General features: G+C 38.4%; 2 protein-coding genes across 12 annotated transcripts; one reads left to right on the forward strand and one right to left on the reverse strand.

Moving 5' to 3' along the window:
- The first annotated feature begins 16,193 nt into the window (after positions 1-16,193).
- On the forward strand, positions 16,194-80,978 carry Fn1 (fibronectin 1). Of its 11 annotated transcripts, none has more exons than XM_076866389.2 (46): positions 16,194-16,628; positions 17,593-17,721; positions 18,612-18,749; positions 20,096-20,227; positions 21,325-21,462; positions 23,880-24,038; positions 25,858-26,049; positions 26,970-27,149; positions 27,726-27,902; positions 29,081-29,233; positions 31,099-31,227; positions 32,135-32,278; positions 36,946-37,067; positions 39,001-39,184; positions 39,379-39,555; positions 40,253-40,381; positions 40,482-40,571; positions 41,231-41,425; positions 42,315-42,587; positions 43,998-44,264; positions 48,571-48,665; positions 50,161-50,329; positions 50,744-50,830; positions 52,996-53,187; positions 54,668-54,940; positions 56,084-56,266; positions 58,293-58,382; positions 59,566-59,835; positions 60,808-60,924; positions 61,595-61,759; positions 62,407-62,562; positions 63,234-63,347; positions 64,164-64,433; positions 65,606-65,796; positions 66,643-66,730; positions 67,620-67,796; positions 68,681-68,770; positions 68,995-69,174; positions 69,341-69,430; positions 70,457-70,911; positions 72,007-72,145; positions 74,587-74,742; positions 76,659-76,784; positions 77,284-77,390; positions 79,808-79,921; positions 80,254-80,978. In XM_076866389.2, exons 1-46 carry the CDS (start codon positions 16,481-16,483, stop codon positions 80,323-80,325), a joined length of 7,422 nt encoding a protein of 2,473 aa, XP_076722504.1. In that variant the 5' UTR covers positions 16,194-16,480; the 3' UTR covers positions 80,326-80,978. The 11 variants fall into 11 exon arrangements, with proteins under 11 accessions (XP_076722504.1, XP_076722509.1, XP_076966424.1 ...); XM_076866394.2 differs by having other exon boundaries at positions 70,805-70,911; XM_077110309.1 differs by having other exon boundaries at positions 42,321-42,587.
- A 9,107-nt stretch (positions 80,979-90,085) lies between these two features.
- Atic (5-aminoimidazole-4-carboxamide ribonucleotide formyltransferase/IMP cyclohydrolase) lies at positions 90,086-117,166 on the reverse strand. Its single transcript, XM_076865768.2, has 16 exons — positions 117,074-117,166; positions 116,619-116,745; positions 112,935-113,011; positions 111,943-112,009; positions 109,249-109,337; positions 108,826-108,977; positions 108,152-108,308; positions 104,739-104,864; positions 103,571-103,678; positions 102,708-102,793; positions 101,726-101,815; positions 99,502-99,630; positions 95,308-95,400; positions 92,536-92,718; positions 90,594-90,749; positions 90,086-90,300 (listed from the first exon to the last, which is right to left on the reverse strand). The coding sequence occupies exons 1-16, from the start codon at positions 117,090-117,092 to the stop codon at positions 90,181-90,183; spliced, it is 1,779 nt and encodes a 592-aa protein (XP_076721883.2). The 5' UTR covers positions 117,093-117,166; the 3' UTR covers positions 90,086-90,180.
- Between the last annotated feature and the right edge of the window lie 27,013 nt (positions 117,167-144,179).

A 144,179-nucleotide genomic window follows, 5' to 3' on the forward strand; every position in this document is an offset into this window, starting at 1 on the left:
TTTATTTTAATTTTGAGACAGGGTTTTGCTAAGTTGCTGACGCTGACCTCACACTTGAGATTCTCCTGCCTTAGCCTCCTGAGTTGCTGGGGTTATAGGCTTGTGCCACCTTTCTCTACCTGCCATGATATTCTGCATCAACTCAAACCAAGAGCAACGGAGTTTGTCCCCCATTGACTGAACCTTTGAAACTGTGAGCCCAAAGTTAACTTTTCCTGCTTTAAATCAATCTTGTCAGATATTTTGGTCACAACAAAGAAAAGCTGACTAACACAAAAAAAGTAAGAGATCTTTTACTTACACAAAGTCTTTTTTCTTACTAGAGGTAAAGTTTCAGTTCTTTACCTTTACTTAGAAACAAAAGTAAATTTAGGATAGAAGCCATATTTCTTGCTAAGATGTATGTTCCAAAATTCTGAGTATATACAAAACATATATCTGAATGCTCAGCAAGTATAAAATATCATTATTATATATTTGAGCATGTTTTAAATTGAATTAAAAATTACAATGGACATTAACCTTTTAAAAATCTTATAATGTTTTGAGTCCAAGGAATAAGAGATAATCTAGTTCAACACATTTGTGTTATAAAAACAGAATCTAAGTCACAAAGACTTAAACATAATCAATTAAACACAGACATATACCGTTAGAGCAAGGACCAGAGTGCTGATTATATGAAAATATTAATTGACAAATATCATGAAACCCAAAGCCACATGTGCCACTTTGCAGATTGTTCCTGTGCATCTTGGCAATATATTATTAATGTGGGTGGACCAGATATATTTTATCCAACTTTTACAAAAAAGAGTGATTAAGTTATTTAAAAGTATGTTAACTATATTCATAAGGTAAATAAAAAATAAGGTTAATAAATAAGTTAATTACTAAAGTATTTCTTACACCAGATCGCATACATTTAGTATTTGATTGTAATCATAAACCAAGATGTTGCAAAATATTGGGTGAATTTCTATCAAAAGTAATTTGCTCTTAGAAAAATATGGCAAATTACACTGAATTGCACTACTACACATCCTTCATCACACTTCTGGGTAGCTAAAAGGTTAAAGCAAGAACCAGATAACATATATGTAATAATTGGCCTTAGGACAGTTCTTTTTTTTTTTTCTGTTAATATTAATGATGCAACTCAATTTTTAGGCAATCTGCAGCAAGCACTTCCATCCCACCTAACATTGAGCAAGCTTGTCACACTGTCTTCATTTTTGTCTCTAACAATAAATATTATCCCATTTTCATTCTCATTGTTTTATGCATTGTGAGTTCATGTGAACCTTACCATCTTCTTTTATATCAGCAATTCTGACAGGAAAGATTTCTTTGAATTTTGCTGCTTAGGCAAAATCTGATACTGAAGCTGATAGGCAAGGAAACATAAAAATGAATCATGAAAGCCAATGCATCCTTTGGGAGAATGGCAAAAAATATACAGTGTCTCAAACCAAAACAGACTGAGTCTGAAATCAGTGGTTGAGCATACCCTTCTATGTGTGTATTTTAGTCAACTTTGCATCTCAGTGACCAAAAGACCTGAAAAGAACAGTGTAGAGGAGGAAAAGTTAATTTTGGTTCATGGTTTCAGAGGTTCAGTCCATGGTTGGCCAAAACCAAAGCTCTGGGTCTAAGGTGAGGCAGAACATCATGGTGGAAGGGTGTGGCAGAAGGAAGCAGCTCAGGACATGGCAGCCAGGAAGCAGAGAGCATTACACTCACCAGCAACAAAATATAAACCTCAAAGGCATGCCCCCAGTGACCTACTTCCTTGGTCACATCCTACATTCCTAAAGATATCACCCAGTCAATTGGTATCAGTCGATTAATACAGTGATTTGATTACAGCTCTCATAAGCTAAGTATTTCACCTCTGAACATTCTTGCATTGTCTCACACATGAGATTCTGGGAGAATAGTACACATCTAAAGGCTGGGAGCTGGCTCACCTCAGAAATTGTCATCTCTGGCTCATCAAAACTTCATCATCTAACCTCTCAAGAGATAACTACTGGATATTTATAATGTACTTAACTCAGTGCTCCACATTTAGAAGAAGAATAAAAAAAATAGAAGAATAATAGTTGGAGAGACACAACCAAACACTTAAAACAGCCAGACTAGAATTGTAACATAAAATCTCTCAAACCCACCTAACACATTAACCCATGCTCTGCTTTCCCCCATTAAAACATATTGGAGGTGCCCATGGTATGCCCTAAGAATGCACGCCAATGCTCTTCTGCTCTTGGAGGTTGACTTATATGTTTACTAGCAAGCAGTAACTGGGTACCAAAATGTTTATACCAGTTGTACTTATTTTATAATCATATAATTTAGTTCAGAGTTTTTTGAGACTTTGATATAAAAGAGTGAAAGGATTATTTTCATGAAAAACAATTTCAATTTCTTTGGAAAGACTCAATGAAACTAAGACATTTAAAATATTGATGTTGAATAAAGTCTTGGCAAAACAACTATTAAAGATTGGGTAAAATATTAGAAGAATTTAGGAGGATATTCACCTTGATGTTCTACCTTAGGGGTCAGCAAACTTTTCCTAAATGGATGTACAGCAGATATTTTCAGTTTTGTGGGTAATATATCAATATGGTCTTCTCAACTGTGCCACTGAAGCAGGAAAGCACCCATAAGCAAGGCATTAACAATGATCATGGCTATATTTTTAAAAACTTCATTGATAAATACTGAAATTGAATTTCATATAATATTCTCATCATAGGATAATATTTTAAAATTTTTCTTTAATGATTTAAAATCTTATAACCATTCTTAGCTCATAGGCTGCATAAAAGCAAAGGATAGACTAGATCTGGCTTCTAGATTTGCCAGCCAATTAAGTTAGGTGTCTTTAAGAATAGACAGAGAAATGGGGCATTACCATATTGAAAAGCAACTGCATGTTCTGTTAGCATTCATTTAATTTTATTTAATGTGACATATTAGTTTTTTTGTACTGTCCTTTAAAAATACCACTTGGTGGCTTAAACAATGGGAATTTATTTTCCCACAGTTCTAGAGACTGGAAGTTCAAGACCAGATGGAAATGGAGGAGGGGGGGGAGAGGGAGGAAGAGGAGGAAGGAGAGGAGGAGAAGGGAGAGGAGGAGGAAGAGGAGGAGGGGTGGAAGGGAGGGGGAGGAAGAGGAGGAGGAGGGAGAGGAGGAGGAGGAGGAGGAGGAGGAAGACAAAGAGGAATATACCTCTACCACCCTCCCCAACATTGAGTTTGGGGGTTTTCTGTAAAACTCCTGAATCTTACTTGAGCAAGATTGGAGAGGGTGAAGTCAGTCCTGGACTGGGTGGACTAGGGGAAGGGCATGCATTTTTTTTGGCCTTTATTATTACTTTTCCATCTGCTTTCCTTATTCTAAAAGTTTATCAATATCTTATCCGCCTACATTCTTTATTCTTGTGGGTTTAGATAGTTTTCATCACCTGAACTATCATAGCCATGTGGTTTCAGGAGGGTATAGAGGAAAAGCATGTGTTCGGTCTACGATCTTTTAGGTGTATGCATTTTAATTACTGTCAAAATGTCAACATTGTGAAAAGATTTCACCAACTTACATTCCGAAACTTTGTATAACTTCTTCCAACTGGCACACTTTCTAATATTGTATAAGTCAAACTTCTTCCCTACTAAGTTGTACTTTCTATAAGTTTAGGACTTAACTCTTGACTCTCTTCATCTCTTATTTACAATGTTGGCACAGAAACACCTGTAGGAAAGAGCATGTACCAAAAAACTCAGCCATCCCAGCCCTTCTACTAGAAGTTCGCCTTTGGGCATATCATGCCCTGACTCCAGAGATCTGTTAGTCAGAACTCATTGCTAACACTTTTCTTGTCATAAATACTCTAAGCGTTGGATTGATTTGCTAGGTCTGCCATAACAATGTAACTGGGTGCCTTTAACAACAGAAATGCATTGTCCTACAGTTCTAAAGGCTAGAAATCCAAATTCAAGATGTCTGAGAGTCCTGAGACAGAACCGGTGCCTTGCTTCTCCTCTGATGTCTGCTGGTTAGCTGGCAATCTTTGGTGTTCCTTGGCTTGTAGATGCATCATCCTGATCTCTGCCTTCGTCCTTACATAGTCTCCTCCCTTTGTAAATGTTGGTCTTAAAATTTCCCCTTTTGGTAAGGACAGGAGTTATACTGAGTCAGAGCTTACCCTAATGAACTTGTTTCAACCTAATGACTTCTTTAAAGGCCTTATCTCCAAAGCAGCTCAAATTGTGAGGTGTTGAGGGTTGGGGCTTCAACATTTGAATGTGGGAGAACAACTCTTCAACCCAAAACAGAGCTCTTAGCAGATGTTCAAAGCTGCTGAACAGATGACCTAGATTTATAAATAAAATATCAGGGAATTTTAGCATAGAAGCTAAAATTCTGCATGCGCATGTGAAGAGTCAAGAAAAAAGAGAAAATTCCGGTGCAAAATTGCAAACTTCAGGGCAAAGCTAGTAAGCAAACCACATGCCTTCCCCAGGAGGGTATCTTGAACATTGGGCATCGAAGGAAGGGAGTGACAGGCAACTGTAAAAGTTGGGCTGCTGTAACAAAGGTGCCCAGCAGCCCAGACACTCAGTGAAGAAAGGTGTTTTTCCATCTTATACAACAGTCCCAACGTGGATAGCCCAGGTCAGTGGTCAAGTTCCACATTTTACGGTGTTTCAGGTCTCAAGCTTTTCCAAGACACTTTCGTCATCTGCATGGTTAACAGCTAGGTGTCTTCATGTCTGCATTTTAGCTGGTGTGAATAAAGAAAAGAAACTGGAGGAGGCACAGGGAAGAGTTAGGTCTCCAATTATCAAGAATACAAGCAACAATAAATGTTGACAATGATGTGGGGGAAAGGTACACTCATGCATTGCTGGTGGGACTGCAAATTGACACAGCCATTAGGGAAAGAAGTATGGCGATTCCTCAGAACACTTGGAATGGAACCACCATTTGACCCATCTATCCCACTCTCTGGTTTATATACCCAAAGGACTTTAAATCAGCATACTACAGTGATGCAGCCACGTCAATGTTTATAGCAGCTCAATCATAACAGCTAAACTATGAAATCAACCTAGGTGTCCTTCAACAGATGAATGGATAAAGAAAATTTGGTATATATAAACAAGGTAATACTATTCAGCCTTAAAGAAGAATGAAATGATGCATTTGTTGGTAAATGGATGGAGCTGGAGAATATAATGCTAAGCGAAATAAGCCAGTCCGAATGTTCTTTCTGACATGCAGATGCAATTCACAATAATGGGGAGGGGCTAGGGAAGAACAGTTGTTTTGGATTAGGCAAAGGGGAGTGAAGGGAAAGTAGGGGGAATGGGGGTAGGAAGGATAATAGAATAAATTGGACATTATTACCCTATGTGCACATATAACTACATGACCAGTGTGATCCTACATCATGTTCAACCAGAAGAATGAGAAGTTTTACTCCATTTATGTATGATGTGTCAAAGTGTATGCTACTTTCATGTATAATTAATTAGAACAAAATTTTTTAAAGATTAGATTTTTAAAAAAGAAGAAAAAAAGAATTAGGTCTCCATCCATTTTTGAAACAATGTGTCCCACAGTCCACTAATAAGAACTGTTTCTATGGCCTTACTTAACTCCAGTGGAGGCTGCAGAATGATCTAGTGGTTTACAATGGGACTAACCACAGAAGGAGAGAATGATTTGGGCAGAAAACTAGGTGTTTTCACTGTACTCCTTAAATAACCTCAGTGGAAGTGGTGGGGGGTCTTCCTCGTAGGAATGAAGTCAGTGCCCTCCATCAGAATTCATACCACTGCTGGGGGGAAGAGAATTCACACAAAAATTTTAAAGAGCTATAATAACCTACTAGTGTACATGGAGAAAAGTGTAAGTATGACCAAAATGAGAAGAAAAATGACAGTCACCATCAGCAGCAACTTCACACAGAACATAATTTATATCACCTTATTTACATACTAATTGTATTAAATGATAATATATCCTGTAATTATCCACCAATTAGGTTAATAGCCATTTAATTCACCACCTCAGGAAGCCATGGTGCTAGCATAATTTTCTGTGCTCTTTTCCCCTATGGACTTTTTTTTTTTTTTTTTTTGCTTATTTTCTTTTTTTTTTATAGTTCTATTTTAAATTTTAGTTTTAGATGTACAGTGTTATTAGGCAGAGTGTTCTTGTGCATGCCATATCTAAGTTTCCACTGTTTTTAACATCTCACATTAGAATGCTACATTTGTCACAATTACTGAATTGGTAGTATATTACCCAATGAATTTTAACTAATGAGTCAATACTTTATATTTGACTTGGATGGGAGTTGTCCCCCAAAAGCTCATGGGTGAGACAATGCAAGAAGGTTCAAAGGAGAAATGATTGGGTTAACCCAATCAGTGAATTAATCCCCTGACAAGGATTAACAGGTGGTAATGAAGTGGTGGGGTGGGGCTGGAGGAGGTGGGTCACTGGGGGTATGTATTTGGGGTATATATGTGTATCTAGCCACTAGAGTCTTTCTCTGCTTCCCAATCACCATGGGAGTGCTTCCCTGTCACACTCTTCCACCATGATGTTCTGCTTCACCTCGAGCCCTGGGGAATGGGACCATTTGTCACAACACATGACTAAACCAGCCAGGGTCACTCCAAGTGAATTTTGGCAAACTAAATAAGACACAGACACAGAAAGTAACTTTTCTTTGAATTCAGCGACAGCTCCTCAGCTGCAGCACCCATAATGGGGGCAAGGCAGACAAGAAAGAGGAGCACACCTTGAACCTGGGTTTTATTGGGGAGAAGCCATTCAGATGTGGCAAGGGATAGGGTGACAACAAACAAGTGGGTGTAATCCAACCCCATTGGGTGACATCCACTCCTGGAACTGCACCTCTTTATCCAAGCAGAGGTAAAGTCCAAATTGTATTGCAGTGTACAATACCTATCCAGTACTTCTTTACTCAGGACTTAAAGATGTGTACATAGCTCCTGTCCAGAGTGGCTCCTGACCACCATCCTTCTTTGGACTAAGACCTTTGAAATTGTGAGCCCTCAAATAAACCTATCCTCCTCCACAATTGTGCTGGTCAGGTCCTTTAGTCACAGCAGCAAAAACACTGATTAAAATATTCATTTTTTACCTTATGTTCATCTTCTTATTAGAATCCTATTAAGCCTTCCACATTCATAGAACAATCATATTCTTTAGGCTCTTATTCATTGTTGCTTCTCAGATGAGACTTGGTTTTGATAACCTTGACCATCTTGAGGAGTAATATATTTTGAGTATATTTTGAACTTTTTTTGTGATTAAGCCAAAGTAAAATGTTTGGAGGAAGAAGACCATAAAATAAAAATAATTTTTTTAAGAGTAAAGCAATATGGAGCCATTTCATTGATGAAGAATTTTGGATATGACTATTCATTATTTATGTTCACATTGGTCTCTTGAATTGAGGTAGTGTTTCTCAGGTTTTGCAACTTCAAATTCACCATGGGATTTCATTTAAACTTTCCTTCAATTACTGTCTTTGACATTCAGTTTTCATGTGAAACAATCATATTGTGTTGATAAGGATGTTGGTGAACCAGAATGCCATATATTCTTAGGGAGGTACAAAATGGTATAAGAAAGGTATTGTCTTAAAATGCTCAAAATTCTCCCACCATATGATTCGGTCTTTTCAGTCCTAGATGCTGACATAAGAAAAAAAAATGTGTCTGTCCAAAGAATGATCTATTGATACAAGAAACAGAGATGAATCTCAAAATAGTAATACTGAGTGAAAGAGCCAGATACAAATGAATATACAAAATTCCAGAAAATGCAAATCAATCCATAGTGAAAGAAAGAGGATTACAGACTGTCTGGGGATAAAAAAAGGTAGGAGGGAAGGGTTACCAAGGAGCACAAAAAAACGTTTGGGGTAATGGACATGTCTAGGATCTTAATTGTGGTGATCAATTCCTAAGTGTATTCATATGTCAAAACCTATCAAATTGTATGCCTTAAGTATGTGCATCTTTTGATATGCACTTATATCTGAAAAAGGCTGTTATAATATCAGGGGAGCATTTTAGAAAAAACAACACAGCCATTTTTTAAAAATCTTCTAATGCTCTAATCATGTTGCCTCTGAATGCCTTACCCTGATTTGAGAACACCCAGAATAACAATCTGCTGAAATATTTGAGTTGGTTTATAAGTTGTAACTTTAGGCAATTTTAATTTGTCCACAAATAAAAACTGAATTTGAAAAAGAACAGATAACTTAAGAAAATTTTCCTTATTAGAAGATATATATGTATATTAATTAGAATATACATATTCTAATTAATCTTTAGTATGCCTAAGCGAAAACTTCAGTTCATCAGAAAGAAAAAAATTCAGAACATAGTTGATATTCTAATTATAGCTCCATACTATATTTACTTTCTATTAATTTTCTAAACTGAAATTTTCTTTCTTTTCTTTTTTGGTACCAGGGATTGAACTCAGGGGCACTTAACCACTGAGCCACATCCCCATCCCTAGTTTGTATTTTATTTAGTCTCACTTACTTAGTACCTCATTTTTGCTGAGGCTGGCTTTGAACTTGCAATCCTCTTGCCTCTGCCTCCAGAGCTGCTGGGATTGTAGGCATATACCATCGTCCCCAACCTGAAATGGGTTTATAACTTGGGTCCATAGACATTTTGTTTTATTTTGCTTCAAAACTTACTAGATACAGAAAATTGAATGATTAATTTAATGTGTAAGTTGGTAAATATTAGGCATCTTCCAGACTGTTATATAAACTGACCAAAATATGAATACTCTGTAATAGACAATAAACTATCAAATACTTTCAAATGACTGTAGAGAAATTACTGCTCCCACATAAATAACAAAGACATTACTTTTAAATTCCAATGCAACACCAAAATAAATGGGTTCTCTAGTTTTCAAAGGATGAGTAATGTAAGTTGAAATATCTCCAGAACACTCCGAGGAGTTTCAAAGTACTGCAAAAGTGATATTTGTGTTCCTGAATACCATATTGTGTTATAAGATTAAAGATATGACAGATGTTTGCATTTGATGGAGAGTCTCTAAAAGGAATAAAATGGTGTTTGTCTATTGAATCTGCCCAAGAAGTATTTATATTTACATAAGGAATTCTCTACACTAAATATTGGCAATTCCTGGGAATTTGCAGCTTGCTGAAGTACAGTAGTTCTGAGTAAGCCTTCCCTGACTTCACAAGCCCTCAGCTAAATTATTTCACTATCTCAAGTTAACTCAGAAGTAAACTTGCCTTTTTGTACATGCAAAAAGATACATAGAAATATTTTGTTTTTACATATATGGCATTGGTAGATTTATGAGGCACTCTTAAAGATAAACTCTGTTTCTGATGTAGTTGGGCTGCTGATCCCAACTTCTTTGCATGAACCAAATTACTTGGTAGACAAATCAAATAATTTTCAAGGGAGTTAAGAAGTTAAGACAAACACCATATACTTAAAAATAAAATACTGGTTTCTTTTCTGTAATTTTATGATCACTGGGTCATAGCATTTTACTCTGGGAAAGATGCAGTGTTGGAAAGGCACACTCAGCAGAGAGCAAAGAATTAGACCATTCAAGACTTGGGGAATGCATGGGGAAACCACTGCATAATACTAGTTGCTAAGTTTGGAAAAAAAAAACTCATGGATCTTAAATCTATTGTGCTAACGTTGAAGACTTAAAACCATAGCATCTGTAAGCTGCTCATGTCATGATCTGTTAGACTTTGGATCTTCAGGATTTCAGCAATAAACAAAAATTCAAGTGATTTCCATGGGAAGACTTTGGGGAATGCACTATTCCATAGGCCTCTGCCCAAACAGAGGAAGGATGTTGAAGTTCCCAAAGACCAGCAAGTTAGGGAGTTTTGTCACTCCCATGGCTGCCATCAATGAGAGAGATTAACAACCAAAGAATAAGATTTTTATCCAGTAGGATAAAGATATTTTTAGTCACTCCTCCATCTCCACCAAGAACCAACTTTCACCCACTTGGGGCAATATTGCCTCCACTGAGAATGCATGTTCTAGAGAGAGCAGCTGCCATCAGAACTGTCTGCTGAAGCCCAGAGCAGGAAGGGAGTAGGAAAGAAGTTTTCTGGCCTCTTGTCTACCTGCCCTCCAGCAAGACAGAAGCCAGCTGAATAGTCCAAAGGATCAGGCCCTTGGCTCAAGATCTGGATGAAGATAAAAGGTAACTACCAGAGAGTTTTCCTACTCTTCTTATAACTTTTGTGTTGCAAAATCACTTTGGGGAAAATCGGGTGTGTCTTGGTTAAGAACATGAATTTTGTGTCAAGGACCTTGATTTAAATTCCAGCTCTGTCCTTCTCTTACTGGATAAGCTGAAGGATCATCTTTAAACTCAGCTTCAAAGAGTAAAATGAAGCTATTAATATCCATTTCTGGAAGTTGCTATGAGGATAAAGTAAAAACCATATGCAAAGCATTTACTTTGGTGCCTGGCCGGATTGTCACTACATGTACATGGAGGATTTATCATCTGCCCTCTTTCCTTTCACTCACTCATTGACATCTGCCAAGCACTTACCCAGGTGCACTGTGCCCAAGTGCTGGGCATACAAAGGAAACAAGAGAAACTCTGCCTCCATCACACTTGCAGTCTAGTGGAGAGTCCCTGACACACATGTTCCACTTTTTTTTTATACTGGGGATTGAACAACCCAGGGGAACTCTACTGTTGAGTTACATCCCAGCCTTTTTAAATTTTTCTTTACTTTGAGATGCAAATTGCCCAAGCTGGCCTCAAACTTGTGATCCTTCTGCCTCAGCCTCCCCATTAGCTGAGAACTATCTTCTACATAATGAGATGGCTCAGTTATAGAACATGTGCTTAGCATCGCAAGTCCCTGACATCAATTTCAGCACCAAAAACATAAATTAAAAAGGAGTCAGGCTACCTGAATAAAATTGGTCCACAAAAGAACAGTCCTAATACAACAGATAGAAACTGACAAGGTATCAGTTAACAGGGTTATGTGTCTTTTAAATGAATTGAATCTCCTGTTTCAGAAGCCATCCCCAAAACCCATCAGCCAATTGCTTTGCCCATACAAGGCCGGTGACTCAACAAACTTCATTCTTGCAATTTTTCTAAGCCACGTGTCTTCATCTGTAAGGATGAGAAGATGATAATATTTAGGTGCAAAAGCTGTTGATGGGGCTGGAGATGTAGCTCAACAGTAGAGCACTTGCTCAGCATGTACATGGCCTCAGGTTTGATTCCCAGCTCTGCAGATAAGGAATTGTTATTTATTGAATTTAAAAAATTGCATCTAAAGTACTTAGTGTACTCCATCTGGTTCAGATCAGTGCTTCATAAAATCTAGCTATTTAATTATTTCTCTTCCAGGACTGTAATTGTTGTGATTCTGCACTTTGTTATTCTTGTGTTTGTGAACTGTGCCTTTGTTTTCCATGTTTAAGATAGTAATGACTTTCAATGTCCATTCCACCTCAGTAAAACTTTCATAGCTAATGAAAGAATATGCCAAATTTATCAAGACAATGATTCAGTGTATTTTAACTATATATCTATGCTTTCATTTTTATAATTAAATTCAGCATTCCTTAATTTACTATAATTAATTAGAAAAAGGGATTATTAACCACCTATATCACAAGTTAATTTTTAGCATAGAAGTTTATTTTAAACATTATGTTTCGTTTTAAGCATTCACTTCAACTTGCATGACTGGCTGTATGTGGATGTTTAACATATGTGAATGTAAAAAGGATAGAAAATAATTAAAGTATTGAAAAATGCAGCCTTTCAATACAAAGTACCACAAAAATAATGCAAAACTGGAAAAATGAGCAATAAAACACAAAAATTAAAATTCCCCAAGAAAGTGCCACCTATCTTGGGGAGTAGAAATGTCCTATAACACAATCTTGGTGGTGTGTTCCAGCTACACAGTAGTTTATTTCTATTTTACTGAATGAATTAGATTCCTTCACAAAGCCTTTTGGGAGTTACATCACTCTAATGAGAAAAAAGTACTCCTGTTAAGAAGCAAAAGACGTAGATTAAGGATTTTAAAAGTGCTGATTAAAAAAATAAAGTCACTTAAAATATAAACAAAATGCTTGCTAAGTGAAAACGAGGTAGCTTTCATGGCACAGTTTAAAGCACTTCTCAGGTATTTTCTGCCTGGTTGCAGGCGCCCTGTCAGTTCTGGACAAACTGCTCAGACATTCTACCCATGTGGGCCACCCATGGGGCACTTTCTTTTCTTTCTCACACCTGTGCTTAATGAGTAGCATTTTTGCAAACTTGGCCCATTTCAAGGGAAGAAGGGAAGAATTTCATGCCAAAATAATTAAATCAAGATAAGAAATAAACGCTACTCCAACTGACTTACCTAGAAAAAAATCTATGAAATGTATAAGTACACCACAGGATTTTAAGACAAAGTTCCAGAGATTACCTACTCAATGGCCTGCCCCCTGCAGGACTGGGATTAAGAGCAGAGCAAATGCCAAAGGTTTTCAGGAAAAATGGTCCATTGTCATCTAATTGTAACCCTTGGGGTCAAGAAGTATTTCTTATCAGGGAAAAAGTTTTTCTCCCAATAGGGAAGGGATTTAATAGGAAAAATATTGTCCTAATTGTGCTTATCAGTCTTAAAGAAAAGCTGATTTTTTTTTTTGGGGGGGGTGCTTGGAAAAAAATTACCTTTTAAAATTCATCCCTGAATGTATTTTAATTTCAATTCTTCTAAGTTGGTGGATCTGATAAATTATTTTGTTGCTTAACCAAATGTCTCCATTGCCAGTCTTCCACTTGAATGAAGCCAGTTCAACTCAGATTTCCATAACTGCTTATGCTCCTCATTAACCCTTTCCAATAACAAATCATTCAAATAATACCCCTTCCACCCCACCCACACACAAATATATTTGTCCCTTCTTGTTACAGAGTTGTTTGTAGTGCTGGGAAAATTCTATCAACTGAGGCAATTCCCAGAAGAAACAAAACACAGTCCTCAATGACAATCTGTTCTGTCTCTGCCATGATGAACCATCACACAAAGACTAGGTTTTATAAGATACCACTAGTGCATAAGAAAATCTCCTGTAGCCACCGCAAACTTTCTTTTAGAAAAATGAGAAATAAAGGCACCTTGGGTATGTTGTTATCGCTAGGGAGCAAGTCTTGAAAACAAAATCAGGAGATGTCAAAAATACAACAGAATTTTTAAAAATGCAGTTTTAAAATCAATTTAAAAAAAAAAACTACATTAAGGTATAATTTACATTAGAACACCCATTTTAAGTGCACAACTCTGTGATTTTTAGGAACTACCAACAGGGCAGTTACTTCCACAATCTAGTTTTAGAACACTTATTTCCATCACCAAAGTAAAATTCTTTTGTGTGTATTAAAATAGTTAATTCCCATTCCCAGCTCCAGATACCCACCAATGCACTTTCTGTTGCTATGGATTATCTGGTTTGGGTTTTTTTTTTTTTTTTTTTTTTTTGGTAATGGCTGCTTCTCCAAATGGAGTTTTTGTTTGTTTGCTTGTTTATTTGTTATTTAATGAGAGAAACCCAAGGGTGTTTCCTACAAGTCAAAGGCCACTATTCACTGAAGAAGAACCCACCCAGTCAAACTATTCAGAGTTCTTAAGGAAATCTTGGGCACTAGAGACTTCAGTCACCTTAGTGTGGTCTTTAAGATTTAATCATCTCCCAGTTAGAGAGAACAGACTTACAGAACTACAAGGGATTTGGGTAATGAAAGAATGCTGTAGAGCCCTGTTATCTTACCTAAGAAAATGTTTCAATCTCCAAAGTTAGAAAACAAAACAACAACAAAAAATAACTTTACAAAAAGAAAAAACAACTTTTAAGTAAAAGGGTAAACTCCCAAGATTCCTTTAAAATTCAGACAAATATTATGCTTTTGCTTGTGAGACATTAGAAATTTTAAAGATTCTTAAATTATATTTCTATGAGATTGAAATATAAAAATTTCTGAAAAGTACAGTGGGCTTCTCTCCACTCCCAAGCCCTCATAGGTATATTATTCTAATGTATTTTGAGTAGAATAAATATAACAAACCCTCATGTTTTTGGTTGACAAAATACTTTTCAGACCACTTATTTCCTTCCTCCAGAAGCTGTGTATTTTAAAACCGCTTTAGCTTCAGGTTTATCTTGCTTATATCCTGATTTCCAGGTATCCTTTCCTCTGGAAGGAACACTGGGCTTCCCAGAAATTTACTAAGTGTTTTACAAGGAGCCCTTTTATTTTTGAAAGAGAAAACTTTTTGTCTAGCGGTGATGAGAAAAAAAAAAAAAAAAAAAAACTCTAACCCAGACGGGATTCTAAATTTGGGGAAATCTATGGCGCTCTTTCAACTTGGAGTATTGGTCACAAAGATTCCTCAAGAATTATTTTACACCACTTGCAGGAAACTGATGTTTGCTGTGGTTTTTTGTTTTTAATTCCTTACATCAACAAAAACAAATGTTAGTTTTGTGTCTTTAATGTGTTAGGGATTTTATAGACCGTGGAGTTCAAATTACCCCTATGGAAGTTCTGAAGGAGGAACTTTTGGAGAAAACACGTACCTTGCAGAAATAAACATATTTTGCTAGTAACTTTAATATGTTCTCAAAGCAAAGGGGACCTCTGCACTCCTATCCTAAGGAGAAAACAGAGCTTTGAGTGTAGATCTCTCAGGGACTACTGTGAAAACTGTGGGCTTCTCCTTTTGAAAACCTTTAAAAATCAAGTAAACTTGTGTTTGCCTGGAGGAAAAAAAAAAAAAAGGACCAATGTCATGAGCTGCTAAATGCTGGAGACTTCTCAGGTTCCCTTTCCACCACTCGAGTTTAGAAGGAAAGACAAAGGAAGTCTTAAATGGGAACTTTCCACATTCTTGGAGAAAATAACAATTGAAACATAAAAATCTGGCGGCGGGGACTCCGAGTGGGTGGGGTGGGGAATTATCTGATGAAACTGATTTCTGCAAAGAAAAGAAAATGCCAAGCAAACTCAAGCTGGGGGCTGTAGGAAGGCAAGACTGTAGAAGTTCACCACCACTACCACCCCAGCTTTTAGTGATTTTAACAAAATCTCTGCTGTGTGAGTAAAGGGCAATGAACGTGGCAAGGACACGGATCTTTTTGTCCGTCCACAACCGGTCAGACTTTTTAGTTCTCAGCTTGTTCACTACTGATGATTCTTCCAGTAGAAACGGGCCTCCCATCCCCAGGGAAGAAAGATCTACATTCATTTTATGTTTTATATTCTTGCATATATAAAAAGGAAACTGTTTTGTCCTTTCAAACAAAACCCCGCTTCGTTCTCTCAATTTTTCCCCAAATCTGCAAAGCACCCCCAAGAACTCCTGGCACTTAATAGAAACTCATTAAAGGCTTACTTTCCCCTTCGCCCACCATTTCCCGGCTGGCCCTTTCTCCTATCCAGGTAGGTACAGCATAGAGGAAAGAAGTCTGAACAGGACGCCCGTGAAGTCAAAGAAAGGATGTCCTAACCCCGGGCACATTAGACCAAAGAAAGGCAACAGAAAAAAAGCCAGCCCCGCCCTGGGACTGCAAAGTCTGGATTCCTACAGCTGGAAGGTGGTGGCTACTTTATGGTTTTTCCTCCCCCACAAAATGCACTCCTGTGAATACAGACTTTTTCCCCCCAGAGGTGACGCAATGTCCTCAAACACCACCCCCCCCCCAATTTAAAAAGAAAGAAAAGGGAAGAGGGGGCCGCCTGGCAAGCCCGTCGCTTCCCCCAACTCCAGCCCCTCCCTCTGCTCCCAGTCTACACCTTTACAGTCGCTTCCCATCCCTCCCCCCGATCGCCCAAAAAGTTTGACGACCGCAAAGGAAACCAAAAATAAAAAGTTCTCTTGCCCCAATCCTGGCGGGCGATCAGCATCTCTTTTGTTCGGGGCGAACCCACAGTCCCCCGTGACGTCACCAGGAGCCCGGGCCAATCGCTGCGCGGTCGGTCGCCGCGGCGGCGGCAGAGGCGGCGGTGGGAGGGCGTGGGGAGAGCGGCAGAGTCCTCCTCTCCTGCGCCCAGGGCCTCGCAGGGGGCGGAGGGGACCGTCCCATATAAGCCGGGGCGTCCCGGGCTCGGTCGCTCGCGCTGTACGGGGGGAGGAGAAGGAACCCCTGGCGCGAGCGGTGGAGAAGGGACCTGCAGCCACAACTTCTCCCGCCCGGTCCACCTCTTCGGTCCTTGCACGGGTTCCCTTCCCCATCCTCTGGCCCCCACCTTCTTACAAGCGTTGGGAGGGAATTTTCCCGCAGGTTGCGAAGGGAACCCAACTTGTTGCCCACTTGCCTTCTGGTGAGGACGGCTTCCCCCCACCCACTCAAGATGCTCAGGGGTCCTGGGCCCCGGCTGCTGCTGCTGGCGGTCCTGTGCCTGGGGACAGCGGTGCCCTCCACTGGGGCCTCGAAGAGCAAGAGGCAGGCTCAGCAAATCGTGCAACCCCAATCCCCTGTGACTGTCGCTCAAAGTAAGCGTAAGTACTGACCGCAGGCTGAAAACAGGCGGTCGCCGGGATGGCACCTTAACGCTAAGTAAAGTTGTGGCTGAAGTTTTGCGCGCGTGCGTGTGTGTGTGTGTGTGTGTGTGTGTGTGTGTGTGAGTGAGTGCGCGCTTTTTTGAGAGAAACCAGCTGTGGACACAAAAGGTTCTTGGTTTGAGCAAGAGGGTTCTGGGGGCCTTAAGAGGAGATAATGCATTGGAGGACACGGGCTCTGCAGTGTCCTCCACTGTTCTAATCCATTCTACACGTCCAGAGTGACCTTCTATGAATTAATCAAAACTTGCTTTTAAAGAGAAAGATCATGGGTGCCTATCAATTTTCCATCTGCTCCTTATTTTCTTTGTTACTAAATAACTTGTTAAATATTTTCCAAGTGGAGGTGAGAAGATAATAACTTGTTTCTTACTAACTTGAAAGATCCGTAATTGGTTCAGAGTGCTCTGAGGCCCCTTGGGATTCTTCACCAAGAAGAGATTGGAATTCCTCTTCCAGTTTTTCAAAGACACACCCTCCCTTTGCCTTAGCTAAAGGAAACTTTAAAGTTGCCTTTCTTGACTTCTTTTTTCCAAAAGGGTATTGAAGTTCCTTGCATATTTCAAGATGTATTTCAATTATCCACCTTTTAGAATTGTTCCATTTCTTTGATGTAGACCCTTGGCCAGATGGAAATGACATCATTGCATAACATTTTAGCTAAGTTAAAAGAAAAATAAATTCAAATATCCACCTATACAAATTGTGGTTAACTCCTTGAATAACTAGTTTCTACATCTATATTTTAGTAGAATATTATTTTTAATTCTCTTGGCATTCTGGTGATTAAGTTCTTTTTCTGTTTGGTGCCCAGACTTATTGATTTTATTGTGTGTAAAAAATCCATAATTTGAACAAAAGGAGGAATGGGAGTTTAATGACTTTTTCCTTCAATTATTTACAGCTGGTTGTTTTGACAATGGAAAACACTATCAGATAAACCAACAGTGGGAGCGAACCTATCTAGGCAATGCCTTGGTGTGTACCTGTTATGGAGGGAGTCGAGGTTTCAACTGCGAGAGCAAACCTGAGCGTAAGTGTTGTGCGGGGAGGCAGGGATGTCACTAGAGTCTTTTAATAAATGAGTGAGTCTTGTTACTCAAATTTAGCACTAAATAAAAATACACGCACCATTTTTCTAATAGAATTGCCTATTATTTCTTCTTTCTAAGCTGGTTATGTGGGCTTTTCATATTCCACTTTTACCTTTAAACAATATATTCCAAATTTGTTTCCAGAGTCGTCTTCTTCTTTTACTCTCCCAAAGTTTTTAATGAGAAAAATGAAAGATTCTGTGAGTCCTCCTTCAAAGCAAAACAAAACAAAACTTATAAAAGTTTATTAGAAAGTAATCTCAGATCTTGAACTATAAGATTATGGGCCAGAAAACACTTTTAGGGTATTATATTGTAAAGTGATTTGTCAGCTGCGGTTCAATGCAAAACCACTAACCACTTCAAAGTGTGCATACCTTCAGAGCATTGATGTATTTCTTGTAAATTATAGCAATGCCTTCAGAGAAGCACCAATGAGGCTCAAATGGAAATACTTAGTAGAATTAACAAGGGTCAATGCCTAGAGGGAGGTGGGGGTCTTCAAAATGCTTTTTATATGGCCCTGACTCAGAGATTGGAATCTGAATCCCTTTCTTCAGTCTAGCCTGTTGTAAGCTACTACTCTGTATGAACTTTTTTCCCCTGAGAATTCTTTCTGATAGAAATATTTACAGAAAATTTGAGAACTTGTCAGTGGTCAAAAACTGTGACCTTTTTTTGTGCCAAGGGTAGAGTCTGTAACTCTGCACTTCATTTTAAAACTTGCAGTAGCTGTTCAAACAGAAAAGCGCATTTTCCTCTGGATGGATTAGTGGGGCAGAAACGCTTGCACATATGTGAGGTTCACATGGGCTTCTTCTCTCCTCAGCTGAAGAGACTTGTTTTGACAAGTATACTGGGAACACTTACCGAGTGGGTGACACTTATGAGCGCCCTAAAGATTCCATGATCTGGGATTGTACCTGCATCGGGGCCGGGCGAGGGAGAATAAGCTGCACGATTGCAAGTAAGGAATACGTTCTTTAAAATGATGATAAACTGTCATAAATGTGAATTTCTCTATTAATGTCACTGCTATTCTCTGTAACCCATGATGGACTATTCTTCCCTTTGGGATTTGCCCCTGGTGACCAGGTGCTTTTGTGTGGCCACCCAACTGGTTCTGTGCATCTAGAAGATGGTTCTAAGCACTGGTGGAAAGGGTATTTAATGTGTATGAATTTATAAGTGTGTGTTTATGTCCCTGTGTGCGTGCGTGTATATACATTACGTAATCAAACTGCTCTCTTGAGTTCCATTTCAGTAGGATGTGCTTAGGGGAGTTAGTATTTTAAATTACCTGGGCACTTCAAGCCCAGTGATTGGAAAGATGTTCATGAAGAGTGAGTCAGTCATATCTTATCTGCTTTTCTTGTTTGCAATGCAGAGACCTCTTGCGTATCAGAAATGGTCTGGTTTATTTGTGACCAATAGGTTAATCCAGGAAGCAGATCTCTAAGATAGTAATTCCCAGAGATAATATGAAATGATTAACCCAGTAGCATGCCCAAGGAATACTGGGGACTGGGCTGATTCTCATCAGCTCTAGTGAAGCTAAGGCAATCATTCTAGTATGATTCATTGAGTTACCAGTATTTTCTATTAATAGGATTTTTTAATCATTTATATTAAAGTCATCTGAAATGTTTCCATCCAAAAGAACAAATTAGCTCCATGTGAATAAACAAAATCAACTTTCCCCACACTTAAGCTAGAGTTTTTGAAACTTCATAGGCACATCTTAAGATCAGTGGTCTACAGTGTTTACTATCTAGTGAACAATTTAGCCTTTGGATTTGCTATTGGATTTAATATCCTAGAGAAGCATCAGGATTCCCACACTTTATATGCATGTATCCATTTGCTTTCCACCAAAATTACATACCTATCCTAGGGTAAATTATAGGCTTTCTATACACCTGAAAATGGGAATGGTCTACCAAATGTGGCCTTTGCATTGAGTGGTCTCAGGCTCAACCAGTTGTGCATGGGTGGAGGCCAAGCCTCCCCACCTTTCTTTTCTGTTAGGACCCAATTTTCTGTGATCTCTCTGGGGAATCAGGATTTATCGCCTTTTCTTTGATATTCAGATTTCTCTGTGGTTTCCTTTGAACTTTAGGCACAAAGACATTTAATTGAATTGACCCAGAGTGACCAGCTCTGTTAACTTTTCTGTGTCTCTAGGACACAGAAACTGTTCTCTGTGTTTCACTTAAGACTACATAAGTGCCTGTTCTAGGTGGAACACAAGACTTTTTTTCCTCCTTAATTCTCTGTCCCACTCTATGAACCCTTGCCTTCTTTCTTAAACAGACCGCTGCCACGAAGGGGGTCAGTCCTACAAGATCGGTGACACCTGGAGGAGACCTCATGAGACTGGTGGTTACATGTTGGAGTGCGTGTGTCTTGGCAACGGGAAAGGAGAGTGGACCTGCAAGCCTATAGGTGTGTAGCTTTTGCGGATTAATAGGGGCACCAAGAAGAGCTATAATGTTGAGTCGAACTCAAATCACATGTACATGAACTGGAGATCTGAATTCCAATTTCAAAAATAGTGAAATGGGAATTTTATTTTAACTAATGAAATGTTACATGATCTGCAATCTTCTTAAGGAAATCAGATTATAAAGTACTAACCATATACAGAAGTCTTCATTTTGTTTCAAAATCACAAGATAGAGTTGAAAGATTTAGGATGAAGGCCCTTCTTTTGTTAATATTTGAACTCAGCACTATGGGGCTCAGTGGTGGAGTGCTTGCCTAGCATGTATGAGGCCCTGGATTCGGTCCCCAGCACTGCAAAATCAAAACAAAACAAAACAAAACAAAAAAATAAAACAAAACCAAAATACACATTTGATCTCAGATCCCACCTTGGTTAAGATATAAATTATTAAAAAGAAAAAAAATGACACTTTTGACACATTTCATTGAAATGCACTGGACTGGAACATAAAATGGCATGTACTGTTTGTTGCACGTTGGCAATTTATTTTCACAATAAAAATTTGTGAGCTTTTCTTAGTCTCAGTCCTCACCTGAACTCATATATATAAGTCCAAAAGTTTTTTGATTCCCTTTGCTTATTGTTCTCTAATTTGGGGGGTTTTATGTTGTTTTTACAGAAATCCAAATTTGAAAGAGGTCTCTTGTCGTCTTATTCAGGCCATTCATAATTCATAATTAAGTTTGGAATTTTCCCACAGACTAGATACATACATACTTTTCACACCAAGCGCTGGTGGGAAGCTTGAAACTGGCTGAAAATGTGGAGTCCATGTGCTCATTAGTAGAACAGAAGCTCTTCCTGCCAGTTTGACTGGAGCTTCCTTTTGCTTTGGCTGCTTACTCTGTGCTTAGGTCCAGGGCGTGCCTTTCTTTCCAAAGAGAGTGCCACTTAAAAAAATGTGGCTGGATTTTTTTGCTAACACACTACACTTTAAATTACAGGGAGACAGTACAATTCAAAATAACCTTCTCTCTCTCTCTCTCTCTCTCTCTCTCTCTCTCTCTCTCTCTCTTTCTTCCAAATTGTTCTACAGCTGAGAAATGTTTTGATAATGCTGCTGGGACTTCCTATGTTGTTGGGGAAACCTGGGAAAAGCCCTATCAAGGCTGGATGATGGTGGATTGTACTTGCCTGGGAGAAGGCAGCGGACGCATCACTTGCACCTCTAGAAGTATGTGTTAGGTCTTTGTGTTGATGATGAGGCCAGGTACTGTTTTCTGGAATTCCTAGAGAGAATTATAATATGACATCTTTTAAAATACACCCAATACAATAACAGCCCTGCAGAGTTTAGGATGTCAGAAAAAGTTCTATAGCCACTGTGTTCTGTATCTGAGAAGACTAAATAAGTAGAAAACAACAGTCTTTGTTCAAGAGGTCTTATGCTATGGCTACTAAGAAAAAAATCTTCATATTTATTCAGATGCTAAATGTGTCATAGATTTGAAGATTAGTTCTATGCATGATCTAAATTGTCACTGAGATGTTTTTCAAGTATCTCAAAAAGAGCAAAAAAATTATTAAAGATAGCCCACCAATATATCTTTGGCATGGGATGCATTTGACATGGAAATGAACCAAGCTCTAAAGGTTTAGGTTTCCTTTTAGATTTAAAAGATTTATGAGCAAAATTGATGAAAATAAAAAGTATTTATCCCATAGGTTAAAGTTATCAACTCTGGAATCAAAGATAGTGTCTCTTACCCAACTTATTAGTACTATTGAAAATTTGGCCTTGGGAATCTTTAACGATCCTTTTTAAATTGTTTGAAATATAAATTGTTGCCTTTGTTTTCAGGGCCCCTTTTGTAGAATTTCAAACTAACAGCAGCAAAACAACCATTAACTATTGATGTTATAGATTATAACTGAATTTAAAATCAAATATAAATATCTTGCACCTATTTTACTAATTTAGCTTAAAACACTTAATTATCTTCAAATTCAAATTCTTTGCTAAAAACAACAACAACAACAAAAAATAAGTCTCATATAAAATGACAATGATTCTGACCAAATATTTCTCAGAAACTTACTAGTTCATTAGATTTTTTTGTACTTAAAATGTTCTGATTCTCAGCCTTTAAGACCATTGTGGCAATATTTTAGCTTAAGACAAATTCAAAATCTAACTTGAATTCTTATCTATTATTTAAAACTTTTCTAATAGGAAGTTGGCAAAAGTTTCTTAAAGATTATTTATTCCATGAGATTTTATAAGTACATACTTTGTAGATGGTGGTAGAGGAAGGAGGTAAATATAAATTGAACATTAGCCTAGCCTTCTAAGAGCACTTAGTAGGTCAGGGAGATGAGAAAGGATTATATGTATTTACCACTTACATAACCCAATTTTAGGAGTTTGACCCCAAGATACTGAAAACAGAATTGTGGGGGTCAGGGAATGGCTTTTGATTGGGGTTTAGAGGAAAGTTCTAACCAGCAATACCTTTGTTCAACCTCCATTCTCTTGGCAGATCCCATGGTGGATTTGTGTGTGCCTACACCAGCTATCTAATTATTATTTTTTTGCAACCCAACAGTTGTAGTAGTATCTGATTCACAAACAGATCCTCTGTATTCACACTGTAGCATATGGATGAAGCTGGATTATAATTTAAAGGATCTATCTGCCAGATAACTAAGCACATAGACTAATGGTAATTTAGTTACCAATTACCATTTTACATGAATAATCCCACTTTTCCTTTAGAGTGGTAATAGTGAACAATTCAAAAGAGGTTATTTAGTTAGTGAATTTTAAATAGGTATTTTGGGGGAGAGTAAGAGAACATTTTAGTCATAGATTGTTCCTCTGCTGAATATTTTTACATAACAAATGGATAAAGAGATCCTACTTTCTTTTTATAGCTTCCTTGGGGCAATTGGTAGAGACCCAGGAGACCCTCAGGGCTTCCTGTTCTAAAGAAAGTTCTATTGAAAGGCAGCCCATAATTATTACTAAGAGAAGGCCCAGGAGAGCCTGAGAAGGAAAAATACAGAATAGTACAATACCTGAGAATGATATAATACAATATCTGAGAATGATTTTGGTTAAAAGAATAGCGTGAAAGCTATTTTAAAAGATTAATGCCGCCAGAGTGTGGTGGCACATGTCTGTAATCCCAGCATCTCAGGAGGCTGAGGCAGAAGGATCTTGAGTTCAAAGCCAGCCTCAGCAAAAGTGAGGTGCTCAGCAACTCAATGAGACCCTGTCTCTAAATCAAGTACAAAATAGGGCTGGGGATGTGGCTAAGTGGCAGAGTGCTCCTGAGTTCAATCCTGGATACTCCCCATGCCAAAATAAATAAATAAATAAATAAAATAAATAATAATAATAGAATATGATGATCAAGTTTTGGCAAACAGAAAGGTAGAATTAGGTGGAACAACATAGCTCTACTTATCCACTTAGCAAATGCAGTCTCATCTTGTAGAAATTTAATATCTACAGCACCAGAGCTGAATATAAACGTTACAGAAATGTGGGCTACCAAACGTTAAACTATATTCCTTTGTTAGGTTCGAATTGATCCCTTGCCAATCTCAATTTGATTTATGTACTTACATGCTTCTTTTCTGAAACAGACAGATGCAACGATCAGGACACAAGGTCATCCTATAAAATTGGAGATACCTGGAGCAAGAAGGATAATCGAGGAAACCTGCTGCAGTGCATTTGCACAGGCAACGGCAGAGGGGAGTGGAAGTGCGAAAGGCACACATCTCTGCAGGCCACGTCCTCTGGTGAGACACAGGATGACTAGGGCCAAGAATGGGGAAGTGGCTCAAGAAATATTTCTGCAAACCCACCTTTCCCTTGATGTGCCATTTGAGGATTTGCAAAGTTTCAACTAATAAGCTGAGATCATTTACAGATTTTTAGTTGTTAAAAATTATTTTTACTACCAGGCTTTAAATTTTGGAGGAAAATTAAGATGAAGTGAAAACAGACCTTAGTGGGGGGAAATATCATATTTAAAAACATGATAGGAGTGTAGCTCAGGAGCAGAGTGCATGTTTTAGCCTTGTAGAGGCCCCCAGTGCAATTCCCAGCAGGAAAACAAATAACAATAATAATAACTTTGATATTTTTAAAAAGAAATTTTAGTAACTTCTGGTATGATAAAAGATTTTTTTGCATCACAGATGTACCCTTGCTCTGCTATTATTCTTAGTACATTTTTGTTAATGTGCCAGCGTTGTTACTTAGCTTCTTAGCTATCATCAGTCTTTTAGCTAAAAATATTAATGAATTGGATTTTTTTCCTTTTGATGAGGTTTTATTTTGATCTAACACTTATAAAAATGAGCAAAACAAGACTTGATGGTATAGTTGAGTTATTTGGTTACCCTCAATAAAGTTGTTGCTGAACAAAAAAGCAAAAATAAAACAAAAAATAATCACAGTTGCCTACTAAAATAGAGTAAAGGGGTCATTGGAAATTAACTGGGTGTAAAGACTCATTGAATATTAACTATTTTTATTAATTACTAATTCTATGCTAAAAAGGTTTCCCTGTTCAAAACTGTTTGAGGAATACTGAGCTAAACAAAATGAAACCTGCTGCACAGATCCTTTATGTCCCTTTGCCTCCTGATTCTCAGTGTGGGGTGTACAAGACAGGGCCATCTTACCAGTCTTTGACCTGGGCTCCTTTCTCTTCAAGTATCTCTGGGCTCTAGTGTACGGAATTCAGTCTACCAGTCATTCTAGCCTCGGTTCAGACTCTGCTATGAACCCTGGCCTTCAGGAGAACATATTTCCCAAAGTTGCAAGAAAAAATAAACACATTCTGTTGTGTTAATCCAGAAGGAAACTTGTCTAAGGAGGATTAATTAATTTTAGAAAAACAAATAACAAAAACACAAGTAATCCTGTGGAAGAGCAAAATGCAGAAAGTAAGAGCAGCTTGTAGGGAATCCAGTATGGCTGCCCAGGGTACCCACCAGTGAGTGCAGTTACAGGATGGCAAGAGGTCTGCTGTACAGTGGCAGAGGCCCCTAAAATCAGTGTCAGAAGAAACAATGCCCAAGCGCATGGACTTATGGTGGCTGCTAAGAGAGGAAGGGTGAGGCAGATCATGTAAGGTGAAGAGGAATGCATGAGGAAAAGATCAGCACGTGATTCTAGGTATATTGGGGATGAACAGCTCAGTGGTCTAAGGCATAGAGCAGAGAAGAAAGTGACCAGAAGTGAGGCTGGCAGAAAGTTAGCCAAATGCAGGATTGTGAAACTCAAGGACTATGAGTTTCCTGGCCCGAGTGGGTATTTGTTTAAATTATCTGCTCGGTGAAATGGCAGAACGATGTCTGTCATTTAAAAATATAATCCCAGTAGCACAGATGAACTGGAAGATGGAGACCATTTGGTAAAGTTTTGTGGATAATTTCTTAGACTGAATGCAAAAGCTACAATGCAGAAAGGAAGGGACATTTCTTTTCCAGACCAGTGACACGTGGAAGTCAGAGTGATCTCTGTGAGATCCTAAGGATTCTGACTCCAAGAATTCGTTCACTGTCTTCTCTTATCCAGTTTTGTGACTTTCATTTCTTGTGCCCTTAGGCTCTGGCTCCATCACAGATGTCCGAAAAGCCATTTACCAGCCCCCGACTCACCCCCAGCCTGTTCCCTATGGTCACTGTGTCACAGACAGTGGTGTGATCTACTCTGTGGGGATGCAATGGCTGAAGACACAAGGAAACAAGCAAATGCTTTGCACTTGCTTGGGCAATGGCATCAGCTGTCAGGAGACAGGTATGCATTATCATTTCAAAAAAACAGTTCAGGGGCCTGGGGTTGTGGCTCAGCAGTAGAGCACTTGCCTAGCATGTGTGAGGCCCTGGGTTCAATCCTCAGCACCACATAGAAATAAATAAAAGTATTATGTCCAATTACAACTAAAAATTAAATATTTTAAAAAACAGTACAGATGACTTTGTTACTTATTTTTTGCAATACCTTCATTTACAAAATATGTACTACAATAAAATGAGAAAAATCTTATAATCTCACTCCTCTGTGAAGACAATTGGGGTAACATTTCATGTGTTTTCTTCCAGTGTTTTTTTAAATTTATGTATTTCCTTCCTATTGTGGGGCTCAAACTGCTATGCATTATCTTTATTTGCCCAAAATATTGTTACAAGAGGGTTGCTTTCAGAATAACTAAGCATCCAAATTTTATACTCTGCATCTCAAATTTCATCAGCTTTGTGATGCAAACATTGTTCAATAACCTAATGCATCTCTTCTGGGCTACAAATATGGCAGCAACTATAGTAATAATAAATTGGTACCCTTTTCAAAAGAAATTGCCTTAAAATAGCCTCAAGTGTTATTTCTTACGGCAAAGACATAGTCATACATATCCCCTCAGCATCTTTGAGCCACATCTTTAATTAACTTGTATAAATATCGCTTTATAAATAGAGAAACCAAGGCATGGTTGCAGAAGAGGTATCAAAGGATGTGAGCAGAGAACTCAGGTCATGGTTCTATCCATAGCAGGCGTGGTTTCCTTAATAATGCATTTTAACTGAAATTAATCAGATGGTCATCTGTCCTCCCAGCTTTTTTCTTTGTGGGCAGAAGCTCAGTCTCTCATTTAAGCTATAAATAAGCTGCCATTGGTGAGAGAGCTCTATTAACTGAAATTCTTTCTGTTATGCGAATAGCGGTAACCCAGACCTTTGGTGGCAATTCAAACGGGGAGCCGTGCGTCTTACCATTCGTCTACAATGGCAGGACTTTCTATTCCTGCACCACAGAAGGGCGACAGGATGGGCATCTTTGGTGCAGCACGACTTGGAATTATGAACAGGATCAGAAATACTCTTTCTGTACAGACCATACTGGTGAGTGTCCCAGGAGAAACCACAGCAGTGAGAAAAACCCATCTTATTTACCAACAGTCTAACCATGAATTGTGAGGTTGCACCAGAACCATTGTTTTTGATCTTCTTCAACCAAAAGATATGGTGACTTAGCATCTGGGTATCTCCCCATGTTTCCCGGTGCTGCTTAGAGAAAAGCCCTCTAGGTCATTTATACTGATACACAGAGATTATGATGTGATTAAAGATACATCTTGAAATCAGTACATGATCCCACTGAGCTGAAAAATACTCTGGATGGCTATCTGAATGCCTCTCCTTATCTTCTGGTTAAAAGTGTGTTTTATTCAAAGCTATCATTTATTTATTTTTTTTTCTGGGAAAATGAGTGACAATGGGATTTAACTCTGATTTGAAGGTGAAGGTGAATACGCTAAGAAATTTAGTGTATTTAAATTATCAACCTTTTTTATTCTGAGATAGACTGTTTGGGAATTAATGCAGAAACCTGGATCTCTCAGAATGACCCCGTAGTGATTCCCCTATGTACCTGGAAAAGCTCAGTTGTAATCTCCTTTCTATTTGTGTGTTGGGCAGTTTTGGTTCAAACTCGAGGTGGAAATTCCAATGGTGCCTTGTGCCACTTCCCCTTCCTGTACAACAACCGCAATTACACCGATTGTACTTCTGAGGGCAGGAGAGACAACATGAAATGGTGCGGAACCACACAGAACTATGATGCTGACCAGAAGTTTGGATTCTGCCCCATGGCTGGTAAGAGGAAGCCCTCTGGGCTGCCCATGTGGACAACCATTCAGAGAGTAGAGACAGATGAGTGTCCTGCTTACTCCTACTTCACCCAATAAGACAATTTGGAGAAGAAAAATCTATGTGATATATGTGTATACATGTTACATCATATACATTCAAATTGAAAAAAAATGATTTATATAATTATCTGAATCCTTTTAAAATCTCATTGACATGTTTTAATGTCCAAAATACACAAAGACAATTAAAAATGGGTTTTTTTTTTTTTTAGAAATCTGAAAATATAAAGTTGCAAAGGTTTGACTTTTGTCAAGATCACACTTTGGTGTGCTTGAGTCACTTAAAACAACTTGACTGTTGTAGCCACAGAGCTATAGTATTGACACGTGACTGTTTGGCTGGCATTAGCTCTAACACTTATTAAATACCAAAGTGATAGAGACAAATCGGAAAATTGGTTTTTGACAATAGGGAATTTTTTTTTTTTAATCTCCAGTTTATATGGAGAAAGGGGAACCAGTATCTTTTATTTGTTTTCAAATTTCAAGAGTTCCAAACTGTACATTTGATTTTTCTGGTTGTAGAACCAAGAACTTGTATACTCTGCAGCGTCAACCATGAACAAGACTCAAGGAAACCACCCATGCATTTATTGCTTTCTTTGCAACAAAAGATCATATTGAGTTTAAAAGGAAAACTCACTTTTGCTTACAATTCAACACCCAAACACAGTTTTCCTTTGAACTAGAATAAACTGGAAATAGGAAAATTAAAAGCAGTACTCAATCCAGGCTTCTATCTAAAGCCTGGTAGATGAGTAAAAATTCAGGTATCACCTTAATTTAACAACCTCCACCAAGGGACCAAATTGTATTCTGTGCATGTATGAATATGGTATCGTGAATCCCACTATTATATATATTTTAATACACCAACAATAATAAATTAAAAATAAAAAACAAGCGAACAAAAAACCACACTTTCCCTTTGGATGATGCTCCCTCTCTCCAGAGCTCAGAACACTCTGCCTCTGCCTTACAGCTGTAAGTATTTTTGAGGCACACAAGTCTTTCCAAGTGAGAATTCTTAGGAATACTAGACTGAACTGATAATGGTGTTTGCACACCTGCCCTGACCCTGTGATTGTTTATCAAATGCATTGCTTCTCCATTTCAAAACAGCCCATGAGGAAATCTGCACAACCAACGAAGGAGTCATGTATCGCATTGGAGATCAGTGGGATAAGCAGCATGATATGGGCCACATGATGAGGTGCACGTGTATTGGGAATGGCCGTGGAGAATGGACATGTGTCGCCTACTCCAAGCTCCGAGGTATGTTGCCTTATTACCCAAAGCATTTGAGAGAACAAAGGGTACATAGAGAGACTTTAATGTGAGAACTTGTACTTTGCCTAAAGCAGAAGAAGCAGCCCCCAATGCCACTCCATTGGTCAGTCTGCTATGCTGAAGAAGTTCATTTTGGGGGGCAGCCAGTTAGTAAAAGCTGGCATGATGATTCTTTTCTTTTCTCAAAGAGATTTCCATTTATTACATTTGATGGGACATTATTACAGTGAAAAGATTTTAGGAAGATTTTGGAAAAACTTTATAGATCTTTGTGATTTTTCCATTTTTTAATATTTCTCTTTCTTTGTCTCAGTAGCAATGAGAAAAAGCACAGTAAAGTGGAATGTCTGTGAACATTTGCCCTGTGGCATTGAAGGACAGAGGAGGGGAAAATTGATTCTATTTTGTGGGGGGAATACCAGGGATTGAACTCAGGGTCACTCAACCACTGAGCCACATCCCCAGCCCTATTTTGTATTTTATTTAGAGACAGGTTCTCACTGACTTCCTTAGCACCTCAATTTTGCTGAGGCTAGCTTTGAACTTGTGATCCTCCTGTCTCAGCCTCCTGAGCTTCTGGGATTATAGGTGTGCACCATGTACCCGGCCGATAATTGATTCTTAAAAGAGGTACATTGGGCGATATCAGCTCAGAATAGAGGACATGCACCAACTCTCTAGACCTCCCCCAAGAAGATAAAACCCAGTAGAGTCAGACTGGGCTTGGGCCTGGCTCTAACTTTGGAATCAAAATGCCTGTGCAGTTCATGAACTGGTAAGATCCGGCACAGTAATTCTAAGGCTTTGAAGCATTCCAAGGATGGAAGAATTTAGGCTGAGCCAAAAGGGTGGCTTCAAAAGCAAGAACACATTTGATCCTCCGAGCTTTACATGATACCACAGCATTTGTGTCTAAAAGAGATTGAATTATTTTTACAAAGAACCAACACTGCCATTCTAAAATCAGACTCCTGTAGATTTGAATTTAAGAAGAATTTAAGAATACGTGGAGTGATTCATTTCCTTTGTTCAGATTACTTTCCCCGCTTTGAACCCAAAGATTCAATATGAGGAGGTGTTGATTCATTCAGACTTTCAGTTTTCCACTTCTTTGATTTGAAAAGTAATATTTAGGTAGAACTCTGAGCTAATAAATAGTCATAATAGTAGCTAGTGAGTAGATATTGGCTTGAGCTTATTCCTTTTGTGGTGTTGAATGGATACACAATCCAGGAATAATAGTAATTGCATATGATATGGCAGAGCCAAAAGGAGCCTTACTTACTTAATATGGTGTGCAAACCAAGTCTTCCTTTTACAAATGCAGACGCTGAGACCCAAAGAAGCAAAGTGATTTTCTCAGGATCTCTCACGGAGTGAGACACAGAGTTGATTTAATTTAACTTTACAAAGATGCATTGATGTAATTTTATTTCCCTAATCCAATGTCTCCTCCCTTCTCCCCATTCCAGAGACCAGATCACAACACTGTGCTGTGTACTATATATTATGTTAAATCATCTTCTTATGGCAAGCAGAGATTTAAAGAAAATTATCACCTGAGCAAGTTTCTTTTCAGAAACTAAGACATGTATTTGTTCAAAAATTGACTTTAGTTGTATATGCTATAAACTTGAACATTTATGTCTATAAGAGAAAATTGGGGGAGGGCAAAAATTGTAATACTGACTAAGCTTTGAGAAAAAGTTTATTCCATACCAGTAGAAAGTTCTTCTCATGCAATCTGTTAATAATCAAGAGGGGGGAATATGCTTTGAAAAGTTTAATTCATTTTGTTTTGTCAGTGAGATTTTGAAAGTTCCTCACCCATCTAACTGTTCTCTAAACAGATCAGTGCATTGTTGATGACATCACTTACAACGTGAATGACACATTCCACAAGCGACACGAAGAGGGACACATGCTGAACTGTACCTGCTTTGGTCAGGGCCGAGGCCGATGGCAGTGTGATCCCATTGGTGAGTAGCCCTTCTCCTGGGATGGTTTTGGGTATGAAGCATGGCCAGTCAGTTTTAGATAAGGAAAGCTATTCAATGCTACATGATGGAAGTTGATCCAGAGTTTGCCCAGCTGTTTACAGAGCTTTGCAAAGTCTTCTCTGTCTCAATAGTGGTAATCATCTGTTTTAATTCAATAAATTTAGTTCTTTAGTTCTGACTCACGTTAGGAAAAGGCACTTTTATTTGCTGAACGTGCATTAATATGGGCAAAGAAGTATGCCAGCGCTACCTCCTTCTAGAACACTCCATTTTTCGGCTTCCCTTTAAAGTAGCACTGAGCAAAGAGGAAAGGTTGGATCTTAAAAGAGCAGTGTTCCTAGTACTCCAAGGTTTAGGGTAATTCATTAATACTTCTTTACTGAAAGAAGCAAGTTGCCTACCACAAAAACAAACTAAGATTGACCAAGCTGGGAAGGATCCTAGAAGGTTTTCTTAGAAGCTGCTCAGTGGGTACTTGTAGTTAAAAATCTAGTTCCCCCAGATTTTAAGGAAGTATATAATGTGAAATTATTGCAAATTTTCCTAGCTATTCAAATGGCAAGCCAGTTACATTGATATCATTAAAATAAAATATATAATTTTTTAAAAATTAATGCTCGACTGATACTGATCTTATTCTTTTCATTTTTACTCAGAAACATATCCGTTTTTAGAAAACTAAATATTCCTTCCAATGGATATTTTTTAAACTAATCATCCTGTAAGGCAAAGAATGTGAACAAAGTGTTTTTTAACTGCATATAATTATAAGAAGAGTTGGACATTTTTATTCAGCTTTCCAAGAATGCATGCTCTAGCACCCTGAAATTTACTTGGTAGACTTAAATCTTCAAGGCTATTTATCTTTTCCTTGCATGTATTCTAGATCAGTGCCAGGATTCAGAAACCCGGACATTTTATCAAATTGGAGACTCATGGGAGAAACATGTGCATGGTATCAGGTACCAGTGCTACTGCTATGGCCGTGGCATTGGGGAGTGGCACTGCCAGCCCTTGCAGGCCTATCCAGGTAAGCAACTCTGAACTGTCAGTGGGAACTGTCAGTGGTTGTAACCGCAGGCAGCACTAGTGCTCATCATACTCTGAGGCCCAAGGTGCGGGCTTCTCTCTTTTCCATCCATTTCTCATATCATTGTCTAAAAATGGATTAAATTTTTGAATAAAATGATTTTCCTTTCTCCCCCACCCAATCTATCCAGTGAAAGGTACGAAGGCTCTGAACAGGCATATATATGTAATTTTATTTTTTATATAGTAGAACGCTCCTCTGGGTTACGACACTGACTCATTTTATCTTCACACCCATACATGGAAACAGAAACCATGGAGTGAGTGGTGCTGGGGGTTTGGGGCTTTCTATCCTGGTTCTTGACAGAGAAGTTGCCTAGAGAGGGGATGAAGTGCAACACGGGGCATGTGTTCGCTCCCCATGTCTCCTAGGCCCTCTTGGTGTAAAGCTTTCATTTGTTTGATCAGTTAGAATGTAGAACATAGTATCCTGGGCCAAGAGTTGAGTAACTTGGTCATCTTTGCCTACACAGTTCAAACACCCTCAAATGTTGTTGCTGGTTTTTTTAGGACACAAAGACATGATGCCTAGCTGTAGGTGTTATGAATTCATTTGGGGGAAATTTTAAATTTTTTAAATTTGCTGAGTGATTATAATAAAACATTCAATTATGAAAGTCTACTTATTCAGCATCAGTTTTGTGAGCAACTACTGAGGTATAAAATCTCCCAAATCTCTATTAATTTTAGAGAGAATATGGCCCACAATCAGAAAGAAAAATATTTTAGGGGTGTCAGAATCTGTATATGACAGAAGTTAAAATTAAATTAATTTCCTTTCTGTGGAATGTGATAACAGAGTCTCTCTCACAGGGAATGAGCTATGGGAGCCATTTGGCCAAAGGCAGCATTAGCCAAACCTTGGGTCTAAACTCTATGTGTTACCAAAGGGATAGCAGTCAAGCTTCTGTTCTCCATTTCCTCATCTGTAAACTGGGGGGATTGTAGCTAATTACCTTCAAAATTCCTTCCATACTAATAATCTGACAATTTGTGATCCTAAATAACAGTCACCATTGCATCCTTTCTATGACCCTGGGAGATTTAGCTCTTGCCAATCCTCAGACATTATCAGGTCTGGAGAAGGTGACTGCATATGCTCAGGGCACAGACCCACCTGCCCTTTAAGTTGTGTTTCTTGGTAGATTTAGGCTAAAGAATCACCTTAATTTTTTTTTTTTTTTAATTTAGCTAGGCACTGTGGCATACATCTGTAATCCCAGTGGATCAGGAGGCTGAGGCAGGAGGATTTCAAATTCAAAGCAGCCTAAGCAATTTAGTGAGACCTTGTTTCAAACTAAAAAATAAAAAAGGGCTGGGGATATGACCCTGTGGTTAAGAACCTCTTGGTTCAATCCCTGGTATCAAAAAAAAAGTAAAAAAAAATTTTAATATAGTTTTACATCTGATTACAAAAGCACTATAGGTTCAAAAAAATATGCATTGGGTTTGTTTTAAATGATGCAACCAGAGGATAGAACCTTGTAAAGAAATATTCTTGTTTTTATGTTTATGATTACTGAAATTGATGTGGCAATTGTTGGAAACTATTTTCTCCTGAGTGATTTACAGAAATCTTTCCTCTATTTTTTTTTTTTTGTTGTTGTTGTTGAAATAACAGCTGCTTGCTTGCATTTAGGTGGATCTAGAGATGTAATCGGGGTGGGAAGGAGTGTTTTGATTGTAGTTTTACCCGATGCCTTTGTTCCTGTTATCTGAAAAAGAGGAGGGTCAGGTATCCATTGCGCAGGGGAGACCTTGGGGAAAGGGGCTCAGCCTTATTCTTAGGTGTTTATCTCTTTGCTCAATGGCTCATGTGAAGCATGTGATGCTTTAAGAGTGGAAAGAATAAAGGGACAACAGATTACCAACAGATAGTCTCTGAGCCCTGTTGTGTTTGTTCCTCCTACAGAGGACTTGTTAGAGTTGTTCAAACTAGCAAAAGATACATGGCTTTTGGTTTGTTAATAAGCAACTAGGAGAACACAGAGCTTAGCAAATTAAATAGAGGAAAAAGTGACTGAGTCTAAAAATCATGAATGTTTAACTTCTACAGGGTCACCGTTACTAGAAATTATTCATTTTGACCTTATTTTAAGCTGTTTTTATAAGGGTAGACCTGGTGTCTATCTTAACTACTTTATTGTTTGTTTGATCATGCTAAAGAAGAAAGGGAATAAAGATTTTGGTGATGAATTATTGGCAGTATATTGCTACTATTTGCCAGAGAGGTTAATTGGAGAATTTCTACCAACCAGCCAATATTAAAAGAATGAGCAAATCCAGCGTGGCTCTGCACACTGTAATCCTAGCTACTGTAAAGGGTGAGGTAAGAGAATCTCAAGTTCAAGGCCAGTCTGGGAAATTTTGTGAGACCTTGTTTCAAAATAAAATTTAAAAAGGGCTGGTGATGTAGCTCATTGGTAGAGAGCTTGCTTATTAGCACATGGGAGTCCCTGGATTCAATCTAGCATCACCAAAAAAAAAAAAAAAAAAAAAACCAATAAATAAAGGTCAAAAATTAAAAATTGTCAATGGTGTCTGAATTGTATGTAGTATAAAGTAGAGTGTGGTGATTAAAAGGAATTTAATTGACTTCACAAATAACTGACACAGTTTCTTTGCTTCTTGGGCAAAAATATGCTAAGTCCCCATTTGTTATTCAGTGCAGTTCCATTAAAGGTGTGCCACGGCATAAGCCTCAACATTAAAACCTAGAATTTCACAACAGCGAAGGAAAAGGGGCGACTCTAGTGTGCTTCTCTTTGGCTAGGGTCAAACCATCATGGTAACCTTTTCCCATATCCCTTCATTCCCCTTTGTCAGCCTCTTCCTAGTGTCCTCGTGGACATGGCAGTATAATTATTCTTAAAGGTGACTTGTATTGTCTTTTTAAAAACTATCTTCATATACGTTCATTCTTCATACACTTCCCCCCCGCCTCAAACTCATGATTGACACCCTAAATAAAATGTATACCAGGTGTCTCTTTCTCTGAAGAGTTTGTAATAGGATTTCTTGCAAGGATCAATATTTATACAACCTAATGCCAATGATCATAAATAACTTAAGGATCTGATATTCCTCTATTTACTGACTTATATGAAAGTACTTTAAATAGTCTCATCTCTAAAACTTTTCTTAAATATTTATCTTTAAAAACATATTCATATTTGTGAAAATCTCCATGAACAGAGGGATGTTTCAAAGAGGGTCATGTAACTTTTGCCAATTGATTAAAGCAAACATCCTGCATGTTCTGTGAAATATATGTCACTTTAGAATGGAAAACTGTGAATTTTATACATGAACTTTGATAGCCATGTGGCCTGGAAATATGTACCCTCAATGAAATTAAGATTCAAAGAATATTTGGATTTCCAACCAACTTTGAATTTTTACCCACATGAGAGTCAGTGTATTATTCTAGGACTTTTAAGTATACCTAGACTTACAAGTTAGATAATTATTCTGCTAGAGAATACTTTGTTTTCAAAGATAATTTAATGGCTAAGATACTAAATGTATTTATAAATAAGTTTCTATATATTCGAAAATAAATATACTTTTCCCTGAGACCTTTCAGGAAACTTAAATCTGTTAATAATCTGGTGAAGTGCTTTATTAAACATACAAAATTCTTGGAAAGGTTATTTATTATAAAGAACTTTTTTTATTTCTAGAAAATTGAACATTGACTGACATTATAGAGAATACAGAGTTTAAGAGAAAGATAGTTTTCTGTTTTATAACCCTAAATATTTCAGGACTGTTTTGTTTTTTCCTAAGTGGAGTCTATTTTATTAATAAATTGATTCTCTTTCCTTATTTTTCCTTTTCCTTAAACAAAAGAACCAAGTCCATAACAGTCACACATACCAAGATGTGGAAACATTGAATTTATTATGTACTTCATAATGTCATTTTAGTTGTTAACTCCTTTTGAAAAAAATTTTTGATCTTTTAATAATTTGGCCAGTGGTGTGATTTTAGAGTATACTTTTTGAATAGAAATAAAGCTAGATTTCTTTTTCCAAACTGACAGAATGCTTAGGCTGATGAGAAATAAAACTGGGTTTTTAATTATTACCTTTGTCTATTTGCCTAAGATTCGGCACCATTTAGAAATGTGTTTGTTTTACATCATGTCATATGGCCTTTGGAATGTTGTTTTCTTCTCAGATAGCAGAGTCTTTGGTAATGAAACTTTCACAAATTAGAATTTTCTTTAAAGGAAACAATATAATCAGTAAATGAAGTTTGTATTCTGAATTACATTGTCTGTGTTAAAGCAATTTCACAATTGTTTCACAATTTTCCTTTGAAAATAAAGAGGAAAACAGATTAAGGAGATTTTTTAGAAAATGTTTATTTGTTATAAACATTTGTGTTTCTCATTTGAAGAACAATAATAATCATCTAAGAAAGAATTTGTTGCATTGATTTCCAGTGTCAGGAGGTAAAAGGCTTAACCAAGCCCAGATCATTTTTATTATAGTAATATTAACTGATAAGCAATCCGTTTTTAATGATGACATCCATGAACATTAAATTTTAAATTGGAGTGAATACTCTATATAACCAAATCTCATCTTTTAAAATTTTTAGGTACATCTGGTCCTGTCCAAGTAATTATCACTGAGACCCCCAGTCAGCCCAACTCTCACCCCATCCATTGGAATGCACCAGAACCATCTCACATCACCAAGTACATCCTCAGGTGGAGACCTGTGAGTATCCATCCAGAAACCCTGAACATTGAGTATCCCGACCTCACCAAATTCTGATATGTTTCTTTTGTTTGTTTCTAGCTTTTGAGTCAACAGATCTGATTAACTGTCAGTATGTTTTCTTAGTGAGAATATGTGGTCAATCAAATTGACTGGTTTTTTTTTTTTTTTTGTATTTAGAATTTAGAAATTTATGTTACAAATGATCTTTGCAAGGAATTAGAAATGATAGCATAAACTTAATCTTGCCCAATGTGGGAAGATAATCTAATTTTTTTGCATGTCTTTCAACTCTATTAAAGGAAGAACTTATTGGGATCTGTCCTGTAAATTAATTCCTTTCTTTTTTGATTCACTTTTTAAACCATATTTTTGTTTTTTGGTTTGTTTTGTGTGTGGTACTGAGGATCAAACCCCAGGCATCCTGCATGCCAGGCAAGTGCTCTACCACTGAACCACATCTCCAGCCTAAGATTCATTGTTTCAAGCATTAATTTTATCTCCTAAGGTTATTTAGATAGAAGAGAAAGAGATGTGCAGATGAGGGATGATAGTTGGTTTATTTAAAGAATGAGCCCTGTGATTTTCTAAACGTCTAGAAACTAAAGAAACCATACCAAGGAAGATACTGTCCATTAAGCTTTAGTTTTTCTTACCCTCTCAAACCTACCCCAGTACAACTTCTAAGTTTATAACATGATTTGAGGAACAGTACTTTAAATACAGGAGAAAATGTCTATTAAAATGAAAACTTTTCGATTGTTTCCTTATGAGTATATTTTCTAATCTTTTCTTCTGATAGCTAATTTTAAAAGCTCACACTGAATACAAGTTTACTACCAATTTGGAGCTGATTTTAATGACTAATTTCAAAATTTTTCACAGTGTATTTAAGTTAAAATTTAAGTCCAAAGGATACTAGGATCACTTTCATTTATCCCCAAAATATAAATGGGCACTTGAGCATTTGAATTAAATCTGTGAACTGGTTGATTGGGCAATTAAAAAGAAAAATCACTGGGGATACAAAATGTATTTTGATACTCATACTACTTTGAATATTTATACTTAAAAGGATTTCGTCTTGTTTGAAGTTAGGGTGTTTCTTTTCCACACATTCTATTGCAGTGAGCTTTGTGATCTATGACATATACAGGATGTAAAAATGTAAACCAGGAGCAAAAGATTAAATAAACTGAAATTACATTCTTCTATAGTCTTGCCCAAAGTTGGCTGACCACTTTTGATGGGATAGTTTGTATCCAAGAATGAGTCACAAAACCAGACCAGTTGAATCTTGTTTGTGCTGTCCCCAGAATCTGAATCACAAAAACAGTATGGTGCCTTTGGACACTTCTGCAGGGCAAGAAACTTGAATTGTATCCCACCAACTTAAAAGATGATAGAACATATTTCCCATTTTAGAAAGGAAACTATCTCTGCTTATTGTAAAAGTGAAAAAAAAAAAAAGTGGGCAAGATGAAAATTTAGGATGTCATAATTGTATTCACCAATATTAAGTAATTGCTCTGGCCAAAGCAAAGGTGTTCAGCGCTTGCAAATTCATAACCTCCAGCATGTCACATAAATCTTGGTTTTTCCACCTGTAAAATGAGAGCAGTGATACCAACACTACTGAGTAGGATGCAGGGAGGTGAAGATCAGTGGGAGAAAGCAAGCAAAACAGCACAGAGCTATAAACTCCCAATAAATAATACTTACAATAAATAATACTTACAATACAATTATTAACATCAACAAACTTTACTACTAGCCCCTGTTCTGAATTCAGTTTTCCAGGATCGTCCTCCAGAGTGGAGCTGAAAATCTCCTCATTTGTCTTTGAAGATTGCTCACCCTCATCTCTGAATGCGCATCCTTGCAAACTCTTGTGTGATTTTTTTCTTTTTTTAAATTTCATTTAAATTTTCAGAAAAATTCTGTGGGCCGTTGGAAAGACGCTACCATTCCTGGTCACTTAAACTCCTACGTCATCAAAGGCCTGACCCCAGGAGTGATATATGAGGGGCAGCTCATCAGTATTCAGCAGTATGGGCACAGAGAAGTGACACGCTTCGACTTCACCACCACCAGCAGCAGCACCCCCAAAGGGACCAGTACGTACCTAGCATCCTCATGTCTACACCTGGGTATCCCAGACTCGGGCTCCCTGCAGGACCTGCTTCATTCTCAGTTCAATTCCTTCTGTGAATGGCACCTACATTTTTAAAATTACAGTATTCTTCAGACAAGAAGGGTGAACATTCTAGAAAACTCAAGGACTGCTCTCCCCCTTTCTGTGGCACTCTAGGCAACACCGTGACAGGAGAGACGACACCTTTGTCACCGGTAGTGGCCACGTCTGAATCTGTGACTGAAATCACTGCCAGCAGCTTTGTGGTCTCATGGGTCTCAGCTTCCGATACTGTGTCTGGATTCCGGGTGGAGTATGAGCTGAGTGAGGAGGGAGATGAGCCACGGTACCTGGGTAAGCTAAACACGTTGTCTCAGGACAGGTCTGGAGGGGTGATGGGTAGACCCCCTGGGGACAGGGCATCACATGTGGTCTGAACACTCTTCCCTCTGATAAAAGTCAGGGAGGGGCTGACCCTTTACAGAACTGGCTAGGTTCCTGTGAGCAATGACACTTTGTCCTGGTCCCTGATGTGAGCTTCACTGAGCACCAAGTATTTGCCTGGACATAGGTTTGCCCAACAGAAGCTATTTTCTCGTAGCAGTGATTGTATATGAGGACTACCTCTGATGATGGTAGCTTTGAAGAGTGCTCAGGTCCTTTGCTTATGCTTTCCAGATTCCCCTGGTTAGAGATCTTTTACAAAGTTTGTTGAACTCATTCGTGGGACCAGAATCCAGGTCAAGACAAAGAATATCCCTCCCACCCCGACCCCCATCACTTTCTGCCCATTGCTGCTACTAGGACTTATAACCACACAGAGCTATTTTCAAAATTTTGGGGGTGGATTATTAAGACTATGCATCTTTAGGAGAAGATTTTGGAAAAATGAAAGAAGAAATATCCCATGGTACATTAATAATCACTGATGATCTTTTACTACATCTCCTTCTAGTCTTTTCCCCCCTGTGATATGTTGTTCTTCTTATATCGTCAGCTGTGGAGGCATTGGTTTGCTTTGATCAGTGACCTTTCCTTTTTTATTCCAAAGAACTCCCAAGCACGGCCACTTCTGTGAGCATCCCTGACCTGCTTCCTGGCCGAAAGTACATTGTAAATGTCTATCAGATAGCCGAAGACGGGGAGCAAAGTTTGATCCTGTCTACCTCACAGACAACAGGTACCTGTGTGCTACGTGGTGTTCAAGGAATCCTTTTGTAAAAGCAGGGCTATAGCAAAGTTACCCAGCTGCCTCACTTCCTCCTTCCTTTCTTTGTTAGCTCCTGATGCCCCTCCTGACCCTACTGTGGGCCAAGTTGATGACACCTCCATTGTTGTTCGCTGGAGCAGACCCCAGGCACCAATCACAGGTGGGCTTAGCCTTGTTCTTTGGCATCTTTGTTAATCTTTATGGCTAAGTGTGGCAAGAGCAGATTCATACTGTGGATCAGTGTAACATTCCATTTTACCAACTCCTTACACACACACACACACACACACACACACACACACACCCCTGCAAAGGCAGCTTATTGGCCATTACAGCAAGCATTTCCAGGGCTGCAGAGGTATGGCATTTCTGAAAACCTTACACTAAGGCTTCCTCTTAAAGAAGAGCTAAGTTGCCTATTCAGCCTCATAATAGAGGTTTCTCAAAGACACAGACAGGGCTTGAGAGCTCAGTGTTCAGGCTGGTTCATTAATTGCTTCCATAATCCAGAGCTCAAAGAAGAGAAATCAGCCTAGCATGAATATTTCCACCTACTGGCTTTTCTAATTGACAGTTATTAAGTATCTCATGTCTTCAAGGATGATATTTATTATTAAAAAGGTTTGTATGGCTCTTCTTATTTTATCTTTGTGCTGAATAGTCATTAGAAGTGGTAAGCATTGAAAGCATCAAAAAGAATCTTGCTGATTCTTAACTAATCAAGCAAGGTGTAAGGGTGACTAGAGAGGGGAGGATTTATGATTTTCTTAGCCTCTGTTTTACAAAACAGCCCTTCATACTTTTCTCCTGACCCTGCAGGGTACAGAATAGTCTATGCACCATCAGAAGAGGGCGGTAGCACCGAGCTCAACCTCCCCGAGACTGCCAACTCTGTCACCCTCAGTGACTTGCAGCCTGGAGTTCAGTACAACATCACCATCTATGCGGTGGAAGAAAACCAGGAGAGTACTCCTGTCTTCATCCAGCAAGAAACTACGGGCACCCCACGGTCAGGTAATGCTTTCCTTGGTGTCTTCTCCCCTGGGGCATCTAGATAACAGGTAGACCTCCTGGGATCAAGTTCATTCCATTAGCCTCCTGGGGAGAACTGGAGTACAAAGACTAAGGGTTGATTGTCCCTGAGAGAGGGTTGTTTTCTCTCTGTCAGTAGTTACTACATTCAAATCATCTTAAACTAAGGATATTCCGCTGAAGTGTCCACAATATAAGTAAGGGAGCTTATCAAAGACAGCTGTTGGCACTTCTAGTCAAAAAACAATTTTACCATCAATTTTTCTTATTTTTTTCCTCAGAAGCCTAGGGTCATTTTATCTGTTGCTCTTAATTATTATAAAATACTTCAGTAAGATAAAACCATCTTATCTTTTTGGGCAGTTACCTTAAACTGTATTTTTTTTATGTTTAACTTCTCTCTCCAAATTGATACCTCTTATGCTGTAAACTCATACATTTACCTATGTATTTTAGATACAAAACCTCAAATTTCATAATGTAAGCAGTATGACTGAACCGTGAAAATCTATGCAAAAAAGCCAATTATTTGGTTAAGAGACAAAATTTAGCAGTGCTCTGGAGGGTAGCCCCATGAAGTGCCTAACATGTCCAGGAAAATGGCCTTAAAGACAGTTTTCAGCTGGCCATGGTGGTGCACATCTGTAATTCCAGCAACCTGAGAGACTGAGGCAGGATTTCAAGTTCAAGGCCAGCCTCAGCAACTTATCCAGGCCCTAAGCCACATAGTGAGACCCTGTCTCAAAATAAAAAATTAAAAGGGCTGGGGATGTGGCTTAATGGTAAAGTTTCCCTGGCTTAAATTCCCAGTACACACACACACACACACAAAGTTGGAATTGTGAATGATTTGCTGTTTCTTGTCTGTTAGATAAAGTTCCTCCTCCTAAAGACCTGCAGTTTGTGGAAGTGACAGACGTGAAGGTCACCATCATGTGGACCCCCCCTGACAGTGCAGTGACCGGCTATCGTGTGGATGTGATCCCTGTCAACTTGCCTGGGGAGCATGGGCAGAGGCTGCCCATTAACAGGAACACTTTTGCAGAAGTCATGGGGTTGTCCCCCGGGGCCACCTATTACTTCAAGGTCTTTGCTGTGAACCAGGGGAGGGAGAGCAAGCCTCTGACTGCACAACAGACAACCAGTATGTACTCTTCCTACCTGTGTCTGCCCCACCCCCAGCTTCTCCACCCTCACATCTGACCTATGTGGAAGTGCAACCTTGCTGTTCTGTTAACCTCCTGGGTTTACAGCTTAGCAGTAGAAAAATGCCCAACAGGGAAACTGTGTATTGAATGTAAAGCTCACTAAACTTGGAATGAAAATTCAGATAAGCTCTGTGGACGGTAAATGGTAATCCATTTCCAATACTCAGGGGGATGGCACTAAGAGAACCTAATTTCCTTTGCTAATGGAAACATGGTTAAGTAATTTGAGTGCATTTTTTATTTAATAAATATATCTAGATCTAAGTTAAAATGTAAACTAACACTTTTATAGTAGAATTCTAGAATTGTAGTTGCTGGGCTAGGGATGTAGCTCAGTGGTGGAGCACTTACCTAATATGTTCAATTTCCAACACTGCAAAAAAAAAAAATGTGGAAATGAATAAGTGTGTGCTATTTTGAACACTGAGTTGTCTGCTCAGTTCTAGCGAAGCACTCTACTCATATTTAATCTTCATTTTAATCTTATAAAGGAAAATATTATTATCTCTACTGGATTCAGAAAGAAACTTAAACATTTTTGAAGTTCTGCAAGTTGTAAGGTCATAGAGCTAAGAAGAGATAGAACTGGTTCTAAAACCTGACTTTTTGATTCTGGACTCCCTGTTTTCAATTATACCCAGCCACCTCCTAAAGATTTCTTGTATCTGAAATGTGTTCTAGAATTCTGAGGGGAAACTGCTAGTTGTCATACTCAAGAAGAAAACCCACAATGGATGTTTCCATTCCAATGGATGTACTATTCTTTCAGATAGTACAAAGTCACCCATGTCCTACTGAGAATCTGAGGTTCTGAGCCTGTTCTAATAACTATAATTATTGTCTATTCAGAACCATGCAAAAATAACATTTATTTCTCCAGCAAAGGACTATTCATTTAATAAATGCATAGACTCTTCCTTTGATCCATAGGGAACTTCCGTCTTGCTGTCCTTTCTGTTGAGTTTATCTCTCTTCCCATAACCTTTCTGGCTCTGAGCAAATTGTGGGGTTCACAAGTATTTGTTTTGCTTTTTTAAGAAAATGCCATCACTTTAATGTAGTTGTAATTTCTGAGTGTGATGGGAGATCTTGCTGAAAATGAGACTGTCCAAAGGATAACCCTCAAGGGGAAAAGGTCAAGGATTTCTCATGGCTGACACAGTGTTTAGGCAAAGTTGTACGAAGTGCTCTGTCTCTTAAAGGCTCATTTTCTCCAGAGTTTTGACTTTTCCTTTAGTTTCTACCTTGAGTAGAAGAAACACAACACTGTTTAGTCAAGCTTTAAGATTCCAATGAGATAATTACTGACCTAAATATTTCTTGGCATGTTTCATCTTTTTTTCTAGAACTGGATGCTCCCACTAACCTCCAATTTGTCAATGAAAGTGACACAACTGTCCTGGTAACTTGGACCCCACCTCGGGCCCGGATCTCAGGGTACCGACTGACGCTGGGCCTGACCCGAGGAGGCCGGCCCAAGCAGTACAACGTGGGGCCCTCTGTCTCCAAGTACCCCCTGAGGAACCTGCAGCCGGGGTCTGAGTACACTGTCACCCTCGTAGGTATCAAAGGCGACCAAGAGAGCCCCAAAGCCACTGGAGTCTTCACTACGTGTAAGCCAAAATTTAGTTCTTTTTTTTTTTTTTTTTTTTTTTAATTGGTGCTGGGGATTGAATCTAAGGCCTTGTGCATGTAAGGCAAGCACTCTACCAACTGAGCTGTATCCCCAGCCGTATCATAGGTTCTTTACTGTATTTTTGCAGTCTCTGTTCTTCCATTTTTAAAGGTTAACTTTAAAAACTTAGTACATCATTTAAAGCAATGCTACTAAAAATGTTCTCTTCGGATTGGCTGCTGGGCCACAAATTGTTTATTATTCATCTGCTACAAGACAAGGAGCTTGTGCCAGAATGTAATTCAAAAGCATGCTATTTCATTTAGCTGAAAAAATTTTTGAAGAAAGATCTTCTCTATGAGGGCTGGTGATGTGGCTGCATCAGCAAAACACGTGCCTAGCATGCCCAAAGCCCTAGGTTTGATCTATAGTAGCTCAAAAAAAGGAAAAAAAAATTTTTTTTTTGCATACATTGCCAAGTTTCTTATTTCCTCCTAGGCTAGCACTTTGAGTAGCATAATGACCCTGCAATTAGAAAAATTGAATTCTATCAGACAAAATAAATTTACCAAATAGTTAAGACAAAATAAATCAGCATCTCTACCTATAGTTTATTACATTGGGCATCAAATGATAGCCATACAAGCAGAATAAAAAATATCTAGGGACTGAGCAGAAACCAACCAATAGAGCAAGAAGCTGAGGAAATTTTTTTCTCCCAAGTGTTGTTGACTGCAAAGCATTAAGTACTTCTATAGGACACAAAAACAAACTTTCTTTTCTTTCTTTCATTTTTTTCTTTTTTTCCTTTTCCTTAAAAAACTCTTGAAGTTCCACAGAGGGTGAAAATTCTAATAATTTTTGGTCATGTTTCTACTTTTGCTCAACATTTTAGAGGAAATGGTCTTAAATCTTCTATATATACACATCACAATAAAGGCCTCTATTCACAAACTGATTTCCACTAAGTACATTCCATTTACATTACAAAGAATTATGAGACTCCTTATTGCTAGCCGAATATTATTTGTTATTTTCAACTTGACATTTTGAATTATGAAAACATCTAACATAAGCACTTTTTTCAGCATATATTGCAACCATGTACTAGTTTTCAATTTCCCAAAAGCTTTCCACAAATCTTCCTCTTTTACTAATTTAAAAATATAGACATTCAAAAGCAGTCAAAAAAAAGTCAAGACAACCCTTAGTTTGTACATAACTCTGGAATTTATTTCCCAAAGAAATCTCTCTATAAATGTTTCCCCATAAGAATCCCTACTTTACCAAAAACTTATTTCCATTTAAATTTGGTGTCTGGCCAATGAAGGCTTTTTCCTAAATGATTGTTAATCACAGGCAAATGAAATTTGCTTTTAATTTGAAGGAAAGTTCACCTTAAAATTTCATTCTTTTATGTCATCTGGTTCTGAGAGAACCTAAAATCTACTCTCATGAAATTGTCTTTGTATTTCTTAAGAAAGGCCTTCACTGAGTTAGAATGGAAAGTCCTGTGCCTGTTTCCCTTCAGCAGACAGCCTTTTTTACTGAAATGTAGAATTATATAGTTGTCTTTTTCATTAGCATGAGACATTTTATTTTATGTACTTTTATTTTATTTTATGTACTTTTCTTTTTTTTTGCTGGATAGAGTAGAGTGCCTATGAAATGAAAGAGAATTTTTAGTGAAGATAATAATAATTAAGTGGAGTGAGGGGAATCAGTACAGAAACTTTTTTTGGGGGGGGGAACTTTGATATACTTATTGGAAATGCTATTTTTTGCTCTCTTGAATATGTTTATATATATATATATATATATATATATATATATATATATATATATATATTTACTTAAAATATAACTATATTTGAATTAAAATGCTAATAGCAAAATTAATTTTTATTATGCGTTAACATAGTACATTGCAGAGTATACTTTCAAAAAACATTTGTTGAAGAGATGATTGATTGAGAAAGAAATGATAATGAGAACCACTCAGGCCAGCTTATATTTAAATAAACCAACGTAAACAAGGAGTTATACAACTTCATTTGAACCTCAAATACTCCTGTGGCTGTAAACATCCGCAGAGCTTGCTGTTTTTGAAATTACTTGTAACTTTCTGTAGCTTTTTTACTGTCTTACTAAGCTGAATTCTGGGAATAACTTTCCTGAGTTTTATAACTTGTGCTGAATTCTTAAGAGCAAATGTGAGAAAAGTGGGAAGAAGCAGCTATTTCTGGGGAAAATATGGCTCATTCCTTTATTGATAGGGCATATTTTATTTCTTTAACAGCCAGGCAGTTCTTCACCTAACAAGACCTTGCAGAATCTGTAACTCATACTTAACAGTCACATCCGTTGTTTGACATCAGTTTGTGGGGTTGTGGTTTGGTGATTTTCCTGTAATGGTCTTCCCAGACAGAGAGGATCATCTTAAACTTGGGAAGATTTTCCCTGGCTAGCTCCAGCAATAGAAAATACCCAGTTCTAAAGTCCAGGACTGTTGGAGAGAATGTAATTTGTGAAAAAGTTGTGGCTTTCACAGATGTTCAATAAAAGAAATGGACTGTTCTCTAAATTGTTTCTTGTGGGCCATTAAAAATGGTGACCCCCGGCTGGCCCTGGTATTTTGGCAAAGTGAGCCACAGCCACGTAATGTATGATTTCAGAGGTGCTGGAGAGCATCAAGGATCATCCATCCCCGTTTCCCCAAATGCCACCAGAATAATATACTTAACAAAATAGCTCACTAAACCTTAGTTCAGTTCAGCCATTCCAGCAGTCTCTGCAAAATGGCCCACACAGATATTTGACTTTTTCCCACATAGTATTTTAAAAATAAAAATAAGAAGTAAGACATTAAAATCCAGACTGAGGGGGGAAAAAAGGAAGAATTGCAGTGTTGAGTCTAAATTCCCACACAGCACAGAAAAAACAAAACACAACATTTGATTGGAGCTACATAGACTAGAGTCTGAAGACTTTTTAAATCTCTGTTGGTGTAATTCTGGAGGATAACTCTTTGTCTCACTAGCCATTCATGATTTAGAATAAATGTTTTCAGTAGTTATTTTTCCCAGTGAGAACAAAGTTTGGTTGGGACATAAAATGGAAGGAATTGTGAAGGCATAACCCAGGGCTACTAATGTGCTCCAAACCCTTGAACTTAATTCACCCAACTCAAACTTCTTGGCTTCCAAAGCCTCATCTTTCTAAGTTTATAACAAGAATTTGCAAGGCTGTTGGGAGTGCCTGCCTTAACTGTGTACACATGCTCTTTCTCCTCCTCGATTTTTTGAAGACATTTTAAAAATTTGTCCTTTTTAGATATACATGATATAGAGTGTATTTTGACATATACATATGGAGTATAACTTATTCTAATTTGATTCCAGTTTTTGAGGTTGTACAGGATATGGAGTTTCACTGGTGGTATTCATATATGAACATAGAAAAGTTATGTCCAATTCATTCTGCTGTCTTTCCTATTCCCATCCCCACTCCCTTCCCTTCATTCCCCTTTGTCTAATCCCTTGCTTTAAGGAATATTTTTCACTAAGAGAAATAACTGGTGCTAGGATGCTAGGAGATGCAAAATAAACCTTTGTTATGATTTCTAATTCTAGTGGTAGGATACTAAACTTCTATAGAATTCTTATGAATGAACAATCATATATTAAAAGAATGAATTTTTACAATTAAAATACATCCATGATTTCAGAATTTTAAAAATTTTATATGACATCACTTACTGCAACCAAAAATATTGCTCACCATTGTGGAAAATTCAGCAAAAAGCTATTTTTAGATCACATCTGTAATTTTACCATTGTTCTTAATGTTTAAGAAACCAAATGATCGTCTGTTTGCAGTGACCAGTTACATATTTTATAAGGAACTTTATTCTGTTATAAGAAAATTTATTGTCACCAAACTCAAATCCCAACAATGATGCAAAGCCACAAATCACAGAATCTAAGGAGTTGAAAGGGTTGTCTAGCTACCTGTAATACTCAAGTGTGATTCACAGACCAGAGCTGGCATCATTGGCCGGTTTGAAAAGCTAGCTCCTCAACCCGGTGCTGGACCTCCAGAATCAGCACCTGCATTTTCACCAGGCTATTTGTGTGGCACATTGATCATTGAGAAGCACTGCTCTTCTCACCTGATGAAGTAACTCCTTCTCCATCTACTGGTTCATTAAACTCAAGTTCTAGATAAAGATACTTGTTTTTTACATTTTCTACCATCATTTACGAGTTGAAGGTGTTGAACACATGTGTTGGTTCATTTCACAGTGCAGCCATCGAGCTCCATTCCACCTTTCAACACAGAGGTCACTGAGACCACCATTGTGATCACATGGATCCCTGTTCCAAGGATTGGGTTTAAGGTAAACTGCAGATGTTCCTAAATTCTTGCGAGGCAGGCTTGATAGAGCCATCCTGTTTTTGCATGCAGTAGATAGAAGCTGTTCCGGAGAGGAGACCTGGGTGTTGTCACCTGCCTCTGTTCACACCTGGAGGATCCCCTTGCTTATCTTGTTCAGTTGCTGCAAGGATGGACTGAGGCTGTGTGTGTGCTTTGCAAAGGAGAAAACATTAGCACGGACCTGTTAGTTGTTGCTGTTTTTATTTTCTCTATCCTTTCCCCCAGGGAACTACATTTAAGAAAAATGTGGGAGAACTCCATTTGATGTGTTGTTCTAAATGGGTGCCAAGCAGTTCACAAAAGCCAATTTGGGGAGAACAATTAAACTCAGAGTCATTTAAAAATCACACTTTTATCCAATCAGTTTCCTTTTGACTTGTTCAAAGCCCCATGGGTAAATCTCTTTAATAGAGGTTAAGATTGAGGTCTCCCCTGTAGATATCTGGATTCATGTTCTTTAAAGTAATGATATTAGGGAAATGATGAATACAAATGCATATGCTTGAAAGAATTACTTTTGTTGTTTATGTAGAGAATGGAAGAAGAAATAATTTATCAAGACTAGAAATTAAGACTAAACCCCCAGGATTGTTTTAAAAATAAGCCAGAGGTCATTTCCTTTTTGAGTATGTAATGGCCATATTGATGATTAGGCCACTTATTGAGACTCCTTTTTGAAGTGTCCCAATGTACCTTGTGGATTTCCTTTAATGGCATCAATCTAACCTTCAGATGCTGCGTAGCATATGAAGGATTTTTCTGAGGTCTAACACCATTTCATAACACAATGTTACCTGGGTTTTAAAAATAGAAATTTGAAAGGATTTAAAACTATGGGCACACTTATTTTAATTCTTCTTTTGGAACATATTCTGCAGCTGAAACTATGAACATAATGTCTTCAACAGGAGGGTTTTGTGTGTGTGTGTGTGTGTGTGTGTGTGTGTGTTTTAATAAGAGGTGCTACAGAGGCTGGTGCCCTGAAATGGCAATTGAAAAGTGAACTAGATGTAAATAACTCATTTAATAGAGTGCCTAGGGAATTTCCTCTCACACAAAAGAAAATAGAAGTGAACTATATCATGTGGCCCAAAGCCCCCTGTTTATACCAGAAGGTCCTTTATCAAGCAAATCAGCATTTTTAATAGAAGGTTCCAGGCATTTCTCTGGAACTTTCCATCACAAACTACCTTAGTGCCATTTGGAAGATACCTTAGTGCCATTTGGACGATACCTCTTCCACCCTGGCTCCAATCTAGGGAATTTCCAGCTGAGGTTGGAAATAGAGCTATGGCACGTCCCCAGTGCCTCCCCAGTGAAAGTACATTGTGTGTTTCTGAGGAGCTATGATATGTAAAGTCTAACCACAACCTCTCAACATGTATCTAGATTATAATTTAACTATAATTTAACCAGAAATGCTTGTCCTTTGTGTTTATGTGCTCTCCTCCCTCTAGCTGGGTGTGCGACCAAGCCAGGGAGGTGAGGCCCCACGAGAAGTGACTTCCAATTCAGGAAGCATTGTTGTGTCTGGCTTGACTCCAGGAGTAGAATATGATTACAGTGTCCAAGTCCTGAGAGATGGGAAAGAAATCGAACAGCCGATTGTCAACAGAGTGGTGACACGTAAGGAGAGTTCTTGTGTTTTTTTCTTTTTTCTTTTAGCTTTTCAAACTGTTTTACTTTTTCAAATCTGTCAATAGCACTATTTATAAGAATAGTATGGAGGGAAAATTTTATCCCGACTTACTATTTAGAAATTTGGAAGAGCGGATCCAACTCATGCCATGTATTTTGGGGCATAAGATATGTTCTTTCCATGTCAAGAGTATTTGCAAACTGGAAAGTTGGAAATAATTCCGTTAGTAGTACAAAATAATCGTGCACCATGTTTTCATACTATAACTTCTATAATTTCACCAATTCTGGAAGGAAGGGAGGGAGGGATAAAGGGAAAAGAAAGAAGGGGAAGAAACATTCCTCTGGCCAAGTACTTTGTGTGAGCTCTCATTTTTAATTTAACATTTTCTTTTTGTATAGCACTGTCTCCACCGACAAACTTGCACCTGGAGGCCAACCCTGATACTGGCGAGCTTACTGTGTCCTGGGAGAGGAGCACCACCCCAGGTAGGCCTGGGACCAGTCGGAGGGTGTATACCTTTCCAAAACCAAGATTTTATACTAAACAAAAGTTTCAGCTAATGTTGGTTGCATCCATACCTGTTATACTTACCTTGAGGAATATATCTAGTTTATTACTTAACTCGTTCTTATTTTACTGTTAAAATTTTTGTAAGAAGTAGCTGGGAGCAGTGGCACATGCCTGCAATCCCAGTGGCTTAGGAGGCTGAGGCAGGAGGATTGTGAGTTCAAAGCCAGTTTCAGCAACTTAGTGAGGCCCTTAGCAATTCAATAAGACCCTGTCTCTAAAATAAAATGTAATATTAAAAACAAAATTAAGAGGCTGGGATATAGCTCAATTGGTAGAGTGCTTGCCTCACATGCATAAGGCCCTGGGTTCAATCCCGAGGATCACAAAGAAAAAAATAAAATAAAGGCTGCGGATGTGACTCAGGGGTACATTGCCCCTAATTGCCCCTAGGTTCAATCCCTGGTACAAAAATAAAAACCTGTAAGAAGTATTTCTTGCACACCTCTACTGCTATGTGGGTATAAAACTGAGGTAATTATCTCTAAGTCTGATCAGTCTACACAATCACCCAAGGTAAAAGTAGCTCAAAATATCCTTTCTAATCTCCCTCTGAAGTCTAGAATGATTTTGGTGTTTTTTTGTTTGTTGTTTGTTTTTAAATATATGAACACATAGTTTAAGCCAAAGCTACCCAGTTTCCAACTGAGTTACTCTGGTTTTGAAACTTTTGGAGTTTCATGCTGGCTGGCAGCTAGTCATTAATCTCCAGTCTCAATAGCCTCATCAGATGATCACAAGCCAATGCAATGACCTAAATATTTTTTTCCCATCCAGCTGGATTTCCTTGTATAACACTTTAGTGTTCACCTTGTTCCTAATGATAAAATAGACCCTTGTTTCCTTGTCCTTTGGAAAGTTTAACATCATCACTCTTCCACCTCTTATCTTCGGGTCCTGAAGATCTCTAGTTGTCACCATCTACTTGAATCTCTCCCTTCTCTCCCTCAATTCTTTTACTGCCCAATTTTCATGATTCCTGAAGTCTTAAATAATTTATAGACTTTTTCTAGAATGAACGGCATCACCTTGGTTTCTCTTCCCGAAAATCCCATAGGTCGAGAGAGTGTTTCGTACCATGCAGGTAAAATGGGATGGCCCTCAACAGTCCTACCGAGACTTGATCATTAAGAGAAAGCTGGGGAGAGTGGTAGGAGGAGAGGAATTTGGTCATCATTTCCCCTTTTTCCAAGATTTCCTTTCTTTTCTGTTGTTACTGAAAAGTAACAACAAAATTTAGTTGACACACAAAATTTGTACATATTTTGGGTGTACAGTAAAATAATTGAATACATAGATAGATACAATCTGTAATGATCAAATAAGCTTCTCCATCTCTTCTTATTATTTCTGTGTGTTGGGCATCTTCAGTCTCTTCTAGTTAGTTCAAAATATATTATAAATCATTATAGACTATAGTCACCCTGCTGGGCTGTAGAATGCTAAAACGAATCCCTCCTATCTACCTGTATTCTGGTACCATTTTCTTACCTACCTACCTTTCTTTTTCTTTTTCTTCCTTCCCTCCTTGCTTCTTCCTTCCTGCCTTCTTTCTTTCTGTTTTTGGTAACAGGAATTAAGCCCAGGGGTGCTTAACCACTGAGCCACATCATCAGCCCCCTTTTTAAAAAATTTTTATCTTGAGACAGGGTCTCACTAAGCTGCTTAGGGCCTCATTTAATTGCTGAGGCTGGCCTCAAACTTAAGATCCTCCAGCCTCCCAAACTGGCTGTCACTGTGCCCGACCCATTATCTAACCTTTCTGTATCTCCCTTCCTTGCTACTCTTCCTAGTCTCTAGTGATCTCCATTCTACTCTCTTCTTCTATAAGATCAACATTATAATTTCCACAAATGAATGAGAATACACAGTTTTGTCTTTCTGTCCTGAGCTTATTTTATTTAACACAAGATTTTCTTGACCGTACTCAAACTCTTGGTCAACCTCAAAGGGTTGAATAGCAGTAGAATCCTTAATAAACATTCAATCTCTTTCGTCTTCGTCAGTCCACCATGGAGTCTTGTTTAATCCTCTGTGGGTCATCAATACTCTGTGGTAACTTCCTCCTTTCTGTTCTCTCCAGGTATCACTGGCTATAGAATCACCACCACCCCTACAAGCGGACAGCAGGGTAATGCTTTGGAAGAAATGGTTCGTGCGGATCAGAGTTCTTGCACTTTTGAAAATCTGAGTCCCGGCCTGGAATACAATGTCAGTGTTTACACTGTCAAAGATGACAAGGAAAGTGTCCCTATCTCTGATACCATCATCCCAGGTAATAGAAAAATAAGCTGTTATCCTCAGAGTGGCAGTTTCAATAAGAAGGGATTAGAATCTTAATCCCCAGATGGCTGAGTGTGTCAAGTGTGTTTGGGATTTAATGCCAACCGCACTTTCCAAAACTACGCAGTCAAAATGACTGTTTGGACAAAGGCTTGCTGATAACACTGCTTCACTGTCTGTGCTTCACTGGGATGCTCTTTGTTGCTATGGGTATGTAATGGAGTGGCAACCGTGGCATGAACTCTCTACTGTTTGCTCACGTGGAAATTACTAAAACGTCATGTGTCTGTACTCAGTGCTGACGGCCTAAAAGTAATATGGTAAATGCATCCCATCGGGACATCTGTGCCTGATTTTACAGTCAGTTTCTGCTTTTAGCAGCCATCTATAAAATATTTTTTTGTCTCCATGTGTGAGCACTGATATAATGTATGGTTGACAATATCCAATTCCTTATCTTGCAACTTCAAAGTCTTTTTTAAAATTGGAGGAAGGAAAAGAGAATGAAGAAGGAAATCAAGGCCACGCCCACAGGGCATTCCTTCTTATGAATTGAAAGCCGACATCGAAAAGACCTATCTAGGGATACATTCATTGTTTGTCCAATATTGGATGATGACAGAATGAAATTACTGCACAGATTGTGTCCCCTTTGGCACTGTTTGGTATGTGTTTACTAATGCTAATTAAATAACTTTGATTATGAATTAAAAGATTGGCAGTGGCCTTGGACGCAAGCCTGTCTGTCCTTGGCCTGAATGTGCTTTTTTGGGAAAGGCACATTTCACACCGTACATCCATAATGCATTAGTATTATTACCATGATGTTGACATGAGTTTTGTATGGGGAAAAAACCAATTTATCAGCCAGTTTTTTATTTATTTTTTTTTATTTTATTTTTTTAAGTTTTGTTTTTTTTTCTTTTTTTTATTTATTATTTTTTATTGGTTATTCAAAACATTACAAAGATTGTAGAATCACATCGGTTACACATCCACATTTTTACATATTGCCATAATAGTAACTGTTGTTACTATCAGCCAGTTTTTTAAAACCTTCATGCAAGCTTTGATTTTCCTACTGAGACAGTTTGAGATTTTTTTTTTTTAAATCATTGCTGATACTTAATGTGGATATTGTGTCTGGGTTCATGGTTTTGACATCCTTAACTGGCCTATGATTTTTAGGAATCTGAGAAGTCAAACTGTACTGTTTAGGGACATTTTCAAAATGCAAGAAAATCCCTAAAAGAATAACCTGTTTTATTTTCCCAGGAAAGCAAACTATTCATGATACTTAGGACATCTTTTCAGATCATTTGAAATAGATTGCATATTACCATCATTGCTTTACCATTCTATCAATTTGACTACGGATAACCTGATATACACTGCTTTATTTTTTCCTCTTTTTTTTTTTTTTTTTTGCTCCTATTTTCCTGTTGCCCCCTCTTCACTTTGTAACTAAATAGAGGTGCCCCAACTCACTGACCTAAGCTTTGTTGATATAACCGATTCAAGCATCGGCCTGAGGTGGACCCCGCTAAACTCTTCCACCATTATTGGGTACCGCATCACAGTAGTTGCAGCAGGAGAAGGGATCCCTATTTTTGAAGATTTTGTGGACTCCTCAGTAGGATACTACACAGTTACAGGGCTGGAACCCGGCATTGACTATGACATCAGCGTTATCACTCTCATTAATGGCGGAGAGAGTGCCCCTACTACACTGACACAGCAAACGGGTGAATTTTAAAAACTTCTGTGTTTGACACATGGATGGTGTTGCATGCTGCCAACAGCCACTCTGGTTAAATATGGATGTTTCAAGGGAGAAGCCAGCAATTGGCCACAGAGATGAAGACTGGAGGGATTGAGCCTAAGGAATCTAAAGCATATGCCTGACTAATTGAAGTTGTATGCAAAGAGTGTTAAGTGCACTTTCATTTAAACTGCAAGTATGCATAAAACTAGAGGAATCTAGATGTCGGATCTAGTAAATACAAAGCAGCAGAGGTGAGTTAAATTTGTAGACCTAGCATTTTTTAAAATATTCCTAACACGAATACTAAATTTTAGGATGAACACCAGTTCATGCTGAAAGGTACTTCCAGAATATGCCATTACACTCTTCCTTCTACCTCTGGATAAACTCCACCATGTTCCTTCTTTGTAGCTGACTAAAAAGCCATCAAAATTTACAGTAGAACGGAAGGGGTTGTTTTGATGTACAAGAAAAATAAACTTCAGCATATGCTAGATTTTGTTGCTATCATAAGGTAAAGGAACTCCTCTTTAACCACAGTCTGGGGACCAGCATGCAACATCTTAAAGGTTCTCTGCCCTGCATGGGAAGAAACATGCTGAGAACCAATTTGCATGAACCCTTCTCACTTGTAAGTAGAATTCACGGAATGAAATTGTGGCTATGCCATTAGATCATAGATATTTCATGTCGGGGGGACATTTAGGACCTTCTTGTCTTTTGTCTGTGTGCATGTGTGTTTGTTTTTTTTGGAACGTACCTGCTATGTTTCTTTTTGCTGTGTGGCAACTTAAGCCTCTTTGGCCTGGGATAAAAGAATCTTAAGTGGTATTCATCATGTATGTAAAAATCAACCTATTTAAAAGTAGATTAAAATGATTCTTTAGAACACATCGATGATGGCAGAAAGGTTAAAGGGGCCTAACAGTACTGAATGTAGTGTTTGATTTTTTAACAGTAGTCTACCATGATTTAGATTAGATTTAGATTAGACTATTTGCATGATGATGACTCTGTTTCCTTTATGCATGAAATATTGATTTTTTTTTACCTTTTCAGTGGATTTGTGAGCTTTGAATTTAAAAATCATATTAATATAATCTTCCTTTTTATTTGAAATCAGCTGTCCCTCCTCCCACGGACCTGAGATTCACCAATGTTGGTCCAGACACTATGCGTGTCACCTGGGCACCCCCTTCATCTATTGAGCTGAGCAACCTGTTGGTGCGCTACTCACCTGTGAAAAACGAGGACGATGTTGCAGAGTTGTCGATTTCTCCATCAGACAATGCAGTGGTCTTAACAAGTAAGCAGTTGGGTACATCTGTTGAATAAACACTAGCCTGGAGCAGATGTATTAATTCTCAAAGAGAATTAATGCAGAAGAGCTGCAGACGAGCTGCAGACGAGCTCCAAACTAAAGTGGGACTTCTGTAAATTCTGAAAGACGCAATACTTATTGCTATCTCAATATACTGTTGATATCTACAACTTTAGTGGAAAACCCTAAAAGTAATGTTCCAAGACTTCAAACACATTCTGCTTTCAACTAAACACATAAAATAAGTGAATTTCAAGAGAAATTATTTGACTGAATCTAAGTGTTTAGAAGAGAAAAAAAAATGAAGATTGAAAATAGTGTCCCCATATCTGTTGTGTTGTCATTTTTTCTTGTTAAAGTATCAGCAGATAATCTACTTAACATTTGAAAACTTAAAAACAGTGACTGATTGCTTGGGATAGATCAGGATATTGTGAAGACAGAAGTTTAATTTGTACTTCAAAAAGCCATCTGTTGGCAGGATTTCTCAGAAGGCTGAGGTCTTAGAAAACAACTGACATTAAACAAGTTATGGAAATTGTCTCTTTCTAGTCCCTGCCATTTTGAAACAGAATATTTTTTAAAGAAAATAAGAGTAGGCTGCAATGAGGTGCTGTGTTTCACATAAACATTTCTTATTATATTTCACTATTGTGGTACAATGTGTGAGAACATTAAAGATTCCACATAAGCAGAAATGGCTTACATTTAGGGACATTCCTAAATGATGGTCTGAAAACATCCTCTTCCTTTCCAACATGTTCTAGAAAGCAAAACACAAAGAAAGGCAGCCATGTGTGACCATGATCTTGATTTCTTACTTGCTGGCTGGTGACAGAGAACATCCTTATATTTGCATGATAGTGTCCACAGCACTATTTTTGTTGTAGAGCATTCTGGAACCAGTGGTGACCTCATCACCTGATATACACTAAACCCTGCATTGCATGTTGGTTCCTGCTCAACCAATACCTATTACATGTTCATGTGTTCTAAGACCTTCTGGTCCTAATGCTATGACCTCAAGGTAGCCATTTCCCCCTTAGAGAATTATTATTATCCTGTTTTAAAGATGAAACAACTGAGGTCCCCAGTTGTTAAGTTACATTGCCTCTGGCCAACTAGGAAGGAAGATGTGAAGTTCCAGCATCCAGCCCTCCCTTCTGGTCCTTTTCCAAACCTTGCAGGACCCTCTGCAGAAAGACTGAAGAGTCAACAGTATATAGGGGAATGAGGGTATAGTGAGCAGAAGTTCAAAGGTTGGAAAGCTTCCTCTGTACCCTTTGGCTATATCAAAATGGGAGAAAGGGTCACTCATGGATGTAGGCTAAACTTTTAAAATATATTAATATGGCTCAATTGATTGCTATCCCTTTATCATGTGACCCTTTTCCAATAAAGCTTCATTATTAAGACCATTGGTCCTGACCTGGGTCAACCACTGAATGATCCTGGGCAAGTCATTTAAAAATGATCATTTCTATTTGCCTCAGCTTTCTTCTTTGTAAAGTGAGGGCGGTTGTCACCAACCAAACGTCCAGAGGTACTGGTTATATTTTTTTATGTTGAATGAGGTGAAGGTTCCATAAGTTAAATATATGTCAAAACTTGTCAAACTACATATATTAATATTTGCAGTATATTGTGTCATTATAAAACTGCTTTAGAAAATAGTGAACCACCATGTAGAGTCTTGGGGAGGGCTCAGTGATCACCCACGGTACCATAGCAATTGTCTCCTGTGCTCCCAGTGGTCACACTGCCAGGTGCAGATAGAACTAAGTCATACAGAGGAAGAACTTAGGACAGGGCTTAGAGAGGACTCAGGGCAAGGTGACCCTTCATCATCACCTGCTTACAGACCGTCTCCAGGTATCCATGTTTACATAGTTGTAAGTAGTTTGCAGGACCGAAAGCTCGTATATGGTGTCGGTTGAAATAGTCCCAGGAGTCCTTTGGTTTTTCCTACCTTCAAGCACAAGTGTAAAATGAGTCTCACTTGCCTCTTCAGACCTCTTGCCTGGGACCGAATATTTAGTCAGTGTTTCCAGTGTCTACGAACACCACGAGAGCACACCTCTTAAAGGAAGACAGAAAACACGTGAGTCTTGGAGCAACATGCTTATCAAGTAGCTCTTGCCTACCGATTTTAAAAAACAAAATGAAACACTACTTCTAAATATACACCTTGTCTTTTGTGGTGATGATGGTGTGGTCAGCCTTGTCTTTACTTTTTCTTCAGTGGTCTTGAAAATTAAAAGACATCTCACTCAACAATTAGTAATTTATAATTAGCAGTTCAGTCAGTGATATTCTACTCCTGCTTCCACAGTGGACTGAAATTAGTTCAGAAACTTTGCTGTCTATGCTTTAAAAAACAGAAAAACAAAAACAAAACAACAAAATGAAACTCCCAAGAAGAATATCTCATAATCTCTATTATTTTATAGTTGCTGGACATTTCTTTTCATTAGACAGTATGTTCTTTCTTAAATCTGAATGCTTTTAATTTTTTTCCCTTAAAAAAGCCTATTTTAGTGTGTTTATTTCTTCATAGTCCAAAAAGGACTTCCCAAAAGGAAGTTGATATATCACAATTTTGTTTGAGTATATTATTAAATAGAATTAGTGAATATTTCAACTCAAACAAAAATTTGCTGGAAGTCCCAGAAGGGTTAAATAATTTGAATCTGAGATGAACACTGAATTCTTATTAATTTTCAAAAGTTCTCAATTCATAAAGGATTACCTGCATTGGATCTGTCCAGGATAATGCCTTCAGTTTTAGAAAGTTTATGTCCAGCATCATCACCACTAACTCTGTTGACAAATTAGTCTCTTCTTGGGCACAGAAAGTTTCTTTGGTATCTTCTTTAACTTGACAGTGGGCAGATCTTGTCTTACTTTGAGAGATACAGGATGGAACTGGACTATTTGAACATTGAAACACTTGAAAATATTACTTCCTACAGTATTTTAAACACTGGTCTTCAAATGTGATACAGAGACTACTGTAATGATGTGTGTACATCACAGGGATTGCTTTGAAAAAGAAAAAAAATGCATGAATTGGCTATTTTGAACTGCGAATATATGATTTTGAAATTCACCTGTGGCTTTGAATCAGTGCCTCATAACCTAAGATTCAGGGCACTTCACTACATTGATGAGAAATGATAAAAAGTTGGGTGGATGTAACTCCCCCCCCGACCTTCCTCACATGTTAAGCTCATGGTATCTTGTCTTTTTTCTTTCCCTCTTCCTCTCATGGGTGGAAAATATAGGTCTTGATTCCCCATCTGGCATTGACTTTTCTGACATCACTCCCAACTCTTTCACCGTCCACTGGATTGCTCCTCGAGCTGCCATCACTGGCTACTGGATTCGCCATCATCCTGAGCATAGTGCCGGGAGACCCCGAGAAGATAGAGTGCCCCCCTCTCGGAATTCCATCACCCTCACCAACCTCAATCCAGGCACAGAATATGTGGTCAGCATTGTTGCTCTTTATGGCAGAGAGGAGAGTTCCCCCTTGATTGGCCAACAGTCAACAGGTAACTTGTAGTCTGTTCTTCAGAGCAACCCAGACTTTCCTATACAGTTGGTACAGTCTATGAAATAGCTTAGCTTTATGTAGGCAGAGTCATCTTCTCCCCAAAAAATAGATCATGGTTAAAGACACGAGAGGCCAGTGAGAGAATGTGTGGAGGAAAATCTCCCTCTTAGAATATAGTGAAGAGGGGCTGGGGATGTGGCTCAGGCAGTAGCACGCTCGCCTGGCATGCATGCAGCCCGGGTTCGATCCTCAGCACCACATACAGACAAAGATGTTGTGTCCGCCGAGAACTGAAAAATAAATATTAAAAAAAGATTCTCTCTCTCTCTCTCTCTCTCTCTCTCTCTCTCTCCCTTTGGAAAAAAAAAGAATATAATGAAGAAAATAATTTCTTTATCCCAAGAAATTTCTCACCTGATTTAGATATTTATATGTTTATAATTACTAAAGTTTTATTTAAAATACAGAAAACCATTTCAAAGTTCTCTTAAAAATATAAGTTTAGTATAATAGTGTCATTATTCTTGGAAGATAGATGCTGAAGCACTTAGGGGAGAAGTGTCATCTTGATGTCTCTAACTTGGTCTGAAATGATGTTAATCATTTTAGGTTATTAATGTTAAGAGAGAAGCAAATGTTGCAAATGTTTCCAAACAGTACACACTTAAGAGGAGGACAGGTGGCTATTCATTGTTATTATTTTTGTGACTTTTCTATGGTCTTACTAAAATAAGAAGTGGAGGGAACAAAATCCTTCAATAAACTTAAAACAATCATTTTATCACAATTTGAATAGTCTCTTAACCACTTTCCTTGAATTGTTCATAACTTTTAGTTCTACTAATTTCATACAGTATTTACATTTTTGTATGAAAGAAACCTAAAAATGATGACCTGCAAAATGAGCAAAGAGAATCCAATTATCATTTGAAAGTTATGGATGTGAAGATTTGTCCCTCGTATTTTCTAGTTTCTGATGTCCCAAGAGACCTGGAAGTCATTGCCTCCACCCCCACCAGCGTGCTGATCAGCTGGGAAGCCCCTGCTGTCACAGTGAGATATTATAGGATCACCTATGGAGAAACAGGTATGTTGGCTACTTGATGCTTCACATTCTTAAGCAGACCAAAATCTGCTGTGATGAACCCAAAAGCTCAAAATGGACATAAAATTAAAGTGATTTTGGCAGCGCACTTGCAGACACTTGTCTATTCCAAGAATACCTGGACTCTACATATGATATAGTTGGCTATAAAATCAAGAGAAAAAGTTGTTTATACAATACAACTAGAGGAGGAATAGCAGAACTGAGGAAAAAAAGATTGTCAGTTCACAAATATATTATCACTGGTAAAATATGATTTTTAACTTTTTCTTCATTTTACTTTTCTGTATTCTCTAATTTTTAGCATAAAAACATTCCATGAAAAAATTTTAAAAGGATGAAGGACATGCAATCTTAGTTTGAGTGAGGGCTTACCTCTCCTCCCTTTTAATATTAATCTACAGCTTAGTAACATTTCAAAGTTAGAATGTTAAAATAACATTAATTGCAATTTTCTCCCTATTTTATATACTTATTAAGGTTTAGTATGTGTATAAATACACCTTCCTGTCCAGGATTTATTAATAACACTCTTTAAAGGGGAATAAGTAATAAAATGTGATTTACATACTGCTTTCAATATGTTAATTAATCAGTAATGCCCAAGTAACTCTAAGCCCCTCACATTATGGACTAATCCCTTTTCACACAGGAGGAACGAGCCCTGTTCAGGAGTTCACTGTCCCTGGGAGCAAGTCCACAGCTACCATCAGCGACCTGAAACCTGGAGTAGATTATACCATCACAGTGTATGCTGTCACTGGCCGTGGGGACAGCCCAGCCAGCAGCAAGCCAATTTCCATTGACTATCGAACAGGTACAAAGTTCTTTTCTGGAACAACACAGGATTATTTGTTCAGATAACTTTTACAATGTTCTCCCAATATATTTTCCTCACTGTGAACTTGACTTCCTTTCTTTCTTCTTCTTCTTTTTTTTTTTTTCCTATTCTTTTTTGCTGGGGATCAAAGTCAGTACCTTGTACATGCTAAAAAAGCACCCTACTACTGAGCTATAACCCCCAGCCCTGGTCTTTCTTTTTAATAAGACAAAATCGTTAGTTAACATTATAAGGCAAATATACAAGGAACGACTTCAAGAGCACAGATTTTTTTAAATGTGTTGTTAATTGATATATCTCATGTGCCTCCTGCAAGAAATAGGCAGAAAGAGAATATTCAATAAATATTTGTAGAGAAAGAAATGAATGTATTGATAAGATAGGAAGACAAACACCTACCTGGAGTGTAGCTTCTTTGTGAATGAAGCCATCATCTTGAAAACATTTGTAATGCACACCCCACCCCTCAAAGCTATCTCTTTATTCTTGCAAAAGAAACACCTGGGAAAGGTTAATAGGAATAAGAGATCTTTGAATATGTACCAGAACCAAAGATAAGGACTCTTCTAGTCTTGTCCCCCAGGACTGGGCCTGCACTGGTTTCTTTTTACTTTTATTCGTAGAAATTGACAAGCCATCCCAGATGCAAGTGACTGATGTTAAGGATAACAGCATTAGTGTCAGGTGGCTGCCTTCAAGTTCTCCAATTACTGGTTACAGAGTGACCACCATTCCCAAAACAGGCAAAGGACCATCACAAACTAGAACTGCAGGTCCAGGTAAGAATAACCCTCTTGTCACATACAGCAGGACCAACAGAGTAGGACAACATGATTTTCCTTCTTTACTAGATGGCCACCTTGTCATGGGGACCATACATTTCATGCCATATGTCATGGTTGCCCATTCATGAGCTCAGGACTCAAGATCATTTCCAACTCACTTCACAGTTGCAGTTTTAGGATACACACATTTCTGGTTTTACATGCATGGTTCTGTTTAGTGACATGGCCTCTTAAATTACCAGATCCGTCTTTGTGGTTTTGTTGGTATGTACACCAAGAAGAATAACTGACTTTTTCAGATTTCTTGTAGATCTGTTGTTTTTATTTTTATATGAAATATTTGTGAAAATAGGATCTCAAAGCAACCTCAAAATCAAGTTAATTTTCTTTCTTCCTTTCTCCAAGAGCACCATCATTCATTGTTGAGGGCAATGTATTAAGTTTTTGACCTTCTCCTTGAATGTGATTTTATTCCAACATGGGAAATTGTATTAGCAATAAATAGGTGTGTCCAAGAGAAAATTGATATCTAACTCCTTGATATTTTCATGACAATTCTGCAACTAAAAATTCGAGACCACACATGCTTACTATCAAACTCCAGAACTCGCTTGGATGACTTTATAGTGCATAGATGCTACATTTGCTTTTCACTCCCCTTGCAGATCAAACAGAAATGACCATTGAAGGCTTGCAGCCCACAGTGGAGTATGTGGTTAGTGTTTATGCTCAGAATGGAAAAGGAGAAAGCCAGCCCCTGGTTCAAACTGCAGTAACCAGTACGTAACAAATGTGTGGTTTCCTTTTCTAAAGTCAAATTTTATTCTTGGGTCTGAATGCCCTCTGCATGTCTTTTGCATTTTATACAGAGGTAGAACCAGCTTATTGTTTAGTTTGTATCTTGAGCTGAGTCCTTGACAAACATTTTTCTTTCTTCCTGCCAAGTAGTGAACTTACAGGAAAGAAGTTGTGGAACTACCATAGTGAATTGCTGTGCTTTGAATTTCTTTTGCTCCAGTGGCCTCAGCAAAATCTTATTTGCCTATAGCAAATCTACAAAATATTTTGCTAGGACCTTCTTTTCTATGACTGGATGGTAAAGTTGAATAAAGTATACATTATGAAGTTACCATTTTTGGAGGACTGTGGCTGGAAAAACATTTCATATGAATACTTAATAAGAAAAAAAGAAAGAGTTTAAGAAAGCTTATAGCGATCTGAATGTAACATTGAAAATCAACGTTACCACTTCCAAGGCATAGAAAATCCAGGTCTATGAGACTAACATCACATTGCAAAACAAATCTTAGTGGAACATCTTTAAATCAATGCAAGTATATCCCCAACGTGGGGACATTTGCAGAGTGCCTACGCATCTCATGTACACCTATTTTGATAAGTTATGCAACATCAAATATTTTCTAAACCAAAACAATTTTAGGCAAGTGTCAAGTAATTTTCCATTGACTAGTGGGTTAATTGCAGTGTAATTCATTAAAGAAAATGGTATCTGCAAAACTGCTTTGCATGTTATAAAAATGCTTATTTCACAACTTGCTTTTCACATGACCTCTTACCATTAATTTGCCTAACAGACATTGATCGCCCTAAAGGACTGGCATTCACTGATGTGGATGTCGATTCCATCAAAATTGCTTGGGAAAGCCCACAGGGGCAAGTTTCCAGGTACAGGGTGACCTACTCAAGCCCTGAGGATGGAATCCATGAGCTATTCCCTGCACCTGATGGTGAAGAAGACACTGCAGAGCTGCAAGGCCTCAGGCCGGGTTCTGAGTACACAGTCAGTGTGGTTGCCTTGCACGATGATATGGAGAGCCAGCCCCTGATTGGAACCCAGTCCACAGGTATCTTGGTAATCGCACCACCAGGGTGCTCATGGGAGCAGTGGCTTTAAGCCTTGCTGAAAGTCTACTTTATGGGGCTATTCATTCCCATGTAAGGGGTAAATAAATAAATAAAATAAACAACCCTCTTTAGAAAAGACCCTCTTTAAAGAGGAAAGAGGAAAAACAATCAATTTTAGGTGGTATTAGGTAAATAAATCTGATGAAAAGAAATATTGGAGTAGCTTGGCTTATACATAAGGCCATGAAACCAGACATCTAAAGATGATACTAAAATTGTGGATATTTCCTAAGCTATGACTCCCTGTGGTTACTCTCACACTATGTACAAAGGAAAGCAGTTTGGCATCCTAGAGTTTCCTCTAAGAAAAGATCCCAACTAGGACGTTTTATAGCAGCATGATTCTGAGAGCACATGGGTAAGACCTTTCTCCCCTGGCAAGATAGCTTATGCTTGTGTATAATTTGCTTAAAGGATTCTGATTCAGACACACAGGAAACAGTCATTAAGGCAAATTCTTTCCACAATTCTTTATCCTCTTGTGCTTTATTGCTGAATCAGAGTGGAATGCTAAAAATTTGTCCTGGTGATGGTATAAACCTTAGCGGTGACAATCTGATTATTGCTCCTTGCTTCTCTTTTCTGCTTCTATTGTGATCTAATTTTCTTCTTATGTCGCACCACAGAAATACTTCAAATTTAGCAGTTACGTCTGCCTTGGGGTCCGAATAAAAAGAGACAATAAAAACATAATTCTATCTTTTTTTGGATGGAATACTCTGAATGGTTTTCCATACGAACATAATTTATATAGAAAAAGGGCCATTGTTCTTTTCATACAAATGGAAAATCAATTGTAATGACCAATCAGCCAATTTGACTCTTTTGTTTTTTAAGGAAAAACAAATAACTTTGAAAACCCAAAGTTTCCTAGAGCTCAAGTATTTAAAGTGTTTTCAGGATTTGAGAATTGGCAGATATAGAACACACATTTCAGCAAACTTTCTTCCTTTTGTATCCCTTCTTGTTACGCTCTCCTAGTGAATCTTTTCTGGACCAGGGAATCCTCTAATCCAACAAGAGCTATCCCTTCTACTTCCTGGAATTCACTCTATGTTCCCTTCTCCCCACTTCCTGTAATATAACCTTTGACCACTGACCATCCCAACAGCCATCCCTGCTCCAACCAACCTGAGGTTTACTCAGATTACACCAACAAGCTTTAGTGCCCAGTGGACACCACCCAATGTCCAGCTCACTGGATATCGAGTACGAGTGACCCCCAAAGACAAGAAGACCGGACCAATGAAAGAAATCAACCTTGCTCCTGACAGCACCTCGGTGGTTGTATCAGGACTCATGGTAAGAAGTGACTTCTGTCATTGGAGTAAAGTAGAGCCTCTCTTACATAGTTTATTAGGTGGTAGAAACATAATCTCATGCTCGATCCAACTGATCTTTTCCTCTCCTATCAAATAATTTTATTGTGATTTTTGTATCAAGAGAATTGCTTTTTGTTGACCTAAGCTTTTCCAGATGACTATTGGAACAGAATTTTATAAATAGCTTTGGATTTTGTGCAGCTCTTTTGGAAGTATTCTATATATATGGGGGCAATTTGCATATCAGTAGGCTGAGTACATAAATTCATTTAGTTATACATTTTTTGAGGGTTGTCATCTTGGCAAGAAATGTTCTCCAGATTGTACCAACCAACTTGACCCTACCCTCATTAAAAAATTTTTAAATCCTTCTAGACTTGTATATGGAAAACTAGCTAGAGTACCAGAGAATTAATATATATCTTAAGACCAGTTACAGGGAAACTACAGAAAGGGGTTTCAGAGACAGAAAAGAAAATTATCTTTGTCTGTGACCATAAAAATTCATGATTTACACCTGTCATATCATAAAAGAAAAAAAAAACAGGCTCTTACTCATTTTTCTTATTTTTTCATCACCAGTTTTACATGAAAATGTGAGTTATAGCTTACTTGGGCATAAGCCCATAAGAGCATTTTAAAATTCATTTAATTTCAGTCTGTTGGTGGTCATCTGTAGTGTAGAGATGAAATTAATTGACAGTGTTGGGAGATTTGTTAGTTTATTTCTTTTTTACTAATAACCACTGAATTATCTAAGCCATGGTGAAACTCCCAGGGCTTCTTGCAATGACACTGCCAAAGCTCACCATGCCCTTATGTCTAGGTGGCTACCAAATATGAAGTGAGTGTCTATGCTCTTAAGGACACACTGACCAGCAGACCAGCTCAGGGGATCATCACCACCCTCGAGAGTAAGTAATCCAATTTTCTAGTCTCAAAATTTTCTGTATAAACAAAGAATGATAAATGATCTCTCTGGTCACTAAGTTAAAAGTGAAATGAGTCCCAATCTGGAAATTGGTGGGATTCCCTGTCTTTTTGACTGTTACCTTTTTTGCCCCTTCAGAAAGTATTCTACTAATACCAAAAATGAAATCCTTTCATAATGGTATAACATTGGTGTTAAAGATTAGGACTAACAGCTACTTTATGCTCCACTTGTTAGAATTTGTTTCCCTGGAGTTAGGTCTGGGGAGGACATGTTGACTTCTACTGTCTCTTAACAGCACCATAAGTATGGGATCAAATTTGGCCCAGATTTTAGTTTCTGCTCCATCAATAACTTGCTGCGCGCTCTTTCAGCCGTCACATAAAGTGTCAAAAGTTCCATCATCTATAAAATAGAGATAAAATAGGAATCTTTTCTGTTGAGAGAAAAGATATGAAGCCCTATAAAAACGACGAAATACTAGCAATAATACTGGCTATATATACCTATAATTGCTAGCTGGCCATGCTATTATAATTCCTACCACACACTTTTACAGTACAGTAAATTAATCATTTTAATACTTACTGAAGTATTTGAAGGTACTATAAAGTCAGACCTAGGAACCACTGGTAGTATTTATAAAGCTTTTCAGTTCTTCAAAGAAAAAGGCACCCACTGTAACTATTTCCATATTTCCTAATTACTGTTGAACGTTCTTTGAATGCCAAGGGAGATAATCTACAAATTATTTAATCAATGTATTTTCTGAAGAGGATGTATTTTTAAAACATAAAGAAATGTTTTAAAAGATCGAAATCTCACCTATATGAGCCAGGCAGGCACTAATCTCTAGCTATAATCCCATGCAGATGTCAGCCCTCCCAGAAGGGCTCGTGTAACTGATGCTACTGAGACCACCATCACCATTAACTGGCGAACCAAGACCGAGACGATCACTGGTTTCCAAGTTGATGCCGTCCCAGCCAATGGCCAGACCCCAGTTCAGAGAACCATCGGCCCAGATGTCAGAAGCTATACCATCACAGGTGAGGGGACCCACCATCTTCACCACAAGTGGCAATCAACATTCACAATGTAAACCAGCTTCTTAGTTATTCTATGACTTATATGATTCAATTTATTTCCAATATTTTATGATAACACAGCTTGAAACAGTTATTCTCATACCATAATCAAAAATAGTTTTGTCCTTTGAATCTCTGATTTTGGTCTAGTGTGTGGTCTCAGAGAAATGGCTTTTTATCAGATTTGTTCTTTCATCCCTATGCCCTTTCTTATTAAAAAAAAAAAAAAAGTAAAATAATGTAAAACCAAAAGAAATAGGGTCTGAGGATGCTGTTCAATGGTAAAGCACTTGGTGAAGCTCTGGCTTCCATCCCCAGAAGCACAAAAAAATGAAAATAGAAAAGAAAAAAATGAAATGGTGGTGTATAGTTCTTAGCATTAATATAGATTTTTAAAAGACATAATTAATAAAGACAAACAACATTACTTAATAAAGGTCAAAGTTCAGAGGGAATTTGATAAAATAGATCAATTTAGGCCTTTTTGTGCTTTACAATTCTGATTCCAGGTACCAAATAATGACCACCTAATTACCCTATAGAGAAAGTTCACTCAGTGGGCCACCCCTCATTCTCCAAGAGGACTGCTTCTAAAATAGCGTTTTTGCATTTAAACATTTATTTTAGTCGGGGGTCCTTCTCTGCATTAGTGATTTGCTTTTAAGTATGCTCCACAATAACAGTTAATATCCACACCATGTTCTACTTTATTGTTCAAAGGTAGACCACTCCCATGGTCTGCATAAACATGGGTGGGTAGATGAGCCAAGAAAATTGCAGGTGTGAGCTTGAAAACTTTCCTAGTAAAGAAGAACACATAAAAACCACCTCCTCTCACATCCCAGGTTTGCAACCCGGCACGGACTACAAGATCTACCTGTATACCCTGAACGACAATGCCCACAGCTCCCCCGTGGTCATCGATGCCTCCACTGGTAACTGCTATGTGCTGAGGGACACCACTGGCTTGTAGCATAATCAGACCCATGAACTTAAGAAACAAATGAAGGGTCTTTGTAATATGACTCCCTGTGAACCATGGGAAGAGCTTACAGAATTTCACTCTCTTAAGTCTGATTAAAAGGGCTGGGGGGGGGGGGGAATATGGGAGCATTTTCTTGGCTTTTATTTTCTGAGACTTAGTTTTGCTTTCTTTTAGCCATTGATGCACCATCCAACCTGCGCTTCCTGACTACCACCCCCAACTCCTTGCTGGTGGCATGGCAGCCGCCCCGTGCCAAGATCACTGGCTACATCATCAAATATGAGAAGCCTGGGTCCCCTCCCAGAGAAGTGGTTCCTCGGCCCCAACCTGGTGTCACAGAGGCCACTATTACTGGTATTGTGCTCCCTCCCTTTCCTCTTTACTCCCTCCGACAGTCTAAGTCTTGAAACTCCATCTGTATCTTTGATGCTATATCATGAGAAAGGGAAGCCCTGCACTTCAAAAGGCATTCTCCACACAGTACCCTCCATATGACATGACGTTCTATTCTACCCATCAGGCCTAGAACCTGGAACCGAGTACACAATCTACATCATTGCCCTGAAGAACAACCAGAAGAGTGAGCCCCTGATTGGGAGGAAAAAGACAGGTAAAAAGCACTTTCTGGGTAATGAGAGGAACGTTAAGACCAAACTAATGAATGATGGATTTTGCATTGTGAAAAGGGTCTCTCCATGTTTTGATGCATATCTCATGGATGTTTTTTCTAATGGCCCAGTGTATATTTTGTACTCTCTGACAGGAGGAATAACTGAACATCCTCTGTAGGGTTCCATTTTATTTATTTATTTATTAAAAGGCCAGTCAATATAAAACCTTGTTATTACCTTTCAAAAATTCAAATCCGATATGAAATATAAAACCAAGTTGTTATTGCTATTCTTCTATACTTTGTGTTGACTTTTTTTTTTTTTTAAAAAAAAGGAGGGATAGAAACCCCTCCCATTGTCTTATTATTTGATTTCTGAAACTTGGAACTAAATAATGTTTTACTTTGTCATTCGGTTTTAGTGGAATTTGGAGAAAATGCTGTACATATGGCAATAGGAAAGCTTTCAAAACAAATATGTGTTCTTACCTATTTTTACCATTTCCAACCATGAAAACTATTGATTTAAACCTCTGTAATTCTCATACTTCTGATTTAAACCTCTGTAATTCTCATACTTCTGATTTAAACCTCTGTAATTCTCATACTTCTGATACTGACATGATCGCTGTGGATTCTAGTTCCTATAATTTGTTTCTCAGGTTTAAAGAGAGAAGAGAATGGGGTGGGGAGGCACTACACATTGCAGTTTCATTAGGCTTAATTTGAACAGAGGCAGCTTCTGTGGTGCTCAGCGGTTCAAAGCTTTGTGTCTCTAATAAATTCATGCTAACACTTTTTTTCTTTCTAAACTATAAAGAAACCTTTGAGAAAAATCATAAAGTTTTCTTTCTGGGAAAAAGTGTTTTTTTTTTTTTTTTTTTTTTTTTGTAATCTGAGAACTGCTGGTTTTCCAGGGGCTTTGATCAGGTTGATAAACAATCTTCATTGCCTGAATTGATAATGGTTGCTACTTACTGAAACTGAACGCGCTTTGCTTTTTTTGCTCTAACCTCTCTTGGCTAGATGAGCTTCCCCAACTGGTAACCCTTCCTCACCCCAATCTTCAAGGACCAGAGATCTTGGATGTTCCCTCCACAGTTCCAAAGACCCCATTCATCACCAGCCCTGGGGCTGACAATGGAAACGGTATTCAGCTTCCTGGCACAAGCCATCGGCAGCCCAGTTTGGGGCAACAAATGGTCATTGAGGAACATGGTTTTAGGAGGACCACACCACCCACAGCGGTCACCCCCGTAAGGCATAGGCCAAGACCATACTCGCCGACTATAGATGAGATTCATGTCCCCAGGGGAGAAGTAGACTACCACCTCTACCCTCACATTACGGAGCTCAATCCAAATGCCTCTACAGGACAAGAAGTTCTCTCTCAGACAACCATCTCTTGGACCCCATTCCAGGACAGTTCTGAGTATATCATTTCATGTCAGCCCATTGGCACGACAGAAGAACCCTTACAGGTAATCAGCTCCCTCCCTGCCTGTGGCTGGGAAGCTCAGAAAGGAATAAATAGGGGAAAGAAGTGACAAAGTTTTCCTTCTGGGAAAGTGTTTTGTAATCTGAGAACTGCTGATTTCCCCAGGGGCTTTGATCAGGTTGATAAATAGTCTTCATTGCCTGAATTGATAATGGTTATTAATTGGTAATGGTTATCAATTCCCATGGGCTTTTTACTAGTAGGATTAAGAGGCTCTGATGTAAAATGGCTACTTCTAGAACTTTTAGAGAGATGGCACATTTAAGCACTGATCATTTATTAAAAGTCCATATGGCTCTACTTGGGAGGACGTACCAGAGAGTGTCATTAGCTTTTATTCAGTAGAGAATGAAATCATTTGTATTATCTTCACACATTGGAGGCTCCATAGTAAGATGAACAAAGAGATGATCTTAGAAAAGAAGAAAGATATTCCACTGAATTTACATCTGTGCACCATTCTTAGTTTGTCCTTGAAGAATCCCATTATCTGTAGTATGTACAAGGAAAAAGAATGTAGGAGGAGCTGTGCATGTCAGCTGTTAGAAGTAACCGATTCTCTTACTAAAACCCCATCCTTTAATTTGTCCCACTGGCACAGTTTTTAAAAATGACTATGGTGTGGGAGATTCCTGAGCTTAGAAACCTGAGTTTGAGGATGTGCCATTGTTTTAAGGACTCTGTATTGTGTTGTGGTCTACTGCCCACTGTGCATGGCCTACCTGTCTCCACAGAGAGCAGTGTCTGTGCTTGATGTGAAAGGATCATGCAGGGCTTCCATGGGCTTCTACAGAGCCACATCTAGTAGGATTAAGAGGCGGCTAGTGTCGTCGAGGGCTCCTGCTAACTATGGAGCACATAGGCAGACTTTGGGTAGGAAAATCTGAGAGAAGTGACTGTTCCTTGCTCATTCCATTTCTCTCCTTGGCCAGTTGGGACTCCTATATACCCCTGGTCTTTATTAGTTTCCCTTTGATTTGTTTAAACAGTGAGGGTTAATGATAAGGGACCAGGGGAGCCCGCATCTGTTCTTTACTATAATGCTCTCTCCCCATTTTGGCTGTACCAATAATTGCAGTTCCGAGTTCCTGGAACTTCCACCAGTGCCACTCTGACAGGCCTTACCCGAGGGGCCACCTACACCATCCTGGTGGAGGCAATGAAAAACCTGAAGAGGCACAAGGTTCTGGAGGAGGTTGTGACTGTGGGCAACCCTGGTATGTAAATTCACGTGTGGTTTAGGCACATGCTCCTTGTTGGACTGCACCAGAGAAGGCTTTTCCTAGTGACTGTTCCTTTGTTGCTTGTTGCCTTGCAACTGTGGGAAGTATGCCTACCATCAATATGAAGTAAATGAGCAACCTTAAGTTCATTTAACTTTAAGTGTCCTCACCAACACACATGCAGTGTTAGGATGACAGGCCTGGGAAGGGCTTCAGTTATTTAGCCCAAAAGTATTGAATCCTTCCCAGTGTCTTGAGTTGATATGAGGCACTGGTTTCCTGGTATACTTTCCCGTTACCCCTTCCTTCTCACCATGCTGTGGTCGCCTAGAGTGATTCTTAGTACCAATACTAATGGGAAGTTCTCCTCTGCAACCCATCTTTATCCAAAGAGCTTCCTAATTCTAAAGTTATTTCACTTTTTTTCTCCTGATGATATAGGTGTAAAACCATCATAAAGGTCAAATGACCATTGACTTTATTGTGGGGTGGGGAATGGGTATTGGGGATTGAACCCAGGGGTGTGTAACAACTGAGTTACATCCCCAGCCCTTTTTATTTTTTATTTTGAGATAGGAGCTTGCTAAGTTGCTTAGGGCCTTGCTAAATTGCTGAAGCTGGCCTACCTTAGCCTCCTAAGTAGCTTGAGTTTCCAGGCATGTGCCACTGTGCCCGGCAACCACTCACTCTTCTTTGTAGCACTTTGCAAGTCCTTTCAAGCCAGTAGCATGCCACCTGGCTTTTACTTTGCAGCAACTGATGTTATTCACCCAGCAACATGAGATAGGAAATAATCAAAATCGTGAATCCTGAATCTTCCCATTGGAAGGGTCTCTCTCCACGCCAACAAGGAGTGGTAACTCCTGTCTATGCCATGTGACAGAATTTCATCCTAGGGTCCAGTTATATAATTTCAGCCTTATTCTTCATCTGACAAAAGACTACTATTTTATATGTGTAAACTTTGGTGAATTATAGCAGCTAACTGCTGGCAGACTGGGGGGAGTTTCTTTTGTGTTTGTTATTAGGTATTGCATTTTGTGGCTTTAATGGCAAAATTGTTGTGTGAAAGGAATTTTTGAGAGCATAAAGATTTTTGTGCTTTTCCACATCTTTTTATTTTCTTTAAAAGAGTCCATCTCCATAACATTAGTTACGATAGAATTTTAACTCCTGAATATTTTTGGAATAATGAATCCCCATTTAACAGTCTTAAGTTCTTTCTGTTTTTCTTTCCTACTCCTTATTCCCGGCAGTGGTGTTCTTAATGATAGCCAGGGTCTCTTGACTTTGAAACATTTCAGACTTTTTAGCTCTCTAAAATATATTTCCTTCCAGAGTGATGCCTTTTGAAATATTAGGCACTTCCAATATCTACTGGATTTGATTTTACACTGTTAAAAAAAAAAAAAAACAGTGAGATTTAAAGTAAGTTATCATATTCAGTTTTCAGAGAATAACTTGAGGCATGCTTTATTTGCAGATTGTTTATCTATCTATCTATCTGTTGGTATCAGGGACTGAACTCAGGGGCATTCAACCACTGAGCCACATCTCCAGCCCTTTTTAAAAGTTTTTATTTTGAGATAGGGCCTTGCTATTTTTCTGAGGCTGGCCATAAACTTTCAATCCTTCTACCTCAGCCTCTTGAGTCACTGGGATTCCAGATGTGTACCCAGCATGCCTGACTTACACAAATTATTTTAAAACAAGTTTTTCTAAAACATAAAGAGACAAGATCTTAGGTCACATGATGAGACTGTTACTTATTCCTAACTCATGTACTTCCCATTTGGTTTCTCTTATTTGAAACAGTTGGTTTTATTAATAAAATCAGTTTTACTATCATAATAACTATTTTGCAAAATCTAGGATTTCCAAACTATTATGCAAAAAAATGCAATAATAAAAGTGAAGACTGCATTATAACAGTATATAAAAATGCTAAGATCTTTGCATTATAAGCAGAAGGTAGCCTCTAATAATATTTCTTAGTTTAGTGAGCACTTTCTACAGGTTGGCAAAGGGACAATGGGTTGGCTTCTTGGCCTCCTGGGAGAGATGTTAAATAATTAACTCAAGGTCACTCAGGTCCTGATGGAGAGGCATTGCTACCCTTGTTCTTACCTAGCTTAAATTGCCTCAAGGTCGATTCCATGTTCTATAAAGTAGATTTACCAGATTTGATCATTTTTACAATTGAAGACAAAAGTGAAAGATGGTTTCCTTTTCAGATGCTGGTGGCAAGTGTCCATTGGCTACACCTTTACATCATTTATGAGAGTGGCTGATGCATCCATGGAGCAGATGGAATTTTAGAGCTACCAGAATTTTTCTGTTAGATTAAGTCATTGTATATAATGTTCTGGTTTCTTCTTCTTCTTCCAAACCACCAATAATAGGTCTCTTTTGCTTTTTCTTCCTTTTGCTCATAGGCCCAAACCAACCTATTGATGACACCTGCTTTGACCCCTACTCGGCTTCCCATTATGACATTGGAGACGAATGGGAGCGAATATCTGAAACTGGTTTTAAACTCACGTGCCAGTGCTTGGGCTTTGGCAGTGGGCATTTCAGATGCGATTCATCTAGTGAGTAGCTTGCTCTGACCATCCACTCTTCCTCCATCTCCTCCAGTTCCATACATTCGCATTAACGTACCAAGGAGTCATGTTTGGTAGAAACAAGCTCTTCCAAACATTTGAGAAAACTGTTGGACTCAAAGTAACATTTTGCATCATTGAAAAATGATGGGAAATTTTACTTGTTGAATATTGCTTCATTTCAAGTCATATGCTAATACAACTACTGATTAAAGCAAGTTGTTGGTGATGCTTTTGAAATTTTCTGTTAAGTCAAACTCAGTGGAGTCAGTTCTCATTGAGAGTACCAGTCAGAGAAACCCCAATTCTCTTTTAATCTTTAGTGTTGAATGTGGTTCAAGGTGATGATTCATACTCATACTCATTTAGCACAGATCAAACATACACATGTACACACACACTTTCACATTATACACACACATCACAAATACACACATTGAATATGTGCACACACACACACACACACACACACACACACACACCAGCCACATAGTTTGAATATTGCTAGTAATGTAAAGGAAAATGTACAGATATTCTACTTGTCCATAATTTAAAAGCCACTTCACCAAAAAATATTTGATTTTCAAATTGTAGAGATTTTAATATTTCAAATTACAGTGATCCTAGGATTTATCTATTGTGCTTTGAGAGTTAGTATTAGAATTTATAACCTTTCACTTATCCTTTGATTTTAGGAGATATAATCGTTATTGACCATTGGTTCATTTTTACAGGTGTTAACCATTACACCATATAAACAAGCCTTTTATCGACTTTTACAGAAATCATATTCATGGAAGTAAAACAGAACAGATTTTTAAGGATTTCTTAAAAGTATTTTAGTTGATTTGTATACATGAAATGGCTTAATCCAGATTGAAATTCAAAAGCCAACTGATTTTTACAGTGTAGACTTCTGAGCTTGGCCACCTGAAAATGGTATATAAAATTGGGAGGCTGAGCAGAAGTATGGGCGTGCACTGCGGTAGAGTTGGGTGTGCTAACATTTGGCAGCAATGAGGTGGTTGGTTTTTAACTTCTGAAAATGAACTACTTTTTAAAAGTTTGCCTGTTTTTTGCCTGTGTAATTATTAGGTGCAATTGTGGGAGCAGAAGTCTAAGGTTGTTTATGAGTGTCTTTAGATCAACTTACATATTCTTTGCTTGAATGTCATAGTTGTTTAATGCCTTTTCTTCCAATTTGAGAAGACTGAATTGTTGATTTTATAAATTAGAAGAAAAAATGCATTCTGATGTAAACTTCCTAAGTGTGTTCTATTTAGTATAAATCTCAGAGACTAAAAGTCATCTTTTACATATGGTAAAGGCATAGGACTTGTGGATCCTCTTCAGCACCAGGTCTCTATTTGTAGGGATGATAGCCAGGGTTTATCATTGTTTTGTCATCTATGTTTATTCTTTCTTTCAACTTACATGCAAGAGGTCATGGCAGAAAGAAAATGCTGATCTGTTTCATTGCACTTCTTTGTATCTAAGGTCTCTGCAAATCCAAAACTGATTTTTAAAAAAAAAAAAAAAAAATATATATATATATATATATATATATATATATATATATATATATATATATATTCCTAAAAGACTACTCTGATCCTGCTTTCGTTCACCACAATTTTAAACCTTAATGAAAATTCAAATGGAAATCATTGACCAAGTGCTATGACATGATTACTGCGGAGTGCCTTAAAATGGCCTAGAAAATAATAAATAGTAGAAACTGTATTTTTAAGTCCAACTGAAGAATTAGTTCACAGTAGGGATTGTGACCTTTAACTTGTCATTCTTTCCAGATGTGTGGATTTTAAAATCCTATATCCCAGTGTGCTTTTCTCTTGAGAGTCAGAACACAAATAACTCTGCCTGTGATTTTCCCACCCACACAGAATGGTGCTACGACAATGGTGTGAACTACAAGATTGGGGAGAAGTGGACTCGCAGGGCAGACAACGGCGAGATGCTGAGCTGCACGTGCCTGGGCAATGGGAAAGGAGAATTCAAGTGCGATCCCGGTATGTCATTGAGAATGGTTTCCGGAGCTCTATTGGCACACCCGCTTCCATTATGGGCTGTAATTCCCATTCACAGGATGGACTGGAGACTTTAGGTCCCCTTGAGGTTTGAACAGAGGCTTTGTTCATCTTTTGATTTGGAAAAGTGGAGGTGAGCCTCAAGAAGGAGTCATGATGGAATGTTATTACAGGCCACTTTAGCACTTTTCTGAGTATTTTGATCATTATCTGCAGTGAAAATGGTGGAAGAAGTCTCTATTGGTCTGTGAATTCAACTTTTAAAATATGATTTCCATTGAACCTATTAGATCTAGTTTGTGGAAATGCTGCCTTAAGATCTGAGGAGTAGTACCTCTCTTATGATGATTCATATAAATTTGTGTAATTTGGACTTTGATGATACAAATTTAGGATAAAATGGAACCCACCCTTGTATCAAGCTGAGTCTGCATTGCTGTTCTTGGTCTTACATGTGCTTCTGATTTGTGCCTACATGTAGATGGGACAACATGCTACGATGACGGGAAGGTTTACCAGGTGGGAGAACGGTGGCAGAAGGAATTTTTAGGTGCCATTTGTTCCTGCACATGCTTTGGAGGCCAGCAGGTAAGATGGGATGTGCCAGGTTCCCTGCAACTTAGATATGACACAGAGGAGGCTCCTGTATTTACATGCTGTGTGCAAGGTGCCTCCGTGCCTCTTATGAAGAGTTGATAAGACTCTGGAGCATCCTCCCTGAGGAAGGCAGACAGCCCCCACCCCCCCATGCCTGCTCTTCTCAGGCTGTTCTGTTCTTCAGCACTGGAAGTGTTACCTGCTATGGAGCACTGAGTAGCCAGCTCTATGCTGATGGACAATTTCCCTGTGGCCTTGTTGTGAAATATTTCAAATAATACTTTGGGTCTAAGAAAATTCCACTTTGTGCCCTCTCTTAGTCCAAATATATATCCTTGTACTAGCTCTACTAATATGCTAAGTAAATGGGACAAACAGGAAATGAGAAGTGGTCATGGCTCTTACTTAATGATATAGTCAGAAATTAAATTAGTATGTATTTAAAATCAAGCTAATTAAGGAAGGCTTTTGAGTTGAGTCTGACAAATACAGTTCTGGCTAGACTGGAGTCAGCAAGAAAGGGTTTATGGAAAAGAGAAGAATAAACTGGCTGGACTTGGGATGTCTCAGATTTGGTTGAGGGAGCAGAAAGACAGTAAGCACACCCCCAGGATGAACTGGCCCAGGTGGGCTCCATGAACCAAACCTCTGCCTAAGTGTCTTGTTGTCAGAAATTAGATGGCAAAAAAATCCACTATTTAAGCCAGTACTCCTCAGCTATTTCTAATATATGCCCTCCTTCATTGTAACAACAGAATGCTGTGCCTTTCCCAAATAAGTAAAATTTCAAAGGGAAATGACTCTTGTAACTGGAAAGTAATGGAAGGTCATCGTCCTTCGTTTTCAATGGAGACATGCCTTTCCTAACAGCGCTCCAAATTCTGATCCATGGGAAGGAAGCATGCTTCCACCCCAGGCGAGGTCCACAGCATGATATATTTGGCAGTAACCAGTTACAGATGCACAAGAAGAAAATGAGAGTGATGGAAAATGTACTTTGGGGAGATTCATCTGGCAGCAGGGAAGCTTCTTCAGGGTTCTCTCTGCATCACCTTACCAAGGGACACAGCCCAAGGAAACTGATCTGATTCCATCCCTAGTGTGTGAAGTTGGTCTCTTTCTTTCAAACCCCCGCCCCCTCTTTCTCTCATAAAGACTGATCATAGAACTCAGTCATCTTGGTATAAAAATGTGTAAAGGAGAATTTATTGGGAAGTAGACACTGGTCACACTTCAGTCTCTTTGTTACTTAATGAACGTGAAACCTTTCCCCTGTGACCCCTGTTCTGTTCCAAAGTGCTCAATGAACCACTTATGACAGGAGTAGGAACATTCCTGATTCTGTAGGTAGGCAGTGAGTGACCTGTATTATGTGAGGTGTTATGGGAAGTAGGCTACAAAACGGAAAGTGTCTAGAATATATAAAAGATATGAAAGACTGTATAAAATATATTAAAAAAAAACAAGGAAGAATATATTAGTGTTCTTTGGGTTGCAAGAGGAAAGTCCTGTTCAAGTTAAGTGGGCAAAAATGTCTCTCAAAATTTAATAGTTCTGTATCTACCAGCTTGAGGGGCAGCTCCCACCATGGCATCTGGAGTCTGTTGCTCTTGGGCTACCTTTTCTTTTCTGGTAGATTCCCTGCTTATGGTAACATCCATGACCAGCTTCAAATTTACCGTCTCCCAATTTAGGAACAGAGAAAGAGAACTCTCATTTCCTCACACTTCAGGCAAAAATCTGAGAGAGCTTTACTGGGGTAGCGTGGTCTGTTCCTATGCTCCACTCCATTGCTGGCCAGAGGCAAGACTTCCATGTTACTGGCCAGGGTGGTTTAGGAAGGGAGTAGCCGTACGATGCTGGAAAGACCATGGCTAGCGTCAGCCCAACTCCATGGTGGCAGCCCCAAACCATGGCCCATTGTGTGACTTCCCTCTCCCTCCCAGCAAGCCACTCCTCTCCCCTGGATCTCTATTTCCTTTGCTATATAATGAAGGTATGTGTCCATGTGGTCTCAAGTCTCTTTTAAAAGCTCTAGGATTCTTTGAAACAGTCTCTTCCATCATCTAGTATAAAAAACAAAACAAAACAAAACAAAAAAAAACATTGCTGAGGATGTTGGGACTGCAATTAGACTTAGCAGACTGAGTGGGATTTAGATAGGAAGAGAAGAGAGGAAATTCCAGGAGAAAGACAAAGTGTATGCAGAGGCCAGTGTGAGCTTTGGTGATAAACCAAAATGTATTCCAAGAGTTGCAAATGTATGAGATTCTCATCAGTGCTTCTTTAGTGATTAACTGCTTATATTTGACCAATGCACAAGAGCTGAAATTCTTAACTCAAGCACTAATTATGATGTCCTTGGGTTGTCTGTCATAAGCTCCATTTGTTTCATCTCTCTCCTCCAGGGCTGGCTCTGTGACAACTGTTACAGACCAGGTGGTTCAACTGTTCCTGAAGGCCCCTCCTCAGGTCACTCCCCCAACCAGTATACACCGAGATATCATCAGAGAACAAACACTGTAAGTCCATTTGCCCCTGTAGACTCTCCCTAAACATAATTGGGTGCATGACAGGGAATCTCTTTCTGCAGATTCCTTTCTTCTGAATGAACCAAATATTTGTTGTTGTTGTTTGTTTTTTTAAAGATCTCTTAAGTGACTTGTGTGGAATACTGTATCCTAAAGCATCATTGAATTTTTGAACATCTCTCATTGCTCAGAATATGGCTGGGCTCTTCAAACTAGAAAGTTTCTTTTCTATGAACAGTTGTCACAAGTCTCCCCTTCCAACCCACACCCCCATATACTTTATAGAGTATTTGCGACTGATTCTCTTCTTCTTCCATTAACAGAATGTTGATTGCCCAATCGAGTGCTTCATGCCTTTAGATGTGCAGGCTGACAAAGAAGATTCCAGAGAGTAATATTTGCAACCCAACGGAACAAGCATCTGTGTCTGCCATGGTCTACCCGAAGTTGAGTGATGTTAGCAGATCCCATCTTTGAATGTTTGTTTCTTTCTTAGCCTTTTGCTCTGGAGACTCCAGCTTCAGCTCAACTCACGGCTTCTCCAAGCATCACCCTGGGAAGTGTTTTGAGACTTTTCTCATAAATGAGGGCAGTATGTTGCCTATTCTGCTTCAGAATAGTCAATACTGCTCAGTATTTTAAATGAAATGATTCTCGGTGTGATTTGGTTTGCATAATGTATTGAATAATGTTACCAAAATTTTAAACAGGAAAGTTGCCCAAACACTTCTGCTTTCATTTAATTGTCTGGCCCACAATACTATAGGAATGGCGTGTCCTTGCTACTGTGATATTTAAAATATCCACAGTATTCACTTCTTCCAAATGATTCTAACAGTTGCTTAGAAGTGTCTTTCTCTTACCTGTTATTTATCAATTTTTCTCAGTATTTTTATACAGAAAAAAATTGTATTGAAGACACTTGGTATGCGGTTGATAAGAGAAATTTGGTATAATTATGGTTGGTGATTATTTTTTATACTGTATGTGCCAAAGCTTTACTACTGTGGAAAGACAACTGTTTTAATAAAAGATTTACATTCCACAACTTGGAGGCCACTTCTTTTTATATCAGGTATTTGGGGAGGAAATAATAATCACCATGAATGTTCTTTTTCTTTTCAATTCATCAAACATTTAGATAGCTCTGACATGCAAGGCTCTTTAATTCTTGGGTTACTTCTGTACAAGGCTTTCTGCTTTTTGCTGCAAAAACAGCTTCACTTTTGTCATTTCTCCACTCTTCAAGAGCAGAGAGATTTATGTTTTTTCCCTTAACAGATTTAAGTAGCCTCTCATCTTTATGAAACATGCCAGCTAGCACTTCAGAAGCATAATTGAAACAACCTTTAGTTGCTTTTTTCTAAGCATTATTATTCTTCCCTCCCTCTCTCCCTCCTCCTCCTTTCCTTCCTTCATTGAATAAACATCTTTTCAAATAGATTACTTGTGAGGAAAATAAAAGGATAGCTGAGCTGTTAGTACTTCCCTGTACTATACTATTCAAGTAGCTTTGTCTTAGGGAATCCCCACGGTATAATAACCTCATCTAATCTGTCTTAATTCATGTCGACTGACACTTTAGCATGACTTGATAAACTACCATCTCAACAGTTGCCTTACTCATGGTCTGCAAAGATCATTTCCTTTTCAATTTCACCTTGGGGAAGCAACAAAACTCTGAGATTAAATATGACATTCAGGGGTGGGGGTATAGCTCAGCGGTAGAATGCTTGCCTAGACTGCATGAGGCCCTGAGTTTGATCCTTAGTACCATGAAAAAAAAAAAAAAAAAGAAAGAAAGAAAAGAAAAGAAGCTGGGCATGTTGGTGCATGCCTCCAATCCCAGTGGCTTCAGAATCTGAGGCACAAAGATCAAGTTCAAGTCCAGCCTCAGCAATTTAGTGAGATTCTCTCTCAAAACAAAAGTGCTAGGTGCTAGGGATGTAAGCTCCGTGGTAAAGCACCTCTGGGTTAAATCTCCAGGAGAGAGAGAAAGACAGAGAGAGCGAGAGAGAGGGAGGGAAGGAAGGAGGGAGGGAGGAAGGGAAGGAGGGAAGGAGGGAGAAACCCTTTAAAAATCTCACTTTCAGAATAGTAAATCATGGCATAGGAAATAGTTGATTAATAATTAATGAAAATTCAGGAAGCATGTTTTTATATACACATTTGAATTGATTTAGTTTATAAAATGCTTTGACATTTAGTATCTCATTTTGGGGAGATTTTATAGAGACTACAGGTCAGATGAGTTTTCCTTAGCAATATACAGACCCAGACTCCAGATATCTATTTAATATCACTAATCTTTCAGCTTTACCAGTCTATCAGTTACAGCCTAGCTGTTCCATGTCTATTAAAACAATACAAAAAACACAGATCAAAGTGATATTAAATGACTCTCAGACATAAGTGGGTCACCCCTGCTCATGGAAGAGAAGACTAGGACCTAGGACCAACCTACAGAGTATACAGTAGGTAATTCTATCAAAGACGCTTGCCCAAGAGAAAGCAAACCCTCATAGGTGAGGGCCAAGCAGCACCTCAGCTTAAGCTTAAAAGGTATTTATATCTGAAAACAAAGTCTACTGGATCTTCTCTGACATAACTTTCCTATGTTCACATATGAATACACCATCGGTGAAACTCCACATCACGCACAACCACAAGAATGGGATCCTAATTAAAACAAGTTATACTCCATGTATGTATAATATGACAAAATACACTCTACTGTCATGTATCTAAAAAGAATAAACAAATATAAATTATTTTAAAAAACAATCTACTGGATTTTCAAAAGCAGTATAGTAAATTTATGAATTAAACTCAGAACAAATCAAGTAAATATAAATGCTCTGTTCTGTCTGGGCATTACAATGCAAGACATGTATAATAGTCTTTTTTTATTAACCATTTCTCGGCAAAATCATTCAAAATAAAAACTAAGTATTTCCAAAGATCTATTACAGTTTTTAATTGACTCATGTGACTGTTCCCACTGAGAATTCTCTAAGCAAGGCAGATCAAAAAGATGTAATTAAAAGACCGATCTGGATTTACGCAACAAATGGGAAGAAAAACCAGGTGAAAGTAATAAATATTATCAGGCTTTAAAAAGAAAAATAAAGGTTTTTAAGTTTTACGGTGCCTTGCTGTGCTTGATTTGTAGTAAAATTTGTTGTGTATTAATATTGTTTTCAGATCTAATGACCTAAAAGAATTATGCAAATTACCTATAATAATATCACTATGTATGTAAGGCACACTTTCTAGGGAGGTGAATAGAGAAATAATCAGGTGGATATTACAAGTTTAGGAAATGACTTTTTCTATTTAATTATATTTCCATTGAAAATTCTATTCCATTTCTAGTTGTATGAAACTCATTAAAGTGATTAAGAAACATCACATCAGCACATTTAAGTGCTGAAATTGCTTCCTATTCAGTAAGTTCCCATTACTGTGGTAGGGAAAGTGGCAGGCTACAATTTTAAAAGTCTCATTTTCAGGGAATACAATGCTGTTTTTTTTTTTTTTTTAAAGTTTCCTGTTGGGACTCCTCATGTTTGGGGATATTTTAAGATCGTCACAAGGACGGCAAAGCAGAAGCACGTACAGATGACCTTAGACTAAGAAAGTTCTTTTCAAGAGTGATGGCACTTAGGTTTGCAATGCGAATTGTTTTCATGATCATGTTGTCCCATTCCATAATCTCATTAAAATAAGATTCAATTTGAATTGCAAACAAAAATCTATATAAATTACAAATAAGGAGAAGAAAATGCCGTGTGTAATAAAAAAGCAAGAGAAATGGTGCTTCAGAAGCTAAAAGCCCCAAATGGAAAATTCCTTTTTTAACATTCCTCAGTAGAGCCGGATATAGATATTAAAGTGTGTTTTACATTACCTTGAATTCTTTTTTTACTTACTCTTTAGAGACATATGGATTTTAACAATTCTAGAAGCTAAGTTTATCTCTAAAACAGTTTTTATGTGGAGTCTCCCAACGGCTTTGAAATTAGCATTGGTTGGGGCTGGCAGGAAGTCACAGGAAGCACTCTGCACTCCAGGGTTGGAGTCACCCGTCCTGTGTGCTGTGCACCACAGTGGGCTCCCTTAGGTCAAACAAATTGAAGATCAGGAATTCTTCCAAGGAGCTCATTGTATGACAGTACTTTGGAAATTGCCATTTCCTTCCAGAAAGGAGGCACTACCTTTGCCAGGTGACACTAGTTAGGACTTTAAATGTAAACTGCCAGTCTCTGTCTCAGCGTTGGTTGCAAAATGCTCAACAACCAAATACTGTGTTATGGCTTGGCTAGGCGGTGTCCACCAAGAGCTCCTGTATCAATGCAGGGATCTTCAGATAAAACGATTATAGACTGTGAGAGCTGAAACCTAATCAGTGGATTAATCCATTTGGTGGATTAGTAATTTGAAAGGAATACTGTCCTGGGTGGTAACTGTGGGCAGGTGGGACATGGCTGGAGAGGTGGATCTCTATGTTGTGCGTTGAAATGTTTATCTTCTCTGTGGCCCCTTGCCCCTTCTCCCTCTGTTTCCTGGCTGCCATGAACCAAGCAGGGCTATTCTACCGCACCCTTCCACCATGACATTCTGCCTCACCTTGGGCCCAGAGAAATGGAGTCAGCCCTAGATGGACTGAATTCTTTGAAACCATGAACCAAAATAAACGTTTCCTCCCCTAAATCATTCTTGTTAGGTATTTGATCACAGCAATGAAAAACTGACTAACACACACTGAAAAGCTATTTTGACTCAAAAGCATCCTGCTCTGATGGAGGAATTGAAACCCTCCTACATTGCTGGTAGAAAAGAAAATGGTGCTGCTGCTCTGGAAAACAGTCTGGTGGCATCTCAAAAAACTAAATATAGACTTACCATATGATCTTGCATTTCCACTCCAAATACCCAAGAGAAATGAAAATATAAGTTCGGATCAAAACTTGTACACAAATGCTCACAGTAACATTATTCATATCAGCCAAAAAGTAGAAACAACCCAAATGTCTAGCAACTGAATGGATAAACAAAATGTGGTGTATCCGTGTGATGGGATATTTGTCTATGAAAAGGTATAATAAAGTATTGGTACACTCTGCAACTCAAAGTTTGAAAACATTATGCAAAGTGAAAGTTAGATGCAAAAACATTATGCAAAGTGACCCCATTTGAAAATGTCCAGCATAGGTCAAACTCATAGAAACAGAAAACAGGTAAGTGGTGGCCTAAGGCTGGGGGAAAGAGAGAATGGGAGAGCATGAGTAATAGAAACAAAGCTTCTTTTTAGGACAGAGAAAATATTATGGGACTAGAGAGTGGTGATGGCTGCACAGCTTTGTGAATATACTTAAAATCACTGAATTATATACTTCAAAATGGTTAAAATGGTAAACTTCATGTGATTTTATCTTGATAAAGAAAAATACACTTTACAGAAAGTATCTTTTATATCCCTCTGCTTATTTCTAAGAAGTAAAAAACAGAATAGATGAAGGTTGAAAGAACTCAGGAACTTTCCGGTTACCAATCTGAAATGTAAGTAAAAATATCCAAAAATACACACTATTTTTGATAGTGATACCCATAAATTAATATCATCTCCCACTACTCCCTATGCCTCCATATACACAAAAACAATATGAAAAACAGCTTTTATCATGTCCCAGGTGATGTTCCAAGTGTCCTTAGTATTTTTTTTTTATTCCGTCTTTGGAGCAACCCTATAAAGTGAATATTATAGTTACCATCATCCTATAAGTAGAAAGTAGGAAAGGCTAAATGAATTGCCTAAGGTCCCCGGCTTGTGAGTCATAGAGCTGGGACTCCAAGCTGATAGATTAGCTCCAGGGCACATGCTTTTAACCAGAAGCTCTTCAGTCTCTGCAGGAGTGAATCTATCTCCATTGTACAAAAGCAGCAAACTCCAAGAGGCTAAGGCACCCACCCATGATCACCCAGCTGCTGAGTGGAAAACAAGGTGGCATTTATCCTAAAAGACACACAGCTGATTTTCTGGAAGAAGAGGTGTGATCAAGAACTAAAATGTGCAGGGCTGCTGGCAAAGTTCTATTTCATGACCTCACTGATGATGAATGGATGTTTAAAAGGTACTCTTTATAATAAAAAGATTTTTCATGCACCTTTTTCCATGATTGCTTACAATTTGTTTTGTTTTGCTTTGTTTTAGATAAATTTGTGCCTTGCAATGTTCAGCAACAATAACGTTTAAGAGTATCTAAATAAGAAAGGCAGTAGAATGAACCGGACCTAACTTTCCCGTGGACACATGACCAGTGTAACTCCACATCACTTTTAATCACAAAAATGGGAAATTATACTCCGTGTATGTATAATATGTCAAAATACATTCTACTCTCATGTATAACTAAAAACATTTTTTTAGATTTTTAAAAAGAATATCTAAGAATGGAAGTCACTGGGGAGCTTAGAGCCCTTCAGGGTTTTGTGCTCTGAGGAAGGGACACCGACCAGGCTTCAAAAAGAAGGTGCTCCTGGTGTCATAGGACCAGGCAACACACTGAGTGAAAAGCGGCTCCAATGGATAAGGGATGCTGCTCCCTGTGCCCCAGTACTCCCCCAATTTGAAGTTTATTGATCCAGGTTTATTTTATGGGTCTTCTGCCCCTCTTTACCACTGAAATAACAGGCATGAGGTCCTTATGCTTTTCATTTAAACATCAGTCTTGAGGGGTTTGTTTTTATTCATCCCCTCTCCCATGCTGCGGAATTCAACCCAGGGGTATCCCCAGCCATTTTATTTTGGGACAGGCCTGACTAGGTTGCCCAGGCTGGCCTTGAATGTGTAATCCACCATCCTCAGGTTCCTGAGTCACTGGAATTACATGCTTGTACCACCATAATTGGCCAGTCTTGAGGTTTTGTTTGTTTGGGGTTGTTGTTATTGTTTTTGTACCAGGGATTAAACCCAGAGGCACTTGACCACTGAGCCACATTCCCATCCCATTTTGGTTTCTATTTTGAGATAGGGTTTAGTTAAAATGCTGAGGCTGGCTTTAAACTTGCAACCTTCTTACCTCAGGCTCCCCAACTGCTGGATTACAGAGATGTGTTCAAGGTTTTTGATGTGTGAATAGCAGTAGAAAGACTAGGCTAATGGGTTCCAGTTTTCTCACCAGGTGCACCCAACCCTCAGTCCCCTTCCTGAACTCTTGCTGACCAGGATGAGGAAGCACCAGTCACTCTGACTCAAGCTCCAGCCAGAGCAGCCAGCACCCTGGGGCAATATGAGTGCAGGGACCAATGCACCAAGACCTTTCAGGATAAAGTGGCTAAATGAAAAACAACAGTAGATTACAGATTCACAGAAATATTCATAGATGTGAAAAACGTAAATCTGGAAATGAACAGCTCCACAGATGAGACAAACGGCATATTTAAAAAGAAAGTAATGAAATGGAAGATCATGTATTGAGGGTGCAGCTGCTTCTCAGTGTACGGTGAAGTCACGTTCCAGTAAACCCATTCTAAGTTGAAACTATCGCACATTGAAGATGCACTTCATATACCTACTGAACACCACAGCTTACCAGCACAATATGCTGCAGAGGTCCGTAGTTTGGAGCCAAGATCAATGGCTGGAAGCTACAGATTGCTGTTGTTTCCCAGCTTAAGTATTGAAGCGCGTATGGTTCCTACTGAATTCATCTTTTTTGCAATGTTGCAGAATTTAAAACTTATGACTTCTTTTAATACTTTTTGAATATTTATTGCCTAACCATGCTTACACAAATATTCTTAAAATAGTACTACAAAACACAAACACTGTTGCATAACTCTTCCAAGTTAATCCATTTCTCCTTGCTATTTTACATTTGCAGAAAAGAGGACTGTGTAAGAACTGAAATTTCATCATTACCTTTCATATTACTTCCTAGGCTGGAGGCACAATACATAATTTTTAAACTCAAAATAGTAATGGTTGGTGGAATTACATGTGTAAGCATGATTAGGCAATATAGTGTTAAATAGAGCAAAAACTGTTTCAATAATTATATCTTCTTTGTGTGTGTGTGTGTGTGTGTATTATTAAGGACTGAACCTAATACTACATATGCTATATAGATGCCTTACCATGCTACACTTGCCCCCCAAAATGATGTCCTTAATATTAACCTTTGGTCAAGATAAAAAAATAATCAGTAGCTTGGGAAAGACAAAAAATATACTTAATAATTTATATGCCCAAATCTATTAGCTATTTATTGCTATATAACATATTATCCTAAAACTCCATGACTTCCAACAGGTGTCTCTCTATTCGTTGGCAGGAATTCATGGAATGCTCAGTGAGAAACTGTGGCTCAGACATCTCAAGAGGTAGAAGCCAGGTGTTGCCAGAACCTGGAGCTGGAAACTCTCCTTTCGGGTTGGCTCCTTCACAATGCTGGCAGCCAGTGGAAGCAAGGAAGGTTCTTTCCTCAAGCAGGTCGCTGACACCTCCTTACAACAAGGCCTGGGCCCATCCCAGAGTGGCAGGCCATCCAAGACACTAAGGCTGAAGCTGCAACGTCTTGTGACCTACCTGCTGAAGTTATGTATTTTTTTCTGCAATACTTTTAACCTGGGTCAATGGAGCAGAGTACTACTAATGGTTGGAAGGTGTGTTAATATATAAATAACTCAAAAAGATGACCTTGAAGAATATTTGAAAAGTTCTAAGGGAATAGATTAAAGACATGAGAAATGGGTAGGATTTATCTATAAAGGGGAACAATGCCAAAAGATTTTAGAAGACCAGATGTATGATGTAAGTAAGCAGTCATGACCACTTGCAGGACACGTGCACAACCATCCTGCCTGCTTCAGGGAGGCATTGCCCTCTCATAGCCCTAACCTTCAGTACAATAGTAGAATGTTGGGTCTATCTGGGAACCATAATATGGACTATGTGGAAAGTTTATTTTTGATGCTAGGGATTGAAGCCAGGGTCTCATGTATACTAAGAATACACTCTACCACTGAGCCACACTCTTAGACCTCTATTTTTCATTTTTTTTGTGGGGGAAGAGGGAACTAACGATTGAACTCAGGGGCACTCGACCACTGAGCCACATCCCCAGACCTATTTTTTGTATTTTATTTAGAGGCAGGTTCTCACTGAGTTGCTTAGCACCTCACTTTTGCTGAGGCTTGCTTTGAACTCGTCATCCTCCTGCCTGGGCCTCCTAAGCTGCTGGGATTACAGGCTTGTATCACTCAACCCAGCTCTCTTTTGTTTTCTATGTCGTTCCAAAGGACAGAGGCTGCTAGGCACAGTAATGCACACCAGCAACCCCAGTGACTCCAGAGGCTGAGTAAGGAGGATCGTAAGTTCAAGGCCAGCCTCAGCAACTTAGCAAGGACCGAAGAAATTTAGCAAGATCTGTCTCAAAGTAAAAATAAAAAGGGCTAGGGATGTGGCTTAGTAGTCAAGAAGCCCTGGCTTCAATCCCTAGCACCAAAAAACAAAACAAAACAAAAAACAAACCCCACAAAACAAAGCAAAAAACACCAAAAAGAGGAGATCTTGGGCTCCTAAAATTATGGCCATCCCACATAACAGAAAAGTATGCACTAGCATTATTCACAAAGAGAGTCAACATAACTTAGTAATGAATTCCCTCTAAGGGTCCAGTTTGTCGGGGATAATTTGCTGATTGTTTAGGAAGTAGAACACCATGCCACCTAGAAGTATGATAAAAACCCATGTCTGAGGACTGGGGTTGTGGCTCAGCGGGAGAATGCTCATCTAGTACGTGTGAGGCCCTGGGTTCCATCCTCAGCACCACATAATAAAAAAATAAAGGTATGGTGTCCGACTACAACTAAAAAATAAACACTAAAACAACAACAACAACAACAACAAAAACCCGTGCCTGAGAGGAACCCCCCAGGGAAGCTTGAGGAGCAAGGATGGTGTCATCTGCTCACATGCTCAGCCTCTGTGGCTCACTGGCAGATTTGTTTCATTCAGGGAACGCTGTGGATGAGCCAAGCTCCAACAGGTAGGGATGCTCCTGTGCTCTGCACAAAAACCCCCATGCGTAAAGTACCAGTGTAAGAGTAGATTTCAGATAAATAAAACCCAACCATCTAAAACCACAGATCTAATCATTAAAATGTTTTATTTTCTAAAAAGGTATTTTCAAAGTTTCACACGATTATTCCCTTACACACGAGCACACCACTGAGGTGTGACACAATCAGTGATGGAAGAGTCGAAGATCCGTATGAGCCAAGAGGATTCCCAGTTCATCGCAAGCCTCAATCACAACCTTGTCAGCAGCAGAACCAGAAGGGGCTGCAATGTACGCCACACCACTCTGAAGGAAAAATTGGTATTGATTTTCAAAACCAGTTTATGCAAAAAACAAAATCCCCCCCCCCCCCCAAAGCGTAAGCCAATGAAACCTCATTCATACAGGCCAAAGAACAGCATTTGGATGATCCACACATCAAATGAAGAAGTAAAATAATCCTCTAGGTAGTACTGGTTTATATCACATAGCCACAGCTTGGATATGTAACTCCAAGAAATTTAAAAATCAGAAGCAGGACTTTGGAAATCATTTCTACATGATGCTCAATTCTATGCAAATGCACAATTCCTACTTACCCTTTTAGCTCTGTCAACATTATCCCTGAAAGGGAAGAAGGCGTCGGAGCTGAGCGAAACCTCACTTAGTTTGTCCACCCACTCTTTCTTCTCTGCCTCAGTTAGTAACTCAGGGACTTCCTCAAACAGCGCCTGCCACTTCAGCAAATCTTCACCCTGGTGGGAGTGAGGACAAGTTAGTCCAACACCATCTTTAGTTCCAACTGAAGAAGAGCAAAGCAACAAGGCCAGAAACGCACTTGGGCGTTTTAATGACACAACTAGACATATTTTAAGAAGTTCTTTGATGTTTTTAAAAACATTTTCATTAAGGAAGAAAAGTGATTCTAAGTTTACCAAATATAGACTATATCATTTTTACTTTCTAAATCAGTTTATTCCAAATATTTGTTCTCAAATCTCTTAAGTTAAATCCACTACTTTTTATCCCTGTACTAAAGCAAACAGAAATTCATTCGCCAAAGGGTTTCCAAAGCAATCCTCCATATCCAATCTACGAAACAGGTAACAGTCTAGCACTACATTTCCACACAATTTTAGACTCAGGTATAAAGTCAGATATACACAAATCAAAACACCATTCACGTTGCTTAAATGTTTGTATAAACCCCAAATTTATTAGTCCCCAGTACAGTGGTACTAAGAAGTGGGACCATTATGCCATGAAGGCAGTCATGAATTAGTACCTTGTGAAATGGCTTCAGGGAGCAAGTCCGCCTCTTTCGTCTGTGAGGACACAGTATCTGTCCCACCACTGCCAGCGATGCACCAAAAGGTGTCATCACTGGGATTAGCCCTCACAAGACACCAAGTCTGTCAGCAATTTAACCTTAGAATTCTCAACACCCAAAACTGTAAGAAGTAAGTTTCTATGGTATAAATTAGCCAGTCTGTGGTAACCTCGTAGCAGCACAGACATGATAGTTATTCAAATTTTAAAGAGTACTTCCGTTTTGACTTTAGCATATTTTTCTTCTTATTCCTACATAAAGATTCTTCCAGGACTGTTAGTAGGTGTTTGCTGGGTAATAGCAAACTGAAAATTCCAAGTATCAAAGTGAAAAAGAAGAGTGTTTTAAGTACTTGGGGCACAGTGTGCAACCTCACTCTTCAATGACACTTGAATTGCTTCCTGGTCCTGAATGGACACTTTAGCATAGTCAATTCACCCATTCAAAAGAACACCTGGTTTTTGATTACCAGATCCATTTTCCATCTGATATTTTGTTAAGCACTTGCTGTGTCCAGAAACTCGGCTAAAATCCTTTCCTCTGGCAGGCTACCTGATGTTTGCAATTTAAAACCTCCCACATGCCTTCTTCAAAACAGAAGGCATTTAAAAACAGGAAAGACAACAAAACTATATGGAGCTGTTAATGCTACTTGTTAGAAAGGTGCTGGGACAAGAAGAAAGCCACTAGTTACCTGCTATCAGGTAATTGTATTTATTGCTGGATACACACCTATCATGCAGGAAGCCTCATGCTCAGCACCTCGAGATGGATGAAAAACAATCCTGGTCATGAAAAGCTTGTAATACACAGAGGAAGTACAATCATCCAGAGTTAAACCAGTGGTTATAACTTAAAAAAAACAAAAAACAAAAAACAAAAAAAAAACAGTAGCTCTGGGGTTTCAAAAAAGGATAAAAAACAATGAAGTGAACCAAGAACAGCACGCCTGCAATCCCAGCACCTCTGGAAGCTGAGACAGGAGATACTTAGTGAGACCCTGTCTCAAAATAAAAAACAAAAGGGACTGGTGTGAGGGGAGGGGGGATAAAACAGGTAAGAGGGGGGTGCAAAAAATGGGTAAAAAGCTTCAGTTGTAAACAATACAGAATTTCAAGAAAAATGTCTTCTCTCTAGTGATGAAATTGAAGTCTATTACACATAAAAGGGTAAACAACAGTCTGATCAGAACCCAATGACAATCCTTTTACCTCGCCAATAGTGCCAGTCACATACTGATCGATGGCATTGGAGATTTCTGCTCTCTTCACGCCTGTTTTAAATTTCATTGAGAGCACTTGTGGATGGTGTCTAAGCCACCAATAGTTCGCTTTATCCCCTGCCAGGCGTGTACAGTGTATCCGCGACTGCTGTCCTGCTCCGATGCCGACAACCTGGGAAGACACACATTAAAATGAGCACCTAGTGAAACAAACCTTTCTTCTCACAGGATGTCAGCAGTGAAGCAATCATTCTGCATGGCCTTACTGGATTTTATCAGAATCTGAGTCCAAGACATCAAGAGCCACACCTTCCAAAATTGTTACCAGAGATTGGCAATCTTAACCTCTGGCAACCACTAAAGGACCTTTTAGGTCATATGCTAAGTAATATTCTCTTGCTTATACCCTCCCCTGAATTTATGGACCAAATAATTTAACAAATGTCAAGAGCCAAGCTGAAGACACTCTGAAAAGAAAGGGCTCCCCATAGAGCTGAAGCTACAGCAAAATCAAGTTCACTCTCGAGTCAGGAGAGACCTTAATGATAACCTAGTTCAATCTTGCATTCTGTGGTTTGGATGCAGGGAAGTTTATTTTAATAGTAAGAAATGTTCTCCTATTCAGGCTTGAACTGTGTCTCCTATTATGATTATCTAGCCCTAAGTAACAGATCTTTCCTACACAGAGGTTATGCCAACAGAAAGGTATTTTACAAAAGTCAAAGGGCATTATATTTCTTAACTACTATTATAAGGGCATCTATGACATTATAAAAACTGTTACATGCACACTCCTGATAACTCTGATAATGTAACTAATATCATTAAAGATTCACATTCACAAATAGAGGCTGTGTCCTCACTGGCCTTGTTATGGGAACAGCTTCTTAGCTCTTGCACCTCCTGGTGAGAGATTACGGGTTTCTGTCATCGTCATGATATTCACTGACATGTTCTGGATACTCCAACATTTATTATGTATTAATCTCTTTCAAGCATTCATGTGTTTTTGTTTCTCTCAGAGAAGCACCCACCTCCCAGATAACTTTACAACCTGTTGCTTCCAAACCAGGCTTTCACCAGGGACCCCCCTGACTACCCCAAAACATTCCTAAAAGGGAAACTCAGACTGCTTGCCCATGTTGCCCCCTCTCAGCCCCAAGCAGCCAGAGTGGTCATGGTCCACTTCCCCTTGTAGCAGTAAAGGGTTCCCTAACCCAAAGGGGGACTGTGGTAGTTGGGGGGTGAGGGGCAAAAGGACAGTCAGCTTCAGTAATGAATGATTGGGTCAGGAAAATGAGGGCTGATTCAGAAGGAAATAATACCTCCAGAGCACTTTCCCTTCCCCCAACCTGTTGACAAGGTTATCTGCCACTAGGGAACTGTTCCTCCCTTCAAGGAGATGTTAGTGAGCAGCCCCTAGAGGCTTCATTCAGGCCTCGGATCACTCCACATTTTGGGTCATTTAGGCAGGATGGGAAGACAGGGCATGAGAACAAGGCAAATCTAAAATCTATAAAGGGCAGGACATCCCTACTCCCTCGGGCAGCAACTTGGCCCTCCTCCTCTGTAGAAGAGTCTGTCTCTCTCTCTGTTCTATCCTTTAAAAATAAATAAATAAGAAATGTTCAACACAGATGCTCTTCAACTTATAGTGGGCTTATATCCCAATAAACCCACAGGAAGCTGAAAAGATCTTAAGTCAAAAATGCAGAGGCTGAGGCAGAAGGATTCCAAGTTTGAGACCAGCCTCAGCAACTTAGCAAGACCCTCTCTCAGAAATAAAAATTAAAAAGAAACTGGGGGTATAAAGTGGTTAAGCAGCCCTGGACTCATGCCCCTGTACCAAAACAACAACAACAACAAGAACAAAGAAAGCCACTAAGTACACCTACCCTACTGAAAACCATGGCACAGCATGGCTACCTCACACGCTCAGAAGACTTACATTAGCTATAATGGGCAACATCATATACCTGAAGCCTACTCTATACTGAAGTACTGAATATCTTAGTTTGTACTGAGAGTGAAAAACAGAATGGTAATCTGGGCATGCTTAACACCCTCATCAAGCCCCCAAATCCTAAATGTCTGGGACCATCTGCATCTTGACTAGGGCAGTGGTCACACAATGGTACACCTTGGGAAAACTGGTCTAACTACATTTTAAAAGGATTGAGTTTTACTGTGTACAGATCACACCCCAATAGACCTGATTTTAAAAGCGTGGATGAACTCCTCTCTAGAAGTGTTTCTATACAACAGATTTTGGGGAAGATATTATAAAAGGCTGAGGATATCACTCCGTGGCAGAGCGCTTGCCTTGTATATGTAAGACCCTGGGTTTTGTCCCCATTACTGCAAAAACAAACAAACAAAAAATAAGAATATGAAAATACCCAGCAAGCTGCAAAAATAGAGCCTGCAGGGTCCCAGACATTCCTTCCTTCCTCTCCACTGGAAGTATTACAGCGGGGGAAGGGAAGTGAAGGAACCAGATTTTCAACAGCGCACTGATCCAACACATTCCAGGCAAGAAGCAGCACAACTAATTTTAGTACTTGGTTCCAAAACTCCTTCTTAATCATCATTAGTTTTAACAGTCTACACCAAGGCGCGGAGTAAATACTGACAAATCCAGAAGAAAAAAAACCTGGCAAGCGTTCCCTTTCAAGCTGTCCAGTACCAGAGGCAGATGGATATTTGAATATCATTTTGTAAAACAACAGTTCCCCTGAGGTGAATCTGATAGCCTGGTTACCTGCCCGTTCTTGGCATAGCACACGGAGTTAGACTGAGTGTACTTGACAGCAACGGTGGCCACGATGAGGTCTCTGAGGGCAGACTCCGGCACCTGAGACAAACACAGGATGGAGACGTCACATCAGGCTTTTAAAACTTAACTTTAAGCTTCTTCCATACCAGTTAAAGTAACAGACCTTTAATGTAGTTATGCCACTCAAACGGCAAGAGTGAAATTAAATGTCCTGGCTCTCCACTACCATGTTTTACTAAAAGGATCAACTATTTAACATATTCATGGCAGAACTTGGCACAAGCCCAAGGTGTCACAGATGTGAACTAATGCCATTTTGTGGCAACTCTGGATTAAGCTCATGTACATCATGTGAGATACGAAATACTGCACTCCCAAACTGACGAATGATGTCTTCTTGACAAGAATACCTTTCACTCTCTGGAGACATGGTAAAATTTATGTTGAGGAATATGGTTGAGATTAATTTTCACAGCTATTACAGACCTTTGTGGTGCAACAGCCAAAGCTGTTCCAGGAAAATCAAATAGGATCCTTTTCTGCTTTGCTGAGAATATGGTGAGCAGAACTATCCGCCCTAATGCAACAATATGTACCACAGTCAAAAATGCCACCATCTTTAATACAAAGAGTGAACACGAACTGAAAAAAAGGACAGCCATCCACACTGGTAGGCTAAGTGGACACAAGATATGGCTGCAGCTTACTGAAATGTTAGTGACTGAAAAATGGAGAGTTTGATTTCACCAAAGTCACAGATTCTCTTTTGTGAAAGACCATTAAGAAGATGAAAAGAAAAACTAAAAACTCGGAGAAAGTACCTGCAAACTGGTTAAGAACTGTAAAATATTAAAAAAATTTTCAAAGCTCAGTAACAAAACAATAAGCCAATTTGATTAGAAAATGGGCAAATGATACAAAAGACATTTTGCCAAAAAGGTATACAGATGGCAAATGAGCACATAAAAAAACGTTTAACATCATGAGTTATCAGGAAATGTACATTAAACTTAAAGTCAGTGGTAAAAAGTGACACCAAAAGTTGGTAGAAGCTGAATCATTCATCTGTTGTGGGTAGGAAGGTGAAATGGTATAGTCACTCTGGGAAATGCTTGGCCTGTTTTTAAAAACTAAACCTACAATTACCATGCCACAAAGCAATTAACCAACAAAATGAAAATTAAGTGTACGGGAAACCCAGCGCACAAACGTACAACGAATGAAAATTATACAAAGGGAAAACAGATTAACAGTTGTCCAAGGTTAAGGAGGGGTGGACACAGCAGGAAAGTGAGTCTGGCTATAGAGGAGCAGCAGGAGGGACCCTGGTGGTAATGGCAATGTTCTGTATCTCAACTTTATGGCTATAGGTCTGGACTACATGTAGTTCTGCAAGAAGTTATCACTAGGGCAAAGGGGACAAAAGGGACACAGGAACTCTTACAACCACGTGTGGACCTACAATTTTGTTTTTAAATCTCAAAATTAAAAATTTGATTAAAAACATTTTTAGAATTTATAAAAGATTTATTATTCTAAGATTACTAATGTTATATGTCCTTTCTTATCTCTATCTGCTGTCTGAGTCACCAACTACAAATTTGATTCTTTAGGTTCCAGGAAAGATTAATAATGAGAGCCAGCCACCGAGGTGTCTACCTTCAAATATAAACCTGCTTTTCTGAGTTAGAGCCAGGAATATGAGGAAATGAGAAAAAGTGGTGAGAGTGAGAGAATCTAACAAACTGAAGCGCACTTCAAGAAAAATGGGAAAAGAGAAAATAATTCAAACATGTTCAATATTACTACACACTTGTTCCACTGTCCAGCTATTGCAGGACTGAACCTGTTCCAGATTTAGTAATAAAAACTAATGATTTTGAAGCAAAAATGTTAACAAAATTTGCTGTAAAATAAGGGGGACAGAGGATGCAGAATATAAAGAAGAAAAAACTATCACTCTCATCCTTAAGTTTCTAAATTGCTACTAAGAATACTTTGGAAAAAGAACAAAAAAATTGGCTAAGAAATTAAGATCATACCCTCCACCCTTATAAAAAATACTCAGACACAAAACCTATCAAAAATTGCTGAATTATTAATTAGTCCAATACCTCTGGACCTATAAAAAAAACCAAAACTTGAAAAAGTGACACTCAACAGGAACAACTGCCAACATAACTACCATGGAATCTAGGTCCATACCCACTCAATGTTTTAAAAAATACATTAGATTAGGATACAAGCACTTGCCTAGCATGTAGGATGCCCTGGGTTCCATTCCCAGCACTGCAAAATAAATAAATTTCTTCAAAAAAATTAACCAACCAGGTCAATAAAGTGATTCAAATTAAAAAAAAAAAATGTGATCCTCTAATGCTAATGCAAAATACTGTTTCTATGTGGAAATTTCAGAACCTCACAGACCTGATAAAGAATGAACTCCCAAGGGCTCAAAGATATCCCTATGTACAATGTCTACATGTTTCTTTGCATTGAAGCAATGCTAATAAAAAAAAGGAAAAAATATACATTAAATCAATAAAGAAAAACAAGAAAGATATCTTATTCACCCCATGCTTAATAGACAGAACTATCCTGATAAACACTTTAAAGCTTATTTTCATTCTAGGTGCAACTTCATGAATGAGAACTTCTTTTTCTTCCTTAGTCAATAAACCGCTTGCAAAAAGACCAGTCCTTTTCCAGGAATGACAAAAAGATGGACCCAGAGCTCAGACAACAGCAAATACTGACAGGAAAGATTCTAGAGATTGGAGCAGGAAAAAATAAGCCTGACAACCTATGCTTTCCCCTCAAGGCACTTTCCAATAAGCTGGGCATAGATGCTGCCAGCTTTAGAGCTAAGGACACACTCAGAGTCCAGAGGAGAGGATACTAATGGATGCCCATGGCTTCTGCAGAGCACAGCTGACCCATCAACAGACCAGTCCTCACAAACTGAAGCCCACGTTCCAATCAGCTCAACTCTTGACTGACACCTTTTACTTGCCTGCCAGAAGTATAACTTGGCCTTCTGGAGCAAAATGCCACCATCGAGACCCTCAAAATCTCTCTCCAGGTTTTCATACCAAACCAAACCAGAAAACAAAGCGGTGATACCTTTAAAGCACTAGAAAAACCAGGCACTGTGGTACACACATACTTCTGAACCCAGCAACTCAGGAGGCTGAGGGACAAGGACCCCCAAGTTCTAGGCTTGCCTCAGCAACTTAGTGAGACCTTCTCTCAAAGTAAAACGATAATATAAAAAGGCCTGGGAATCTAAGTGGCAAATCATCTCCATGTTCAATCCTTAATAACACAAAAATAAAGAAAGAAAGCAAATCACTGGAAAAAAACAGTACACACAATTTTAGATACAGAAAAATATCCTTCCAAATTGAAAGCCCAATAAAGATTTTTAGTGTCCGGGGGGTGTAGTTCTGGGTTCAATTCCCATCACCAAAAAAAGAAAAAAACTTATTTCATGGGCTAGGGTTGTGGTTCAGTGGTAGAGTGCTCACCTAGCATGCATGAGGCCCTGGGTTTGATCCTTAGCACCACATAAAAATAAAGATACTGTTTCCACCTAAAACTAATATTGAAAAAGAAGTTATTTCAGAAAATAAATAATAGTTCATCCACTTTCCTAATGTTGGTGGGGGGTACTAGAGATTGCACTCAGGCAATTCAACTGAGCTACATCCCTAGTCCTCACTAAGTTAATGATGTTGTCTTTGAACTTGGGATCCTCCCACCTCAGCCTTCCAAGTTGCTAGAATTACAGGTGCATGTCACTGAGCATGCTCACTTGAGCACATTTTCAAACTGAACCTAATGTCACAATTATGTGATATTTACAAAAGATGACAGACATTGCCCCTAGTGCCCTGAGATTAAATGAGATAAAATACATAAGCCTCCCCAAATCACCATTATCCTAATACATTCCTCCTTCAAAGAGACAAGCAGTACAAGCATACAAACTATCTACACAATGACACTGATCACAGCACTGAGAACAAGCACTGAGAAGCAACCTAAATATCCATTGCAGTACAAAGATTATATCCATTTGCATATAGTTGCAGATATGGCCCTTAATGTTAATTTATAAATGCTTAAAACAGACCTACTAAAGTTACTAGCATTCAGTTGAGATATTTTCAAACTTACCTCTTTATTCTTGGTAACAACATTACTAAATAATGACTTGTCAATGACACCATTATTTCTCTTCTGGCTTAAACGAAGACCAAAGAGAGTTCGAACTTCATTCTCATCTGGTTTGTAAGACTGGTCCATCTAAGACACAAATTTAAAAAGTTAAAAGTATTAGATCCACATCTTTAAATTTTTGCATTTAAGTTGTGTTTAAAAGATTTCATCCTACATAAAATTACATTCATTTTCCTAATGCAAACATGAGATTGTTTTAATATAGATACAATACTACACCCAGGCATCAATATTTTGCTCCAAATGTTTAGGTATTAAGTTACAACTTATATACAACATATGAAAAGTAATTATTCCAAAATGGAAGGGAGACCAGTAGAATAAAGAAAGGGCACAGGGAGAGGAAAAAGGGGAGTGGGAGGGGGAAAGGAGAGGTATTAGGGAACAAAACTGACTAAATTATATTGTTATATCATGGGACATACAAATGTTAATGAAATCATTATTTTGCATAACTGTAGAGCACCAATTTAAAAAGTGTGGGGAATATATAAATAAGAAAAAAAATAAAATAAAACCAATTATTCCAGGAAGCGTGTGTTCTCAGTTACATTAACTACTGTAGCAAAAATATTACATTCTAGCCAGGCACAGTGGCACATGCCTGTAATCCCGGTGGCTCAGGAGGCTGAGGCACAACCAACTCAGTCAGACCCTGTATCTGAATAAAATACAAAATAGGGCTAGGGATGTGGCTCAGTGGTCGAGTACCCTTGAGTTAAATCCCCAGTAACCAAGGGGGGAAAAAAATTACATTCTAGTTTTTCTTTCTTTCTAAAAATCTATTACAAAATACCTAGCTAACATTGGAATTAGAAGTTAAATTGGAGAAAACAGACCTGGCATTCTGTGCCTTTGCTGTCTGGAAGGGAATTTGTCATTTATTGTGATCTTCTCTCAAATTTTGAACCCTTTGTAAAGGGAGTTGAGCATCCTTGAACTTTGGTATCTGATTCCTGAAACCAATCCCCCTAAGATACTCAGGAACAATAAACTGTACACTTAGCAACTTCCAGCATGTAAAGTTGGGATTCTACAGATTTTCTAATAAGACCTTGTGGGAAATTGTATTATGAGTTTTTACTTTCATAGGCTCATCGTACTGATACAGAAGAATTCATAAAAATCAGTAAGGAAAGACCTCAGGAACCTCATAGAAAAACAGAAAATGAATAGTTCATTAAAAAAAAAAAAGTAAAAATACTCTTAAATATGAAGATGGTCACTCCAAATATAATGAGAAATTAAAACTGCAATGAGATGCTACATTCACCTATCTGTGAAGATGAAAAAGTTAAAAACATACAGTGTTGTCAATATACTGAGAAAACAGGCACTCTTACAATGCCCATTAGCACATTAAATTGGTTATACAGCCAAGTGTGGTGGCACACGACTGTCATCCCGACAGCTCAAAAGGCTGAGGCAGGAGGATTGCAAGTTCAAAGCCAGCCTCAGCAACTTAGCAAAACTTTAAGGACTGTAGTGAGACTATCTCAAAATAAAAAATAAAAAGGGCTGCAGATATGGCTTAGTAGTAAGCACCCCTGGGTTCAATCAAAAAAATAAACACATGAATTGGTTGTGTGACCTCTAAGAGGGGTAGGATCTATCAGAATCATCAATACATACAACCTGTGATTCAGTCCTATTTCAGCTTCTGGACTTTTTCAAGTGATTCACTGAAGAGGTGTGTGCAGAGGTGACTGGTGACTGGCTAGTAAGTTAAGATGTACAGAATGGGAAAAACTCCTAACTCAGAAGCAGGGTATACCTGTCTCAGTAAGAAAACAAAAAAAGAAATGCAAGTTCTATTGTTTGATGAATATGTATATGCTATTTCAAGAAAGATAAGCAAGAAAGTTACTTCTAAAAAAGGAAATAGAGTAGCAAAAAAGGATGAGGAGATTTTCTCATCCAAGAACACACCCTTTGAACAGAAAACCATGTCAAATTCTTAAAAAAAAAAAAAATCTTGAATAGAAAGGAAGTTATAACCTTACCTTAAACCCCCAGATTAATAAGAAACTGCAGGATTAAGGATAAAGATATTACAGTGGAGAGGAATAAATTAAGGTGTCTGCATAAAGGAAAAATTAAACAAGGGGAAAGAGAAACACAAAATAAGAGCAAATAAATGTTTTCAACTAATTTCACTAACCTGGAGAACACAGTAGTTTCCATTTTTCTTTTTACAAAGTATTTTCAAGGCTTCTTCTTCGTATCCTGGGGCAACAATACCATCAGACACCTAGAAGTACATTAAATGTTAGTTTCTATATTATAAAAAAATGACTGAAAAATCTAGCAAACATTATTTGTCTTAAATATTATAGCATTTATAAGATAATTATCTACCAACAGATAATGCTGATACTAAAATTCTTTAAACTTTATTTTAATAGAATTATTTTCTACAACTGACCCTATCTCTTTGCTTTTCTTGTAATTTTGTTGTTGTCGTTGGCTAGTTTTCTTCAATTTTAACTAAGTACATGAGGATTTGCTCTACTACATGTACCACAGGAAGAAAACCCATTTCTTACTATTCTTTTCACAAGGTGATGTTCTGCACTAGGTGCGGCAGGTTCTAGCCCAGGCTCTGTCAGGACTTGGTTCAAGAGCATCAGGTGAAGCCTGCTCTTCCACAGCAAGATAAACAGACCAGATGCAACCAGAGATATAACTTTTTCCTTTTCTGTTTCCCCACACCAAGGGCAACATCACCTTTATGGAATGTTTGTTAGGTATTCAAAGCAATTTATATTTTTTTCCCATTATGGTCTCTTTCAGGATCTACAAAGGTATTTCATTATTTCATTAGCAACCAAGATGGCCCGGCTCTTCAGAAACAGCAACTTTGGCAATAATACTCACTAGAGAACTCAAAAGAATTACATATATAAAGAAAAACTACCCAAACATCAGATATCCATTTAAAATCAATTTACTTCATTTCAAAATTAGAAAACTAAGTATTCATGCACTACATAAAATATATGAACATTCTACATAATATACTTCGCTAATTTATAGCAGGTACAAATATAAATACTATATAGGTTATAGCTTCAAAAAACACTATGAATGAATAATTCTTTACTCAGTTACACACAGATCAAAATACATGAATGTCCACTTACTTCTCTGGAGATAATTTTTGCAGTTGGGACATCACAAACATCAGATAATGCAACAAAATCACCAAAAGAAGACATCCTATCAGCCCCTGTAAATAAAAATTAAAATAAGGTATTCACTCAAACTCGCACAGAAAATGACATTTAAAACATGCCTATATGATCATATAAAAATCCGTTTTTCTTATTGTTTACGACAAATAACAGATCCATCAATGTCTTTTAACTGAAGCAATCAGTAAGCTTTCATCAATTTTACCTTCTAGAATGGCACTGAACAATTTTTCTGTGAAGGGCCAGACAGTAAACATTCTTTAAGCTTTGCATTTAGTGGTCTCTATTGCAACTACTCAGATCTGCAGCTGGAGTTCAAAATCAGCCACTAAAAATACACAAAAATGCATGTGGCCGGGATCTAATCAAACATTATAAATATATGAAACAGGCTGGATTCAGTCTGAAGGTTATAGTTTGTTGACTCTGCTATAAATGATAAACTACAATAGGTTTCTCAATAATCTTTTATACAATTACAATAAAATCCATGTTAATAAACTCAAGAATTAGATATTTCTGAAGTATATAAAACAATATAATTTTATAGTTAAAGTAATATATAGTTTTATCATATAATAATCAAAATGCATTCAATGTCAAATTATATGTACAAAATTCCATTTATCACATTAAAATCTAACATAATTTTATGAACAAGTTGTTCCAAGGTACTCATACTCATTCTTAAGTATTAATAAAAACAAATATAACTTGAAATTTTATACTGAAACAACGACATCACTATTTTATTCTGTTTAGGATAAAATATTGCTTTTTCTCCCTCAAAATAAAAATCCTATTAATCTCACCTCTTGCTCTTGCGTATGCAGTTGATATGGGTGTAAGGGTTTTATACATGTCATAGACCATGCAGACTTTGGCCTCATCTTCACTGAGTGGAATTCCAACCGCAGCTCCTATAGCGAAAACCACAAAATAATCAATAAACTTAAAGCCTCAAGTTGCTAGTAGTCAACTCCTAAATCAAGACTTTTTTAAACGTCTAGTCTATGCAGCACATTTTTTACCAACTGTGCCAAATAAAATTCTACTTATCCACAAAATTAAACACCAAAAATAGAGTTGCTGGGGGAGCCAAGGCAGCAGGAGGATAGGGTTGGGGCTTTAATCTCCTCTCTAGCCTCTGCAAACAGAGCCACTGAAACTTGATAGCACCCAATGTGTAGGAAGCTGGGCTACTTCCTTATTGACTCTTTCTGTTTTGCTTGGTAACACACACCAATTATTTCTTCCCTGCTCCTATTGCTTTAACAAGTAATAAATACTGAGAAATAATTATATGTTGCACTGTCAGCAAAGCTGGTGATATGTGTGTATCTATATGTATATTCTTAATTATATAACATATATATGTGTGTGTGTGTGTGTGTGTGTGTGTATGAATTAGGGTTTAAATTCAGAAGCAAAAAGGTATCTCATACAATGGATATAAAAAGTTGTAGTAGTGCAGGCCTGTAATCCCAGCAATTTGTGAGACTAAGGCAGGAGGACTGCAAGTTCCAGGACAGCCTTAGCATCTTAGTGAGACTCTGTCTCAAAATAACATTTAAGCAAAAGGGTTGGGGATGTAGCCCAGTGGTAGAGTGCCCCTGGGTTCAATCCCCAGTATTGGGGCAGGGAGGCAGGGGAGCTACAGATAAAGTGTCATAAGAACAACGTCTTCATGTTTTATTAAGATTCATTTTTAAACATGGAAAAACATTTGATTGATACAATCATGCTTACACAGCAAAAAAGGCCTGATTTTCCTATCTCATAATACTGTCAAATAATTATATGTGTTATCGTATTTTATGATATTATTATATTGATACTATTATCACTAGACTCACTGAAACCTTCACAGAACACCTAGATTCACATTAGAGCATGTCAAGTGTACAAAAGCATATAAAAGGATTTTAAAGGAAACACATGGTGAGCAGCTCCAGAGCATTCAGGAACACAGTGCTTTACCTGCTGGGCTAACGTGTTTGAAAGAGGCCGCGGCTGGAATGTCTAAAGCTTCTCTGAGTTCCTTCACCAGCTGCCATGCATTCAAAGCATCACACAGGTTTATGAATCCAGGCGCTCCGTTGAGAACTGTATACAAACACACATACACTTTACAGTCCTTAAAAAATAAAACTTATCAAGTCTACACAAATGTTTCAAGTAAAGTACAATTAAGAGCAAAGAGACACTAACATATAGGAACTTGACAAAGAAAAACAAAGCAGCTGAGCCTGAGCTCATACACAGGTGCTAGGCACACACACTGCTGGAGGACCAGATCCAGCCAGACTAGACTTCGGTCAACAATAGAGTTTCAGGTACAGGAGGAATCGGGACAAGACTGGAAATCAGTCAGAGATCCATGTAAATTCAGAATTGAGATAATTGTTGTAATTATAGATAAAGACTACCTATTGACAATTTTACAATTTGTCAATTGAAAAAATTATACAAGCTAAAGCAAGAGGTGCGAGTGGGAGGAAAGGAGAAGGAAAGAAGAAATTTTTTTACAGCAGAAGCAGTAGATGGCCTAAAGCTAAATGGCAGTTAGGAAGAGCCTGCAACTTCAGAGTCTAGCATTAACTATTTTCCTACCTTTGGCATAAGCTAGTATCTCTCATGAATAAACATAAGATGTGCATATAAGCAAACAGTGAGCCAGCACTAACTAAAAACAAATCTGCATGATTTCATTTCCCTCATGTTATCTTGAATAGTAGAGACTTTTTTGAAAAAAGTAAAAACCTTGCACAAAATGTTTGCTAACTGCCTACCACATTAGTGGCTGCTCAGGCACTTGGGATACATCAGTGAATAAAGGACCCCTTCTTACCTCTCCCCCATATCATTGTCTTCAGTAAGCTAATGAGGGAGGCAAAAAACTAAGCAATGAAAGGAAACAAGCTATTAAGCCATGAAAAGACATGGATGAACTTAAATGCCCATGGCTGAGGGTGGTATTGGGGTTTAAAGCCAAGGGTCCTCCACCACTGAGTTACATCCTCAGCACTTTGAACTTTTGTTGACATCCTCCTGCCTCAGCCTCCTGAGTAGCTGACATTACAGGTGTGTACCACCTGTGTTTTATCTCAGATACTTCCTCCCTGAAATTTATAGTCCTCATTTAGGTTCTGAGGCAAAAAATATCTCCATGTACTTTCAGTTCTAGTACTTTCCATTATCAAAAGCATTTTCCCTAGTACAATATAAAAGTCTTGATTTATTGTTCCCTTATTTTAGTGTGTGGGGGTATGAATTTCTTTTTTTAATTTTTTTCTTATGTTTTCTGGTAAATATGGCAGAGGTGGCTCTGGGCAAATAAACAATGATTTACTGTAAGAGACTCATTGAATTTCTCCCAAACATATGCTTATTTTAACAACAGAGGGGGCATTTTGCTTTATCATATGGTTTGAATGTTTTTGACAGTGATTTAATTACAAGGTATATGCTTGTTTGTGTGTCTGGAAACAAAACTGAAGCAAGAGTAAAGATGGAGTTGTATGTATGATTGTAATGACTAGTTTCTTACGACTAGAAATGAGACGATTTCTATTTACTTAGCTATTTACTAGATTCAGAACTTCTCTGTAGAACTTTCTGTTTGACCAATTATTAGTGTCTTTAAATATTTGACATTTGAAGGGTAACTGGTACTCAACTCTTGAGATGTTTCAAAAACCAATTATTCTCTCACTAGTGACACAGCTACTTTGTCTATGAAGCAAGGGAGATGAGGAACTATACACAGGGTGCCTCACTTTATTATGAATTATTGTATGTCTTGTGAAATATTTTACTTTTACAACTCATTATTGTCTAATTTGTTTCTTCTATGTCACTCACCTAAGTTCAAAGAGTACTATATATATAAATGTATACTGTATATATATATATATATATATTTTTTTTTTTTTTTTTTTTTTTGAGAGAGAGAGAGAGAGAATTTTTAATATTTATTTTTTGGTGGACACAACATCTTTGTTTGTATGTGGTGCTGAAGATGGAGCCCAGGCCGCACGCATGCCAGGCGAGCGCGCTACCACTTGAGCCACATCCCCAGCCCCTATATATATTAATATATGTAAACATACAAATACATATAGAGAATAAATATACATAAATATATAAATATGTATTCATTTATTATATATTTGTAATATATAAATTACATATTTATATACATATATTTACTATATATACTTATTGTATATGTAAGTATATATACACATATCTTTTAAGGGAGGGAGGCTGGGGAGACTTTTAAGTATTTTTTAGGGAGCGGGGTGAGGGCGCTGCAGAGGAAATAGATCTGGGCAGGTGCTTGAAGAGGGAAGGCTGAAAGAGGTTTCAAGCAGGTGTGACATCATCTGCTGCACATTTTTAAGATTCTCTGTTGTTGAAACAAGAAGGCCAAGAGAGAAAGCAGAGATTAGTTAAGACAGTCGTGTCTGTTAGAGTTAATGGGGACATGAGTATTGTTAGACACCAAATGTACCTGAGGTAGAATAAAAACAGATAGTGAAAGAATGTGAAGGGGAAGGAGAAGAGCATTTTAAGTTAACAGACATCTTATCCTGCTCCCCTTCACCTCTCCCCAAGCTGTTGAGACTAACAAAGAAAGCTGACAGGAAGGCCTGCTTCTTCCCACCAGCAAATATGCCAGCCTGTGGGCTCTGGGTGTGCCCTTGTATTGTGAACAAGGCTGCTCTTGCTCTATCAGTGCTTGGTCTCGGAAGCTGCCACACCTATAATTCTCTCTGCCTGTTCTCCACTCTCCCTAACCAAGAACTTGTTCCAACAGTCCACATCAAGAACAAACCCTGAAAACCCTCTTTTCAGTCTAGAAACCAATGGAAATCCTAATTTGTTTGAAGAATTATGTATCATTATTTCCGAACTTCAAATTTGTGTGCTGGCCCACTTCAAATGGATTCTAAAGCTATCATTCCAAGGAAACTGCTCCTTGAATCACTCCCCAAAAGTCCTTCCTCTATTCTAAAGCATTCCACCTCATCGAAATGCATAGGTTTTCCTCCACTGGTCCCTCCACTGCTTTGCCACCAAGTGGAGAAGCACCCCAAGGCTTGGTCTTGATCCTCCCCTATGAAACCCAGGCATCCCATCCCATCCCACATCTTTACAAATATCCATCCACATACGAAGGACATTCTAATCTGCATCTCCAACTTGACCTCTTTGCCACCCCAGATTTCTTCAACATTTCACAAGTCCAACTGGTATCCCAATTTTGGATAGTTACAAGGTATTATATAATTTATCTTATTTTCTAAATGTGACTCATATCAGGTACAATGCAGAGAAAGCCACACAAGTATCCAGACACAGCACAGTCACACAACACTAGGCTTTACCTGTGATGGGAAGCCGGGGCTTCAGTGTGTAGAGCTGGGCAGGAGTCTGATGAGGGTTCATTCCATACCTCAAGGGCATCTGAGACACTCCTTTACTGTACTGCTTCCTGAAGTAATCTGAAATTGCTTCATCATATTGTGCTGTGTGAGTAAACGCCTACAAAAGGTGTGAGCTTTGTGAGACACTAGCAGCAGGGATAAGAGAGTTTTAGGCACACAGCAAACTGCATACCTGGTTCCTGTGCATGCACACAAACACAAGACACAAACAACGAATAACTCTACAAATGATCCCTTCCTGTTGTCTTTCATTCTTTTTGGTAGATTCTATTTTTAACAAAAGGATAGCAGTTCCAAACAAAGCCTTGTTAGGTGATATATCTAAGCAAGAACTGAATACATTTGGTTTGGCAAACACTGCACTCGACAAACATCACTTTTTTTTGGGTATCAGAGATTGAACCAAGGGGTCTTAACCACTGAGTCACATCCTTAGCCCTGTTTATTTTCCATTTTGAGACAGGGTCTCACTAAGTTGCTTAGGGCCTCATTAAATTATTGAGGCTACCCTGGAACTTTCAATCAATCCTCCTGATTTTAGCCTCCCAAGTCACTGGGATCACAGGCTTGCAACACCACGCCTGGCTCAGATGTAACTTTAGTGCATCCCCCACCTTCAAGGCCAACTGGCGTCTCGTCTCCAAGGAGGTGTCCTTACTATTGGAGCTCTGCATCTCTGTGGACACTGCCACATAGTCCTCTGGTTCACACACAACTGTCACTCGGGCATGATTTTTGGCTGCGGCCCTCAGTAAGGTCACTCCACCTTTCAAGAACAACAAAAAAATATCTTTATAGTCACTGTACACAAAGTTCTCTTTAATTCTTGACTTAAAAAGGAAAACAAATAAGGAAAAAAATACCTAAATAAAACTCCATACCACAAATAGATAATAAAACAGATAAGTTATAATTATCCCAGAAGATAATCTTGGAGAAGTAACTATCTTTGTTTCATTAATAATGAAACGAAAATCTCATTAGAATTCAAATAATCCCCTCCTCAGTCAGTCCTCAAAATGGTTTCTCTAACTTACCAATATCAATTTGCTCAACAGCCTCCTCAACAGTTACATCTGGAGAAGCCACTGTCTTCACAAAGGGATACAGATTACAGGCAACAACTCTAGAAAGGAGAGAAGCGAGCGTCACCGAAGACTCAGCTTATGTGGTTTACAGCTTATCTAGGAAGAGGTCAGTACTAGAAACGTGATCAAAGCCAAAAAGATCCAAATTACAAACTGTGAGCCTGACATTCAGAGTTCTAAAAAGTTCTAAAAAGTTGTGCTAAAAGATCTACTTGTCCAGCTGGTATAGTCAGCTGGAGCTCTGATCTGGTCACACAGTGGTCCCTCCAAGGACCAGTGTCCTGCTTGGGTAACCTCATCAGGCCATCAGAAACTTAAAATACTTCAAAAGAAATGGAAAACACCAAATTACAAATAATACCCTCATTTTAGACTGTGATCACTTTTATCTAGGATGTTCAAATTTAGATTCACTTACCAATGGACTGTGCACGGTGATGAAAAACATTAGAACATTCTAAAGGTGAAATACTTGTTTTGCCTTCAGAGCGGTCACAAAAATGATGTTAATAGGAAAGCCAAAAGAATAACTTAAAATGCAGAAATAATTTTAAAATGACTAATGAAGTAGACTTCCATTCTCTGGACTTCAAATTCCTGTGGGCAGGCTCCTGAGCCAAACATGTTTAAGTAGTGAAAATGATCGAAATCTCCAGGAAAATAGGAGATTGAACCCCCCAGTTCATTCTATTAAGTCTATTCCCTGATACCAAACCAGATAAACGTGTCCCAAGAAAACTACAGACCACTACCTCTTATGTATGTTGACACAAAAAAATCCTAACAAACTGAGTCCACAAAAATAGAAAAAAATTATACATCATGGCAAGTTGAGTTTATCCCAATAATGTGCAGTTGGAGTAAGTATCAAAAAAAAAAAAGAGTTAAGGGCTGGCGCTGTAGCTCAGTAGTAGAGCGCTTGCCTTACCCTGTGAGGTACTGGGTTTGATCTTCAGAATCACATAAAAATAAATAAAGATATTGTGTCCAGCTACAACTAAAAAATATTCTTAAAACAGAAAAAACAGTTAATATAATGCTAACAGAATAAAGAACAAAAAAATATCTGATCATCTCAATAGATGCACAAAAAAGCACCTGACAAGCCAGGACCGGTGGCGCATACCTGTAATCCCAGCAGCTCAGGAGGCTGAGGCAAGAGAATTTGGAGTTCAAAGCCAATCTCAACAACTTAGCCAGAATTGTCTCAAAATAAAAAAATAAAAAAATGACAAGGGGATGTGGCTCGGGTGGTGCTCCTGAGCTCGAGCCCCAATACTTAAAAAGACAAGCCTTTCTTATCACTAATATTCAACATTGTGCTAGAGGTTTCCGTCAGGAAAACTCACCAAAAAATAAAAGGCATCCTCAGGATTAGAAAAAAAAAAAAAAAAAAAGTGAAGTTATCCCCACACACAGATGCCATGTTTTATATATACAGAAAATCCCAAGAAACTCACAAGAAAACCTACTAGCACCAATAAAAAAAAATGCATGGAGGTTGCAGGATATATGATTAATAGACAAAAAGCAACTGTATACATTAGCAAGGACCAATCAGAAACTGAAATTCAAAAAACAAACCTACTTACAATAGCATCAAAAAGAATAAAAATATTTAAGAATAAATTTAACATATAAAACTTGTATACTGAAAAGTACAAAATAATGATGGAACAAAGTGAAGAAAAACTGAAATGAATGAAAAGACATCCCATGTTCATGGGTTGGAAGACTTAATACTCCTGAAATGGCAACATTTCCCAAATCACCTATTGATTGATTGAACACAATCCCATTACAACTACCTTTTTTTGTAGAAATGGACAAGTGTTCCTAAAAACTATGTGGAAATGCAAGTGTCCCTGAATGGGCAATCATTTTTTTTCTTTCTAGAACTGGGGATTGAACCTGCAAGTGCTCTAAACTGTATCTCTAGCCTGGTTTTATTTATTTGAGACAGGAACTGGCTAAATTGCCCAAGGCTGGAGTGGAACTTGCAATCCTCTTCCCTTAGCATCTTGAGTCTCTGGGATTACAGGCGTGGGCCACTACACCGAGCCCAAAATAATCTTGAGTAAGAAAAACAAAGTTGGAAAACTCAGCTGCTGATTTCAAAACATAAGACAGAGCTACAGTAGTGAAGTAGTGTTGGCATAATGGAACATAGAAACACAGCAGACCAAGCCCACCCAATGACGATTTAAAAAATCTATTCAACAAATAATGCAGGACAACTGGACAGTCACATGCAAAAGAGTAAAGCTGAACCCCTACCTCACACCTATATATAAAAATTAATTTAAAATGAATCAAAGACCTAAGTTTATACCTAAACTAAAAACCCTGTAAAGAAAATATACAGGGGCTGAAATGTGAAAAGTCAAAGGTTGAGTGAAGGGTTGTTTTCTTTCATATGTGGAAGGTAAAGAGGAAAAAGAAAAAGAAAGGTGAGGGGATCTCAGGAAAACTGAAGAGGTATTAGTAGAGGAAAGGAACTGGGGGAACAGAGGAGGGGAGAGAAAGATGGACTCTGCAAGGGCTTATAGGGAAGGAAAAATAAACAGGGTGAAGAGCATCAGGTTTGGCATATTCTTTGTCTTTGTTCCTTGATGTGTTAAAAGTTCAACTTCAGATTTTTACCTTATAAGATTAAAATCAAGTCTGGCCATGTCAGCATTATCTTCTGGGATATTACGAGCCAGGATTCCTAATTTAACAAAGTTAAAGAAAGATTAAGTTCAGAAAACAAGAAGGTACTTATTTTAATGAAGTCCCATCAATCAAGTTAAATCCTTTAATGCTCTTAATTATATGAATACAAAATGCAGTTTAAGAGTTATTGAGCAAAAAATAATAGTGAGTACATTTAAAAATCTCTTGGATCAGTACCTATTATACTGTTCTTGAGAAACAAAATGTAAAAACTGTAAAACAAATTTTTATACCAATTGTGTCAAATCCATCACAGTTCAGGTGTTCCCTAAGTCAACGGCTTTTCTGATGATCATTAGCCTTCCAGTTTTTGTTTGCCCAATTTTACTGCAACTGACAAGGTAGCAATATACTATTTATTACCATTTTTGTTTATTTACAATTAACTGTGTCAGGCAAATGAATAAAGCACTCCAAAAAATATCCTTTAAAAATCAGGTATTTGGGGGGCTGGGGTTGTAGCTCAGTGGTACAGCATTTGCCTAGCATGTGTGAAGCACTGGGTTCTATCCTCAACACCCCATAAGAATAAATAAATAAAATGAAGATCCATCTACAACTAAAAAAATATTTTTTTAAAAAATCAGGTATCTTCTGATCTTAAGTCTATACTTTATACTATAAAAACTAAATATTTTCAGTAACTCCAATAGGAAATACAACACTCTAAATTAGTAGTTATTAAGACAAGAGTAAGAGCAAGCAAAAGTAAACAATCTGAATTAATCATGTAATAAGGCAGATTTTAAACAGGTTCTAATGCAGTGTGAAATTTGACAGCTGATGTGACAATACCAATATAACCTAACAAGCAGTAATATTTTTTCAGCTTATGACTTGCTTTCTTTCTCCTTTGTTCTATAAAGTTTTAAAATATTCTTGTAAACCATTGATTGTTTTAAACTGAAAATATCACTTACCCGCATGGACTGCAGGATGCAAGGTTTTCACACGCCCCCCTAACATTTCAGGAAATCCAGTTATCTCAGAGACATCTCTGAAACAGATAAACAGAATATTAGGACTATTTCTGAACTGTCAATAATCCAAACAGTTCCCATCAAGTCTATTGTTCTCATTTCAAGAGATTTTTTTCCACAGCTTGAATTGAACAAAAAAAATCATTCCGGTGTCCTAAGTTTCTCACAATATTCGACTTCTTACTTTTTGGTACCAAGGATTGATTCCAGAGGTGCTTAACCACTGAGCTATATTCCTAGTCCTCCCCGAACTTTTTAAAATTTTTAGACAGGGTCTCACTAATCTACTTAGGGTTTTGCTAAATTGCTGAGGCTGGCTTTGAACCTCTGATTATCCTGCCTCAACCTCTGGAGTCACTGGGATTCCAGGAGTGCACCACCTTGGCCAGGTACATTTCATTTCTTACATAAAATTCTATTAACTTTCCAAACAAATGTTATTCTATTTTCTAACTGAAGTATGTTTTGGGAAAACCTGTATACTAAAGCACTAATTTTACATTTTTTTCAGGAATTCAGAAATTGAATCATAAACCATACTAATTAAATATTAAGAAATAGATTCAACCTGAGAAGCAATTTGGCAGTATCTAATAAGAAGCATTAAAAATATTCTTATCTCAGAAATTATCCAAATAGAAATAAGAATTGAGTTTTATGATTAAAAAAGCATAAAAGTGGCATATCAAACAAGTGGAAAAAGAAGCCTGTTCTGAAAAGTGAGGTAAGGCCTGACGTGGCAAGACATGCCCAAAATCCCAGCTACTCTGGAAACTGACACATGAGGATCGCAAAGTCAAGGCCAGCCTCAGCAACTTATAGAGGTTCTCAGCAATTTAGTGAGACCCTATCTCAAAAAAAATTAAAATATGATAGGACTGGAATGAAGCTCAGGAATAGTGTACCTCTGGGTTCAACTCCTCATACCATAAAAAAAGGGGGAAAAGAAAGCAGTGTGGGTGTTATACAAAAACGTCATTAAATACTATGTAAATGTTAAAACTACATATAAAAACGATAACAGAGATCACAAAATATAAAGGGCAATTTTAAAATATTAACCCACATCAGTCAAGCTGACCTCCAGAAAGCTACACACATAAACATTCTCTGGCAAAATTATAAGTTGTAATGATGTGGGAAAAGGTCCATAATATATATAAGCAAGGGGAAAAAAAGCAAGAAGCAAAACTGTATCTTCTGTGTAAGCTATGAAGTAAAGTAAATGCTTATAAAAACACTAGAAGAAAGACATTAACATGTTGAGAATTATAAGCCTTTTTACTATCTTCTTTATAGATTTCCACACTTTAAAAAATCTTCTGCAATCAACATATATGGCATTTATAGGAAGAAAATAATAAAATTTTAGAACAGCAAATTCTGAAAATAGGATACAGATTTCCTGAGTACACTACACAGGAATAAATTTAGTAAATAAAATTCAGTTCTTCCAACTAAAGATTATCACTTAAAACAGAGATAGCAGATTTATTCCTAGAAATAAACATGTGGGGTTAAAAAGCTTGTTATTCCTTTGTACTCAAGAATTTGTCTGTAACACATGTAGTCTTCTCTCTATTTACTATTGTATACTCTGAAACCTCACCAGTTGACCACACAAGACAACAGTTACCTTTCTGGGAAAGATCCTGGCCTCTTTGCATGCTACATAAACACTCTACCACTGACTTACACACCCGACCCCCCTACAGATTTCTTTGTAACTCAGGTTTCTTAATTGCCTAATAGGGACAATATTACCCATACCAAAAATGTTACTGGGAGGACTATATGAGTTAAAATACATAAAACACCTCTCAGGTAGGGCATGGTGGCACATTCCTGTAATCCCAGTGGCTTGGAGGCAGAGGAAGGAGGACTACAAATTCAAAGCCAGCCTCAGCAATTTAGAGAGGCCCTAAGCAACTAAGTGAGACTCTAGAGCCCAAAATAAAAAATAAAAAGGGTTGGGGATGTGGCTGGGTAGCTAAACACCCCTGGGTTCAATTCCTGGTACCAAAAAAACAAAAACAAAAACAAAAACAAAACAAAACAAAAAAAAAAACATAGCCCTCTCACTTGTCTTACTCCATTCAGTGAAGTTTATTGTGCTGGGTTCTATGTAAACCATTCATGGAGAACATTCTCCCCCTTTAATAGGATAGAAACATATCAATCTTCTCAATTTAAAAAAAAGAAAAGCTATCATCATAATGGGGGTAAGTGAGGAGTAGGTAGAGACAGAAATAAAACTAACACCGGAAAGTTGATAACTATTTAAACTCGATAGCACACACATAGAGGTTATTATTACTTTACACATTATACTCATTATGCCTGGAATGTTTCCATAATACAAGGTTTGAAGGAGAAAAAGGTGGGGGCAGATGAGAACTGACCCCAACTCAGCCCAATGGAAAGAAGACATATGGACTCCATAGTCTCATCCTGCTTCTCTTCAGAAGAATCGACCTGCCAGCTTTCTGTGATTCTTACAGACCTCACATAAGAGAGGAAATACTTATAAAAACACTGGAAGGAATACATCAACATGTTGAGAATCAGAAGCCACTTTTACTACCTCAGTGTTAAGATGTAAAAAGGATTTGAGAAACTCCAGGGTGCAGAGGTACACATCTGTAATCCCAGTTACTTGGGAAGCTGAGGCAGGATGATTCCAAGTTTGAGGCCAGCCTGGGAAACTTAGTGAGACTCTGTCTCAAAAATTTTTTTGTAAAAAGTGTGTGTGGTGGGGTAGGAGGTAGTAGAGAGCTGGGAAAGTAGCTCAGTGGTAGAACACCCTTGATTCAATTCCCAGTACTGGAAAAGGACAAAAAAAATTTGAGAGAAAGCATTTATTTAATAAAGCTTTCTCTTGGCATCTGAACTTGTACATCTAGGGAGGCTCTGCTCATGCACCACAGAATTACATGAAGAAAAAGGTGGATAATCCACATCGACATGGTCTGGAGGGCCAGAAGTGAACTTTTCACACAGCAACAAAGGCAGTTTCATCCCTTTTCTAAAATCTCTCTCAGAGGTTGATATGGCCTTCCTCTGAACTCTCACTACAGTTTATTATATCTGTCCTTTATCATTTTCCGCCTTTCAGTGGCCTTCCCTCCTCTCCAGCCATAATGCAAGCTCCTTGAGGTCTGGAATGGCCTCCTGCTTTATCTTCTGACATCTCCTTCCACTGCCTAGTAAGGTAATAAATGAGCCAATGAATGACTTGTTCTTCCTTTCATTCTGTTAGGGGAGGTGCCAAGGGGAAGCAAATGTGAGTCTTCAAAATGTAAACAGCTTTATTAAACAGTTAATCACCTGAACAGAGGGAATTATAACTTTTGAGTTCATCGTGCATAATAGATGACCCACCTAAATTAATCTGGGGTTCTGAAACTACCTGGGTTCCAATCATACACCTTACTTGATTCTAGATCTGTTAAGTTACTAAACTTCTGAGGCTCATTTTCCCCTTTCATGAAGTGGGTGAGGAGTGCACCAACCTTGCACCGTTACTCAGCATAAGGAGTTTTATTCATGCTTCCTGGATTACATTCTTTTCTGGATGGATCACTTTCTGCCCGGACTTACCTTAAAAACTAAATTGTGCCTTACCTGACTACCAGGCCAGCATCTCTGAGAGCTTTTGCAGTTCCTCCGGAAGCAACCAGATTCAAACCAAGAGACGTTAGGTTTCTGGCAAATTCCACGAGGCCAGTTTTGTCAGAGACACTGAACAAGGCTGAAAGAGAAGGCATTTTTTGCTCACTACTTGCAGTATGTTACATTGCTTCTCCAAGGCCTGGGGGAGGAAACTCACGCGTGACAAGGCCAGCGTCTGGGCCTACGACAGGCAGGCCCTGCCCCGAAGCCACCCGGGTCGCAAGCTGGCGAGCCCGGAGAAGGAGACGCTGCGCGGGGACAGGCGGGCTCTGGGCACCGATCGCAGCCCACAGAGGGGTCCGCGGCCCAGCCCAGCCCGGCCCGCGGTGGCCGCCCGGCCACAGCCATGGTGGGACACCGAGCTGCGAGGCAAGCTCGCAGATGGCGCGGCTCCGCGAGGGCCTCACCGAGCTGGCCAGGAGCCATGGCTGCAGCGCCTGGTCCGGGAGAGCGCGGCGGCTGCGGGGACACCACGTGCGAAGGAGGAGGCGCGGCCGGGACTGTCCGGTGCAGGAAGCGGGAGGGCGGGACGGACACGGTCCTGTCACATGACATAAGCCCCGCCCGGGTCCCGCCCAACCTCGGAAGTGCAATTGGAGCCTCGGGCTGAGACCCGAGCAGGGTGGGGCTCCGGGTGGCGCTTCAAGATCCGGAATTTGAACTGGAAGGGTTCCCGCCTCGGATTCCAAAATAACCAGCCTGCGACACGACCTGCCGGTGTCCCCGAGAGTGCGGCCACTCCACAGCCTCTGGAGCAAACTCCTGGTGCCCACGGTAGCCTGTCTCCGGAGGCTGGAACGTGGATCGAAGTGACAACGCACGATGCTGAACACAAGTGAAGGAACCTCAAGGGACAGTTCTTAAGAGTGGAAAAGTTCGAAAGGATTTTGGCAATCATCTAGCAACGCTCCTGTTTCAATAGGTTTGAAAAATGAAATCGAGGTCTACTTATTAAGTGACTGACTGGAGAGTGCCCAGATCAGACATCCATTTGAGTTGGCTTATTTCACTTATAAAATTGCCCGAAATCTGCATAAATAAAGATGCTGTGTTTCTTGCAAATCTGTAAATGTTGTTTTGCCCCAAGCCTAGAGGAGAGGAATGATACTGGTTAAATGGGGAGGGAAAAGACCTTAATTCATTTAAAACAGGAAAAGCAAAATTGAACACATTTCGGTTTCTGTTTTTTGTTTTCTTTTTGAAATAACACATTTGCTTAAAATAAATCCACAAGATAGGCTGTCCACACAAGCCTATTTTAGTATTCTTCTTCAGAATTGTATTAAAAATAGTAACATGCCCTTTGGGGGAGTGGGGAAAAGTGTACTGGCGATTGAATCCAGGGAGGTTTACCTCTGAGCAACATACCCAGCCCCCACTCTTTTTTCTTTTCTGTCCAGGTTAGCCTGGAATTTGCCATCCTGATTCTTCAAAATATAAACTATAATTTATTATATCTGTCCTTTTCACTTTCTGCCTTTCCTCCGACCTCTACCTCCCCAATCACTGGGATTACAAGTACATGACACTTCACCTGAAACCTTTTATTCTTAGCCCTGAGGCTCACATTAGGTGGAAAGGAGTCTATTTCTTTCCGTTTTTTTCTCTTCCTCTAATGCTTCTGGCTGCTGCTTTTAATTCCCAAAATAAATACTTATTGGCTAGAATAAAGGTTTATTTATTTATTTAGCACTGGGGGTTGAACTCAGGGACTTTTTACCACTGACCTATATCCCCTTCCCCAGTCCTTTATTTCATTTTTTTAAATTTCTGAGGCTGGCCATGAATTTGTGATCCTCTTGCCTGAGCTTCCTAAGTCCCTGGGATTACATGCCTGCCTCACCATACCCAGCAAGAATTCTATTTTTGACCTCTAAATTTGTTTGACTCCTTATTCTGAATTTTCCAAACATTTCAAAGAGAAATGTTTTAAGTTTACTGCAGTACCTTCAGAGTGTCTCAGAGTGTGGTATTTTTCCCCTTTCTTTTTGGTTTTTGTGTGCCAACTTTGAAATTTAAAAGACGAGATTTGTCACCAAGGAATAGAACTATAGACCAATATTCCTGATGAACTGAGATGCAAAAATACTTAATAAAATATTAGCAGATCGTGTTTGGCAACATATTAAGAAGATTATGCACCATGAGCAAATTGGTTTATTCCAGAGGTGCAAGGATTGTTTAATATATGCAAATCAATAAATATAATCCATTAAATAAATAAAATTAAGAACAAAAATCACTTAGTCATCTCAATAGATCAGAGAAGGTCTTTGACAATATACAGTACCCATTTATTATAAATAACACTGAAAAAACTAGGGATAGAAGGAACCTATCTCAACATCATAAAAGCTATAAATAAAAATCCCAAACCAAACTCAGGGTAAATGAGGAAAAACTGAAAGCATTTTCTTTAAAATCTGGGACAAAAAAAGGACAGCCACTCTCACCACTCCTGTTTAATAATATAGTGCTAGAAATACTAGCCAGAGCAATTAGGTAAGAGAAGGAAATAAAAGGAATAGAAATAGGAAGGGTAGAAGTCAAATTATCACTGTTTACAGATGATATGATCCTATACCTAGAAGATCCAAAGAACTCCACTAAAAGACTACTAGAGCTAATATACAAATTTGGCAAAGTAGCAGGTTACAAAATCAACATAAAAAATCAATAACTTTACTATATACCAACAATGAATCTGCTGAGAAAAATATCATGAAAACAATTCCATTCCATTCACAATAGCCTGGGGGAGGCAGGGGAACAACTAGAAATAAATCTAACTGAGGAGTTGAGAGACCTCTACAATGATAAATATAGAACACGAAGAAAGAAATTGAAGAAGCCCTCAGAAGATGGAAAGATCTCCCATGTTCATGGATAAGCAGAATTAATATTGCTAAAATGGCCACACTACCAAAAGCAATACACAGACTCAATACAATTCCCATCAAAATACCCATGACTCTCTTCAGAGAACAAGAAAAAAAGAGTCCTAAATTCATTTGGAAGAATAAAAGGCCCATAATAGCCAAAGCAATTCTGTGCCCAAAAAGCAATGCTGGACATCACAGTAGCTGACTTTAAATTATACTACAGAGTTACAGTAACAAAAATTGCATGGTAGTGGCATAAAAACAAGATACATATACCAGTGGTACAGAGTAGAAGACACAGATACAAACCCACACAGATATAGTCACTGATCCTTGACAAAAGTGCCAAAAGCATACACTGGAGAAAAGACAGCCATTTAATAAATGGTGCTGGGACAATTGGTTATCCATATGTAGAAGAATGAAACTAGACCTTAGGCTCTCACCTTGCACAAAAATCAACTCAAAATCGATCAGACATAGGAATTAGATCAGAAACTATACAACTCCTAGAAGAAAATATAGGGTCAACATTCTAGCATATAGGCACAGGAAATTACTTTCTCAATAGAACTCCTAAAGCTTGGGAAATAATGCCAAGAGTAGTAAATGGGAAGACATCAAATTAAAAAGCTTATGCATAGCAAAGGAAACAAGAATGTGAAAGGAAACCTACAGAATGGAAGAAAATCTTTGTTAGCCTATTCTACTGACAGAGGATTAAGATACAGAATATATAAAGAACTCAAAAAACTTTACACCAAAAAAAAAATCAAATAACCCAATTAATAAGTAGGCAAATGAATTAAACAGACACTTCTCAAAAGAAGAAATACAAATGGCCAACAAAGATATTCAAAAATGTTCAACATCATTAGCAATTAGGGGAATCCAAATGAAAACTATACTGAGATTTCATCTCACACCAATCAGAATGTCAGTCATCAACAATACAAATAATAAAAAATGCTGGAGAGGATGTGGAGAAAAAGGAACACTTTTACACTCTTGGTGGCATGTTAGATTGTACAACCAATATGAAAATCATTATGGAGTTTCCTTAAAAAGTTAGGCATTGAACCACCATATCACCCAGCTGTACCACTCCTCAGTATTTATCCTGAAGAACTGACGTCATCATGCTACAGTGATGTATGCATACCCAAGTTAATAGCAGCACAATTCACAATAGTCAAACTATGGAAGCAGCCTAGGTGTCCATCAACAGATTGAATGCATAAAGAAATGTGGTATATATACACAATAGTGTTTTATTCAGCCATAAGAAAAATGAAATTATGTCATACGCAGGAAAATGATTGGAACTAGAGACCACAATGTTAAACAGATTAAGGCAAATTCAGAAGGTTAAGAGTCATATGTTTTCTCTCATATGAGGAAGCTTGAGAGGAAAAGAAAAAGAAAGATGGAGACAGATCTCATGAAAATCAAAGGGGGATCAGTAGAGGTAAAGAACTAGGTATGGAGGGTGAAAGTGCTAGAAGTGATATTGGTCAATTATATTGTTATATTGCATATCATGTGCATGTATGAATATATAACAACAATTCCATTTGTATGTACAACTATAATGCACCAGCAAAAAAAAAAAAATGTGGGGAAAAATATACATCAAATTTTTTAAAAGGCAAGATTTGTAGCCAATAATAAAAGAAATTTCCCTGGTCAGTCACTATTAGGTTTCTATAGGAAATAAAAAGTGGAGGAAGGAGAAAACAATGCTGAGGTCTACTGATAAGAAGAAATAAACAAGCCAGGACATTGGCCCATACCTATAATCCTAGTGACTCAGGAGGCTGAGGCAGGAGGATCACAAGTTCAAAGCCAGCCTCAGCAACTTAGCGAGACCGTACACAATTTAGTGAGATCCTGTTTCAGAATAAAAAAATAAAAAGGGTTGGGGGTGTGGCTCAGTGATTAGCCACTGTGAGTTCAATCCCTGGCACCAAAAAAAAAAAAAAAAAAAAAAAGAAAGAAAGAAAGAAAAAGAAAAAGAAAGCAAAAGAAACAGTGCTTGGATGCTAGGCATTTTCCCTTTATGTAAATTACAAATTACTATTCAGTTCAATAAATATTTATGAAATCCTTTCTACCCCAGTAGCAGAAATACAGTGTCAAGAAGACTGAAACACCAAATTGCTATCTTAAAGGAGCTCTGGGTGGAATCAAAGTGTGGACTTATAATTAGATACCACTGGAAAGAACTAGTGGAAAGAAGAAAGAAGGCATTACACTGGTTTTATAGAGGCCCTTTGGTTACAGAGCAAGACACATTTCTTTCTTTTAAAGACATTTCTATGATTGCCAGGCCTGGTTGTGCATTCCTGTTATCCAGGATCCTTCAAGGCTGAGGTAGGAAGATCAAAAGTTATAGGCCAGCCTGGGGAATTTAGTAACACCCTCAGCAACTTGGTAAGACCCAGTCTCAAAATAAAAAGGACTGGGGATATAGCTCAGTAGATCCCAGTACAAAACAAACAAACAAAAACACTTTTTGGTGCCAGGGATTGAATCCCAGCCCTTTTTATTTTTATTTTGAGACAAGCTCTCAGTAAATTTCTAAGGGCCTGACTAAGTTGCTGAAGCCAGCCTTGAACTTGCAATCCTCCTGGCTTAGCCTGCTGAATCACTGGGATTACAGGCATGTTCTACCACACCTGGCTCAAAACAATGTTTTTAAAATAAAGAATAAATAAATAAATGATACATTTCTAAAAATGAAGCATATTTCCTATGATTAATTCACCCATCGTTTTAGGATCCAAACTTGACAGTTTCTCCAAATGTTAATGGAAAGAAAAGTAAATAAGTTTTTTACTAGCTCTGTGATCCCAGACAAGTCTCTGAATCTTTAGAGGCCCTTATTGCCTTACTTGAAAATATGGACATAATATTTGCTCTGTATTCCTCACCATAGTGTAAGAACTAAATTAATTAATCTTTTGAAAGAACAAACAGTAAAATGACTAATAAAAATAATGCAGAAGTGTAATTTCCAGTCAGGTGCTGTGATGTGTGCCTATAATCTCAGTAATTTGGGAGGCTAAGGCGGAGAAATACAATTTTTTTTTTAATTTTAAAAAAATAAACAGGGTTGGGGATGTAGGTCAGTGATAAAGCACCTCTGGGATCAATCCCCAGCCCCAAACCCCCCAAACCAAAAAAGGTATAATTTCCTTCTTGGTTCATTCTCTTGATGCAGTTAACTAACTGGGTATCTTTTCAAGCTTCAGAATATGTCCTTAAAGATGCCAGACATAACTGGGCCCAGGCCTACACTCCCAGTTACTTGGGAGGCTGAGGCACAGGGATTGCAAGTTCGAGGTGAGCCAGAGCAAATTAGTGAGACCCTGTCTCAAAATAAAATTAAAAAGGGGATGGGAATGTAATCCAATAGTAGGATGCTTACCCAAGACCTGGGGTTCTATGCTCAGCACCACCACCAAAAAAAAAAAAAAAATGCTGGTCACAAGCAAGCATTCCCATGAAGACATGGGTTTATCATCCAGCACCAGCATTGCTATTTCAGACAGGAAAAAAAAAGTATATGCAATATAATGATTATGTATCTATTTTTTTTCTTACATACCCCTCCCAAAGGAAGGGTGTGAAGTTATAGTACTGTGCTTAAAATTTAGATATATAAGTTCCTTGAATGTAGTATAATCTCTTTTTGCTTCCATGTCATTAGGCTCCTTGTATAAACTTACCACTTCTTCCAAAATGTGTCCATGTCACTCCCAAATCTGGGATCACCTGCTAAACTCTAAAGACTAATAAAGCTGCTCTGTCTTCGGTCAACATGCTTCAGGGATGTGTCACTCAAATGGATGTCAAAAGAAATAACTCCCAGGAGCCTGGAGTATTGGATGGTTACTATAGTAAGTATCTCCTATAAAATCCTTCTCTATTCAAGAATTAATATATTCTTAATATATTAAGACATATTAAGAAACTTGAGTATTTCCTCAAAGGTCCTGAAGATGTTTGGAAACACAAAGTTGGGAATAGTATAAAGAATAAATTAGAATAGCTGGAACTAGATAAACCAGGGAGGAAGGTTTTGTATGAACCCACTGTGAAGCTGAAGTTTTATGAAGAAGTTTTATGAAGGTCTCATGTTTTCAATTCTTCGAATATTTCAGTGCAGTCAACGCAGGGGTATTAAAATAGGTTGGAAATTACAATCTAAAGTTTCTACTTATTGTATTATTAATAATCATTAATTATATCATGTTATGCTTATATAATCATTTTATATAATTTCATTATATTGTATAATTATATAAAGAATAATTATAAAACTATAATGTTGTATGTAACAAATAACAATATAACTATATAACATGATTATAATATAATTATAATATAATCATGTTATATATTATATACTATATTCAAGTTTTTATAGGTGTTCCTTATCTGGGACAATTGTACAAAGAGCCTGCAAGTAGAAGATGGTGATTGCAGAAAGATAGAATGTTGTGTGTTAACAGCCAAAATTATAGTGGACTGTATTAAGCCCTTTAGAAAAATAACCATTTACTTTTAACCTTTGTATCTGACCTAGCATTCTGTGATGAGGGAGTAAACCTCTTGGGATGTATAATATTAAGCCTAGCAGGACAAAATGGCCTTCATTAAATCTAAAACTAAGAATGCTATAAAACAGCCTGATATGGTGGTACGTGCCTGTCATTCCAGTTACTTCTGAGGCAGAAGCAGGAAGATCTCAATTTAGAGGCTGGCCTCAGCAATTTAGCAAGACCCTGTCTGAAAATTTAGAAAGGGTTGGGTTGTTCCTGAAAGGCAGGATGCCCCTGGGTTCAATTGCTAGTGCAAATTAAAAAACAAACAAACAAAAAAAACCCTGCGATATTTCTGTGTTTTGGCTATAAAATTCATGTAACCTCTTTTTCTCTTTCACTATCTTTTATTGTTCTATTTTTTCTTTTTCTTTTTTTTTTTTAAAGCAGAGTTGCTATTTTTTTTTTGGGGGGGGGGGGGACTAGGGATTAACCACTGGGGATTAAGCCACATTCCCAGCCCTTTCAATTTTTTATTTTGAGACAGAGTCTCACTAAATTGCTTAGAGCCTGCTAAATTGATGAAGCTGGCCTTAAACTTGCAACCTTGCTGCCTCAGCCTTCTGACTTGCTGGGATTATTGACATGTACCACACATACTCTTAACTAAAGATCTGAGAACATGGAAAAGAAGAAATCGATGTGAGAGAGATAAAAATCAGGTAAAATCAATATGACATGGGGATTGACTGGATATGAGAAACATTGACAAAAAAATAAAGATACATTCATCATTTCTAGCTTGCTCAGATGAGTAGCTGGTAGGGCAAATAATGAATTGAATTTCTACCTATTGATTTGGAAGTTTAGATAATGGATGGACACAGTTAAAAATCATATAGCAAGTCAATGAAATTACAAATGCAAATTGGTAATGGAAGTGAGACTCAAGGTAAATAAATTTGGAAAGTTAATGACACTGAAGCAGTAGGTGAAGCCTGGAAGAAGATAAGCTCGCTTCATTAGGTCTAGCAAATAGACTGAACCAAAAAGATGGCCCAAGAAAGGAAATTTGTTCAAAAGTATTTAATGTGGTGAGTGTATATGTGTATTTTAACCAGTAAGACTTCATATAATCAAAGTGAGGTGTGATGGCACATTGAGCTACTTGGAAGTTAGAGGCAAGAGGATCTCACATTCAAAGGGCAACTTAGTGAGATCCTGTCTCAAAATAAAATTAAAAGGAGAGGGCTGGGAATGTAGCTCAACGGCATGCCTGAGGCCCTGGGTGCAATATCCAGTATTTCATATAATTCATCTGGGGATTGGAGTAATAAAAATGATATTATGGCAGGTGTTTATATAATGATTATTTTTTGAGAACCGTCACACATTCATTCACTTATGGATTCATTTTTTTTAAAATTATTCTTAGCAAGGTCTTTAGCACTTTAAATGAGACCCTGCCACAAGATAAAATTAAAAAGCATTAATATTACCAGCAGGAGCCACAATCAGCTCTGAGTTCCACAGAGTTGAAGAATGAACACCACTAATGCCAAGATAAGCAAGAAGCACTTTTATTAAAATGAACATGAGCCTAGTGCGGTGGCAAATGCCTGTAATCTCAGAAGATGGGGAGGCTGAGGCAGGAGGATCACAAGTTCAAAGCCAGCCCCAGCAATTTAATGAGGCCCTAGGAAATTTAGCAGGATCCTGTCCCAAGATGAAAAAAAAAGCAGGGGTGTGTGTGGCTCAGTGGTTAAGCACCCCTGGGTTCAATCCCCTGTACCAAAAAAAGAAAAAGTGTGTGTGCGGGGAGGGGGCTCAGAACTCCTGGTGCAGAGAGCCCATGTGGGAGAGGCAAGAGTGCTCTTCAGTCTTATAGTATCCTTTCTTTTAAAGAGGAAGTTAACAGGCTGCTACTGATTGGCTCCTTACTGTTGCTAGGGCTGTGTGCTTTACTGATTGGTCCCTGATATTTCAACTCTTCTACTGCTTTCTGAGAAATGGAAACTTTTCTACAACATAGCCAAAGTGTGTTAAGATGGCTGTTCTCTTGCTTTGTTGTCCTCTTGTTAACCTCTCTTTGCCCTTTTCCCTAGTCTCAACTACCTTTTTCTATCTCACTAAGGATGTAGCTTGGTGGTAAAGTGTCACTGGATTCAATCCCCAGTACCAGGGAAAAGGAAAAAAGAAAAAAAAATTATTGATGGTCTGCTATGGTCCATGGCAACGTGGATCAAATCAAAATCCCTGCCCTCAGGGCATCGATAGTCAGGAGGAGACAGAGGGTAGTCAAAAGAAATGCATAAAATAAAGCAGAGAACAGGGTCAGGGCAGAAGGGAGCTACAATTTTAATTAGGCTTTCCAGTAGGAATTTCTGTTAATAAGGTACTTTTGAGTAAGAACTGACAGTTGAGGGGAGTGGGGAAAGTGGCAAGCCACAGGGTGTTTGGAAGAGAATGTTCCAGCAGAGAATACCAAGAGCAAATCCCTCCTTAGGCCGTATCTAAATGCACTATGGCTGCAACACAGAGCAAGACTAGGGAAGGGGAAGTGAACGTGGGCAGTAGGATTGGACTGGGCCTTAAGGGTCAGTTGTAATGACTGGTTACTCTGAATGAGAAAGGAAGCCTTTGGAGAACTCAACCCTCCAAGCCCACCTGGCCCCTGGTGCTGGGGATAGAACCTGGGTCCTTGTGCTTCCTAGGCCAGTGTTCTACCACTGAGCTACGGCCCAAGCCCTTCCATCAGAAGTTATGGAAGGTAAATGAATTCCAGATATATTTTGAGGGAGAGCCAACAAGATTTACTGATAAATTGGAAGTGAAGTGTGAGAGGAAAAAAGGAAGAAAGGATAACTGGTTGCAAAACCAGAAGAGTAGCCATCAGCTAGAATTGGGAAGGACACACATGTAGCAGTCATGGAAAAGGTTAGAACATTAGATGCCTATTAGCCTGGGTGTCAAGTGCTGCTGATAAATGAATTATGATGAGAACTGAGAGCCATCATTAGATGTTGGAATGACCTTTCGAGGACTTAGGGAAGTGGTGGGGACAAGGGTCTGGTTGGAATGGGAGAGAAGAAAGGAATCAGAAATGTGGAATCAAGATAACTCAAGATTTGTCAGCCTCAGCTCTTTTGACATTTTGAAACCAATAATTGTTTTTTTGTGGATCCTGTCATGCATTTTGAGATGTTTCACAAGACTAAACCAGAGCTTCAGTCCAGCATGGTGGTGCATGTCAGTAATCCCAGCAACTCTGTAGGCTGAGGCAGGAGGACCAAAAGTTCGAGGCTAGCCTCAGACACTTAGCGAGATCTTGTCTCAAAAAATATAAAAAGGGATGAGGAGGTAGGACAGTGGAAAAGCCTGTGTTGGATCCTCAGTACAAACACAAACAAACCAACAAACCCGGGCTTCTACCTACTAGAAGTCAATAGTATCTCTTCTCCATTGGTGACAACCAGAAAGCTCTCCAGACATTGCCAAATGTCTCCTGGGGAGCAAAATGTTCCCCAGTTGAGGATCACTTCTCTAAAAGGAGCAGTAGGGACAAGGGCAGTAGCTATTGATAGGAGCAGGTTCAGAGAGGTTACTGATGATCTGTTTTGTTTTAATCAGGTAGAATAAATAATCATATCAGTATGTGGATGGGACTGATTCACTAAAGAAGAGGAACCCTAACAATAAAGACAGAATAAAGTTCATCATAGAGGAACCTATCTAGACAGTGTGGGTGAGGTGGGGCAAACTTGTTGAAGGAAGTAATTTTTGAACTGATAACTTTCAAAACAGCAACATGTGGGAGTGAAGAGACTATTTTAGGAATTGAAATCAATATGTGCAGAGGCCAAAAGGAAGAATACAGTGAATGGAAGAGCTAAGAGCAGCCTTGTGTATCCCAAGTGTAGAAAGTGAGAGAAGCAACGTAACTAGGGTATTGGAAGGAGGCTATTCAAATAGGGCCCCGAGGATTTCAGTCTTAATTCTAAGAGCATGGTAAGCCACTAAGGAGTTTTAAGTGCGTGATTAACAACAGATTTGCTTGAAAAACAAAGTCGAAAAAATCCTTTCTGTGCTTGGAAGGAAGCAAAGAGGATATAGGAAAGGATTGCAAGAGAAAATGATGGTATTTGGGGTTAGGGTGGTGATCATAGTGCTAGAGAAAAGTAGAAGGATTCCAGTAAATGGTTTAGAAGCAGAATCTACAGGATCAGTGAATGATAGGATATGGTGAGTGTGGGTGAAGGAAGAGTCATAGCTAATGCCATTTTTCTCTTTTGAGTAATTGCCATTCACTATGATAGAAACCTGGAAAGGGGGTAGGTAAAGGATGGTGGGAGATAAAGACTTTCCTTTGGGCACTTTAAATCAGAGGTGGCTGTGAAACTTGTTAGGGGTGATGACTCAGCTACATATTATCCTGGACCAATACTGTCCTCTCGTTCCACTGGTCGTAGCAGAAATCTCCTTGACTGAGGTGACATGGGCAAGTGGTTTACAGAGGGAGAGGTGAGTTTAAGGCCACGTCTCAGGAGTAGCTCAGGATATCACGAATGCCAAAGGCAGAGGGTAAAAATACAGGCAAATGTTTTTGGTATTGTTTGGAGGCAATACCACGCCCAAAGAGTGACCACTGTAGTTAGCAGTGTTGTCATCCTCAAGGTCATTGGTGGCACCAGTAAGCCCAGCTTGAGTGGAGTGGTAGCGGCAGAAGCCAAACTAGAGGAAGATTGCCAGGCAGTCTTCAGACCCATCTGAGGCTGTTGGTGATGAGGTGGAATTGTCCTCCGGAGGCTCAGTGGTCCTGGCACAGACACACAAAGGCAGATGGCTCTATTCATTCAGGATTAGGGTTCTGCATGAGAGGGAGGGGAAAAGAGAGCCAAGGGATTTCAGGATTTGAGCAAGTGTGATTGACTTGATGGGCTGGGAGAACTAAGCAGGAGAGGGAGGAAGTAAAAAGCAAGAGGAGAGATGTCAGCCTGGAGGATGAAGAGAAATTATGAACTTTGGAAAACTGAGAAGATGGGAGCTGTTTTAGAGGGAGGGTGCTTTAGGGTTAGAGCAGTCTGATCACAGGAGTGGGAAGCTGAGGTGGAGTGCATGGAGGTTATGGGTGTGCCCTGGACACTGTCGCGGTACGTTTCCTGTCCCAGGGTACTTGTTACCAGGACCCAATTCTACTTTCCAACCGGGTTCTTATTTGAACAATAACTTACATAGTTCAAATGGAGTTTTGTTGATAATAATAGTTTCACGAATAAAATATAACTCGGTATGAAATACTAATTCTAGGAATATATTAAGTAGGCATTTCTCAAAAACAATTCTAATGTATTATGTCCAGATGTTGGTATCAAATTTAAGATTTTGAAGTATGTTTTTAATTTTGGTATTACTCTAGTTTCCCCCGGGCATTTAAAGAACTTAAAGTCAAATTATTAGTATTTAATGACCTTCACTATAATACTTGATTAATTTTGTTATTATTATGATGATGGTGTTGGGGATTGAACCCAGGGCCTCACGCATGCCAAGAATACTTGATAATTGAAGCTTCAGCTACTGTGTTGTGTCTGTATAATGTACATTCTGGACGAAGACTTTTTCTCTCTCCCTCTTCTTTATTTTATTTTATTTTTCTGGTATTAGGGATTGAACCTGGGATACATAACCACAAAGCCACATCTCCACCCCTTTTAAATTTTTCTTTTGAGGCAGGGTCTTGCTAAGTTGCTTAGGTCCTTGCTAAATCGATGAGACTGGCCTTGAACTCTTAATCCTCCTATCTCAACCTCACTCAGATTACAGGTGTGCACCACCATGCTCAGTCTGGGCAAAGACTTTTTTTAAAAAAAGAGTCTTCAACTTTGCTTTCTAATCTGAAGTTCTTTTGCCAATCTTGCACCAAGTAGGCCTGGGACCAGGGCCCTGCTTTTCTCTCCGTCGCTCTCCCTATTTCATTCTTCCCTGACATAAACTGCCTGGATTTTCAGATATTTGCTAATGCCAACATCTCCCTGGCCAGCCCCACTAAACTGTGGGATCTTCTGCCACTTATCTTGTGTCAACCCTTTGTCACAGGTGTGGTTAGAGGTTACTACTTAACTCTAGCTTCTATCATGTTTCACACCTGGCTGAAGAGCCACTGTCAATATTAATAGTTGGTTTTTCTTCCTCAGCTCCCGGACCCCTGCTACCTGGGGTTCTACAAATCAAATACCAGAATGGACTGATCCCAACATAAACAAACAGTTCTTATGCTGTCTTTCCATCTAAAGGCTCTTAGAGCCAAATTCTTAGAGACAGTGGGTTAGCTTTCCTGGAGGTTCATCTGAAGTCAAAAGATTTATTAAGCTAAGTGTGGTGGCATGCACTTGTAATCCTCACTACTCAGGATGAGTAGGAATTTGAGGATATACAGAAAACACTGAATCACAAAAGAAAATCGCTTATGAATGGTTGGAATGCAAAATAAGCAGCTGGTGAGCAACTGATGCCATTTTCTTGTGCCTGTGTCCTTGCTGATTCACTAAAAAAAAAAAAAAAAAATCAATATGAGCCATCTGGAGGAAATCCTCCTTCAGGGAGACTTTGGTGACTGAGAAATGACCCTCATTGTAACAGTAAGATGTATACACTGGATAGAGATTTGAGATGCTAATGAGACAGGCAATATAAGGAGGTAGCAAGATTCCAACCTGGGAAGGTAGTGTGAAAGTGTGGGGAAAATTGCTGTGAAACTGCACAACCCTGCCCTGACTCCTCCTCTCTCCAGCCTCCTAGCAACTCTATAAAAGTTAAAACCACAGACCAAGATGGTGTGACTCACTCTCTCAGATGGATGCTCCCATCCTAGACTGTGTATTGTTCCTTTATGCTAAATCTCTTGCTGATACTCAGATATCTGGCATGTCCTTAAATTTCTTTATACAACATGGTCAAGAACATGGACGGTTCAATGAATGACCCCCTGTGCTGTTGGAGAATTCCTTGGACCCTTGTGTGATGAAAGGAAGGCTGAAGCAGGAGGATTGTAAGTTCAAAGCCAGCCTGGATAACTGAGTGAGACCTGTCTCCAAATATAAATAAATAAACATATAAATAAGGTCTGGGGATCTACCCTAATGGTAGAGTACTCACTTATCATATGCAAGGTCCTGGATTTAATCTCCAGTACCACAAAAATTTATTTATTTATTTAGTTATTGAGCCCTATGGAAACTAGCAAGAAAGAGACCAAGTCCTGGGATAAGTTCTGCCACAAGATTAGATATGTCCACCAGACCTAACAGATAAGCACATTTTTATAATGAAAAATTCAGGAAAGAATGCATAAATTGTTTACACTGAACTTGGGGGTGGGAAAACTTGAGGTGGGAAGGGTTTTGAATAGGAAGGCAGTCCACAGAAGACTTGTTGCTTCTGGATTTTGTGGGGTTAATAGCTTGGAAAGTTTATATGTAAATAGCGGGCAGTAGCACCTGGAGGTCAGCCATCCAGGGGTTTTAAATAGAATTTTAACACATATTCAGGAATCTGAAACAGTCTTTTTATTTATTTATTTATTTATTTATTTATTTATTTATTTATTTATATTTTGCCAGTACCTGTTAATTGACTAATTTTTCTATCTCTTTCCCAGTTCTACTCTTCTGCCTTTGTAATTGAATTTAGGACATTTCAGAATTTTTCTTCTATCAAGGCTTCTTTTGATATCTCTCTCTCTCTCTCTCTCTCTCTATTTGGAGGGGGATGCTGGGGATTGAACACAGGGGCACATTATCCTTGAGCTAATTCCCAGTCATTTTTATTTTTTATTTTGAGACAGGATTTTGCTAAGTTGCTGAGGTTACCTTAAACTTTCGAAGCCCTGACTTGGGCTCCGGAGACAGGTGTGGGCCATCCCACTGGTTATTTATTGGTGTTTGACCCCTCCATCCTGACATGGTAGATTGATTCTTTTCTCTCCTTTTATCCTCGAGCTTACTTTAATTATACCACTTGTGTCTTTGTATTGCACTCATTTTCTTATAAAGCTGTCTACACTATTATATCAAATTCTTCTTTATGGGCAGGAAATATGTCTTATTTCTGTTTGCTAAAAACCTAATATAATAATTAGTAGGTAACTTACACTAGTGGTAGAGGATAATAAGATCTATCTCTACTACTTTCTGCTCCTAGTCTCTGTCACTTCAAATTCCTGAACACTAGCATTCATTCACAGAGAAGGTGGCACCTGGTTAACAGTCTTTTATTTCTGCCTCAGTTTCTTTGATTTTCTTGGTGAAGTCAGTTTCCCCATTAATGATATGTTCACTACCTTAGCTTTTTAGTATTTTGTTTCCTAAAGTGAAAATGACACTAAATAACTTCACAGCAGTACCAATTAATGGACATAATTTCTCAAAATTGTCCTGAGATATTCTAAAATATCATTAGAACTAGAATTCCATGGCTCTGTTATCCCAGTACTCAGGAAGTTGAGGCAAGTGGTTTGCAAGTTTGAGGCCAGCATGGGCAGCTTAGTGAGCCCCTGTCTCAAAAAAAAAAAAAAAAAAAAAAAAATGGGGCTATAAATCAGAAATAGAGTGTTTGCCTACTGTGATTGAGGCTCTAGATTTGATCCCTAGTAGCATCAAAAAATAAATAAAAATAAAAGGTAAAACTGTGTTACTTTTCACTTTTCCAGCCATCATCAGAAGTGGATAAACATGAACTATACTGTCCAAACCAGGACAACTATGACAATCTTTAACTTCTAATTGTATTGTTTAGTCCATTCATATTTAACGGGCTCTTTGATATATTTACATCCATGTCTGACATCCTTCTTCTTCTCTTTTTTTTTTCCTTGTACGTTTCATGTCTTTCTCCTTCTTCTGTACAAATGGTCTATTTTCCAAGAAACTTTTCCTGTTTCTTAGAAAGGGGCTCAATGAAGAAGCAATTCCTTTCTTTCCACTGGATGTGATTCTAGGAAGCAGGGCAGCCATCCTTTACTCTGAGAGAATCACCTAAGGCTGAAGAATGATGAGGGGATCCTGGGACTCCAATGCCATCAGGAAGTCTCTGAATTAATCTAGTCCCGAGCTACCCTACCTTCCAGCTTCTCGTTATTTCGGTAATCAGTATCACTTTTGCTTAAGGCAGTGGATCTGGAATCTTGCACACAAGTTGTTTAAAACACTCTAAAGACCTAAAAATAAATAAATGTATTTGTTTCAGAAAGAGACTAGCAAAGGATAGGATGGACCTGTCTTGAACTGTTGGAGCCTGTTCTCTGTCATGGTAGCCACTAGTCACATCTACTGACCCCTTGAATGGTATCTAGACTGAACTGAGAAGTTCTGGAAGGTACAATAAACTCCAGATTTTCATTTATTTATATGTTTGTTCATTTCTGTCAGTGCTGGGAAATGAACCCAAAGCCTTGCCCATGCTAGGTAAGCATTCTCCATTGAGCTACATCCCACCTTGTACGTTTTATTTTGCCAAATTTCCCAGGCTGGCCTCAAACTTGCAACCGCTCTGCCTCATCCTCCTGAGTTGCTGGGATTGCTGGCATGTGCCGCTGTACCCAGCTACTGGCATCCTTTCAAGTAGAGGGAGAGTCACCAGGAATGCATTGCAGAGCAAAGGACACGTGAGGACACAGTGAGAAGGGAGCCATCTGCAAGCCACGGTGAGAGAGGTACGGAGAGAACAAACCTGCCAACACCTTGACCTTGGACTTCTATTCTCTAGAACTGAGAAAGTCATTTTCTCCTTTCAGGCACCTAGCATGTGGGCTTTTATTACACCAGCCTTTGTAAAACTCTGGTAAAACTACAGTTGATAGAGACTCTCCTTGCATTTCTATGTCCATCTCTGAGGAGGTGGGTAAACCATGCCCTTGCCTTCATGCTTGATGACTTTTTAGTGATTACCATGCATAAGTATGGTTTTTCATAGGTTTGCTCCCAAAAATGTCCATTTTATAATTTTAAAAATAAAACAGTTGAATATTTTATACACACACACACACACGTATACCATGCTGAATATCTAGAAAAGTAAATTTCCCAATTTAAAGATCAAAGAACCCCATTTACCTGCATTAATTTTGAAGTAACTGATTTATAAGGATTTATATTAATTTTATATAACTTCATTCAACCAAATACATTCTACTGATGTCTAGCAATGTAGATATGCCCATTACAAATGTTTAGCTATTCTAATGCCCACATTCCCATTATAAATACAGAGCTAACAATCATATATCATTTACTACCCATGGCACACTGTTCTCTACACTTTATCTAGATGAACTCATTTAATCGATGTACTTTCTCAGAATTTATTTGTAAAAAAATCAAATCTTTAATAATGCAACATACTTTCAAAACTTGAAACCAATATCCTAAGCATTTGGAGAGACAAGTTCAACCTGGGAGGTTAAGCTTAGATCTTCAATCTAATATTTGGAAAAGTTCCATATAAAAATCAATAGCAAAAGAAAAATAAGAGCATAATAAAACACTTGGTTGTTTTCCATGGAGCAAAAAGCATTTCGTCCTTCAAAAGTAGAGAAAAGACTCCATATGATCATTTATAAGATGAAACAGGATTGTCATCTGTCTTGTTTCCTTTCCCCGCAAAGAATCTAACAGGGGATTAAGATTAACTGTCAGATCCAAGAGACCAGACTGCATGTGTTTGTTATTGAACCTGGATGTCAAAAGATCTTTCAAGCAGAAGCATACTTTGGGAATAGCATAAGTATAATTTTTCATCATATTTTATCATTAAATATTAAGGGATACCAAGTGTAAATAAATATTTTTAAGTTCAAGGGTTTTTAAAAAAATTTAGTTGTAAATGAACACAATACCTTTATTTTATATATTTATTTTTATGTGGTGCTGAGGATTAAACCCTGTGCCTCACCCGTGCTAGGCAAGCACTCTGCCACTGAATCACAACCCTAGCCCCTTAAGTTCAAGTTTTTTGAAACCCCCAAAAATAATCTATTTGAGCTCTTTAATGCTGATTTTCCAATCCATGTTTAAGAATGTGTCTATTTATTTAATATTTTTGCATTGATTCAGCCCGGATATGAGTAGCAGGAGAGTTCAGAGCAAGGACTATGGCCCTAAAGTAATGTGATGATAAAGAATAAGTATACTTTTTGCCCTCAGGAAAAAGAAAAGTTTGTGTTGGCCCAAAGTGAAAGGAACCTCGAAGAGCTATATTTAATTTATATTTTATTTTTATGGATAGTGAAAGGTAGAAAGGGGCCAGCATACCTACAATTAATAGGACCTAAATATGACTGGCCAAGTGCTCAGAGAACACATTCACTTATAGGCCTGCCCCCACTCATCCCAAATTCATGCTTACAGAGATGTTAAGAGGAAGGAGATGGGAATGGATACTAGGAGGGTATTCAGGACCCTGGGCTTCATAACAGTAGAGAAACGAGAACTTCAAGAAGGGACAAGCATAGAATATTTAAGCCTTTCCCTGCTTGACTTATTCTCTGCTTTTTTCCCCCCACACATTTTTTATTGGTGCATTATAGTCGTACATATATATTGTGGGATCTGTTGTTACATATTTGTACGTGCACACAATACAATATGATATGGTCAGTATCACTCCCCAGCTCTTCCCCTTCCCCACACGCCTCCCATCCCCTGGTCCCTTTTCTGTGTTCTACTGATCTTCCTTTTATTTTCATGAGATCCCCTACCCCCAATACAACTTTCTTTTCTTTTTGCTTCCCTAGCTTCCACACATCCCTACATATTCTTTTTTTTTAATCTTTCACATTCACTCATCAGTGCATTTGCCATATTACTTTATTTCTTGATTCTTCTGTATAGATCTTTACATTTTCCCTATACAATTTGACAGTAAATTTCTGCCATCATGAAACTTCCCTTTAAAAAAAACACTTATACATTTCTGTCTTAATTTAAGACTAAAGACATTTTTCTGCGTAACTAACATTCACTAGTCATGTTGTATAATAGTCTGTGTTAGTCCCTTTGCTGCTGTTATAACAGAAAACCAGAGACTGGGTAATTTTTTTTTAACTTTTTAATTAAATTATTTTTAAATTTTAATTTGTTATACATGATGGCAGAATTCAATTCATTTCATATTACACATATACAGCACCCTACATATTCCTTTAAAATTTTTTAAATTTTTTAAAAAATGTTCTTTTTAGTTATACATGACAATAGAGTATATTTTGACATATTTATACAAACATGGAGTACATCTTATCTAATTAGGATCCCAGGCTTGTGGTTGTACATGATGTGGAAATTCACTGTGGTATATTCATATGTGTAGCCAGGAGAGTTAAGTCATATTCATTCCACTGTCTTTCTTATTCCCATCCTTCCACCCTTCAATTCATTCCTCTTTGTCTAATCCAATAAACTTCTATCCTTTCCCTCCCTCCCCTCTCATTGTGTGTATTAGTATCCATATATCAGAGAGATCATTCTACCTTTGGTTTTGGAGATTGGCTTATTTTGCTTAGCATAATAGTCTCCAGATCCATCCATTTTCCAGCAAATGTCATAAAGTCATTCTTTTTTATGCCATAAAATACACATATATATGTATGTATATGTATATCACATTATCTTTACCTATTTATCCATTAATAGACAACTAGGCTAGTTTTATGGCTTAGCTATTTGTGAATTGAGTGCTATAAACCATTGATGTGGCTGTATCACTGTAGTATGCTGCTTTTAAGTCCTTTGGGTATAAACCAAGAAGTGGTATAACTGGTTCAAATTGTGCTTCCATTCCAAGTTTTCTGAGGAATCTCCATACTGTTTTTCAGAATGGTTGCACCAATTTACAGTCCTACCAGAAATGTATGAGTGTACCCTTTTCCCCACATCCTTGCCAACATTTATTGTTACTTTTATTCTTGATTCTTGCTATTCTGACTGGAGTGAGATAAAATTTCCATGTAATTTTAATCTACATTTCTTTAATTGCTAGAGATATTGATCATTTTTTAAAAGATTTATTGACTATTTGTATTTTTTCTTCTGTGTCTGTTCAGTTCTTTTGCCCATGTACTGATTGGGTTATTTGTTTTCTTTAGTGTTAAGTTTTTTGAATTCTTTATGTATCCTGGAGATTAATGCTCTATCTGGGGTTCCAGTTGCGAAGGATTTTTTCCCATTCTTTCTTCATGCTCTTAATTATTTCCTTTGTTGTGAAGAAGCTTTTTAGTTGGATACCATCCCATTTATTGGTTCTTGGTTTTGCTCCTTGCACTTTAGGAGACTTGCTGAGGAAGTCTGTTCCTAAGCTGACATGTTGGAGTGTTGGGCCTACGTTTTCTTCTATTATATATAGGGTCTCTGGTTTAATGCCTAGGGATCCACTCAGAGTTGCATATTGTGAAGGGTGAAAGAGAGGGGTTTAATTTCATATAGATTTCTAGTTTTCCCAGCACCATTTGTTGAAGAGACTATCTTTTGTCCAATGCATGTTTATGGTGCTTTTGTCTAGTATGAGATAACTGCATTTCTGTGGGTTTTTCTCTGTGTCTTCTATTCTGTTCCATTGGTCTTCATGTCTGTTTTGGTACCAATCCCATGCTGTTTTCCTACATATTATTTTTTAAAAAATGTTTTTTAGCAGGCTGTAGCTCAGTGATAGAGCACTTGCTTTACAGGTGTGAAGCCCTGGGTTCATCCTCAGCACCACATAAAAATAAATAACAAATAAATAAAGATATTGTATCCATCTACAACTAAAAAATATTTTAAAAAGAAATACATTAAAAATATTTTTTTAGTTGTAGATAGACACAATATATTTGTTTTATTTATTTATTTTTTTATGTGGTGCTGAGCATCCATCCCAATACCTCACACATGCTAGGCAAGTGCTCTACCACTGAGCCACAACCCCAGCCCTTTCTACATATTCTTTATGCAGTGAGAGTATGTGCAGTTTTTCTATGTAAAATACCAAGCATATAATCAGAAAAGCATCTTCTCAAAGTGTAATAAAAGCAGATGATCTGTTTCTAGGGAGTGTGCTCACTCTCCACTGCCACGCACAGGTGCTTGCCTGTAATTCCAGCAACTCAGGAAACTAAGACAAGGATCTTAAGTTTGAGGCCAGCCTGGGCAACTTAGTAAAACCCTATTTTCAAAAGTAAAAATTAAAAAAGGGCAGGAAAGGTAGCTCAGTGGTAAAGCATCCCTGGGTTAAATCTCCAATACACACACACACACACACACACACACACACACACACAGAGAGAATACCAACTCCAAAAACACTTGTTACTTGGGATGTCAGCCTCATCTAGAGCTTCTAAGTCGAGGCCAGTCAACTACACTTGCACAAAGCTTTCCAGTTGGTGGAGTGCTTCTGCCACTCATTTTCATTAAAACACAAAAAGAATCTTCTATTCACAGCCTCATTTTTCAGATACAGAAAGTAAAGACCTGAAAAACTTCAAGGTCACGGTGCTAGGAAGTGGTGGGGTAGAGAGCTAGTGATAACAAAATACCCTTCTGGAGCACAACCTTCAGCCAACCAAGGAAGAACCACTGAAAGCTTCAATTCTAACCTGTACAGGTGACTTTATATCAGTGTTTCTATTATTGACTAGAACTATTTTGTTGTTATTGTTGAGGCAAGGTAAAGAGGTGTATCTGACTTCAGAAGATTAAAATCTAAAAAAAGAAAGTATGTCAAAAATTTAAGGAAATAGTGTGTATAAACGAATTGCAATGCTGGGGATTGGTCCAAGACCTTGCAAAACTAGGCAAGTGCTCTGCAACTGAGTCACACCCTCAGGGTCAAGTGTTCAATGTGTGTGAATGTGGGCATTGACAACTTTGTAGAGAAAGTAGCACAGTGGGTGGTGAGCCTATGCTTTTATCATCCTTGACTTCCTAATTTTCCCTCTTTGTGTCCATATTGAAGTGTATTCATCCTATAACTCATTGCTTTAAGGCCAGTACTTACTTGAAGTTTCAGAGTGAATTTTACCACCCTCCTGTGGCATCCTTACAAAGTATCACCTCTTTCTTGCCACATGTATGTTCTCATCACCCAGTGATGATCAGACAATTTTCAACAAGTAAAAAAAAATATGATGGCTGTGATAGCCAGCACTTTTCAGGGCCAGGAAATCATGGACTAACGTTGAAATGAAGGATAGGATTAGATCAGCTGAAAGGTTTATTCAATCAAAAACTATTTTTAGAACATCTATTGTGTGCGTTGTTTATAGGTTGGCTATGGGAACAATAAGATAAAGAAATAGTTTTCAGACAATAAAACTTTCCAATGATACCTGGTGAGCTCAAGGCAGTGCCAACATGAGATGCAAAGAGGTGTCAGCAGCTTGGCAGAAAATCCTGTTTCCTGACTTCCTTACACAGGGATGCAGTAAAATGAAACACCCTTAACAAATGTCTCATTATCAATTCTCTTGATGGCACACAAGAACTTATTGTTCAGAAAAACATAGAAATTGATGAAACCAGGCGTTTTAGTCAGCTTGTGTTGCTGTTGTTGTTGGGACCAAAAGACCTGACAATACCAAGTCTGTGGGCTTATGGATTCAGAGTTCTCAGTCCCTAGACAGCTGGCTCCATTCCTGCAGGCTCAAGGTGAGGCATAGTGGAAGGATGTGACAGAGGAAAGTATCTCAGGACATCACAAAATATAAACCAAATATAAACAAGGACAAAATATAAATCAAAGGCACGCCCTCAGAGAACTGCCTCTTACAACCACATCCTACCTGCTTATAATCACCACCCAATTAATCCCTATCAGGGATTATTTCACTGATTGGGCTAAGGCACTCACAACCCAATCATTTCACCTCTAAACCTTCTTGCATTGTCTCAGACATGAGCTACTAGGGGATATCTCACTTTTACACTATAACACTGGGTTTATCAGAGTCAGCCCCCACCAATCGTCCCTAGTGATGCCCACCTTCCTGTCTTCTCACTTTGTGTCCCATTTCATGACGGAGATCACACTGCAGAAATGATGAGGTGGCTTCCAGCCTGAGCTCTGACTTGCTTTACCTCTCGCTTGGATCACTAACTCCGGAGAAGCCAGCGGCCATGGTGAGAGCAGGTCCAGGTGGTGATCAATGAGGTTTCCAGCCTGAAGCCTGGACAGCCGTGAGGGAGCCCGGAAGCAGATTCTCCAGCCTCAGTGAGTCCTTTCAGTGGCTGCAGCCTCATCTGACAGTTCAGACTCAACCTCTTGAGATGCCCTGAGCCGGAACCATCCAGGTAAGCCATTCCTGGACTTCAGACCTACCAAAACTGTGAGGTAATGAGTGCTTATTATTTTAAGCCTCTAAATTTGAAAGTAATTTATTACAGAGCTAATAGAGGTTTGAAATGAAATGTGCTTAAAAAAAACCAGACTCTGAATATAAAGAAGTTTTAGATCCCAGCTGTGTGTGGTTTATTTGCAACCCACACTGGTTTAACCTAGTCTAGCTAGTTTAAATATTATTCTAAAATAGATATTAGACTTAAATAACTTTGTAATAAGAAAGGTAAACCAACCTATTTTCTACCCTTAACATCTATTTTCTGCTTTCTTTTTTCTACTTTCTGTAACCCATGTTTTCTAAAACTTTTTGATGAAATTGATGAACTTAATAATGTTCTAGCTTTTTAATTGCACATGTGAGGGCTTTACAGCAATGAATGATGTAAGTAATAAAAGAGGACATTTTAGGAACACCTTAACTAATTTGCTTTGCTTATCTTCTCCTTTTTATGTATGCACAAGAGTGTATGAATTTTAAAAAATCATGTCTGAGTAATTCATAGATAAGTGATAAGAAAGCATTAATGATATTTCAAATGGCTATGCTTTCCTTTTTATTAGAGCATAAAATAATGGTGCATATTACAACCAATGGCATTTTTGATTAGATAGAGAAATACAATTTTGTGTGGTATTGTGCTAGAAGGATTTGTGAGGAGTCATTTCAGATCTAACTATCTATTATTGCTGTGAGGATTTAATTTTACCAACCTAGAGAAACAAACAAATAAACAAGAAAAAACAAGTAAAAAGTAGAGACAGGTTGTTTCAAATTCATAGAATGGCTAAATATAAGAGTCTAGAATTTAATTTTAACTTTGCAGGTTTGCTAGTCAACAGAGGTGATAGTGGGCCTGTGTGCACATATGCACACGTGTCTGTTTGGGGGAATTTGGCAGAAAATTATTGATCCTCAACACTTATTTTCATTCCCCCCAAAATACCACCAATAGTTTTTACATCTAGTCGGTGGCATTTATATACAACCACTTGATCAGGTCAAATAACCTTGACATCTCCTTAAACTTCTTTTTCTTATACCTATAATGGTCAGCAAATTCCATTCATTGTGTCTTCAAGAGTGTGTACAAAATCTAACCACTTTGTACTACCACCCACCTGGCCAAGTCATTCTCATCTCCCTTCTGGTATCTGACCTGTTAACTAGTTTTCCTGTTTCTGCCCTTGCTCCTTATTTTAAACAGAGCTGCCAGAGAGTGGTCCTTTAAAAAGCCATCCACTTTAAAAAGCAGATCCAATCATGATGCACCTCTGCTCTAAAACTTCCCCTCTTGCTCTGAGTAAAAGCCAAAGTACTCACAGAGACCTAGGGACTGGATGCAATATCTGGCCCATACTTCCCTACGCTTCCACTGTTGGCATGTTGTTGGCTCCACTGCAAACTCAGTGGAACTCACTGCTTCTCCAACTTTCCAGGTCTGCTTCCTCCTTCAAGGTTCATCCCCTGACCAGCTTCACATCTTTCCTCATTATCAACTTTTCAGAGAGGGCGTCCTGGACCACACTTCACATTCAGTCTGCATCTATTAATTGAGCACTTACTCTGTGCCATACCATAGTCTAGAATCTTGTGAATTAAACAAAGAGACAAAAATTCCTATCCTCATGGAGGCAGATAGCAAGGAATACATATAATAATGACATAAATGTGACTCTTTGAGAAAGAAAAAGTAGAACATACTATAGAGAGTCAAAAGTGATATATCTCAAAATAAATCTGGTTATCAGGGTGGCCTCCTTATGATGATATTTCAGGGAAGGCTTAAAGGAGAAGAGGGAGTGAACTACTCACTTCCAAAACCCCTTCACATCCTTCCATTCTTTCTCCCCTTTCCTTGCACAATGTCATTTATATAAAGCCTTATTACCATCTAACACTGTAAAATTTATATATAAATGAGAAGGTGATTTTGTTGACTTGTTTTATCTTCTCTAATAAAACTAGAGAGAGAGTTCAATTTTCAGTTACATGGTTTTTGTTTGTTTGTTTGTTTGTACTTGGGATTGAACTCAGGGGCATTCCACCCCGAAGCCACATCCCCAACTCTATTTTGTATTTTATTTAGAGACAGAGTCTCATTGAATTGCTTAGTGAGAGGCTGGCTTTGAACTCACAAACCTTCTGTCTCAGCCTCCGGAGCCACTGAGATTATAGGCGTGTGCCACCACGCCCATCCTGTTACATGTTAAATCGGTTTTGATGTCATAGAAAGAACAACAAGGGAAGAAATGATTATGCTAACCCTTCTTTTAAAAAATATGTTTATTTATGACACAGTAATTGGACATATGTGTGTGTGTGTGTGTGTGTGTGTGTGTGTATACACATACATACAAGGTATGGTGTGATATTTTGATTCATGTATAAAATGTGGAATGATCAGATCAGACTAATTGGCATAGCTATTCATTCAGATATTTCTCATTTCTTTGTGTTCAGAACATTCAAAATCCTTTCTACCAGCTATTTTGTAATATTCAATTAATTATGGTCCCTATAGATTTCCTACTAGGTTACAGAATTTGATGTTATCAGTCCTATCCTACTATACTCCTGTTGGGCTGGAGTTTCTATACCCTTCTTATGTCCAGATAGTTAAATAAAAAGGGATATAGAATAGTCTGTTCTGGAGAACATCCAGAACTAGACTCCCGGGCTCTAGATTGCAGCTAGAAACAGAAGGTGATGCTAACTGTTGTGAAAGTTGCTCAAACAAAGAAGGTTCCTGTATGTTAGCTGTCTTTGGTAATCTTTTAGATTGTTTGCTTGAGATTAACAGTGACAGACCTGCCAGAAGGTTCAACTGTAGATATCATGATGATGTTAATGCCTATTTTATGAAGAAGTGAAGAGCTGGAAATGAAGCTCAGAAGTGAACTTCTCTGAGAAAATCCTGCCAGTGACAGACCCAAGATATACCTCCAGCCTGTGTGTCACCAGAGGCTATGCTCTTCTTGCAGCATGTGCATCCCCAGGATGTTGCAACGCAGGATTCCCAAGACCTTTCAGGCAGCACCTGTTAGGGCTGCTTCTACTGAGCTGCCCTGCATTTATTTCTCTGGCTCTGAACTTCCTGGATCTCTGAATGCAATGCCATGGGAAAGCCCAGTGTGTGGCAATAAGCACGGTGAGGGTGTGCTGCCCGTCGGTCTGCAGCAACACAATGTGTCCTTCATAACCTGATGGAGGGAGCATCCTGCCAGAGCCTCTGTCCTGCAGTAACCAGTGAGCATGGCACCTGGGGAAAATGACTTCACTGCATCATTCCTAACCACCCAGAGAGCGAGAGCCCTTATCAGAATCCCTGTGACCTGTGAAGGTCGGGGGGGGGGGGGGGGCAGGGCTCTTGACTTTTTTCTTTTTTTTTTTTTTGGTACTGGGGATGGAACCCCGGAGAGCTCTACCACTGGTCTCTATCCCCAGTCCTTTTTATTTTTAAGACAGGGTCTCTTTAAATTGCTGAGGCTGGCCTTGAACTTGTGATCCTCCTGCCTCAGCCTACCAAGTTGTTGGAATTACAGGCATGTGTACCCTGCCTCTGCTACAAAACTTTTTTTTTTTCTTTTTAAACAGAAACTTCATTGAGTGTTTAATTGTTGAAACTCTCAAGATGAATTGGATGCTGCCCCAGCTGCCCTCTTGGGTTAGGACTTGTCCCTTCATGCTTGACTCTGCTGTATATAATTTTTAGGTG

The sequence above is a fragment of the Callospermophilus lateralis genome, chromosome 9, assembly GCF_048772815.1.
Source record: "Callospermophilus lateralis isolate mCalLat2 chromosome 9, mCalLat2.hap1, whole genome shotgun sequence".
In the NCBI taxonomy this organism is placed as follows: domain Eukaryota; kingdom Metazoa; phylum Chordata; class Mammalia; order Rodentia; family Sciuridae; genus Callospermophilus; species Callospermophilus lateralis.

What these genes read in the sequence shown, in the direction of transcription:
- Fn1 (XM_076866389.2), top strand. Translation starts at nt 16,481, where the DNA reads ATGCTCAGGGGTCCTGGGCCCCGGCTGCTGCTGCTGGCGGTCCTGTGC. An exon ending in GTGGACCTGCAAGCCTATAG is followed by an intron (nt 20,228 to 21,324) that starts GTGTGTAGCTTT and finishes ATTGTTCTACAG; the next exon opens with CTGAGAAATGTTTTGATAAT. An exon ending in CTCTGATACCATCATCCCAG is followed by an intron (nt 53,188 to 54,667) that starts GTAATAGAAAAA and finishes GTAACTAAATAG; the next exon opens with AGGTGCCCCAACTCACTGAC.
- Atic (XM_076865768.2), bottom strand. An exon ending in GAAACTACTGTGTTCTCCAG is followed by an intron (nt 99,631 to 101,725) that starts GTTAGTGAAATT and finishes TTTGTGTCTTAG; the next exon opens with ATGGACCAGTCTTACAAACC. An exon ending in GCTATGCCAAGAACGGGCAG is followed by an intron (nt 92,719 to 95,307) that starts GTAACCAGGCTA and finishes GTGTCTTCCCAG; the next exon opens with GTTGTCGGCATCGGAGCAGG.